The sequence below is a fragment of the Columba livia genome, chromosome 7, assembly GCF_036013475.1.
Source record: "Columba livia isolate bColLiv1 breed racing homer chromosome 7, bColLiv1.pat.W.v2, whole genome shotgun sequence".
NCBI classification, from domain to species: Eukaryota; Metazoa; Chordata; class Aves; order Columbiformes; family Columbidae; genus Columba; species Columba livia.
In genome coordinates this window covers 9310339-9454517 of record NC_088608.1, presented here as the reverse complement: position 1 = coordinate 9454517, position 144179 = coordinate 9310339, and the positions used below count along the sequence as shown (strand labels likewise).

Sequence of the window (144179 nt, the reverse complement as noted above, 5' to 3'; positions counted from 1 at the left end):
TGCAGGACCAATTCAGAATAAACAACCCAAACAGGATACACCAGCAGATGCTCACAGATGTGGCTAAGGAAGCCAAACTCATCTACCCAAGTGCAGAATGGGAATGACTCCACCTGGATCAGGGCTGTGAGAATTTTCCTGTGATAGAAAGTAACAGGGTAAGAGAGCAGATCTGTAAATTATTACAGGTACCTCTGCAGGGAAAGTGAGAAGCTTGAGGAAACTGGACAAAGAAGCACTTTTGCTGGGATAGTCATGATTTCAATTGTATGGGGTTTTTTTTTGATACAACAGTCAGTTTTCACTAGGTTATGGTTTTCACATGTGCTGAGAATATACTTCCATAACAGTATGCCATTTGACCTTTAAAATATGCAGATTGATTTTGTGAATCTAACCTAAACCATCAAAAAAAACCACCCAAATCTTTTTGTTTAGTTTTTCTTCTGGATCCAAAAAAGTCTATGTTTGCTGCTTTGTGTGTGCTCAGGTTTAACACACTCCTGCATATCACCTGCTTAGCACCCAAGTGGCAGGGCTCATATATCCCGTATGCCTCAAAGTAGCTGCACATGCATCATCTGTCTGTCCAAGACTACCAGCAGCCTAGTCAGAAGAACAATAAGAGCCTCAAGCCCTGTTTAAGCTAAAACACTGGGCAGAAAGAGGACACGGCCTGGCAGGTCAGTTACTGAGCTTCATTCAGCTTTACAGAGCTGCTACAAAGCATGTGATGTCCTTCATCCCTCGTCCCCAGCTCCCCCAGATGATCTATGACACTTGAAGCTATGACTGGCACAAAACTTGTTCACGAAGATGCAAAACCAGCCCTGCAGTAGAAAGGTTGACTGATGTGTGTAGTGAGCAGAACTTATAACACTTAAAGCACTTATAGCACTTAAACACAGGAGGTTGTGCAGCAGCTTGAGTTCTAGAGTATTGTAATTATTGCCATCGTGCAGAGTAGAGACTGAAGACTTGTCTCACCACCAACATACTAAATAGATTATTACAGCAGCAAGGGTAGAGCTTCAGTGACAGCTTCAACCAATGAATGACATGACTGTCCCCATGTCAGCTCTTTGTCTGAAACCAAAGTATTTCTCAGAAGTCAATAGCTTGGCAGGGTTGCCTTTCCAAATTGTTACAGGATACTTACAAGGAATCGCTTCTATATTTGAAAATTACTCTGCTTGCTTGCTTTAACTGTTTTTTGGCTTTACATGCTAATCTGCATAATAAAGTAAATAATTTCTTTTAGACAACCGAAAAAGATGTGGTTTTGGAATCTACTACATATTTTTAGATGTACAATCTATAAAATTTAGATTTTATCCAGCAGCTCCTAATGAACTGCCTGTAACTGGTGTCTGAAGTGAAACTTGTCTCAACCATGACAAAAGCTGGGTTTTGAGTGTGAGGGCCTCGTGTACCAGATGGGAAGCAGCAAATCCTCTGGCTGATGGGTTCCCCGTGTTACATCTACCCTGACTTAGCACGGTGACACAAGGAGGAGTGTTACTGCCTCAGAGCCGTGCTATTCTGTTTTGCAAATCCACACTTCTCTAGTGTGTACAAATAACAAACTCCCTTGCTAGCACTCCAAAAATATTTAACAGCAGCGGCTCCAGGGATCATTCACATTACTGAAATGTAATTAGTCCTACAAGAAGTGTAGGAACATTTACTAGTCTATTATATTGGCATAAAGAATAATTACACTGCATGGATTTTTTTTTTTTAACACAGCTGTAGAAGTACATATTTTGCACTGTCAGCACATGGAAAAGCAGAGAGATTTGGTAAGCCCACAGACAAGCATTTATTTTACTCATGGGAAGAAAAAACTATCCAAGGTTTATAAGTATCCTGGAAAAGGGACAAATGCGCTGCAGCAATTTAACAAAGTGCTTATTCTAATCCTCATAAATATGCACCACATGTATCTTTTATAACTGTTATGTTTTGCAGCATTTAGGCAATAGTCAGTATTGAGGGCTTTGTCAGCTATGCTTCAACAGATTCATAAAAGCACCTTCCATTTAAAGAAAGAGGATTTCATAGTAATGGGCGAAATGGTAAGTGCTGTCAATGACTGCATTTCATCTCATTGATTTACACGGTGTAGGGTGATCACCTGATCTGAATCACACATGCCAGAGACATGCTGCATTCACTGCAAAACAACTGGATTTCACAAAAGAAATGAGCTAACAAAATCTGCTAATACTCAGAGCAGCAACACCGTCCGTAGAAAGCTCACTGAGTTACGCGGAGATGCTCCCAACAGTGAACAGCAAGTGGAACTTTCAAATGATGTCTTAAAACTGTCCAGGGCCAAAATACACTTACTTAATTAGCAGGTGTTCTTGTTTTAGAGCAGAACATTGTTGGAAAGAGGCCTCAGACTGGGACAACCTCTAACTAGAGATAAGCAGAGATGAAACTTGCATATTGGGGTGGTTGGCACTGTGAGCAAAACACTACCAAAGCCTAACTGTTTGTGTTTGCTGGGGCTTGTTCTTGCCCTGTTTGAATTGTCTGTAAGTAGGGAGGAAGCACTGCATGGGTTATAACCTGACCAAGGCAAGTGCAGTGGTTTGTGCAGGAAGGCGGAGGGCTGTTTCACACCATAGAACTGGTACAGCCCCACATTTTGGTATATCAACTTTATTTTTTCTTTCTCTCTGGAAATTGTCTGTGCAATATGTATCAAAATGCTCAGTGCCTTTGGAGGGTTTAATAGTTTAGGCTTGAACTTTGCATGCATGTCACATACCTTGTTTGGACTTCATTATGGTCTTCACAATCAATGATAAGAGGTAACACCCTTGCAAACTACTCCACCTAAACTGTGCTAGCAGCAGTAAATCAGAAGGTCGATGTTTGGTTTGCCTTGCAATTCACAGCAGAGATCAGATGCAGAGAGAGAACACATTTTCTCTCCTGACCTATTTCATATTAGTCCCCAAAAGTTACACTTCTATTCCACTATATCAATAGATGAAATAAGAGCATAGTCTGGATACTACAAGAAAGATTTAAGTTTTATTTTCTCTCTCAAACAGGGATTCAATCAGTGCACTCATGTGGAGTAAATGCACAGCTCTTACGCCTAAGTACAACAATAGAGAAAGCACAGAGTGAGGTTTTTTGATCACTTGTAACAGCTTAAAATTTCAGCTTAGAGATGGGCTGATTATTTGAAGTGTGCACTGCACAACAAACTTTCCACAAGCAAAAGAATCGTAACAGCAGGACACAAAATACTTTCAGCACAACTAAAATCTTTAGCATAGGAGGAACTTGAAAAAGTTGGCCTGGATTTAAAATACAGGTTATAAGCCTAAGCAGACAAGAGGTTAACTCAGAGCACAGAAGAACAGGACAAAGGAGCCTGAGCAAGGTCAGAGGAAGGTAAAACCTCCATGCAGCACGGCAGAGAACCATGCTGAGTTTGAGTCCCAGAGGCAATACAGATGCACCACTGCACATGTTAATAAGCTTCATCTCCGTAAAAACTATTAGCAGGGACACAGCCTCCTGCTACACCAATTATTCTGCTTTGAGCACTAGTTTAGTTTCTTCAAGGTGCTCCATTGCAAACAACAACGTGCCCTCTGCCATCCCCTACACAGTTACTTTGCTAGCAAATAAATCTGTGGTATGCAAAAAAACGGACATGGCTTAGTTGTGGCTTGGCCTTGCTTCCAGTGCTTGCTTTGAGGATCCCAGAGCTATAATAGCTTGGACTGTGTTTATGGAGCTCCCCAAGGGTATTTTCACCTCAACACGCTGAGGTTAATGGAGGGTGATGAGTTGGGAATGGTAGCAGGGGCCCTTGAAAACCTCAGAGCCAGGGCTGGCTGGAGCAGGGGGCTGGCAGCTCGCTGTTTGCAAGGAGAACCATTCACCTTCACCCTCACCTGCACATGCATGGGCAGTCCTGGCCAGTATTGGGTTTACTCTGTGTGCTGAAGGCCAGGGAGCCCGGACCTGCAAAGGATGGTGCTTGTGTACGTGGCAGTTGCTCTATGTCTGTAGCCTGTCCCCGGAATAGTAATCTGCCCCAAAAATGGTTTGGCTGAACCAACTATTTCAATGCAGCTCTGACGTTTCTACCCTCTCCCACATACCCTTGACGGTGTCAGCCCAGGGATTTGTTGTAAGGTTGTGGATGTGCCCAGAGAAAGGGCTGAATTCAAACACCATGGTCAAGCACATTGGAAAGGGCTGACCCTCTCCAAATCCAGGTACCAGTGACAGCTCCACTGCCCCATGGAAATCACCTGGGGAGGTGAGAGATGCAGCCGGAGGAGAAGACAAACTCTGAAGCCAAAGAAAATAAAGCTTTAATCATAATTATAAAGTTATTGCATGCCATCACTTTTGATTGTTGGGAACTTTCCAGTATCTTTTTCTTAAGAGTTATTTTAACTGAGCTAACTTCAGCTGAGTTTTCTGTGAATTATAAGGATTGCTTGGGGGACAGTTACAACCCTTCGATGTGCTTTATGCTGGTGTGATTTATAGACAGATAGACAGATAGATAGATAGATAGATAGATAGATAGATAGATATACACTAGCCTTAACTTCCTGATGCAGGGTTTTTGGCACAGTTCAGGAACCAATTCTCCTGGTCCCACTCAATTTATATTTAAATATGATAGCCAGTACTAAAGAGCTTTTTCTTGCACAACGGGTCAGATGCAGAAGCAGGTCTTAGATGTCTGAAATTAGATTTTGACACTGCAATTTAGATCCTCTTGATCATTTGACAAAGCCTCTGAAGTTCGTGGAATGAGAAACAGGGGAGCAAGCAGGAACAGCAAATGGCTGATGTGTCAGATGGCCTATGGGCTTCAGGTAGGTCTGGTAGAGGCATTTCTTCCAAAGGATGCTGTGAATTCATCCCAACTCTGCTGCCATCCATTTCATCCTGCCCTATCCAGAGAAAGCTTTTTATCTCTTAGATATAGATCTAGGCAAGGAGCAGTATGCAAGTTGGATGTCAGTGCAAAAGGTCGCAGCATCCTCTGCTGCGTACTTGTTTTGGCCTTGAAGGTGGTAGTTTCTTTCCCCATCCCAGCTGGCAATGCACCATGGCTGAGAGCAGAGTCAGGCTGAAGACCCATGTCGTGCCATGAGTGAGTCCCACATCTGGGCCACAATGAAGATCACTCTGACTTGGTAAGCAAGTGGAGGAGCCTCACTTCTTTGGTTGGGCTGGATGTCTAGCTCACAGCTGTTGGTGGTGGAGCCAAATGCAGCTGCTTGAGGAAGCTGTGGTTTGTAAGAAAAGCATGAAAACTGCTAGATATTGAGAGGGGCAGTGAGGAGATAAGAAAAAACATTAACAGGAGAAAAGAAAGCTGGTCTAATAGCTAGAGTACTAATAACCATAGTACAGTATTTAGGGACTGGGTGCCAGTTCCTATTATCTGCCTTCCACTTTCATATATCCTAGGGCAAGTGATTTTGAATCCCATCACCTGAAGTATTTATGCATTTCATGAGTCTTCTCGCCTCAGTTTCCCTTCTGTAGCAAGGAATAATACCACTTCCTTATATTCTTGCAAGCAACTTGCAAGAATAAATATACCAAGGAGTATCAGGAGCACAGGTATGGGATGATGCAAATTAGCAAATACGCCTGGGCTTTTCGTGTTTGAGAGGCACATGTGCCATAAGTGCATATGGGCACTGGGTGTGTAGAGCCCAACTGGACCTGGGGGGGACACGCAGACCCCACATGCACCCACAGAGTATGTGGGGAACTGGTGCCACAGCTCCAGAGATTTACACCTTGGCTGGCTCCACAGTAATGTCCTTGTGCACACAAGTCCTCACTGTACCTGCAGCATTCCCTGCAGGGATGTGCTATTAATTCACATCCCAGCCCTGTGTGCAATAATTTTTCCAGAGAGACAAGGCCCAAGACAGATTTGAGAGTGGAAATGTAAGGCAGAGTGAAAATTAAGGCCAGCTGGAGCAACAACATGGGGCGAAAGGAAGGTTGTGTACCCCTGCTCCTCTGCCACGTGCAGGACTAGCAAGGACTCCTGTAATCCCTTTGGTGCTCTCTCCTCCCTGTGCCTGAACATGACAAGGAATCAAACCTTGTGAGAGGAACTTTCATGAATCAGCGTAGACAATGTGGGAAAAGGCGGAAGGATTTTTCTCCTGGCTTTTTAGCGCAGACCAAGCTGAAGATTGCTACAGAACGGAGCTGTGGTTCATGCCCATGGACCCGCACAGCAGTACGAGGTTGCAGGGAGAGAAAGTGAGGGCATGCGTGGGGAAAACGCATAGTTAAAACACGCCCGGAGAAATGCATATGAGACCAAGGGAGAGAGTGGGCATGGCTGGTGTGAGTGAGTGTGCGGCTGGGGAAAGGGGCACGTGTGACACAGAGGGAGAGAGTAGATGAGGGACCTGCCAGCGGCAAGTGCGAAGATGAACACCCAGTAGTGACAATGATGTTCTGGCCAATCAATGATGCTTGATGCATGGGGGACGGGAGAGATGTCATTATTCTACAAAACCGTATACAATGAAGAACAAAGCCATCTTTTTTAAATAAAAATGAAAGAGAAATGGCAGGGGAAAAGCAAAATATTTGTGAAATGATTTAAACAAAGAGAAGTAAATCCAAAGAATATATTTTTTCCCAACTAATATGATGTACTGTTTAGTTTTCGAGAGACAAAAGAAAAAAATCAATCTGTGGCAATATCTGATGTGCCTCTGTGCAATAAACTGCTCTGCAATTATATGAACTAGGTGGTGGTGGTGAGGAGAGGTAGGGGATTTTTGTGTCTCCAAATGTGCTGGGTTTGTATCATCCTGTCACCAGTTGTTCAATATTGTGGTACTGGACAATCTCCAGTGTTTTTCCCAGTAGGTTAGTGAACTTATTTTCTTATCAAGCCTTAAGGCAGGTGCAGACGTAAGGAAGGCATTTGCCTTTGTTTTTCTCCTTCAGCCCAACACAGCAGCTCCTTAGTATGCAGGGCCAGTGATACAACCACACAAGTTTCCTCCTCCCAGTATTTTCTTTACAAGGATTGCAACGAAAAGCACGACGGGGAGAAGTTTTCTCTCCCCCCCGTAAACACAAATGAGAGAAATGTCTGATACCTGTTATAAAAGATGGCATTTTAATTACCGCACCGCATTACAGCAGACATGCACACGTCGAGGTGCACACACACACAGTCACACAGACACACACGCACACACACCCTTGTTGCACCTCTCCCCCCTCCCTGGGATGAAGAAGCTCTTCTTCCTCCTCCCATCCCTTCATAACCTCTATGCAACCCAGGGAACACGGGTTGATTGGAAAGGTCTCTTTCCTTGATAACAACAATTCAATGCGCCTTGACATTTTAATAGCCTGCCGTCCTAGTGAACACAATCGAGCTGAGCAGTGAAGCAAAAATCATTAGGTAAGCAAGATAATCTAAACGAAAAATCAGCCTCAACTGGCTTCCCACATCTGGGGCACATCTGGGCAGAGGCTACCCTTTCCCGCCCACTTCCGAACAGGAATCCTCTCCTGGGAAGAGTGTCAGGGGAAAAAGGGGCGTCCACGGATTTATTGCTGGGGGAAATCCATCCCCTCCTGCCCCCCCCACCCCTCCCACCTGCTGCCCCCTCCCTCCACTCCCCCTTTCCCCCCACCTCCCCTGCATCGCAGTGAGATGCTGACTTTGCAAGCCGTTCGCTTTATGAATATGACCCTCGAAGGGAAGAAACCCTCTCACAAGCCCAGAACTATGTTATCATCGTTATTAAGGAGCTTAAAAAGGAGCTGGGAAGAGGAGACACCAGTGGAATTGCAGCCTGATTGTGATTGATGTGTTCCTATTAGCTCCTCACTGTTATCTCTCTGGATGGCAAGAACAGCCAGTGGCTTGTAACACAACAGATTACCTGAGTTTTCAGCCCTAGACGGATGTTTAAATAAAATATAGTCCCTTTTAGCGAGAAGCTCATTTTCTCTCCGAGGCTCCCAGACTATTTCATGTCAGCTGTGATTCGCTGTGACTCTCCTCAGTAAACATGTCTTATCATTAATAATTCTTTACAGGCGCAATTTCATGGAGTCTTTTTGTATGCGTGCGTGGGGGGAGGACGGGGTGTGCATGCGCAAATGTTGGTCCCAGCCTCATCTCGATACAGTTTGGGAACCCAAGGTGCTTCTCTTCAGAATTTCACCTGCCTTGCCAAAAATGATTGATTACCCCTAGCAGACTGGGTGTCCGGCTATACCCAACAAATGACTTTGGCCCCTAACAACAGGCCTTGGCCAGATAGAAATCAATATTTCACCATTAAAATCTATCAAAGAAGAGTTAAGGCACCATCTGTCCCTGCCGCCTTTCCATGGTGTGTGAACATTAAATCCGACACTTGTAGTACATGAGTAATCAATATATAGTAGTTCACAGATCATTTGTGGTCCCCTTTTAGCAGTGATGGATGCTTGGAATAGTTGTGATTCATTTTGTCACACCATTAAACAAGATTCTGTCCAGTTCCTTCCTGATTTCATTTAGAGGATCATTCTTCACAGTTCATAAGAGAGAAACGGTTTTACCAATCTGCTTCTATTTCAATAAGTCACTTTATAGAGATTTTGTGTCCTGCAGACTGTAAAAATTCTGGAGAGATAGTACAAACATACCTTTAAAACTATTCACCGCATGACATATGCATAAAGTGTGAAAAACTGAATGTAAATATGTTTACCTCTTTATCTACAAATATTGGTTTTAACCCTCCCTTTGCTAGGGGGGTCTTTAGGCAGAAGAACATGCAAATAGAGCCTTGCCTAGGGCGGATATAGTTGAGTTTGGAAATGGGCTGTAATTAAAAATATTAATAAAACAAATGCAAACTCAGTGATAGAGCTTTACTTCTGAAATTAAAATGGGAGAGGCCTCAGTAAAATAAACACCTTTTTTAATTGCTTCTGTTAATATTCACCCAGCTTTTTCCAAATGGTTCATTTTATGCTGACAATAAATGTATAATTGCTAAGCATGTTTAGATTATTATAAAGAAATTAACTTCTTTTTTTATTTTAATTTTTCTTATAATCACCATTATTATGCAGACTTCTGCCTTTTTGGAGGAGGTGGAGAATTACATATTAATGTTCCACAGATTATGAATCTCATTAAAGACCTGCTCTTTCAGTCCCCCAATCATTCAATCAGATCCTCAGACGATGGTGTAATTGAGCATCGTGATGGGGCTTCTCAGATTTAAACACTTTAGGCATTGACCCTGTCTGGACTTCCCCTGGCTGCAGTAAGAGATCTAAATAACAGCAGACTTGGATGCAGAGATAAAGTCAGAGGGAGCACTAAAGATCTGTTAGAAGACATCTTCTAAAACCCATGTTGTACAGCAATTTTCCAAATTAATTGCAATGATTCATGCAACTAGCAGTGCTAGCCTGTCGTCTGTGGAGATCTTTATGCAGTAGCTTTTAATCAGGTTGATCGTTTATAACCCATACATTTTTAAGAATCCTGTCTGGCTGCTGGAGCGCACTGACCCACTGAACATGGTGGTGGAAGAGAGGGCAGAAGCCCATCCTTGGCTGGATGAGATCCCACCAAAGCCTTCCTGGCAGTAGACCAGACCCCACAGATGTTTAATTCAAGTATTCCTTGGAGGACAACCTACTTGCTAGAGTGCAAATCACCTCAAACTGGGGTTCCCCCTTTTGCATGTGGTTGTGTCCCAGCAGCTCCCAGTGGCCTGAGGCAGATGGGAAGAGCTGGGATGAGAAGGGAAGAGGTCTGTCCTCTCCGTTGGGCTCTATGGAGATCACCAGGAGCAGCAAGCTGGTGAGTTGGTAGCCATACAAGAAAAAGTCACCGGGACAGTATATTAATGATAAAATGGTACAAACTATTTGTGTTAGTAAGGTCAAGTTACTGGAGCTGAAATCCATGATGAAGAACTCCTGGGGTCAGGCATGGCTTTATCACAGCTCCTGGGTGATGGGCTCAGGCACTTAAAACTGCACCAAGAAGGAAAAAATGCCCCAGTTCCACATGCAGTTGGACTGGAGTCCCAGGAAAACTGCCTGTGGTTCCACACATGGCAACGGATGGGCAAGAGCAGGGGACCTGTGGCTGAGACATTGGCTCAGGCTCTAGCGGTACCTTCACTTTCTTCCTTTATATGTCTGTCATTCATTATTTCCACAAAAAGGGCTGTGCTCCTGGGAGATAACAAATGTAAAGTATTATTGCTAAAAATGAGCTACTTAAAAAAAATAGGGCCTGAGCTTAGGCACAAATCAAATTTCCACCTAGATTTCAGTGAAGATGTGCTGATTTGCACACATGGAAGTCCTTGTCCCTTATGTTTAGGCTTACAGTATTTCAGAGAACAGAGATGGCAAAATAATTACTGACTGTTTTCCAGAAAAAAACCACACTGAATCATTGTATGAAAGCGGTTCCTAACTTCAGCCATATGCCTGACATCCTGGCACTGGAGCTTGCTGAAGGCATCATGGTTCTCCTGTTACCATTGGGCAGCTCTGCAGGTTCAATGCAGAAGACAAAGAAAAAAAGAGATTAAAAAAAAATCCAGCAAGAAATCTGAGTTATTACCTGCAAAACATTGCCTAGGGAAAAGAAGGAAAAATGAAAGCATTTCTACTCTTCAAATACCATGCAGAGCACCCCCTGTTTAGCTGAACCTCTCATACATGTAAACAGATAGAGGTATTGATTTGGGTTTTTTTTTCGCTAATAAACTGCATAGCTGTGCTTCCCTTATTATAAATCTTTTCCTAAGCACAAAAGTGAGCAAAGGGAGGGGGAAGGGGCTGTAGGGTAACAAGACTAATCAGGACTTCACCATCAAAGCAAATACATCCAATTAACAGCTATTAAAGAAGAATTTTATGGCGCCGTGCACAGTGAAGGCCATTATATCCAGTGGAATTAATCTTAATTATTTGTACCTGTGTACATACATGCAAAGGAAAGCAACTCGCATTAATCTACATTAAACTTAATACACAGTTGGTGTATTATCTTCTGAGTCAAAACTGACTGCTGGTTTCTGCATATGTATCTGCGATGTTATCTTCAGCAATTATAGCACAGCATGTCTAAAGACACAATTTGTTCCATATAGAGCAACTGAGCAGTTAAAATTTTTCCTATGATTTTTAAAAAGACAAGAAATAGAAGACTACAGGCACATATTATCTTTTCAGAAGTCGTTCTTAAAAAAAAGGAGAGACAAAAAAAAGCCTACAAGAAGCTGTACAGATTTATTATCCAGCTTAAAGGGAAACCGAACAAATATAAATCTGTGGCTTTCTGAGGTTTAAATAACAGCAATTACTACCCCCAAAATATTGCATTTCATGCACTGTGGACAAAGTTGTTAAAACCACCCACAATATTTTGAACTGGAGGGATTTTTTTCCAGGTTTTTACAGAAGTTGACAGTAAATTACATCGGCTGGTTGTTCACTTGGTTTGCATTATTTGATAGGGCTAGATGTGGAGGTCTGTGCTGTGGTAACCATAATGAATGCTGCACTTTTTACATTAAATCCCTGCCTAATGAATATAGACATAGGCAAACAGCTACTTAGAATTCCAAAATATAACTAACCACAATGCAGATCTCCAGCTGCTCTCCCCTCCTAGTGCATTGTTCAAGGGCATTTTCCTTATCAAGAATGAGCTTCTGAGTCCTGAGAAGCAAAAACAGAAATTGATGTCCAGTGTGCCCAGCAAAAGCACTTCTGATGTGATGATGATCAAGTATGCAGCTGCTTAATAGTCTTATAAATGTTTATACCAAACAGCAGGTTTTATTCAGACCATAATACGCAAAATCCTGATCATGCAGAAGTCAGTAGGTCCCAGTATCCTGCTGTGCCTCTGGTCAGGATCCCCAGGGGGATGTTACCTACTTTATTAAACATAGGTCAGCGCCTTGTCCTGTGTGAAAGCCCAAGCACTGGATTTTAGTTACGTTTTAACATATGTTAATTAACCTTCGCTAGCTATCAAGATTTTAAAATCCCATGGAGACACTATACAAAACATTTCTCTTAGGGCTAATCATAGCTAACAGCAAGTTAAAGTCCTTCCCGCGCCAGCATTTGCAGATGTGTCAAAATATGAATCAAAGTACTGTTGTGCACTTCAGTTGTTGTTCATAAGAATTTTGAGCTAACATTTGTAACTGTGAATCTCTGGTAGCAAAACTGGCAGATTCATGAAGATTTACAGAAAAGGCTTCCAAATGCCTCATGGAGTCAGGCTATTTTCAGTCCATCGGCAATGTTTGGTCTGTTCTTGAATGTTTTAGAAGATGTTATATTTCACTCTATGCTTCTTAAATATTGATGAATGTTTATCAGCCGTTGAACTTTTGTGGCTGAAGTGGTTGCTCCTAAACAACCTGACTGCTCATGAACTGCTGTGCAGTTGTGCATTTTAGCATGAAATCTAATCCTGATGTGATTCTTAGGTTTTGCACTGTCAGTGAGTACCAAGAGGGGTGGTGTCACTTTAATCTTAATCACTTTAATTCAGATGCTTACCAAAATCTGAAGTGACTATTCTTTACTCTGCTAAGATAGCAAACACGAGGCTTTATCCCCAAGCCCTCACTGCTTTCCTGTCTTTGCACATTAACCATAAATCCAGAAGTTGTGTTGCTTTTGGATTTCTCCATCAGGAAAGGGTGACAATATAGGCACAATGAACTAGAAAGTCTCCCAGCCCAGGGGCATCCAAGCAGCAAGGAAACTAAATGGAGAAGTTCCTGCAAAGGTGGGAAGTACATAAGATTAATGGGGATGAAAGGAGACAAACAAACTTAGAAGAAAAAATGGGAGAGTTACCTGGCAAAGACCAACGTGCTCAGAATGACCTCAATGACTCTTTCTGAGAGGATATTAGAAAATACACCATCCACCACTGCAAAACTATAAGACAACTGATGCTCTTGAGAGCAATTCTGCGCTGGGATGAGTTTGCAAGTTAAGATGATGCAGGCAGTGGTGAAACTTTGAGAAAGCCAATGGGCCCCATGAAAGAAGGAAGGCTGGAGGCAGATGAAGTATGCATCAGTACAAATACCTTCATTAGCTACATTTCTGAGGTCTGCAAGGTACAGCACAGATCTCTGTTCATGCAAAAAGTTGTTAGCAAGCCTCCAGCCACCAAATAAGCAGGTGGGGATGGAGAAAAGATTTGTGTACAAAGCTGTGTCTTTGTGAGTAAAGAAAAAAATAAACCACAAATGGATGTTTCTGAAAATATCTCAATCCTGAAAGATTAGCCTCAGCAGAAGTGTCACTGCAGAAACCATCTGCATGTTGAAGAGGTTGCCTAGCAAGGGTTTTTTTTTTCCTCATTATTATTTTCTACTTAGATTGCTAAGAAAAGATCTCTCAGGAGAAATAACTGTAGGATCTTAAAAATAGTTCCAAATCTGCCATTAAAAATTCAACACAGATATTTTCTGAGCCATCTGTACTCATGTCGTTTTGATGCCACTGCGTTAAACATGCTGAGATTCTCTGCTGGGCTTCTTTTTAATTCTAAGCAGTGCCTGAGTATTTCACAGAACAAGGTGGCCAAAGAGCAGTGCAGTGCTTGGGGAGCAGCTACAGGCGTTGGAAGGTGCTGCAGCATCATGGGGCAGCAAACAGTGTCCTCCTCACGAAAAATAAAAAGAGACAAGGAGTTGCATTGAAACTAGAAGAAGTGACCCAGAGGGGTTACCATGAGAAACCTCAGCAACCAAAGTGAAAAGGGACTGGACTGAAATGCAATGTTTCCTCATCTCTGCTGCGATAGGTGTGTGGCTATGCTGTGACTATCACTGTTGCATTTTGCACTTTTCTGAAATCCAAGTAACAGTTTCTGCCATGTACTTTTTTTTTTTATCATGTTTCCTCTCCGAAAACTGGGTGTTCCCCATACAAATTTGTTCTCTCCACGTCTAGCCTTCCTCTCCTTGCTATTTTCCTTTTTTCAGTGCCTGCCCCATCAAAGGCCTGTACTGCTCCCTTCCCCTCCCCTGGATCTGCTGCTTCTCTGCAGAACACAGAGAGGTCAATAAAGAGCACCCTTGCCTTGAAAACAGGAATGCCACCAGCTAGCAAGTTTTGTTGGCTATTGCTCTATTACACAGTTTGTGTACGTGACATCTTTCTACTGTCATTTGTGTGTCTGGACGATGGCAGGTGGAACAAGCTCCAGTGGCAGAAACATCCTCTTAATCTGTTCCTGCAGTGCTGTGTTCAACTGGAGCATCAATTCGGTTGATCTTCAGCCATCACACTCATACGGAGGAGGATGCAGCACTCTTCTGTTTGTGCAGATGTTTATTTATATTACTGACTGAAGCAAATGTTATTTGGCTACAAGCAGGCAGAAACCTGTGTTAAATTATGAATGTCTACATTTGTAGGAAAGTAAGTAAAATATCGACATTGGTTGAGAATTATCATATTTCATCTTATGCTGTAGACTATAAATGGAAGTGGGTAAAACCTCAGCCCTATTGAAGCCAGTGCAAAACTACTACTGATTCCTCAAGATACCCAGCAAAGGTAATAATTTTAGGTGGATAGAAACACTGCAAAGATTTATTGTATCCTACAATAAATTCTCCATCAGGATAGCCTCTAAGCGCTTCGCAAATAATATAACTCATTGTTTCTCTTGACCTTCCCCTGGGGAGAGCAGAGAATGTACCATGAAATGGTTTCTTTTGCCACCAGCTGCATTTTGGGGTGGTGTTGCTGCACGTTCTATTTGTTTCCACAAGAGAGAAGGCAAGTCGAAGACGTCTGCTCCTTGCACCTGGAGTGGCAGGTCATTGCACCTCTGATGACCACCCATCCCCAGAGGAATTTTCTTCCCAAGCTCAGGCTGGCCCCGCAAACACCCATCCCTGCAATGAGGGAGCCTGGAAATGAATTCCAGTGTGCCCAAGGCGCAGGCAGGCGCTGCCTCTATCTCAAGCCTTGAGCCGCTCTGTCAAACGCCCTGGTCACAAGTCACCGAGCACTTTCGAGTCTCAAACCTGTTTAATAACGTCAGTGAGCGCGTAAAATCTTTTTTGTGATCCCATAGAAATAATTAAACTTCCATCAGTGCTGCTGATCTTGCCAATATAACAATACCAGCTACTGCATGCCAAAATAAAATAGCTGTTTCCATGAGCAGCCAAATGCAATTTGAACTCTTCAGTTCTTTCCAGTTATTTACAAGTATTGTATTTCACAAACAGACCACCTCCTTTGTAATGTTCTTTAGGAAAGCTGTGTATTATATTGGCATAATAGTCTTCTTCAGGGAGAGCATTTTGTTTTAATAAAATGTGTGCCACCATATTTAATCAATCAGATTGATTGACACCAGCACTAGCTGCGTCTCCCAGCAGATGCTGCTGCTACCTCATTCTTATTCCAGTTTCATTTCTCAATCAAATCCATGTGTAAAAAACATAATGTGCTGCCAACATAATGTAATAAAATTTCACTGAAATGCACACCACCACAACTGAAACTGATAAGTCAAAGTATGGGCAAAGTTAACTTCAGCAAAATCATTTTTGACATGCAAATATTAAAGTTTTACAGTTCAGATATGCCTAGACTAACCTTAACATGAACGCAGAAGTTTCATGAGTGTTAAAAAAAATCCTAAAGAAAGAAACCTTTCTAAAAGTTATTGAGCTTTTAGCTCACTTCCAGCGTTTTCTAATCTTTGGAGTTTGCTTGTGTCATTCCAGTCAGATTTAAGCACAGGCCGCCCAAGTGAGATGAATTATAACTTTTATCCAAACAGCTCAGGTGCCCATATTGAGGTGAGGACTTGTTAGTGGTGACGCACGGCTCCATGTCAGAGCCCAGACCAGCAGGTTGGGAAGTTAATGATTCATACAAGCATGGAGGGTACCCTAATTCTTAGATGTCACACACGGGATGAAACTCCCCTCAATTCAATTAAAAGTCCATTCTAAATAATCTTCACACCTCGCATTAGCCACAGGGTACACTCAGGTCATGGAGCAGTTTCCTGGGGAATTTGTTTTTATTGTACTTCCAGGAGCTGGTTTCAGACCACTGAAGCTGAGACCCTTCTTGATACAGCTGGACTCTTGGACACCTCAAGACCCTACAGTTACCTTTCAGCTGCCCAGCAGTCCCCCAAAGCCAGGTGGGGATCAAAGCTAAGCATCTGATTGCTGGACAGATTATACGCTACATACATAATGTTTTCATGTGTAATTACTGAAGGAGATACGAAAAGACCTCCACACCACTTTTTTAAGGCCCCACAACAGTTGACTTCCCCTCTATTTATTGTATACTTCTCCCAGTGACGGTATGATAGGAAACACATGTCATGAACTCATGTGCTACTGGTTTCCATACTTCTCTTTTAACAGGGGAACAGAGGTTTTAATCTGAGAAAATGCTTGATTCTTCGGAACACTTTTTTTTTTCTTATTTTTTAAGCTAAAAGGTTTCACTAAATGCAGTCCTGCTGGATAGTGCTTTGGACAATCTATGTAGCAACACTGGTTACACAAAGAGGGAGACGTGAAAATTTTAGGCTGCCTGGAAATTGCCACAGCTGAAAGTTTTTTCAACCACTTCTTTAAGCAAAATGCATGAATAGCAAATATATAAATAAAAGTAATACTTGAAGAAATGGCATGTCTCAAGTATGATCAACCTCTCAGATTTTATCTCCCCAGAACAAAACAAGCCCAACTGGCGGGTGGGCTGAGGGACATCCCACCAACAGCACTGTGGGCTGTGCTGAGCTGTGCTGGCCAGTCGAGATCCCTCCTTTATTCCTGTTGGATTCAGCATCTTATGCTGCTGAATCAGCCCATTTTGCTTAGAAACAAAGTGTTTCCAAAGAATCACAGAATGTCAGGGATTGGAAGGGACCTCAAAAGCTCAACCAGTCCAATCCCCCTGCCACAGCAGGAACACTCAGATGAGGTTACACACAAATGTGTTCAGGCAGGTTTTGAATGTCTCCAGAGGAGACTGCACAACCTCCCTGGGCAGCCTGTTCCAGTGTTCTGTCACCCTCACTGTGAAGAAGTCTCCTTTAATACAGCCAAAAATCTGGGAGTGCTCCAGCCTCACAACACATAGGCAGTCACACGTAGGCTCACCATAGGGGTGAGGATGGTGGTAGGTGTTGTTCAGGTAGACCTCAAACCCCAGAGGTGAGACTGATGGAGTTTGTCCGCTTGATGCTTGAGATGGGTTGATGTTTTCCCTTGCCTGTCCCAAACTCGGGCTCATCACCATGGCTACAGCACCAAAACATCTCTGGGTGACTAAAGGGGTGAAGCCTAACAGTGCTGGAGCTGCCATCCCACCACCGCTGTCCTCCTCCTGTGCCTTCCCAGGGCTTCCAGCCCACCAAACACAGCAAATCCACATGGGCAGCCTGAAATCGATTCTGAAAAAGAGCCATGGAAATGATTCAGCATTTAGAAAAACCTGTTCTGTGGTGCGAAGTTTACTTCATGTAATCTAGTAAAACTAAAATTCAGCAATAGTTTAATTATTGCCTACACATAATATAGGGGGAGGAAATTCCTGCCAGTAGAGGGCTCTTTAAACTAACAGGCTAAAGGAAGGAAGTATCTGGTAGCTGCAAGCTGAATCTAAACACATTTGGACTAGAAATAAGCTGAAATTCATTAGTGATGAAAAAAATAATCCCCAGGACTTCATTGCTTTAGAAAAGAGTTGGATTCCATAGTCCTCGAAAGCAGATTAAATCAGGGTGGAAAAGAATGTGTAGTTCCAATTGGATTGTAAAGATAATTTTCATTTAAATTAAATACAGTTTTTTAAAGAAATAAACTTATTTAAAAATGCTTTTGTTACTATGACAAGCTGTAATAAAACCTAACCTTACTTTTAGCTTGGAATAATTCAGGTACATAAAATAACACACTGCACCAATGAGATAAAAATGGTGTGAATTCCATAATCTTTGTTTTTTAACATGCAGTCTGAGAAAGCATCCTGAACTTCTGAAAGGAGCCCAGCCTGCAGAGACTTGCCACAAAACCATGCAATGCATTGCCTGAAGCATTTTTGAAACAATGTAATAGTCCTCAGAAGTCCTCATTTGCCCCCAGCCCATTGCAGGACCCTCAGCCACCCCACCCTGACAACAAGACCCTGTTGGAGGGTACCAACCAGAGGTCCTTTGGTCACCTCAAAAAACACATGCCCTCTCGGTTTGCTCCAAGAGCATGGGCTGGCTCTGCAGCGTTTAAGTGCTCAGCTCCAAAGGCCTTGTCCCTATTCATCAGATTCAGGAAGGCTTTTCTTCCAGGAAAAACAAAGAAAAATGCCCGTTTTGTGAACAAGACACCCTGAAGTGGGTGATGTATTGCATATTTGAGGAAAGGTAGAGCTAAATGGAGCCAGAGCTTTCTTGGAGATGGTACAGTGAAAACACTCCCATGTGGAAAAAAAGGAGAAACCTTTGGAAGAAGTTTTCCTCAGCGCTGCTGCTGAAAGGAGCGTTGTGCCTCTGCCTTAGAAAGTCCAGGGGCTGATGCGAGGTTTTTCATGGCATTTTGCATGTGCCTGAAGCAGAACCTGGCTCTCGGCATGGCTTTGGGATCTGTTCATCAGATCCTGGGGAGAAACAACTCTATTAAAACACAGATGAGAGAGAAAACATAGCAACATGACACTTCAGCCTAAAATATTTAGATTCAATTTAATCCAAATCTGTGCTAAGCCTTTCTCTGGCACAAGCCTAGCAAGGTCCTTCCAGATAGTCACATTACCTGATATTCTGAATAGTACCAAAGGAACATAATTATAACCAGACTCAATAATGACATTTTCCGATTAGGAAGACAGTTATCTTGGTATCTTGACATACTGTCTTCTCCTAAAGGTCACGATTTGCACCAAAGATCATAAACCCTTTCCGCATTGTTACTGAATTAACCCTCCCAGAAGCTCTCCAAACAAGGCAAAGCTTGCTAATGTGTATGTGGAGGAACTAAAGCCGAAAGGATGAAGCTCAGCAGCCAAAATGCACCTCTCTAACACCAGGTGGGATGAACTGGGGGACCTGAGACATCTGTATGGAGTGGGCAGATAGGAGAGATGACCTACATGAGATCCCATCTTCTGTGGAGGTGGCCAGGGCTGGACAGCTGAGTGAGTCCAAAGGAGCTTGAGGCACATGTGTTATGGCAAATGAATCCCCTTAAAAGGGATTAAAACTTGCCCAAGCTCTCCTCTGGTGTGAGAACTGTTTATACAGCATGAGGCTGCTCTGCCTCAGCCTTCCAGAGAAGAAGCTGGACATGGACCTCAGATGCACATCTGTCTCTACATACCTGTGGCACTGAGAGGCCCTCAAACAGAGAATGAGAATCAGCATCCTCTCCAGGAGGGATGGACATTGCCCATCTGACCCAGACACCCTGCAGTCTCTGCCACCTCCTCATGAGGATGCTTGTTGGACTAAGACATTTTCTGTGAATGCCTCTGTCACTTTTTCTGGGTTTTTTGTTTGTTTGTTTGTTTGTTTTCTCTTGTTGTTGTTTAACACATAGGTCAAGCTAGCAAAAGACTTAATCACTGAAATGCATTTTTTGTGTGTACCTTTGTCTCTGAACAACCAAGCCCATGCATTCCAACCTTCCCCTGCTGTTACTTGGTGCTTCCCGGTCTTTTTACATGCTTTTTCTTTTTTAAAAAGTACGCAGTTTTTTCCCCAACACCCTTTCTTAGTGTACGTAAGGGCAAGAGTGCTTCTCCCATCCATAAGCATTTAAGCCCTGAAACAGCAGAGCATGGAGAGGACAAACTTTGTCTTCTGCTTCCTCTCGCTGCCCTTCCCTGCCATCCCCCAGTGCTGGGCCACGGGCTGTTGACTCATTCTGCCCAAAAGCCCAAGATCTCTCACCCCATGATTTGACTCTGGATGACAGAGAGACCAAAACTGAGCCGTAGGAGCAGGTGACGAGGGCAGAGGAAACGGTGCCGCTGCCCCCGCCACGCTGCTCTGCCACGGAATCTTTGAGTTCATTTGGTTTTGGCCACTTTCCACAATTTCCCTCAGGAATGCAACTGGAAGGAGGGAAACGGCAGTTTTTAACACCTCATATTTCAGCCGCAGCGGAACGAAATTTTAGCGGAGCACAAACCCGGCGGTTGGGCAGCTCTGCAGCCCGAGGGCTGTCCGCTCACCAGACACCGCAGGCACGCCACCGTCCCAGAGTCAGCGTTGTGAAGGGAAAAGCCAGAGGACAGTTTTGTGAGGGGAAGTGTTTGCAAAGCCTGGAAAAAATGTTCATCGTACACCCTCCTCTAATACATCCTAGAGAAGTACAAGAAAATTGCGGCATTAATGTTTTGGAAAGTTTTGAAAGTTCAAACTAATAGAAATATCCCCAAATGTTGGAAATTTTTCAATTGCTATTCAGCATCCATGGCCTGACTCTACTTCTAACACATTTATTACTTCATAGACATTAAATGATCTGTCCGGCTTGTCTTCCACGTTGAGCTGTCTCCTTGGCACCCTGGTGTTTTGCAGTTGGATTACAAAGCCTTATGCACACACTGTTCACCCAAAATTTGGCTGCGGGGTTATTTACAGCTGCCCCCCCATCACACCAGGCAGGGTGACAGTTGCCAGCTGTGCTGGTGGCTTTTGTGATGAGGAAACTGAATGCTCTGAATTTGGTTGGAAACATCTAATTAATTGCAAGTAAAACAATCCAGAAAAACATCAGATGTGAATGGTTTTAAATGTTCTGCTGCTTGGCACAGATTTCTCCTACGTCTATGTGAAGAAGCTGCTCCACGGCCTGGGACTATGGAGGAGATGGGACAGCAGCTGTGCTGCCATCATCATTTTGGAACATTGCTGGATTTGAGACTAAATTTACAAATACTTCGGCAAAGCATAGAGAGGAGTAAACTTCAGGGTATCTAACCAACCCTGGGAACGTCCCACCAAAGAGAAACTCTTCAGAAGGAGTGGTTGATGATGAATTAAGTTGATTTTATTCAGATTCACACTTTCCCAAGCAACACAAGGAACAGTCGAGTCATACCAGGGGAGGGCAGGGATCAGGGGTTCGATGAGTGTCCCCATCCATGCCCATGGACAGATGTGAGTTGTGCAGTCAGCTATACTAAGGACTTTTTTTAAACTAAAGGTTCTGTTTTCTCTCATCCAAGGCATTTCTCCTGATGTTTTTCTTGCTTCATCCAGTTGTTATGGCTTATCGTTCATATTGGCAGACTGGTTGGGACTTAAGGCATAATAATGGAAGTGTAGCAGAGCCATGATGTGGATAACAATGAAAGGTGCTGCCACGGCATAAACCAGGAATTTCCTCATTCACATCTAAGGCAAGAGAATATTGTGGCCAGTAAACCTCTCTATCAGGTATGACAAGTTCCTTGCCATGACATTGCAGTCTCTAGAGTAACCCGACTGATTTGATTTCTTCGCTCCACAAGGAATCATACGGGAACCCATACGAAGTGGGACTTGATGGAAGCCATTCAAAGGGACAATCTCACCTCTGTTATCCCAACATTTGAATAACATCTCCTGGAGAACACAAGGCAGAAGGATCCACATTTAATCAAATGTAGGATTTCATTTGCTTTGGACTAACAGCTCAGGAAACTGGTTTAATTTCTTCTGTGAGAAAAGTGAGATAAATGATGTGTACATGTGTCTCAGGTAAAATATTTGATCACTTACCCTCTTAGTCATCACTGGTCTTTAATGGCTTATTATATAACGTTACACCCAATACAGATTACATTGCGGGGCGGTGGGAAATCACAACCACGGAGCCTGCAAAAACCAGAAAGTAATTTGTCTACAGGAGGAAGGATGCTCTTTTCTGCACACTCTGTGTACAGCATCATTTATCATCTAGGAGAATCGCTCAGAGGCAGCAGAACAATATTCAGCTAAAGTCACATCAGGCCAAGTGGCTCCTCAGAGGCTCCTGTCCTGATAGCAGCCAAATCCCACCACTTTCCCAGGGCAAAGGCCTCTAAAGTGATGCCGTATCAGTCAGCCTAAATATGTTTATAAGACTTTTTAAACTCTCAGGCACTGCTGTAGTGTCATATTCACAGACTATTGTACTTGCAGATTGAAGACAGATTTATTTGGTAATAACAAAACAAAAAAGAAGAGAGGAGAGGAGAGGAGAGGAGAGGAGAGGAGAGGAGAGGAGAGGAGAGGAGAGGAGAGGAGAGGAGAGGAGAGGAGAGGAGAGGAGAGGAGAGGAGAGGAGAGGAGAGGAGAGGAGAGGAGAGGAGAGGAGAGGAGAGGAGAGGAGAGGAGAGGAGAGGAGAGGAGAGGAGAGGAGAGGAGAGGAGAGGAGAGGAGAGGAGAGGAGAGGAGAGGAGAGGAGAGGAGAGGAGAGGAGAGGAGAGGAGAAAAAGAATCCCAAAGCCAAACCTTCCAAACAAATTATTTCCTATTGAAGAAACTTTTCTAATCCTATGAAACCTAACTACAGTTTGGCATGTTTTCCCAAACACAGCATGCAAAAGTAGTAACATTTTATGTTGTGATTATAGGACATTGTGGGTTGCAGCCATCTGCTAAGAGAGGGACATTTCGCTCCCTGAACATTCTGGCTGTAATTTGCACAATGTTTGAGTTTCTGAGAGTTATCGGGAGTTCTAACATGGTGCGGATACCCATCAGCACTAACAGCACATAAAACATGGGAGAGCTGACTCTGGGGTGACAGTGGATTTTGGCACCTCTCAATTTTTCCCCAGTCAGTGGAAAACATTCCAGCATGAACTAAACACGTAGAAAGGTTTCCCTGAAGCACGAGCTTCCCCTGCAGCAAACTGAAAGCACGAGGGGGTGTCTCACGCAATAACATTATCCCCCTTGTTCAGAGTTACAGTTGGGTTCAATTTTCTGTTATTGCAGATCTTTGGGGTGGGATTTCTTTTTTTTTGAAGCCTTCAGTCTTGGCCTAAATCCTGTCCTGTTGGAAACAATGAGTGTCCCGACCCCCCCACTGCTTTAACAGCAGACGAGCACAGCCAGTGCCAAGCCCTTCGGGAAACCCCTCCCCTCGCACCCCATCCTGCACAATGGGTCACACGTTTCATCCCTGCGTGAAGCCCGAACAAACAGGCGTTGCACAAGGAATCGTGGTGGGGGAGCGAAGCCGCCATGCCAAGGGCAGGCACTGGTGCCATGACTGCTCTGCATTAACCATTAAAGCTCATGGGCTGGGATTATTCCCTGGAACGCTGCTGCCATCCCACGGGAGCCCGTGTGCCCCTCGCTGGGTGACTGACAGACGCCTGTGAAGCTCTGGGGGTGGTGGCTGAAGGCACCAGGCTGGCCATGGTTCATGCTTTCATATCCTCCTACAGATGAGAAAGACAGCAGTTTCCGAATTTGAGGGTTATTTATTATACAATCAATGTTGATTCCCTGGTTGCAAATTTTGATGCACGTTAATGTTTTTGAAAATCAACTAATTTCGTTCACTAGTAAAAGAATAATATGGGCACAAATCATTATGTAGGACCTTCAGAAGGAGAAAGTGACTCTACTGTTGGTTTGAAATAGCTGACAAAACCACGCTGATCACTCAAAGAGAAACTAAATTTGGAGATAAAGTTTATTTGTCACACCAGTCACATGCAGTAATCAATCGACAAAACCTGCCTGAGAGCCAGCTCGGCTTCACCCAGGCAACAAAGACAATCTGTGCCAAAAGACCTGCAAAGTTCACCCCCCTTTTTCACCTTGGCCCTCACGGGCAGGGATTGCAGATGGAAACGTACATTCTCAAAGCAGGTGGGATCCTCTTCACCCACGGGCTACTTCGCAGGAGAAGGCGGCATGGAGGACTAAATATGGGCTCAACAGCCTTGAGCCTTCACATATAGCAGCCCAGACAGGAAACTAAACTTGTATTGGGTGAAGACACCCACTTTTACATGAATATTTCTTTCTTAATCTGGAATGTTTCTTGTGGGGTTCATCCATGTTTTGCCCTGAGTCTCACAATGTGTTTCTGTAGGCCAAAAGGTATAAATAGCTTTTTCTTCTGTGTTAGGTGAACAGGCACAGTAAATCGATGTTCCCAGTTTACCTTAGTTGAGGATCTCTCCCATCGTCTTCAATGCCAAGATATCTGAGCGCTTCCTATCATCCACCTGTTGAGGTGGCTACAGCAAAGGCATAAAACGCTTTCTTCAGGCAGCCCTGTGAACATTGTGCTCCTTTCAGGGGTAAGTAAAGAAGACATCACGGCTGGGTGCGTGTCCTCCAGTAGCAATCACTGCGCAGCACACACTTTTGATGAGCTTAGATAACAAGCATCACATGGAGTGAGGAGCACTGAGCACACGCAACCTCCTGAATATGTGGCAGCAATAAAACGAGAACTACAAAGGCAAGCAGTAGCTGCCCACTGTAGGATGTCTCATCTAGTTCGAGTTCAGCTGTGCAATACAAGCCCAAGTCTCTGTAGTTTGATAAAAAAATCCACCTTAAAACAACAAAAAACACAACTACTGCTCTGAAGGATTAGCACAAGGATGTATCTTTGTTCACGGAGCCCTTTTTAGTTTTGAAAAAGGAGTTTCTTACATCAAAAATAGAGAATTCTTTCATGTTACTGTCAGCTCCAGCGCCCACCTAAAACTGCATTATTACCACTGACAGAAAGACAGGTGTTAACAGCTGGAGAGAAAACAAATGTAGAGCGCTGTGGCAAAATGTGAGCAGAAACAGATGTGTGAGCAACTTTGTCTTTGATATTTATTTTAATGGTGTTTCTCAAATATGTTTAATATTTATGCGGCTATAGTTTCAGCTTTCACTGACATCCTAGAGCCAGCACAGGGCATTATTCACCTCTGCCGCCACTTATATTCTTTCCCTGCCTTCCTACCATCATAAACCAGCATCTGTAAATCTCTCAGGAAATGCCAGTTTATTCCTCATCCCCTCCCCCAGTATAAAATGGATAGAGTTTTTTAGCAGTGGGAGTTCAGTGTGATTAGTATGCTAATACAGGAGAGAGAAAAGGAAATGGAGATGAGAGATACAGTCCTGTAGCGAAGAAAAGCAGGAACAACAGAGAGGAGGATCTCTGCTAATCAATTAACCTGCAACGGACCTAATGCCATAAGAAGCTATTGTGCATAAAGGGACAAAATTCTCGGTGACAGATGGCACTTGGGCTCATGATATTACGGGGTTACTGCTCGAGAGCTTGTTTACCTCCCATACAGGGGTAAGCAATAAAGCAATAAAATTGCTTATTTATTTTAAAGAGAGAAGTTGAAATGCTTATTTACCAAATCAATCAAGGTTTACTAAGGCAGAACAGCCACAATCCTCACGGTCCTACAATGCTGGATACTTCACTGATTTCAAATAGCAATTATCTACTGCAGTTTCTTGAACCCGCTCTGATTGCAAAGAGACATTTAATTTGCAAATTTTGATGAAAATTGTCATTTTTTTAATTGCCTATTTCACCAATTTGAATTATAAAACAAACGATTAACTAGAAGCTCATTTTTACTTGCCTTGGGCAAGCCCGGAAAATATTTGTCAAGACCTAAGTCTGTCTGCTTAGCATTTGAGTTGAGAAATGCACAACTGCCTTCAAGTCAACATTAGCTGTGACAGAAGCGAGACTATTATTTAACAGTAGTTGAAAATGTCAAAAACAAGCGGCGTCTGGCATTTTGACAAGATGATGTTGAAAAGGAACCACTTTTTTTTAATTCCCCAACAATCGGTTAACTGTAAAACTGTACAATTATCACTCAGCTCTGAGTATGGCTTTGGTTGGTGGCGATGAAGGAGGCAGGGGTCTCCACGTCCTGCTGGCAGCCGCCTGTGAGTCCCAACCATGGGCCAGACCTTCTGTCCTTCAAGCCAACCCACGCTCTGCTCCCAGGAACGGACACGGCGTCATCTAAAAAGCCACGTCAGGCCTCAGGCACATCGACTCTAAGAAGACATCCCAAAAATAAGGACATATGTAAACGTTTCAAGGTATATGTTTTACATGTTAACTGACTGTCAGAATAAAATGCGAGCATTTTTAAAAAAGTATGTATTGCACTTGGGCATTAATCAGCCTTTTTTACATTTGAATTCATCACAAAGGGTCAGCAGATTTAATTAAAAATAGTATTGTGATGAAAAGAAGCCTGATATTGAAGGAGTGCAGGAAAACCAATACCTAAAATACTTTCTTCCCACAGGGAGATTAAGTTGGAAGTCATCATTTTAATCAATGGTAAGATGCAACAGTGCTTACAATAAACAATATTGTGAACCATGTCAGGGTAACAGTGCAACAGGAGATAAGATATTGTTTTCAAGAATTTTATACAGCAGAATGAATAGGCCTTAATAATTTAAGAGATGTTAAAGTGGTGATCTTTATTGCACACACCAGACACTCAGCACCCTTTATCTGAGCTTGTGTAGAACCATTTTCTCGAAGCTTCTCATACCTGTTAAGTCCCTTTAACATCAGCCAGCATCAGGTAGGATGACAAACCCCATGAAGATTTGTCTGTACAAGTGTCAGATGTCTGTTTATGTCCTTCCTGAGGGAAATCTCAGCATGTACCTCACAGCAGTTGTGCAAGAGAGACATCAGGAGATATGATGCGTGGCCCCTGTCCTAGGTTGCATCCCTTAGTAATCTGCTATGTAGAAGGTACATGGCCAACTTCACCACATCTCTCAGGGTTTCATTAGTTACTGTGACCTTAGAAATCACAAACTATCAAAGTTCAACAGCTTGTCAAAGCGAAGATATTCCATGAAAAGCTGCTTCAGATGATGCCAGAAAGTACGGACTGTCCCCCGTGGCTTTGAAACTTCCCCGATGAGATAGTCTGGGGGTTTCTGGTAGCAACCCAATCCCTTTCTTGTTGCACAGCATCTCTGGTACCTCACTTTTATGACCATTAGAAGGCAGAAGAAGCCAACACTGCTGACAAGAGGCCTTCCTTTTACGCTCACCGTGCACTGGTGCTGTGATGGAAAGAAGGGGACAGGGGAACTGCTCCTGCTTCAGCTAAGTCTACTTTATTTTCTGGGAGAAGATTAAGGGACTGCATTTGGCAAGCACAGGTCACAGCACCACAACTTCTTCATTTACCAGTGAGCTGATCCAGAATAGCGAAATCCAGTGGTTTTCAAATTCCAAGCAGCACTCCAAATCCAGGGACATGGGGTTCAAAAAAGCACCTTAGAGTGGCACATGTGGGTCTGAAAAACCAACTCTTCCTCTCGCCCTTAGGTATACTCCCACGGAGATTAAGGTTTAAATGCAAATGCTACTTGTGATATTTCTGTCTATCCCTTGATACTTCAAAAAGGCAATTCTCCTTTATAAACTTACATTTAAAAAAAAAAATCAAAACCCCAGCGTGTGTGTGCTATACAAATGCCATTGGTATTTGTCTTTGTGCTGGGCATTATGACCTGACATCTAAACTGAGCTCTGTCTTTTATCTACCCAGCTTATCAAGTGACCCACTGCATCACTGCTCTGCACTGTCCCAGAGTTCATCCCCTGGACCAGGGCAATGACCAAAGTCTGCAGAACAAACGCCCAAAAAAACTTTTCCAGGAACGGGTGTCTCACCTTCTACCAGCTTCACTACTTCGTAACATTGCACCTCTATGTTACTTACGTGATACTACACGTCTATCATTTCTTATACCATTTATCACCATAGTGGATACATCACATCATTGATTCACGTCCTTGAAACATCAGTCTTCAGGATCTTTCAATTCCTCTTTTCCAAGCCACTATTCCAGCTGCATTTTTGCTTGTTGCACTGGTTTGAGGAAACTGATTTGTAAGAGGAGCCTGAAACCACACAAAGGAGTATTATATCTCTCCAGTTCAATCAGAACAGGCACAGGTCCAACACAAATCCTCAGCTGAATTTCCTACAAGCAAAATACTGGATAACAAAAAAGTAATGCAAGACCACGGCAAGCATTTATGACAACAAGCTCATCAGCAGCCAACATTTTGCATTTGCATCATTATTAATCTGATCTGTCAGATCTGACTCTTATACGTTGGTCATCCTGAAGATATACCATAAAAACCACACATTGTAAATCACAGAAAATTATGACAGTTTTCACCAGTGGTGAAAGAGAAGGAGGAAAGGCAGATTCTGCAGTGTGCTGCTCTTACTTGTTGCACAGGGCAGGAATTTTTTTGACCTGTATCACATTAGAAGAGAAGTCTAAATAATTTCATCCCTTCCAACCCGCGGCCCGAATTCCCGACCAGCATGCACTGCTGCACATCCACTGGAATCGATGGCGCTACGCCAGTTCAGCTGAGAACTTGGCTTTGCATGTCAGTTCATTCAGCAATGATTGCACTTGACATGCAGCACAGAACAAGCATTTGTGTTTAAAAAGAAAACAGTGGAGTCTTTCAGAGCTAACCCAGCCTATAAACAGTCCCGCTTCCAAGAACGGGATTAACTGTCCTTAGCTCAGGCTCCTATGTACTCGTGCAAAGGACGAGCAAGGAAAAGCAAAAAAGCAGGTTTCACCACTCCAGACAAGAAATGTTGGTAGGTAGAGCAGCACAACTTTGTTTTTCATTTGAACCCATAATTGACATATGCACTTAATGTCCTTACATGGCTATCACCCCACTTGCCCACCATGTAGCCACATCCCTCACCTTTACCAACCAAAGTGCCCAGGGACAGATCACTGGCTTCTCACCAAGTTCAAAAGGACCACGTCAATCTCAGCAAGAAGTTGCTATAGCTGTTTTCCTGTGAATTCTCTGGCAGCACACCCAGGCTTACTCCAGGCATCCCTAGTCAGCGAGGAAACAACTGGCACAGCTGGGTTAGAGGACAACAGATGAGCCCAAACACCCTGGTGATCAGGGCTAATAAAGTGATGCTTTTGGAGAACAGCTGAAAATCAGAACAAATCAATACAAACACACCACATCTGTAAGGCTTCCCTTCCCCTCTTGCTTTGAAACCCAGGATGAAATCAGAATGATCAGAAGAGGGCTCCAAAGTTGGTGAAGGATTTGGAGAGGAAGCCGTAAGAGGAGTGGCTAAAGTCACTTGGTTTGTTCAGCCTGGAGAAGAGAAGACTGAGGGGAGACCTCATGGCGGTTACAGCTTCCTCGCAAGGGGAGGAGGAGGAGCAGGCGCTGAACTCTTCTCTTTAGTGACCAGTGACAGAACCTGAGGGAATGGCAGAAAGATGTGCCAGCGGGGCTTTAGGTTGGACATGAGGAAGAGGTTCTTCACCCAGAGGGTGCTGGACACTGGAACAGGCTCCCCAGGGAGGTGTCACAGCCCCAAGCCTGACAGTGTTCAAGAAGAGACCGGACAACACCCTCAGACACATGGTGTGAGCTGTGGGGTTGTCATGTGCAGGGACAGGAGTTGGACTTGATGATCCTTGTGGGTCCCTTCCAACTCAGGACACTCGATGATTCAACGACACTTCTTGTCCTTTTCTTTCTTGCAGCACCACGCAAAATGTTGTAGCTTCTCCTTACGTAACTTCTACTCAGCAAATTAAGTTGCAAACCTATTCCTCCAGTTTTATTTTAGTTCACATTTTTCCCTGAATAATGGCATTAAGCACATCTTGCTTTGAGGTTTAATTACCAAAGAAGTATTAAATATCTGAAATGTTGGTTTATCTCACATAACACAAGGCATACATTGAACTAACAAGAGAACAGAAATAGCAGAATTACATTGCAAATTCAGACACCAACATAATTACACAGTTTTTCTTTCAACAAATATTTTGCCATATTTGCTTAAAAGGCTCAATTTTAGGATTTCTACCAATAAATTCACAAAAAGCAGACCTTATGGCTCTACCTGCGCACTATCCCACTGCAAACACTCTGCAACGTGTACACATAGCCCCGTATAACGACAGTACAACAGGACACTCCCTGCAGGGAAGTTCATAAGTGCAAAAGTCAAGGCAGAACTACTGCCAGCTCAGAAAGCAAATCCTGTGAACGTCAGTCTGGGGACACTGCACGTTGCGTGTCTGACGCAGATGCCCACGGCACATTGGGCGCCACTGAGCTCCCAACTGGCTCAGCCCAGGGAAACTCAGCAGCAGCCCTTGCCCTTCGTATCCTTCCTTATTCATGTTGTTTCCTATCTGCTGCAGTGCTCTTCAGGCTCAAAAACAGCATGTGAAAGTGTAACAAGAGCTGCTAAACTTCTGCACTTCAGAAACAAAGAGGAAGAAAGGAAAACCTCAAAAAAAATGCAAAACTGTAGTTGAACTTGGACTTTGGCATCAATTGGATCAAGAAATGAGCCCCACCTCTTTCCCAGCATGGCTTCTAAGCATTTCGAGCACAAACTCCCAGTATGCTGAAAAGCCCAGGCATTAAGTTTATCCTTTAATGTGAGGCTTTGTCATTTGACCGGGGGAAGGTAATCAGGACAAAGCTCTGGATCATGTTGCTCAAAACATGACAACAGACACACCAAAAACCCAAGCTGCCTGCATGCAGCAATTAAAATAGTGTTTACTATTCCATGACAGTTAACATGTTGGGCTGACCTTTCATTTACTGTTTAGTACTGAACATTAAGCTGCAAAATTACTCATGCTTTGCATTTAGCACTGGCATCAAAACTAACAGCATTAGATAGCTATTCCCATGGCGAGGCACGCGTTCCCTCCGCCCAGCTGCGCAGGTACTTCTATAAGCATCGTATTTGATATTTAATATCACTTCCACAGGTTACATTCATCCGTTACCATTAGGAATTATTGGTAACACTGCTCCAAAACGTAAAAAAGCATATGCAAAATGTCCAGGGTGACGCAGCTGGTAAAATTCTGTCCCTTCCTTACATGCTGGGAGAGATAAAAAGGGAAGGCTGGTGTACGCCCAGAGGTCCCTGTGGCAGCTTCCAGCCAGATGGCAGAAATACAGAAGCTACGGAGGAAAAATTTCTTTGTTTTCTCTCCTTCGAGCTGCTTACAGCAGCCACATTGCACAGGGAGGCACAAGATGGGTTCCGCGAGAGCCTGGTAGCGGTTGGAATACTTGCCCTGAAATGGGCAACTTTCCATTCGACATCCTTGGGCTGAACGTGGGCAGGAAGGACACAGTTTCCATTCCCCATGGCGCTGCTCTCGTGGAGGGGCTGGAGATGAAAGGGAGAGGTAAACTCTCCAGGAAGGCAGCTTTGCCAGTGTGCTTTTGACTAAACTCAATGCTATGAGCAGGTAAAATTATGGTTATTCCCATCCTTGGCTGTAATAAGCCTTGGCACGCACAGGACTCTGCATTTTGACAGCAGAGTTTAGGGTTTTGGGTCACAGGTTGCCCCATCCAACACAAACACGGATCTTTTCCATTCACCCCCTGCACTCTTTCCAGCTTTGACTTGTGTTTCTGTCCCGCTGTGGGCACTGCATCACAAACACTGCCCGACTGCTCGCAGCCTTCCTGCACCTCTGCCCGGAGGCCTTTTCACCGCACATTTCTAAACCTCCATTTGTTACATCCTTTTTGAGACAGTGACGGGCAAGGGGAGAGTCTGTGAATCCCAGAATAACATTCAGTTCACATCCAGACCGGAACATTAATAAATACAAATATCATTTATTATGGGATTCCCTGCCATTCATGTTATTTCCATATTCATAGGGCCTATTTATATCTATATCTCTATTTTCTGTATTGAAACTGAAATTATCTGGCTTATTTTTCCCCAGCTCAAATATTCCCACTGCAGATTCAAAAGGGCAAATTTCCAAAGGCTGCTCAGCATGCTAATTGTGATAGAATCGCCACTGATTTGATCTTGCCTGCTTATTTCTTAGTATTTCTAGATGGCGGTTTTGTGCAACCAATAAGCCACCTCAATGGTGAAAATTATTAGGAGATTGCTGATAGAAGGCAACTCGGGGTATTTTAAAAATCAGTATAATTTCTTAAAGAAAGAAGAAGCCTATCAAACAAGGTTGTAATTGTGTTTAATGCACATTTTGCTTTTAACAGCAATTTGCCAGTTTAAACAGCATAGACCTTACAATGCTTAATTAGTGAAGAGGTTATCGTGCTTATAAAGTTGTATCGAAAATATACCTTATTCATTCTCTATTGAACAACATCTTTAAGACAGTCTAATGTTATAATTACACACTATACAGTAGCAGCATATTCACACCACTACAGTTAAGGCCGTGTCAGCATTCTCATCATGAATGTTTTTCAAGGTTTGAACACACCAGCCATAAAATTACAATACAGTTTGAAAAATAACGTGACATCCAAGACGCGAATCTTGTATCAACTTTAGTCACATAAGAATAAAAATAATAAAACGCATATAATAAAGGACTCCACCCAAATAGATTTTGGATGATTGGTGCCTTTGCACAACACGCTCAAAATTTCCAAAATGAAATTTAAAACAAAGGTAGCGAACAGCGCAGTCTAATCAGGTTTAAATGAATCTGAGTGCAAAGTGTTGCAAAGTGGGTGCCACAGATGTACAATAACCAGTTCTGACATACTGCACATTTTAACATACACAAAGCTTCTTTTGTGTAAATATTTAGGCTGGCAAGTAAAAGCAGCTCTACCACCACGTGAATAATAAAAATTACTCATCTCCAGTTGCAGACACTTACTGGTCATGATGAAAGTAAATGGTTTCCCAAGTCAGCACACTGGCTACTGAGGTATCACGTTGTTCCCTACAGTTAGGATAAGAAACATCTGAATTTTTATGCCGTTCACGCCACTATAATTCAAGAGAAACCAACCACAGTGCCTACCAGGCTGAAGTAATTTGTTTAAGTAAAGAAGGTGGACGAGGCCAAATATTGCACAGCTTCCCCAGTGAAATGCCAGAGCCTGCCTAAAGAAACTCACCCTTAGTTCATGCCTTAACAGCTTCTTGGTTTTATCAATAAAATGCTTCTTATTGTCATATGGATTGACTAAAAGAAAATGTCTAGTCAGGGATCTACTCAAACGTGTTCTACGCCTCTGGTTAAGGCAAAGTGCAACTGTTGGCGCTCTCCTGAACCATCGCCCAGTGACAGTGTGCTTCAGGTGCTGAATTGTCATGGAACCAGGATAAGCTGATGAAACTTTGTGGAACTGCAGAACCGAGCTCTTTATACACCATTTGCTTATTTATTATTTTTAAACTTGCCCATTCAAGAAGTTCTCCTTTTGTGACTATCTCTTTTGTTACAACACTTTTGGAAGCACTCCATTGCATACTTTTCAGACTTAGAGATAAGCACACAAGACTGAAAGAGTTGCCTATTTCAAGCTGCATGTACAATGCATACACACATTTATTAATAAAAACCTGTTTAAACATCTATTTGTTCTTTGGACCAACTCCAGCCTCCCTAGGTGACTGTAACACGTCTTATAAACCTTTCATGGAAGATTTAAAAAATAGTACTTCAAGACAAAAAAGAAAAATGAATACATTAAAACAACATCAACACAGACATAGGGGGAAAAACAAAGTGGAGACATCCCATGCCAAAGTCACTGAGGGCACAGGTTGGCAGTGTCCTCTCAAAGTCTGCTTTCTGCCTTCCTGTACAAGTTCTTTTATCTCATGGTCTCAAAAGGGAGCTGCAAAGCCAAGAGGAAATTCCTCGTGTGCCCCCAAATATGGGTCACTGTAAAACCCTCCTTTCAAAGAAGGGACCCGATTAGCACACAGCCTATTTCAGCTCTGTCCTATCAGACCTGCTGTGCACAGGCACCTGTAAAATAGGGGTAACAGTATTTCTGCACCTCAGAAATTTGCTATTAAAACAAATATGTTTCTGGTTGCCTGGAACATAGTCACAGCACTAAGGGCTACATCAGTACCTAAAATACAGCCTTGCCTCCTCCTGCCAATCCCTGCGAACAGAGCAGGTAGCAGACAAGAACTATCAAGAGTAACATTGGTAATGGAGAGTTTTATGACACCATTTGGTAGAGGCTGATCTAGTTCAGCAAAATTAAGTTTTGCAATAAAATCTCGCTACGATTTTTTTCTTTTTTAATAGGGGATTAACACAAATCAGCTTAAGAGATTGCACAAGAATGACCCAAATTGTATCACACTACTCAACACAAGTATTTTCAGAATCTGTCCACATTTGATGATGGTCCACATAAATTCATACACAAACATGTATACTGGTTGTACCAGGGGAAAGAATAGCAAATAATTTCCAGCCTTGGTTTCTATTTCTGAATTCTGTGATAGTGGGCATGTACCACAGACAAACTAAATGATACAGCAATAACCCGTACGATCCATATTAAGTTTCTTCACCTGTGATGTGAGAAGAATTATACAGTGTGTTAACAGACAGAAATCAGTTACTTATTGCATCAACGCTCACCTGTAATCCATGAATTTCATAAAGATATTACGGGTCATCATCACAGAAAAATAAGATCTTCATTCCCAAATCTGAAACCCAACTTTCACTGAGCTATAAACAACAAATTCCTCAAAACTTTCACGATAAAGTGAAGCAGAAGTTTCAGCTACAGAAACGTAGTGCAAAAGTTCAGTTTGGCACTGCAACATTATGGACAGACAAGAATTTATGGTAAACTCAGTTTAGATTTGGAAAAAAGGAATCCTATAATTGAACCAATATTGTCAAATGTATTGCATACTAGTTAACTTCACAGTAATCAAAATCAGACATCAAGGTTTCTATAGAAGCAGCAATCACAGATTGCAGTAAAGTATACCACTCAAGGGAAAAAATTGCATTTTGGCAATTCCACAGTCAAGTGTTCCTTATGCTCCTCCAACAGTCATCTGTCAGATATCTTCCTGTTTAAAAGGTGCATATTGTTTCTCCTCAGTCTTCATGAGACTTCTCTGCAATGACTTTGCATTCATACTGAAAAACACAAGTTGACAAAATTAATAATATTTACAAAACTAAAAGACTGAGACGAGGGGGATTTTTCTATAAAATGGTTGATAAAATAGCCTAGCTTACACTTCGCCAAGATAAGTTTGGTCTCTTTAAGTTCTGTGTACACACTGCTGGTTGCAATTTATGTCTCCTTGAGCAGCAGAAAGAGCAATTTAGACTTAGGGGATGGCCTGACTTCTCCCCAAACATGGGAGCTCTAATTTAGCTGCAGGTCCTGAAAGGACTAGAAGAATGAAACTGAGAGTGTACAAAGTCATGGGCTGTGCTTCCGAATAACAGCACTAAGGCCTCAAAAAACAATGACTAATGATATCTAGCTTATTCCACACACACAAGTCAAATAGCTGATATGAAACTCACCATTGCCAGCTGCCTGCCAATATTGCCCATAGTTATTCCACCAGCAAAAAATATACATGGTAACCAGGAACGAACATATAGGAAATCTGGAGATGTGTATCTGGAAAAGAACACACAGTTTTGAGATCAATATTACACAACACAGAGTCCTCCAATCACATGATGCGAATCCACAAATTTAAATATTAGGACATTTCAACTCAAAAAGGCATGTATTATAGAAATTTAACTACTTGTGGCAAATAACAAAGGAAGCTTGTTATTGGTTATAACCTGACCTGTTCAACTAAAAAAAACCCACACTATGCTCTTGGTAAGGTAGCAATTTTATTGAAATATGCAACTTCTAACTAAAAGTCTCGCTTACAAACACATAAAAGCTTTCATGATCAGTCCAATTTATTTTTCCCGTAAAATTAGGTGCTGGCAACTTTAGAAATCATGTCAAATTCTACACTTTCAGTTATTCTGATTTTATGTTACAGCTTCAGGGGACTATAATTTAACATTAAAGGAGTAAATACTTACTGATAAACTCCATTGTAGACCAGTAGCTGCGACACCAATGTGGCCAGGAAAGCAATTCCTACTCCAAGACCAAAGCCACTTCGTGATCTATCGAAGGTCCACCACAGGCCAATTGAAAGAGCTGCTAATGTGAGAGACAACTGGATATTGTTGGCAAAATCCACTTTCTGTGTTGATTGTTAAGGATAAGCTTGGAAATATCATATACAAGTGCAAAGCAGTTTTCTGCATCCTGTTTATCATATTTTGGCACAACATAAAAAAATACCATGAAAAAATACAGCACTAGTTGTATCAGCTCTCACACAGTTATCAGAGACAAGGAAATAAGCCTTGTAAGTGTTGCCAATATGTTGGGAAACTATACAATTATGATACTTCTTCAGATTTTTAGTGTCGTGTAATAAGCTGGAAAGAAAGCAGTCTGGAGAGCTGTCAAGAAGGAAATACAGACAGTACATTAATGTTGTCCTGGAACGTGTAACAGCTGTTAGAAAACTGCAAGGTTTGCTGTAAATAATCTGATCCATGCAGAGAGAAGCTGACAATCCTCTTGTACTTCTTAAAAGCGGTGAAGTTGCACGTGCTTACACAGCAGGTACAGTGCAGGTTGGTGAGGACCACAGGACCAGACTAATGCAGCTTTGCCAAGGAGGAGACAAGATTTGTGAGGGACGGGGAATGACCCTGAACCTTGGCAGCTCCTGCTCATCCAACCACAGGGGACAGGATGGCTGGTGCAAACAAAATCCAACAACAACTCCCACTGGATGACCAAGCCACCTCAGGGAGAATCCAGCCAGCTCTCCCATCTTTCACTTAACTTGTTCTCTTTTCCTGGAAATACGGAGATTCAGTAGTACACAATCAGAATTAGCATGGTTTCTGCAAACCATGTTGGAGCTGACACTGAAGGAGATGAGAGCTGCAGAGATGATCAACTTTATTTCTAATTAGTTTACAAGAACCCAGTTTTCACAACCAGATCCTGGTTTTACCTGACAGAGGAGGCACAAGACTCGACTACACAAAACCATTAAGACTCCCAGCTCTGCCAGTAAGGTGTGTCAGTCCATGTGAAAAACACCCTGACACTCAGCATGTCCCAGCTGCTTCAGAGGGAAGGGACGCCGGTTTCGAGCATGCTTGTGCAAGGATGTGTATGATTAGCTATGCAATTAGGAGGAGGATAATCTACCGCAACATGCAGACTGACTTCTAATTGCTCTTACTGAATGACCACAGGAATGATAACTATTCACTGGGGCAACAACGCTTACTTGCCTTGAAAAATGTTTTGTGTAGTCCTGGGTATTACCAGGTCCTGGGTTTTCTCCATTCTTTGCAAAGTACACGTGCTTAACTGATGACCTCAAGACTGCACTTCAGCCTCTTATTATGGTGTTAAAAGGACGTCAACCCCTGGGACGTCTTAAAGCACTTTTCTGTAACACCTACCATGTAAGCATTTCCCCACACCTACTTTAATTACTCAAAGAAAATAAAGGCTCTAGGTAAGACAAAGCTCAATATTGCGACATTTCTAATGAAAACATTTTTTAGAATGAAAAGACGTGAGACAGCACCTCCAGTACTGCTGCAACAGTTTAACACTAACACATACTCTGCATTTCCCTTGCAAAAATGCAGCACGTTACATCTTTAACAACAATTCACCATGACTGACTATGTGAGCTTTGTTTTAGTGGAAACCCATTTGTTATCGCCCATTTCATTAGAATATAGGATACAGCGCTGGCATGATTTATTCCCACAAAGACTGCTACACATCGCATCACACTGGACCATTCTCTCTTAAATTTATGTGGCTCTCCCAGATGTCTGTCCATGCATGGGTATAATAACCCAATCACAGCTGTGGGGACAGGAAAGAAAAAAGGCCTATAAGTTAAAGCACTGGTAATATTTAACTATAAGAAAGACTATCTAGACTTCGACAATTACTGTGACTACCAAAGGATAAACAATACAAAATATACATTGTAAAAGAAGAGGAATTTAAAACTATTTCATTATTTTAAAAAGCCTTGAAAAACTTCAGCAGCATCTTCAACCACTGCAGCAGTGACTTGGCAGAAGTGGCAAAACAGAGACAATTTGAATGAGGGGCGGAGGATGAAAGGGCTCTGCACCCTATCGAGATCTGCAGTCTCACATTGCAGTTCAAAAAGAGCAGTAATGCCTTCCAGGCTGGGGCTTCTGAAAACCCCACATATCAAACATACTTGTTTAAATAAGTGCAAAACAAACACACCACAGTAAGAGCAGAATGTCATTTATAACATCAATATGTTGTGCCTTCTTCTGTTGTTGTTACAAGCAGTTTTTGTTTGGATACTGTTTTTCTCTTCTTCAGTGCCACTATAAAGGCTCACACAGAAGAAGGAAAGCCAAGAGCCTAGAAAAGCTGTCGAATACAGAAAGCAAACAGGACTTCCAACCCCAGGGAACTGCTATTCTCTCTGAGCATTTCTTCACGTGTTCTCTACTGCAACTGCAGCTAAAAAGACTGTTACCAACACAGCTGAGGAATAACACTGTTGCTTAATGTTAAACTGGTGCTGCAGGAGGGGGGCAGAGCCCAAGTCAATGGTACGGACCACAGTGCCCTCAGCCTGGCATGCTGCTGGAGGTTTGTCATGGCAAATGCTCTTTATTCTGCCAGAGAGGAAACATCTCCCGCATTCATGAAAATAAATCACCAGTAAAGCTGGAGAGGAAAAAAAACTCCCTAAGCAAACTTCTTGCCAAAGGCATTGGGCCAAACTGATGGCTAAAAACAGTGACGGATGAAAGGGCTCCTCTGAAAGCAGCCTCGATCACCACTGATTATAAATATGCAAAACACCTTTATTCTGTTCAGAATAATAAGCCATACTGCAGAGAAATGTCTGCATCAATTCCAGGAAGGCTGTGCAAATATGAATGGTAAGAAAATGGGTGAATGAGCAGCATTTACGACAGAGGTTCCCTGTATGCATGCTAGCAGAGAGGGTAAGGAAAGAAAATGAAAATGACTGATAATGGAAAAGAAAGAATTCAAACACCTCAACAGTGGTCACTCCTGCTGGGAAAAGTCAAATTAAGGCAGTAATATCTTCAAATCAGGTGGCTCAAGACCAAGTAGTGCAAATACAAAGGAGGCAGCTGACTACACTTCACAAGCCATACCCAGTTCTCAGACCACCCTGGTTGTGTAAAGTGCAGCCTGACGCAAACAGTTCACAGCACAAACTTCACAGTGAACCTTGCAAACCTCATGTGTACCTGCTGTAAGTTGCGATTCTGTCATTTTAGCTGCCGCTACTCCATAGATAAGAGACCAAACCTTTACCAGACATGTTTGTCAAGACAAGCAGTTTAAAGTATAAAAATAAAAGTATAAAGTATAAAAGAAAAATGCAGTATACAAACCATAAACTAATTCACGATCTCAGCAAGACAAAAGAAAGAGAACTAAGACAACTAGCAGATAAAGCAGGTATGTAACTGCCACCATAACATGCCAATACATGTCCACAGGAGAACAAAACTGACAGATTCAGAGAAATATTTGTAGAGTTCCCTTTCAGAACAAGGTCCTTTATGACATCTGTAGCATTTTGACAAAGTACAAAAAGAAAAGCAATTAGGTTACTAGAAAAAAATAGATTTAAATATTATAATTAGCAAAATAGTGATGCCAACTCAAAAGGTAGTTTAATAACTAACGTCAATACCCAAAAACGTGAACTTCTCAATCTTACTAATACTGATCTCTGTGAAGATACTGCCTTACAGTAAAGGCAGAATCTTCTGGTACTGGCTGCAAAGAATATTCCCTCAGTAAAGTGCAAAACTGAACCATGGATCAATCCCTTCAGGGCTAAGTAGACTGGCAAATCCCATCAGACTTGTAAAACAAAATAGGCCTGGATACTCAAAGATAAAAAAGAGGAAAAAGGGATATTTCTTACTACCTACAGCAGACATCTCACCTAAACTAACTTCCAAATCACACACCAAAGGCTCATCTCCCTATGTGGTCACAGGAGAAATAGGGCACATTCACATCATCTGACTCAAAACACGAATCTAACTGAGGTGCACCATTCTGCAATGCACTTCTACAACTGCAAACTGTGTTCTTGGCCTCAAGTCCCTGAGACACAGTCACATCTCCCAGTTTTATGGAGCTAAAGTGAAAGCTTGAACTGAACCACAAAAGGAATCATTACTCAGCGTGGTTAGATGTGCTCAAAACAAGTACTGCGTCCTACACCATCTGCCACTTGCAGGGTATTTTCAAGAGCTGCCTGTAGCACACGCTCCTGTAATCTAGCCTCCAGGTTCCAAGTGGAACCGCCTTCTAAAGTCTGTCAAACCTGTACTCTAACCCAGCAAAAAAAAAAACAAAGGTTACATTCTGCTAACAATACTACACTATAACAAGTTAGCAGAACAAGTTTCTGGACACATGCACATTAATTTGTGTATACATGGGGAGATCGGGATAATGGTATCTCAGAAAGGGGCAGTGATACTGGAAATTTTTATCTTCTACACCTTCCATATAGTTTTTTGTAATTACATAACTACCTATCCAGTCTTTCACCTATGTACACCACACCAGGCACACATACACGACTGAACTTACCTGATGCTGTGCCACAGCAAGGTGGTACCCACCAAGCTGAGGAGAAGATGCTTGTGATCACATCAGGGGGGAAGAGAGTAACGTTTCTCTGGATCTGAAGCAAGTTTAATACTAATGCAAGAAATACGCCAATAAAAAACAGCACTATACCACGAATTACCAAATTCATGCCATGACTGGTTACAGATGAAATGTATGGGCCACACTTTTTTGGTAAGGTTGGCGTTGCACCATTTTCTGCCATGACTTCTTATGTTCTCAGAGACATCCAACTGGCTGACTGAGGAGGATTCACTTGCAACCAGTATTTTGACTCTCCTCAATTAGGAGATACCCAAAACCTGGAAAACAATGAAAAAGGGTGAAAAATGCAGCTGTAAGAAACATTCAATATATTTCTCTTAAATAAATTGGAGATTGGGTTAAAAAAATATGGCTATTATGTCTTTCTGAATTTTCTGAGGAGGCAATTAGTCATTTGAGAGCAGAACCAACCACAGCTGAAAAAAACTTACAAAGAAAACAGGTTTTACAAATAGCTTTATCTACTAGGATACAGAGGCGGAGGACACGTGGGATGGGACAGCTAGGAATGTGAAACCACAGAGGTGAAGAAATGAAACCGGTATCAGATGGAAAGGCTTGCTTTGCACTAGTAATAAATAGTTTTTCTCTTGTTCTCTAAGCAACAACTGGAGATTATGTAATTCAGAAGCAAGTAAACACAGCCCTTAGTTTCAAGTCAGCCACCACAGTCCACAAATCTCTCTTCTTCAAGAGACACCAGAAAACATTTCTCAACTGGAAAGTGAAATCTGAGAAATATTTTTCAGGATGGAGACAGAACTTCAGCAATCCCATTTTTGTAACCCCAAATAAGAGCAAACAACTCAGCAAAACAGAGAAGTAATCTCAATACACAGAAACGTTTACTGAAGTGACACATTTTTTGTGGAAACTGCCGATACGTTACTATAAACTGTAGGGGTTTCAGGCACAGAAGAACCTGAGATAGAAGGCAAAACAGAGCTCCCCTGCCCCGTACACCAGGTAGCATCTTACATGAGTAACTGTCGGCACTACAGGAATGGCAGTGTTCCCATCCCAATCACTCTACTTGAAAAAAACTGTCCATCAAGAGTCTTGTTATACACGGATTCAGTGCCACACTCATGTATAACAACGGTTTTGATCGACAGCTTAGCCACCTGGAACTTTAGAAAAAAAGCCCTGACATTGTTTTTAAATTTGAAGCTGCCAACTGGTGCTGGATTTTCTTAACTCTTACTTATGGCCACGCAGGCGCAGGGGGATCCAAACCAGCGCATCCGTCCCCCATCCTCCCCAGCTCCAGCAGATCCCGAGGAAGCTCTGAAGATGCAGCAGCAGTGCAGAGAACACAGCATTCACTTCTGCTCAGCAAAAGCCGAAAGGGAACTTATATACACCTGGGCTGGCTACGATACTACAGGTAAGTGCACAGAAGATGCAATGCCAAGCCATGGCATACTCTGTCACTCAGGAAAAGTTCCAAGAGGCAAAACAAAAGGAAAAAATAAAGTTCTGATCACAAGTAAGTTCCTGCTGGCAGTTCAGGGAGGCAGCAGAGTCCTAAGAATACGGGATCTCTTCTACATAGCCGATTCTCCGCCTTATTTGTAGCCACGATCATGTCTCGGGTAGGGGGAAGAGGGCAACTGCAGTGTCTGGCTTCTTCAGCAGCTTCCTGACTCACACTGAGCACTGAGATGTCTGCATCAAGACTGGCACTGGCACCGCAACACGCTTCCCTCAAGCAAAAAGGAGGTGCTCCTGATTTTCTTTCCTCTCCTCCAGATTGCATGCCAGTGGAGCTTGTAGAAGACTTTTAGCCTCCAGGAAAGAAAGCACAGAGTCATAAATACATCACAAGTTCAGCTGAGAGTCTCCCCTGTCCCTGGGGGCTTTGCTCACCAGGTGATCACAGGAATTCCCAGAATTTACAGGAAAGTCTTTCTAATACTTGGCCTTGGAGACTGTGGGTGTCAACTACAAACTGTGCAGGAACACCCTACCTAATGGGGGCTTTTAAACCGTTACGTCCCTTCTTCGCTTTACCTTTCCTACGAAAACAAACTAAACTCTTGACTCTCCACTTACTTCACCATCCCAATAGCTCTTGGCACTTCCCTTTTTGTTAATGTACCAACGCATATGATTTCAAGTCTGGCTGTCACAGCCTTGCACAAGAAAGTTCACACTTTTGCATCTCTCTTTAAATGAGCTCTTCTGCTGCACACGGAGGATCACAATTCCTTTTTCTCACTGTTGTTAACTGGTTCCTCGCATCCTGTGATCCATTACTACATTCAAGTCTCTCTTCTTTCCCATTACTGTACTCCTTTGTTGTTTGGTACCAGCCCCAAACCTTGCAAGAGTAATTTCAGCCTGTAGGTATTACTTATTGTGACACTCAACGTCACTGCGCTTTTCCTGTAGGATATCTCACTCCTCTGGCTCTGCAAATGGTTCCCAGCTTTGCACCATCAGCAAACATCATCACTGCATCCTATTTTGTGCACCAAGGTCATCAACCAAAATACCGAGCAAGATCACCCCAGATCCCTGTGTTTGATGAAATCTATTAATAATTTCCCTGCAGCCATCATTTCCCCATTTTATAACATCTCTTGATATCTCCCTTTGACAAGATTCTGGATCTTGTAATTCTTCAAATCCAATAACCTCTGACTTAATTAAGAATCGTCAAGTGTCCCACATGGCAATACTGATGTAAACACTAACAAGAAGTCCAATTTTATTCTCTTATAAACCAGTTTGAGAATATAAACCCTGCATTTACCCCACTTTCATTCATTTAATATGTAATTGAACAAATATATTTAATTGTGAAGGCTTATAAAAATGTAAAAGTACCTTGCTTATGCAAGGAAATCTCTGCTTTTATACAACCACTGCAGCTGCAAGTCATTCAAGGGACCAGCAATAGACTTTTACTGTGAGGTAAGCAGCCCAACCACAGCAAGGGCATTTGGGTGGGTACACATCAGTGAATGTTTATAAAGAGTAATGCAAGGTCCCAAATTAGTGTGATGCAGTAGTTTCCATCCCGGGTTCTCATCCTACACATGCTGTCCCTATTTTCCAAATTTTCTCCACTCCGTGGCTTTGAAACCTTCTGGCATGCCACAATCAGAGCAATGGAGGAACGGAGCCAGGTGACCAACACTTATGTAAAGATTCTTCAGCGCCTTGGGCAGCCTGGGTTCACAATGCTCTGGCAAGGCAAAAGGATTTACTATCATCACCTTTCATGAAATTGGGAATTAAGATCACTAAAGAAGACATCACCCATCACCTCCTTCTTCTGGACCAGGAGGATAGCATGCCTGCAGACGGAGAATACGATGCCTCTTTCCTTCTAAACCTTGTACTTTATTGAACATTTCCACTCAGATGGGAGCAGTTCACATGTTGCACCAACACTGCTTCTGAGCCTTCGTTCTTGGGAATGCATATTCAAAACTGTCACATCACACCGAAAGCTACAGCCTCGGCTCTGGCACAAAACCTCGGCCGCACGTCCTCTCCTCGGCGGCACACAGTGTCAACCCAAGCTGCGCAACACACCGCGCGAGAGCACTGCATACGATTCGCAAGGCAACTGCACAACGTCTGGCATTGCGCAAAAAGTTAACAAGTAAGTTGTCACTGTAGACACCTTTAAAACACTTAGTCACTTAACTGTCTTCTAATTAGAAGATCCGTCCCGCAAGCGCTACCCAGTGCTCCTCATGCTCAAGAGCCTTCTGCTGTGTGCAAAGCACAACTTCTGACATGGTACAGACACATTAGGAACAACGCAGCGTAGCAGGGGCCAAGAAGAAGATTTATTTAAGCAACAGCGCACAAAAGACGGCAAAAACAGTGAAACGACGCCCCCCCCCCAAAAATCTGTCTTGTGCGAGGCAATGTGAAAAGCCAGACATCCCACCACTCTGGGCACCTGGCGAGGCAGCTCTCCTGGCCGGGCTAATCCAGACCCTGGGGCTCGGAGGAGTCCTGTCCGCCTGGGCACCAGGCCGCTCACCTCAGGCCGGCCCGTTAACCAACGCCCGCCCGGGGCAGCCCCGCGGAGGGGCCGCAGGCCCCGCTGCTCCGGGCCCAGCGCGCAGGCAGCCGGCGGGGCCCCGCCTGCCCGGGGGAGCCTCGGCAAGCGTAACCGCTGCCGGGGGAAACGGCTCCCGCCGCTCTTCGCCCGCTGCGCCCGGCAGGCGGCTCCGCCGGCACACACAGCCCGGCCGGCCGCCCCGCGCCCCCAGCAGACCGGCCGCGGCGGGGCCCGGTGCCACCCTGCCCCGGGCACGGCTCCGCCGGCGGCGCTGCCAGCGGCTCGGCCGCCCGCGGGGAGGACGGGGCCGGGGACGCCGCTGCCCGCCCGGCGCGGCTCGACCCCCGCACCTCGCACAGCGCCCGCCCGCGTCAGCCCGCCCGCCCCCGAGCGCCACCGCAGCCCCGGCACTCACTCGGCCGCCGCCATCTTCTCCCTCCGCGCCAGTCCCCGCCCCGCGCAGCCTCCGCAGCGCCCGCCGAGCAGCTGACGGGGCGGGCGGGCAGTGGAGCGGGGCCGGGGCTGTCGGCCGGCGGCTGTGATCCTCCGGGGTGGTGCTGCCCCGGGAGCCGGCCCGCAGACCCCGCCGCGGGGTCCGGGGGTTGCGCTGAAACGGTGAAGAGCGGCGTTTGTGCAGAGTAGATGGGGTAACTCACAGGGACTTCGGTGGGAGCCTGTGCCATCGGTAGAACGCTGCCCTCCGTGGGGAGGGGCTTTGTCAGCACAGTAAAAAAGCAAACAAACAAACCTCATATGTCGTTAGGCTTTTTGTACCACGCTTGAGCTTCCAGCTGGGCTGGGTGTAGCGATGTTGTGCAATATCCCTGTGACACGTTTCGGTCAGAGAAACGGAGGAGATGAAATATTAATACTTGTTCCCGGCTCTCCTGAGCACCTGGTTCTGTGAGGACTTTCACATGGGCTGAAGTGTCTTGATTGGGGTAAAAAAGCGCGTTAGGCCAGAAACCGCGTTCTCATCACCAGTCTGGGGCTTCTGGGGGACAATGGCAGGCCGAAAACAGTTTACTTCAACCTGTCTTAACGAGTAGTACAGGCATCACAATAAAAAATACTATTGTATATATGTGGGAAGGCTATAGGAGAATAATGCTGTTATATTCATTTCTATATCATATATACATTCATCATAACATTATAATCATTATTCTTTTGCTAATGAACTTTTTCCATTCTTATTGCAATGATAATGAATACAATTTACTTAAAATATTTGCACGTTGCGTTTCTCCAAGCTTAGCATTTCATTGCAAAGACTTTGCCAGAGCTTTCCAGACTGCAGGCTCTGCCGTGATTCAGTGCAGCTGCCATTACAGTTGCCAGAATAATGATTGGATAGGATGGAATTTGTTACTGTATTTACTCTGGTGGCATCTTCAGTGATAACTGTGGTTTCTTCATGCTGGTGCAGGTATGTTGTGAACAACAGTCTCACCAAACATAAAAACTCAGAGGAGAGTATATGGGTCTATAACAGACATGTTATAGAGATATTTACAGCAGCAGAAGCCCATTGTGTTTTAAATAAGCAACAAATGATTTTTCAAATCATTCAACTTTGGTTTTTGTCACACAGAAAAAAATCTTTTTGTTCCCAGTAACTCCTACAGAGATGCCTAATCTGCGGTTTAGTTGCTTTGCTGTACTTGAACTCTAAATTTTGAATTGAGAAAGATAAAAGGTTTTTTTAATCAAATAAAATGGCTTTCCATGATGTCAGATAAATTCCTTTGGCCAAGGGTTTTTTAATCAAATAAAATGGCTTTCCATGATGTCAGATAAATTCCTTTGGCTAGCCATAAGCCTGAGGCAAAGTGCCCCCTCTCTTTGTGCCTTAAAGACCAGGACCATCCAAAAGCCTGAGAGCAGAAACTTTGTGAACATGAAGTGTGTGTTTTAGAGAGGAAAGTGTGGCATAAGTAGATAGACACTGCAGATGATTGCTGGATCTTTCCTTCTCTAGACATGTGTATATATATTCAGTTAATGAATTGCCTATAATTAAATTCAGAGTTATAGCCAGGTCTGCTGCTGTGTTTGGTACTATAAAATTACAAGAGCTTAATTCTTATAAAAAATAAACTGATCATATGAGAAATATTAGCTATGTTAGTAGAAGGGTATTAAGGCTAATATGTGAGAAAATAAATAACCAGTGTTGGTGTAAATCAGTGCAACTCCAAGGACCCAATTGTCTTTGCCAGTTTACACCAGCTGAAGACTCAGTCCTTACAACCACCTGGTTATCCTAGAGGGTGCAGGGTCCTGTTGCACAAGAACAGGAGAAGCATGAGGGAAAGGCGTACAAAAACATATCTGAATTGGAACTTGCCAAAATAAATACTTCAGCAAATAGTTTTGCACACAAAGGAGAGAGAGGAATGTCACTTGCTCTGACTTTGACTGGAATTGCTACGAAACGTCATGGGACAAACATCTCTTTTGGAAAGCAATGCGGAGTTGTTTCATTGCACTGCAGAACAAGACAATATAGAATATTCTGGATTTTATTTTCAGACATAAATATTGCTCTGAAAATGATAAATCTGACAATGAAAAATTCAGCAAAGCTCATACAAAGCAGAGGAGCCACATCAGCCACATACCTATGGAAAAAGTGGAATTGCTCTCACATCCGTAACAGTGGCTTTTTGAAAGTTGTACTTTTAAAGGCCTTCAGAGCTGCCTGGTACACTGTTTGCATGAGCCAAGGCCAGTCTGCTTAGCTGAAGATGTGTCCATAGCCAGACAAAAAAGGAAGAGTGAGAAGATGATGGATGAATGGTTGGATTGGCAGATGGAAGAGAAAGAGAGACAGTAAGAGAGAAGGTCCAAAAACCTCACCTGAGTCTGTGGTGATCCACGATAAAACCACCCGATGTTTCTGGAATTATACGCACATGTAACTTAGTAAAGGCCTATGTGTATGACAAGAAGAAGCCTTCTCTAGAAGTCTGGAGCTGATTCCTGGTAGGACTTCCAAAGTTTATACAGATAAGGACAGCATCAGGCCAAGGTTATGGTCCTGTCCCTGGGAGTGGCTTTGCTGTGTGGAGCAGGGGGGAACCACAGAGTGCATTCAGGACAAGATGACCATCTGGGTAGAAGTCTTGTTCTCAGGGATTACGCCAAGTTCGCTTTCTGTCAGGTGTAGGAACTAATGTCAGTAGAGCTCTTGAAGCACAGTCTGCAGATCCTGAATATCGATGGCATCCCCTTAGCAGGGCTTCTCTTTGTGAACTGGGCTGAAAGATGGCCAATGACCAATAGCAGCTTAGCAACAAGAAATGCTTGTCCCTTCTTCATTCCAAGTTCCAGACATAAGGTACTGCTGTTATTTGGGGCCTTTAGCTAGTATTGTAAAAAAATGCTGTAAATTACAGAATTTCCTTGATCAAAATATTCTTCAGGAACATAAATCTCTTTCAGAGCCTTCTTGGAAGTTCTCCATGCATACAGAAGGCTTCTGGAAGGCCTTCAGAAATGAAGAATTATGGAACTGGGCACATTTTCCACTAATGCCTTTTATTTCACCAGCTGAGGCTACTTCCCTGTCTCTTTTATTATCTGCAAAAGACAGCGTAGTTGCCATCCAAGTTAGCACACAGCTGGGTCACCGGCAAAGATCAGCACAGCTGACGAGTCTTGCAACATATGGGGAGCTTGTCAGGCACAAGAGGCAGTGTACTGTGAATGGGTCAGGAGTCTTGGCAAGAGCATAGCGTGCAGTGGGTAAGTTCTATAAAACTGATTTTACGACAGCGTTGGCATTTTAGAGAGGGAAGGAAAAAGGGACAGTAGCGATGTGAAACTGCCGGATCATGTGCGTTCTTAGAAATGAAAAGGGCTTGTGCTTATCTCAGGTGAGCAACAGGTTATGCAATTCTAGGGCCAGTACCAAAGACATTTTAGTTTATTTATTTAGCCACTTGCAAAAGGTGCTGGGTTGTCAGCTCCAGAGGCTAAAGTCCTTTATTTATTTACTGAAAGGTGCTTCATGGTCAAATGCAGCCTGAATTTCCCTGTATCTCTCTGCCAGCGTGGCTCAGTCCTGATCTAGTTTCCATGCTCATTCAGTGCTTGCTAATATAGTTACCTAGGGAGTAAACGCTGCCAGCCATGGTCGTGGTTTCTGAGATATGGAGTCCAGCCCAGTCAGAAGTTTACCAAGATAACCTCATTGCATCACATGCCAAAGAGCTACAAACAGCTGTAGTGCTGAAGGGCTATGACATTTAAATACGTTATTGAAAATGCAAGGTAATCATTATGTAAGAATGCATCCAAATATGGGATTTGGAAATTAAAGACTTCCTACAATGTTTTTTAGAGCCACACAATATCTAGATTTAATGGGCGGACTACATTGCTGGGACACTGAGCTTCATCAGGGCGTATTTTTTCAGTGAGAAATTCTGATGGGAAGCAAGGACAGTATGGAGCCTCAAGATACATAGGGAATGTATATGAACGCATTCCAGTCCTAGGTGTGTGTGCATGTGTCGTAAGCGTGTCACTCACTGGGAGTCAAAATAAGGTCAGTGCAGATGAATAAGGATATGCAAAAAGGGAAGGAAGAAAATTCATGTCAAATCAAGCTAAAAATAGGTGGCTGAGTGGATGAGGAGAATGACATAAGAAATTAGATAGAAAAACTGCAGTGTCTGAGAAGGAAAGCAGCCTTGCACAAGAAGTTAAAGTATTCTCTGAACTCACCTGAAAATATTTTAAATGTATCTGTCATTGAAGGTAGAATGAAGTGGTTTCTCTATTAATATATTTAAGGTTTGGAGGTTCACAATTTCTCTGAAGCCATGACATTCCAATTCCCTCCCTCCCTCCCTCCCTCCCTTCCTTCCTCCCTTCCTCCCTTCCTCCCTTCCTCCCTTCCTCCCTTCCTTCCTTCCTCCCTTCCTCCCTTCCTCCCTTCCTTCCTCCCTTCCTTCCTCCCTTCCTTCCTTCCTTCCTTCCTTCCTTCCTTCCTTCCTTCCTTCCTTCCTTCCTTCCTTCCTTCCTTCCTTCCTTCCCTTTCTCTCTTTCTCTTTTTTCTTTCTCTGTTTCTCTCTTTTATTCAATTTGTGGCATCTGAGATTCGCAATGAAGGAAAGGGTTCTATCAACTGCATTTGAAAAGCTCATCCCCAGTACCACAAGGCTTGCCATGTAGTCATTAGCAAGCAATTGCGATGCCGGTTGCATTTGGCAATACTGTTGACTGAACTTATTTCAATTGGTGTTATATTTGTAGAGGTACAGACCTTATATTTATGCCTACAAAAAAAATGGCAACAACTCATTTTAACTTACTTCGAGGTGGGGCAATAACCCACAATCTTTTGGTATTCACTGTACAAATAGAGAGTGTGAACCCGCCTGCCCCTGCAGAGTTTACAGTCTAGAGAGAGCAGCAGATTCCTCTGCAGGTGGTAGAGAAACAGCACATACGGCGTGATCCTTCTGCTCCTTTAATGTATCTATTCTAAGTTTAAAAAATTGTCTTTTGCAGAAGGCTGTTTCTTCCCTTCACCTGTTGCGGATGGAAAAGATACCAAACTTCATATAGACATCTAACTTTTAGGCCTCAGAATACAGAGATAATGATGTTATCTGGTGTAATTTGTTCAACAGCGCAGGTTATCTGGGTCAGCACTGAGGAATGTTTGTGTTGCAGCAAGGCTCAGGCACGGCTGTGTTGGACGGCAATCACTGCTGACATTCACATTGCTGGGAAGGACACATTACAGATCAGTTTGAAAAATGTCTATTGCTCTTAGCCCACAGAAATCTGCAAATTTACAGTGACAATTCAAATACCAGAAGTTCTCGTTTCCAACAAATATTTCCATTTTGCAGCATTCAGCTTCCTCTTAAATTTGACCTTTCCCTAAGAAAGCACACAATGCAAAAAGCAAAAATAAAGAAACCAAGAGCTTACTTAGAAACACAATTGTCCATTAAAAGCAGTTTTAATGAAGTATATTCCATCAGCCTTAGTTGCTTTTGACAGTCAGTACCTAAACATAGGATTCAGGGTCTATCTTAGAAACCCTTTAAGGCATCCAGGACACCTGCGCAAAGCTGGGGATGTGACAGCAAGACCCTCACTGTCTGAGGCTGCAGCTGGGGAGGGACACTGAGACATATAGAAGAGCATCACACTCTCTTGGTGATGCAATTAGTCTCCAAATCTCCACAGAGCTACACAATTTCATATAACAAAACATCCCATCTGATATTGTTATTAATGGGCTGTCAGAGCCTGCTGAAGGAGAGGGGTCAGTGGCACAGCACTCTCGAGTCTCACCCTATATTCACAACATTCTTTTGGCCCACCCTGGTTGTTTTACACCAGAGCAGCCGGAAATTCCTGCGCTGGCTGCTCTGTTCCATGACCTCCAGCAATGCCAAGAGCAAGAGGCCAGTAGCAATCCAGCAAAGACCCTTCTCCTCTGGGAACCCTCTGAGAAATCTGGTGTTTGGCAACCTGATTGTGCAAGGAACACAGAGATAATAGAGCGATAGCAAGCAAGCAACTCCACATAGCAATTCCTGAAGCTATAGAAAGAGAAGAAGGATTGATAATTGTCTGAGTCATCACTATTATTGTTTTTTTCAAGTCACAGAATCACAGAGGCAACACTGGAAAGCCACATGCTGGAGAAGGGAAGAAGACAAAAGAACTTAATATAAAAAAAAAAATACAAATAGAATTTGTATTGTAGAGTTTTCAGGCCTAAAAGATCAAAACGCTTTTCCTCCTTCTTCATTATTTTATGGCTTTGGCTATAATCTTTGTGAAAATATGAAGAATTGTTTCTTTTTTCCACAGAGACCCACCAGTTAGTGTCAGCAAAGAGTTGTTAGGCCGCCCTGGGATTTCTGCTTCAACTTGTCCTTTTCAGGTGAAAGTTGGGGTTTACTGTGGTGTGTAAGATTTGATGTCATAACCAGAACATGGGGTATGAACTGTCTGAATTTAAATGGATCTGTTAACAGAATTAGTCATCTTTTTCTTCTACATATTTTTTAAGGTTTAATGAGGAAGGTTTAAGAAGACTTAATGAGGAAGATTTTTTACATTCTTATCTGTTTTAGTAGAATAATTACACACAAGTTGAACCAAAGTACATAGGACTTTACATGTACAGAAAAATGTGTACCCAGCTGCATTGCTGATGTGGGTCACTGGGTCACTACAACCAGCCTAAACTGGCTTCTGAATTTTGTCTTATCCCTTTACTCCTAGGCTATGGATTATGGACCTGAATTTCCGCTGGCATTGTAAATTTACCCCAGTAAAGAATTCGGCGTTCACATTGCAGAGAGATGAATAAAATCTCAGTATCGTATTTGTGTTTGGATTGTCCCTAGTGGTTTTTTGTAGTTTTTTTTCTTTCTTTCTTGTTGCTTCAGTGATTCATTTATGAAAAAAAAATTATGAGATTCAGGCTTCTGATGGTATTTCCATTACCCAGGAATTGAAGTAATTTGAGCAGGTCAGGACTTGCATAAAGATAAACATACATACCCAAAGTGAATGCTAATACTTGAAATACAGAAAACGATTACAACTTGTGCCCCATGTTACTTACCCAGCAGACCTTCTGCTGTGGATTTATGGCTGTTGTCACAATACTTTCTTCTCTGGCTTTCCTTGAAAGAAAGATTTTTCAAGAACTAAATTAATTAAATTCAGAGAGAATGTTTAAGTAAAAATATTGTCCATACAGTTACACACATATATACATGCATAGATGTATAATTAGCAATCTGGTTTTGTAGAAATTTGATCTAAATTAAGCAGATTAGGTTATCTGATAATTAGTTTGTTTTGAGTTGGGATCTCCAGGGTAGATGCTGGACTCCAAATAACATAATTAGTTTGCAAAAGGGCACCAGCTTCTCAGCAGTTTTCTGAAAAGTGCTTCCTGAGAGGCGGATGAAGATCTTCCATTCCAAACAGATTCAAAGCCATCTGTCAGTTGCCAAATATGTTATAAATATAGGGGAATTTCATGCACCAATCTTTTGGAGAGTAATCTGCTTATGCAATTTCTTGACTCTTAGCTCGATATTTTCCCGAATTTGTGGTGCAGAAGAATAAAGATCATGTTTTATTCTAGTTATGACATTTTTGCTATATATTATTAGAGACTTCAGAAGTAGTTTGACATGCTTGTAACCGGAACATGGGCCAAAATGAGTAACGTTTTGTGGTCAGTGAATTTCTGCTGCTTCAGAAAAAGTAATCTTACCTTCATAACCAGGAATGATCTTACATCTTATATCTTCAGGTGAAACTTGGTCTCCTGTGGCCGTGCTAGAAAAGTGATACATTTTCTGTTTGCTTTATAAGCTGAATTTCAGTTGCCCAGGCTTTCTCTTTTGCTGCATAATAAATAAGGAGTGTCGTTCAAGTTTTATTTTTCCTATTCATAAATAAGAAATCTCGTTCTCATTTGGTGTAAAGATGCTTCAGATGCTTTACTAACATTTTATTGTCTGCCTCAGTAACAAACACACTGTCTATCTAGAAACACTGTGGCTTCCATTAGACCGTTCTATTAATTTGACTCAAGAGGACAATAAAACATGCCGAGTGACAGCATGTCACTAATGACTAAAAAGCTTTAAAGAAAAACCATTCTGCCTCCTGCCTTTTCATCATTTTCCCTATATCTAAGTGCACCCCCCATTGTATTTTAATGGAGGCATGGCCCTGTTGATGTGTTTCTATTACTTCTTAGTGATTAGCCCAGTGTAAAGCCTTGTTAGATAAAACTGATTACATTATTTTTTCCAAAGGGGAACGTGGGTCTCAAAGATCAGTAAGTACCCTGCTGTTGGAAAATGTTGGTTAAATGTGTTTCTGGTAAGTTATTCTGCAGTAGCTGAAAAACATTCAGGCACTGGGTGAGGTCCTTCTTTAAACAAAAGTGTATATATGTCCATCTGCTCTGGATATAGATGGAAGAGATGACTGAGAAGCAGTGCTAAAAATGGATAATCTGGGATTTATATTAGGGATATAAATTGGTGGAATAGTTGGTATAGTAGCAAAAGACATTCCTTCCTCTCAGGCTGGCGTTTACCATATTGCAGAAGCCTGGTGCAAAGCCAGCACTACTTGTGTTTCTGTTTGACTATACAGTGTTCACTGTATGTGCTGCACGGGGATGAGGTTTTAGTTACTTCTCTTTTTTCAGTCCTCCTAGTCAAGCAGAAGTATTAGTGATGTAACCCTCGTCTCCATTAACTAGACGTGACACTTGGGCAACTTCTGCCTGACATATATCTGGCTTTCTGGAGTCCATCAGAGGTCCCTTATCCTGGGGGATCACCTGAACCTTCAGTTGCCCTCCAGATTTTAGATGTCAATATGCAATTTTAAAGGTAACCCAGGAAATACTTATTTCCTTCTGAAATGCAAGTAGGATTTTTTTTTTTTTTCCAGTTTATGACTTATTTCTTCTACGAGGAAGGAGTATTCCAAAGTATATTGGAAATACCACCTCCCTTCCTGAATAATTACATTCTGTTCCTTAATTAGAGAATCAGCAAGGGGCTAGAGGCTGTAACTTGGATGTGCTGCCCTTCTTCCAATAAACTGGTTCTTAAAAGCTTCGTCACAAGCACTTGGCTAAGAGGGTTTTAAGGCGTGGGTTTTTTTAAGGTGGAAGGCCTGACATAACACTATTCCAGAAGCACACAGCGCTGCAGCGAACACGTCCCTCGTGCTCTCCGTGATGTCCAACCTTGTGTGCAGCCATGCAGACCCCAGCCTTTGCCTGGCCAAGGTGAGATCTGAGAGACAGCAGCTCTTTGGGGGAGGCAGCATCTTATCATTTTGTGGAAGCACAAGATGTAGCATGACTGAGACATCTAGAAGCCACTGCAACATTTCCAGGACCAGACTGTGACTCTCCTAAGTTGTAATAAGCCGTTGCTTACCCAAATGACCTCTGTGAAAACAGAATCATAGAATCATAGGATCACAGAATCATAGAATCATTTCAATTGGAAGACACGCTCAGGATCATCGAGTCTAACCATAACCTAACTCTGGCACTAAACCACGTCCCTAAGAACCTCGTCTAAACGCCTTTTAAAACCCTCCAGGGATGGTGACTCCACCAATTCCCTGGGCAGCCAGTTCCAATGCCTGACAGCCCTTTCCATGAAGATTTTTTTCCTAATATCCAATCTAAACCTCCCCTGGCACAACTTGAGGCCATTTCCCCTTGTCCTGTCACTTGCTACTTGGGAGAAGAGACCAACCCCCTCCATGCTACAACCTCCTTTCAGGTAGCTGTAGACAGCAGTAAGGTCTCCCTCCCCTCAGCCTCCTTGTACTCAGCCTCCTAGTACTTGCAATATGGACCATAATAAACAATAATGATATAAATAATAATAACAGTGCACTTCTGTGCTGCCTCCCTTTTCTATTACATGGGAGACATTCTGGTACCGCAAGATGGATACAGTGTAAAATATAAATGTATGGAGGTTGTAATAATGGGAGCACATGCGAGGTAACTAAATGAACTATCTTGGAGAGTGATGACAGCGTATGCTCAGAAAATTATGTACACTATTTACAACAGCTCTTGGTTGAGTTGAGATTTATTTATGTTGCTCCACATCCAACTAAATGGTAAATATGACGTCATGCAGTAATGGTCCATCTCTGGTTGAAGGTACTAGTGGAAAGACATACAGAACTTTCTTCTGTGACATTCTCATCTACAGATATATGTGAATTGATAGAAATAACCTTTTGTAATACCCACAATTTTCTGTAGTTCTAATTTTTATTGTGCCTGCTGCCTGAAGGATGATAAGACTTATTCATAGAATTCACACTCCAGTGGTTTGATAAATATATAATAGTCTGAAAAGGAGTTACTTGGTGCAGTGCATGCTATTCATCAGGTCTCAGTTTTCCTTGGTTTTGATACTAAGGTTTATTTTATTTTATTTATTTTTTTAAATTTCACATTTTTGGTTGACTTCTTTGATCTTCTTCCTACCAGTACCCACAAGGAAAAATAGCACTTGGGAAAATAGAACTAAATATGGTGTGATGAAAAATATGTTTATATACCTTTATTATATTATCTCTTATTCTCTATCTGACAAATGAGGAGGCGAGAATATTGTAAAGTGATATTCTATAGCAGACACAACACTTATCAGTTATTTTCCTTTGACCTTCTGCCTTAGAAAATTAATTCACTTGAGCTGCTCATACACTAGAACATTAGGGAAAAAATAATGTTAGCACTAGTGAATATAATCTCTGCAGGAAAGCTGGGCGATTATTCAATGGTCTAATCTTATCTCTTGTTTCATTTTTATATGGCAAGTCTACATTTAAAGTATTAGATATACTGTGCTTCTGCTCAGTACCATCAAACCACAGTAAATAAATGCTGCTAAGTGCCACCATGAGTGAAGGAGCTTATAATGAGAAGTGTGAGTAGACGTGTGCGCCATTCATCATTCTGTTCAGCCCGATATTGGGGCTCTTTTTATCAGCAGTATTCGTGGCGGTGTCATCACCTCTGGTATAAATCTTCTGTCAGTGGCTGTCGTCCCTGTGCCCTATTAAATTCATGCTCTCACATAATCACCGAACGACCTTTGGATGTCTTTCATTAACCTCTGACCCGAACCCTGCTGGCTTCTTGTTGGTAGGTAAATCTATAACATGACATTTGCTTATGACTCAACCTTTATCCTTGCTTAATAGTCCCGCCTTTCAATTTTTAGGGTTTTTTTGTCCTGGAGAAAAAAGATAGTTACAATCTTAAAGCACAGCTTGGATTTCAAAGGTTGGAATACAACATTCACCTAAGTGTTTTCTAATAGACTTTCTAATATTTCTCCACTGCTGCCTACTGAATCTTATTGATTGTAAGTTGATGCAGGATGTTAGCCTCACAAATAATATTCTTGTTTCTGACAGAAGTTTATTTTCTCTCAGTTTCTTCTTGCTGTGTTCCCCTAATCAGGGATTAAGGATTCATTAATTAAAATTCAATTCTGCAGCTGTGCCACAGCTTGGCCTATAATTTCTGGTGCTGGAGATGGGGGTAGCTATTACACAGCAATAATAATAATAAATATGAAACAAAATTTTATTTTCATGAGGATCAAGTGGCCCGGAAAGTACTTACACCCGTGCTCTGTGTTGCCAATGTCTTACTGCAAAGCCTCGGCCAAGCTACTTGCTTTTTCTATGACTCATTTACCTGACTTGTAAAACGGGCCATGGTAGAACTGTACTCTGCAGGATAAAACATGAAAAATGGTTTCTATTTACCTCTCGCGTGCTTGGGAACCAGCCTGATACTCTTATTAACCCTGCTCAGCTAAGTGTGTGTACAGAGTTGAGAGCGCACTGAATTATCTTTCTCCCTCCTTCAGCCCTACCTCCCCCCTGGGAATGCACCCCTTATTACAGTGAACTGTAATTAGCACCAATTAACTAAAATTCTTAGTGGTTGTATTCCTGCATACCCATTGATATAAGGTGCTCTCGGCAGCGAAAGAGAAGGTAAGCGGAGAGGATTTGTGTGGCCATTGGGGTTCATGGAGAAGTTCAGGACTGGCTGGTGCTCCATGGGTGGGGGGCTATGGGAACATGTCCGGTGTCTGGGCAGGGAAATGGGAGTGGGGACATGGATACAGGAACACAAAATAGAGGTGTTCGCAGTGAGGGAGGTTGTGGGGAGAGAATGGGGTGGGTGGGTTTGATGAGGGGATGTTTGCAGGGCGGGATGGTCCTGCTTTGTCATTTGAGTGACCATGGAAAAGAGTGTGAGGTTTCCTGTGGGAAAATTAAGGTAAAAACCTGAGTAAATGTGCATAGAATGGCTTTTGCATTTTCTGCTAAAGCTCTGTATTTGCCTCATCCTGAAGCAAAGTTAAGGTAAGAAAAGATTGGATGACATTATCTTCTCCTCAACTTTATATATGTCTTTAATAATGGCATTTTAGCAGACTTGTGTGCTTAAAATAACTTCAACTAACTTGTGCAATGGCAACAGTATTTCTTGAAGTGCACAATGCACACATGTGTGTTAAATCCATGTCTTGATGATCTTGCTATCCAGAAAGCTACAGCAAAATGCCAGTAGTTTGTTCCTGAGTTTTTCTCTCTCCATTTCTTTTTGCTGTGTTCAGGAATGGCGAGTAGATTGTACTTCTCTGTCCTGTTTTGGTGTGAGGCTGTACCCCCACAGCTGGAGGGCCCATCTCAGCTTGTGACCAAGCACTATTGAAATGGGGGAAGTTTTAGGAAACTGGGGATGGACAGATAAGCATTTTGTCTCTTTAACTTACTGTGTTTTGAGATAGCATTCCTCCCTGGTTTTATCAGTGTTGTCCCCATTTCTCCTTTCTGCCTCTTCATTTTCTTCTATGGTTGGGCAGGTGTCTTCTGATAACAAAGAAGGGCAAAACCTCCTAGTCTTGTTATTTTGTGCTTCATAAAATACCTAGGACAAGTTATATGGATAGCAAATGAAACCGTAACAAACCACAGATGTCAATCCATAGCTGACAATGGTGTCGGCTGACTGCCAGCGCTCAAAGAATAATTCCTGCCCTCCAGCCAAAACCTCTCTGGAGGTAGAGCTCTCTGGGAAGAGAGGTTGTTTTGGAATCAGCTGTCTCCACTAGAAGGTGGCAGCTCCACACATGCTTGGGACCAGCGTCCTGTGAATGACTTGGACATTGTCTGAACCATCATCAGCTTCCTCGTGTTGTCTGAACTCAGGATATGGGAGATATCAAGGGATGTGGCTACAACCCTTGGTGGGGAGCAGAGATGACAGCACTGGCGTCTGCTTCAGGTCATAGAATGATCTTCCTCGTTTTCAGGTCACCACAGAGAAACACCCTGTCATACAGATGTGGAACAACTGAGAACTCAGTTACTGACAGCAGGTTCATTACATGGATAGTATTATCAAACATAATACAACTTATGTGTAGACAGTTTGATAACACTATGCCTTTTATTCAACATACATGTACTTTCAAAAAATCTTCTGTTAAATCAAAGTGAGAAAAAATAAGGATAAGATGAGGAAAAAAATTTCTATTAACATGTGATAACCCAAACATCCGAGCTCATTTGTAAGCACCTTGTCCTTCCCAGTTTAACACACAGCTGTTTTGGAGCTCATAGACAGCAGCATGGGGTAAAGGTTGAGCAGTGCAATGGGACTGGTAGTAAAGGAAAACAAGAGCTGGTTAAATGCCAGTTCCAAGAAAGAGTGTACACAAATGTCCCAGTAAGGGGCTGTTGCCCGGGCACTGTCTACGTTAATTGGCAAAAGGAGAAAAGAATGGGTCAACATACTGTGTTGTACTAATCCCTCAGCCATTAAGGCCTATTAGTGGCCTCAGAACACTGACAGAAAGTCCTGCAGTGGCAGAAGTGCCCAGAAGTGCCTAGTGCCAGTCTTCACATGGGTCCCAGCATCACTGGTGGTGCCTGTGGTGTGACCTGGTTCTTGGGCACGTGTTGAATTTGGCAAAGTGCAGTTGAGAACCTCTGGAAAAAAAGTGGATTTTGAGAAGAAACATATAGAGCAAGGACTCTGTCCCTTAGATGGCTCAGTCCCACAGACCTGAGTGGCCTTTTAGTCTGGTCATCGAAAAGCAGATTTTCAGCTGATGACGACAACTGAGAGGACTTGGGATGACGGCAGCAAAGAAACACAAATGAATGGTTGATTTTGTGACCCACAGGGAGCACTGGAAGACATTAATGGGTATAAAGAGGCCATATTTCCATAAATGACCATTAGTCTTCTGCAAATGTTCCTTGAAATGTAAAGGAATGATTTTCTCTCTCCAATTAATCATCCTGGAAATCCTCCTCCGTGTAATCTTGAAAGCACGAGAGAGGACTTAGTATCAGCAAATGTTGCCAGATGTACAAAATGGCAGAGTAATGTGTTGTAGTAAATGATTTTGGGTGGCAGAATCTGGATAGGAAGCCAAGAATACTGCACCAACATTTGAGCATTTCTGCAAGAGGCGTTGCCAGCCTCAGGAGGGAGCACTGGATAATTTATAGGTTAACATTTTCTTTTTATGTGAACAGCATTTTTTCTCATTTATAGTTAATTAGGTTAAGCATGCATGGGGAGCAAGGGAGGAAAGACTTTCAGAGAGAATCTAAATGATTAGTAATTTGAATGAAGTAAAAGAATCTGCTAAAAGATGTAGCTCTGGAATTAAATATGTTGCTATAACAAGTGTAAGTATCTGATAGGAATTTTAAAGGTTCTTACATTAATTATAGCAGCAGCATAAAAAGAGGTAGAGCATATTTACAGATTTGGCACATGGATTCTTTTCACAAGTAGCTGCTGCTTCATTTTACTATAGGAGGAGAAGCTATTTGTCCACCATTTCGCAGGTTTATATCTTTTGCACACATGTCTTATCTTGAGGGTTTTGGCTCACCTAGAAGATCAGTTAAGGGGAACTACAAAGTAAAATGAACATTGACTTAACCACTGAGTTCCTTCAAATCTGTTTTTACCTGTATAAAATCCTCTTGACACTCCCTTGTTGGCTGAACATTTTTTTGGCAGATTCTGTGTGCCCATCTACACACAGGGAGCCAAAGAGCTTCACTAAGGCCCATCTAAAAACGCTGCACTGCATTTAGACTGGGGCAAACTTCTAATGCAGACACTCAGAATGGTTCAGGGCATTCAAATCACTTGGGCTGAAGCTGGATTACTGGTATGCAGAGTTGTATGTTGATAGCGAGGGTCACACACTGTGCTGTCATCTCCCATCTCCCACCACGAGGGTGATACATCTCTCCAGCAACTCTGCACCGTGGGCACTCTCTGGTCCTGGTGCCCCATCTCCTGTCACGTTCCAGGGTATCTGTGATGAACAAGATAGAATTTTACAATAAGGAGGACATTGGATTTGATTCTATGATTCTATACAACCACACCTCTCATACCTCCCCAGCCTCTTGCTCAACCTTGGATCCCACTTTGCAATGGCCTTTTGTCCAGAGAGGTGGTCGATGCCCCATCCCTGGAGACATTCAAGGCCAGGCTGGATGGGGCTCTGAGCAACCTGATCTGGGTGACAATACCCCTGCTCATGGCAGGGGTTGGACTGGATGAGCTTTGAAGGTCCCTTCCCACCCAAACTACTCTATGATTTGATTCTATGATTTATGAAAAACGAGTTAAAACATATTTCCATCTGGAATGCCTTCCACTGTGTAGTTTTTTAAAATACTCAGAACACTTTTAAACTATTTTTCAGTTTTCTTTGCAGATTACTCTTAAGTGTTGGGTGAAGTTTTTAAATGTAAGCATGTCAGTCCAAATTTAAGCACTTTTATCCAAGGGGTCTGATGCACAAGTTCTCCCAGCTGAAAAGCGTGCAGTACTTCCGAAAGTCAGGCAGGACTTTGAGACAGATACTAAATATAGATTTAACAGTTTATCCCTTGAGCTCAAATAACTCAAGAAGTGAATTATTTATGTTTTCAAGAAATGAATTATTATTTATACCAGAAAACACTGCCGTTTTTATTGCACATGAGCAGTTCCACATGGAGAGTTATTCAAAGTAGTTTAATGTTTGTGCTGCGCCCATAAAAGCCAGTTTCTTTTTCTAGACAGAGATCTTTAAAACAGCCTAAAGGAATTGAATGCTGAGCCCCAGTGAAAGTCAAGGAGAAGTAAGCACCTAATTCCCTTATGCCTTTTATAATAGAAAAACTCAGTGTTTATTGTCTTACCTCCAGCTGTAAATTAAGCCCACATGCCGCACCAGTTGTGCGGCAGCGGTGCAGTCTGCAGGCCTCTCTGTCAGGCAGCTCAAACGAAGACACACCCGGAGTTGTTCAGATTTACTCTGACTGCACACTTCTGTCTGTTTAAAAAGAAGAAAACAGACCCTGCACAGATTGTGTGTGGCTGCTTCATGTGTGGGGTGTGGTCAAGGGATGCCCAACTTTGGCCAGAAGTAGAGTCTAGGCTTTGTCCTCCACTGAGCTTCACTCTACTTCTGGCCAAAGTTGGGCATCCCTTGACCACATCCCACACATGAAGCACCCAGGTCCAGAGCCAGCCAGGAGCAAGCAAGAACAGCCCTGAATTGCATTGCGCTGACATAACAACATTTGAGAAGCAATTTTGGGCTCTTCCAACATGACACGTGTGTTGCAATGAGTTTAAATGTCTTGCCTTAGGTCATGTCGGGAAGCAGTAGCAGACACGGTAGGAGAACAGAAGCGCCTGACTCAGCCCAGTCACCTCCTGAACCGCTTCTGTCACGAGCCAAAGGAAATGCTTTCATACACACAAGGAGAAATGTCAAAGGAAACAACAGTTCACTCAAGCTCATAGTGAGCTTGAGTAAATAGGCTTGAGTTGAGCAGCCAGAGTTGAGGACCAGAGTCCAGAAGTTTGGTTCCTGGCTAACTGCATCGGTGCCTCTGGGAACTCCTGCAAGTCCTTCCCTTCCCCACCAGCCTGCAAAGCTGGGGCAGAAATTACCTACAGAGTGATCGTGAGAATTAGCTAATTAACACTCGGCAAAAGCTCTGCCAGAGATCTGCTCTGTCATCAGTGGAACAGACTGCGATGTGTGCTCTACCCACTGACTGCTCTTGTAGGATAGGATTTGATTGCACAAGGCCTCATCTGTTGCTAACGTGATCATTGGGAGGTATTTTGACACACCCTCCAGCCCATGTGTAATACTTGCCTCAGCAGCCCCATTGAGCAGCAGGAGGTGAGTTTAGGCACTTTAAGCATCATCTAGCTCCCACAGAGCTGCTCAAAGAAGGTTCCATGAAGAGCTGTGCTGCAGCAGCAAAGGAGATTGCAGGTCTGGAAGGGCAGCTGGAGCTCTGCCATACCAAATTGCTGCACCTCTAAAGCATGGCCACGGCTCTCCATGAACTGATTCCAGCACAGCTTAAAAAGCTAACAGGGCTTGTCTCTTTATCCATCTGTTGGCTCCTGCACATGGCTAGAGGGGCCACAGCAGAAGGATTCAGGTGAAGAACCACAAGACTTTTCATTTCCTAATGTCCCTTCTGCTTAGAGAGTCAGGTCAGTTGACAGAGGGTCAGGGGACTATGCAGCTGCTGCTTTATGTCTCCCAGCAGCATCCAAGTGTCTCCTCTCTTCATCTGAAAGTAGGAGGAAGGGAGGCAGGCAGGCATTTTGTCATTGGTAAAAACTGCAATACCCAAGGTGAGGGATCAAGAAGGGATAAGGAAGTTCAGTGCGTCATTTCTTCAAGACCCAGACTCCACCATTGTCAGGTGAAATGCTTCTCCCTGGACCAGTTGCTTTACCCATCTTTGGGAAGGGCTCCCTGCCTTGCACCTGGGCCGTGTCTCTGCTCTGCTCCTACCCCTGTCAGGGGGTGCTGGGGTGCAGTAACATGTTGCCTGGAGAACTGCAGAGCCCTGCAGAGCTTTTGGTTGTTCCCCATGGTATGAATCCTGGAGCCCGTGCCAGTGAATGTACCAAGCCTCAGCTCATAGTAAAGTTCCCTTGAGAAATAATGATTTCACTGGAAGAAGTTGCCAGTATGTTAAAAATGTAAGAAGGACAGCATTTTTCATGCAAACCCTTGCTGTCAATATGGATAATGAGCTTTCTGCTGCTAGTTGCCTTCTTTTTAGGGTGAGAGGTAAAGAGGGAAAACTGGACTTTGTGCAGAACGGACAGTAGTAAGAAGCTGATACTATTCAGTCATTTGCAAGCAGCTTGCAGACATCAGGAGATAAGGTTCGTTACATCTCTAATTTTTTTTGTCCTTTGGGCAGGTGGCCTAACAGCCCAACAGCTGATCCTATGTTTTAAATTTAATTTTAATTGAATGCACTGCTAGAGATGCCTTAAATTGACTCTTTCTTTTTAGATTTCCTAAGGGAGATTGCACCAAGACCTATATCCTAGTGATAACTTATTCTGGCCCATGGAGCCAGTGTGTATTTATTGTATATCTCTCTGTCCCTTCTCTGGCTTCTGCTACCATGAACACAGCAGTTGCTGATGACTAGAAAATTACTCAAGTGTGAACCGTTTCACTGTCTGTCACTTTGCTCATTAGGCTAGTGAGAAAATGTATCTACGACTCTGTCACACACAGCCCTCATTAGGTGAGCAGCACATTGAGATCATTGCCTTTTTTAAAGATGGCTGCAGGAAAATGGCTGGGTAGTTTGATGTTCCTCAGTAATAAGTGGAAGTAGCAAAACTAGGGCTCAGTGCACTCTCCTCTGAAATAATTGCATTGTTTGCAGAGCCTGATCAACGGAATGAAGTGTTACTGCTGGGGAAGTCAGATGGCAGCACATAATCTCACTTCTTACCTCTTACTCGGAGGGGAGAGGGCAGAAGATGCTCGAGGTAAGATCAATTGTGCAAAAGAGACTTACGATAAGAACGCTATCCATTTTTGGCATCTGCCTCCCCTTGTGCCTGTTAAACTGGAGGAACTCTATCAAAGGTGCTGTATTTCCTTTTGTGTGTTAGTATAAGCAAATTTAGGTCTATCAGCTATAGGTCTAACTGGTAGCAGCGGGGGCTACCAGTGTATTCCTAATTCCTACCTTGAGCAGTTAGCCAAAGTAGCACTAATCAATATAGACCCATTTTAGCCATTTCCAGCAGGCTGGATTTAGAAACTCTCACTGCCAAATGTCCATGCTGAGTTTCTGCTAGAAAAGATGTGCTAAATGACTGCATCCCTTCTCTCTGACTCGTGCACCTTTCTTTTTAGTTCACTTCTTTTCCTAAGCAAAGAGTGCCACTGCTTCCACACGGGCATTTACCTTGAAATTGGTCCATTAACTCCTATATGCTTTAGAAAGACAGGTAGCTATTTTCATACCTGGATGTCTTTATTTGAAGAAAGAAGAAATTAAAATAAAAAAGGAAAAAGAGGAACAGTAGTTACAACATATTCCAACCACCAGAGCAGCTACATAATCCTACTTGCGGTAAGGCCAAAGTGCTGAATGGGATCATGGTATTGATGGGAACTGCTACTGGTTTTGCTGGAAAGGTGCTTCTGAAAATTGCAGCAGAGCCTCCTCTGCTTTGGCTGTCACACACTTGCTTTGGTGCAGTCCACTGGTGCACCAGTTTGGTGTGGACATGGTTTAGCTCACTTACTTACCAGACGTTGTTGGCATTGGTAGGTGAAGGTTCGCCTGTCATACCACACATAAAATTGCTCAGAAAAGTTATTTTACATGAGGAACTTCTTTTATGCTCTCATTATAATGTTATTGCTACTTATGTTTGCTTCTATATAGTGATCCTAAAGACCTGAACGGCAGTTTACACAAAAACATTTGCACCCTTGGTTTTGATAGAAATATGTTGGGTGATATCTGGTCGCCACGTCAGACCTGCAGTGCTGCTGGCACATCTCTGTTCAGCCATTAGCACTGGTGTATAAAGGATCAGTGATGTACTGTAGTTGATTAAGTTCATAGCAGATTTGTATCCCCTAAGGATAAGAGGATGAAAAAAACTTACAGGCTTTTTGCTTATTTAAAGTTGATATCCAACCCCCAAGTTAAATTGGATATCAAGTACTTGACTCACTCTGCACATATTCTCTTCAGTTCCATATACGTATGATTCTTCTCATTATCTGCATTTACAAATTCAAAGGCAATTAGCCCTGAAATAGCTAGAAATGTAGAGGAAGAATGTCTGAATTCTTTATTTCCCATAAAGTTCATATTTTCTCTTTCATTTAAGTGGGTCTTTAGTTTCTTTTGAAGAACAGAAGACAAATGGTAAAAAAAAAAAAAGTAAAAAAAATGTCTCTCGTGGGACTGAGGGCTGAAAAGAACCATTATCGTGAAATAGAATATTCACTTCCTAGGCTAGTAATTCAAATATTTTTTGAGAGGCTGAATCTATAGTGGCAAGTAGCAAGCAGCCCCTGATCTGTCGTCCACATGTCAAAACTCACACTGGGCTCTGGTGGTTCTTTTTCTCTGGGCAGCTGCAGCTCAGGCTGTGTGTAATGCTGAGCCTTTCTAGAGGGCAGCCTGGTTTGTCTGCTCAATACCAGCCTGCAATGTCACTGCGAAGCGTTGACAAACCTGCTCACGCCATCTCTGCCCTGAGCTGGCACCCAGCTGGCTCTGCAGTCACTAGTGGGAGCTCAAGTCTTCACCCAAGCCAAGCTTTGGAGCTGCCTGTATAGGAGCACCCGTGTTCAGCCAGGTGCTGAGGGGATGTTAAGGAACATGTGAACTCAAGAAGAGGCTCAAACTCACATTTAAAACATAAGATCAGTGTAGCCTATGTGAAGTAAGCCATTCCAGTTCCAAAGGAATAGGTGTCCTCAAACTAAGAATTAGCAAATGGAGAAGGGTCATCTCTCTATAAATCCAGTCACTAAGCAGCCATAGGATAGGAGCCAATGTATTGGATTTCAGTCTTTTATGTCAGAATTGCAGTGCTTTGGTCAATAGGAAAGCTTGAGTTGAGACTGCAATGCCTGGTTAGAGGGCAGACCTGGGAACCTCCCTCCAGCTCTCTTTGCCATTTATACATCCACCAAAAACCAGGTTGTAACCCCCCAAACAGGCAGTATTGCACGTGGCTCGTCCCAGCCTACCTGTGCAAACAACAGGTTCACGCTCTGTGTTAACTTCGTAATTGCTTTCAGTTTTATACTAGCAATTAGGTTCCCTTTCCACACATAACTCAGCTTCAGACACACCAACTATTGAGGAAAATAATTAATTTACAGCAACATTACTTAGTTCATCCAGCTTGCTGATTGTGCCTTATTAATGCCCAGGTACAAGAATGGGGTTTTTCTTCATTCTGACAGGGATTCTTGGAGTCTCAATGAGCAATTAGTATAAAAAAGATGTCCTAGGGAGACAGAATTAATACTAAAAAAAACCCTCAAGCCCTTTCTTAAAGGTTTTACATGTTAATTTTAATAATTTTTATTTCAAGTAAAAGTATAATATCACATTCTAAGAGATCGAAGTGTGTCCTGTTTAACAGAGGATGCTTCAAGAGTTGTTGGGTTTTGTTTGTATTGGCTGGGTTGTTGTTGTTTGGTTTTTTGGTAGAATAACATTTTCATGAATAAATTTCCCAAAGCATGATTATCACAGGAGTTTTCATTTGGACCTTCAAAGAACTGTTGGCAGCATCAGTTTCTTCTTCTTTTTATTGGAGCTGATGGGAGCCAAAACTAGATTATTGTTTTTTTAACATCCATAAAGTATGGTATACCTTCTGCAGCTGGAAAAATAAATAAGTAACAGCAACGCATGGAAACATTGTATGTAACATGGCCCAAACTAGTATCTCTCTAATGTGTAAATAACCTGCTTTATAGAACCATATCTTAACCAAGCTAAGGGCTTAATTATTATTGATTAGTTCTGCCCACTGTTCCAATATCAGTCGTTATTGAAATAATCTCCGTATCCCTCATTAAACATGCATCTGTTTCCATGGGAATGCATTTTTAAATAAGAAGTGCTATTTGAATATTATTGGTTTCACTGATTGTTCAGGCACTTGGTACCGTGGTCGCCCAATCTGTCATAGTTAATCAACTCTCATCTCTTAACACTGGCTGCAGTTATCAATGAGTTGAGGATTAATATTCTGGGCGAAGCAGATGATAAATCATTTGTATATAATTAGTGTACAGCAAGGTTACAGCTGACATGAATTTTTATCTTAATTATGAGAGAAATTTGTTCCATTAATTTAATTTAGTTTGCATGAGTGGCTAGACACCTAACAAAGTTAATCTTACACCTGTCATTACAACATTAAGGAGAGTCTCATTTTCAAGCTGTAGACACAGATACTCCAGCATATAAGGATAATGTTGCTCATTCTGATGTGAAAATAGATGATCGTAGACAGAAGATATAGAGCCTACTCTTTTAAAAGTCTTCCCAAAGGATTTATGTGAGAATATTACAGAGATTCAAATCTGGTTGCCGCTGTTCTGAGTAGACTAATTTTCCTTCAGTCTTCCTTCTCCACCTCCTCATGAAAGAAGCACCCAGTTCTTACAAACAAAGGGAAAGATTTCTCTCTTATTTTTATAGAGATGTATTTTGATTACTTTAGCTATACACATATAGTTAACATGTGACAACGCCGTAGCACTTGTATGACATGATATCTGCATTAATGGCAAGGGGTGAGGAAATACGCGCTGCCTGCAATCCAGCCTTCATATTTATGTGAAAAAGAATTATTCATTAACTTCATCTACTACACAAATGGCAATTATGCAGGCATTTCTGAGGTTTCAGCACACTGAGTACACCTAAATTCTCTGTTAATTATCCAAGCAATTATCAAGTCTGATAAATCATACATGATTGATAGATAAGGTGGGGCTGTTTGGGTAACAGGATATGGTGTTAGTTATTTTGCTGATAATTAACCAAGCACCTAAATGAAAAAAGACTATTTGCGGCATCCCTTATAAAAATGTTTATCTTTATAGATTTGTTGATTATAGTTATTTTATTCTGGTAGGATGACTTTGGAAAAAGAAAAGCCAATACCTGAGCCTTTTTACAGCTAATGAGATGAGACTAAAAACAGTGGAGACAGAACTATAGCTAGAAATTGCATTCTGTACTAGCTGAAGTCCAAATACATATTTGTAATACAAGCCACAGTCTCCTTCACATTTGCAGCATAAAAATAACCCTCAAACAGAAACATTAATTGAACAGTAACTCAGATTAATGTTTTGTAATATTAGTTCACAATTATTACTCTCAGCTAGGGTCAAGAAGTATATAGTTGGATATTCACAAAGAAATGACTGATTTAAAAACAAAGAGCTCTAATGGAATTCAATAGTGCTTTTCAGTCATTCCAGTTGGCATCTCTATTACCTGAAATGATTCACAGTCCATTATGGGAGCTTCCATGCTAATAGAATGTCTATCTTCTGTAATACAGACACATCAGGGCACTAACTGAGAATCTGTCACAATGAATTTCATCTAGATTTCACTTCATCTCTTCATGGACTGTAAAATTTGCTCTTGTACAATGCCTAAATTTACTGTGGGTAATTGAGAGAGATCTATAGATGCAGCACACGGTAAAAAGCGGTTTTCCGAAGATCTATTGTAAATTGTGCACATTTGGTTCATCTGGGGAAAGATTATGAAGTGCTGGACACTACTCTCTGCTAATTAAATGCTTTTGGTAAGCTCTGAAAATATTTTGAATGGATCACGGTGTGAGTAGAAAAGTGAAAACAGCAGCCTGGTTAAAATGTCTTTCTTGCAGCTAGAAAGACAATGGAAAAGCTTTTGAAATTTAAGAAAGCCTGAAAAGAGATAGGCAAATGAGTGGAAATAGGCTCCATTACCCCCTGTGAGACTTATGGATCATTTCAAGTAGACCTATGATATTTTTTATCTGTCTTGTGTTTACATAGTGCAAAGTGGGATATTACCCACTTAATCTGACTTCCTCTAGTTCTTTAGAAAATCCTCCTTAAATAGTGCAGGCAACTCCATTTTATTTTTGTGACTGAGATTATTCATCCTAACTGAAAATGTTGCTGTTAAGTTCTATGCATAGACCGTTGATAAAAAATTAAAATAACGTTTAATGCGTGGCTCATCTTTTTTCCCAGCTGAATACTTACTGCTCTGCTCATGAAATAGATATGCTGAGCATTTTCAACCGTTTCTTTCTTTTATTTTATTAAAAATAACCAACCTTAATATTTTTTAGCCAATTACAATTGTCATATATGCTATAGCTTTTTTTCCTAAGCCACAAACAGAATAATAGCATCACGCTCCACTGCAAGTGAAGTGATCTCAGCCTTTACATTAGGAGAAAATCAGAATGGTATGACTGCAGTTCATTACTGAAATAGGTAACTGATGAACTGAAAAGACAAAGGGCATTGTTAAATGAAATGTCATTATTAGAGCTGCTCATGTTTAACAAATGTACTGTAAGTTAATTCAGTGGTGTTTTCTCCAAAGTTCTCTATAGGATGTTCACCATTCCTGCTTATGGCCTTTACATGTTCAAGATATTTTTATTTTCTTTGTGGAAACCATGTGAACTAAATCTTTTAATGAAACACCAGTTAAACTGTTGAAAAAAATGTTACATCAACTTTTGTCCAAGGTTTACCTCCAGAACTATCGTTCATCCAGTGATCTCTGAAAGACAAATATCTTTAAATATTTTTAATGTTTATTTAAATCATGTTTGAATATATGCCTTGTTTTCCTTGAAGGAAAATGGAAGGTAAATTCTGAGTTTCATGGGAAAAAGATTTAGCCTTTAGGCTCCAATTCAGCAATCTACAACTATGCAGCAAAGCACTTTGGCACGTGTTTAATGTCAGGACCTGAAGCATCTGTTTTAATATGTTGCTGAACTGGGTCCTTAAAGCACAAGCAGAATCTTGGACCCCATATTTTAAGAGCTGTGTAAAAGTGGTGTTCTGATATTAAATTAAAAACATATCATACTTTCAGCATCTGTGGGAAACTGCATTGCCTCGGAGGTGATAAAAATAATTTATGGATCTCAGTATTTTTCACAACAAGGAAATGACCTCAGCTTTGGCAATCTGAGGTAGTTAGTGAAGCTTTTCTGCTACATTTATGGATTTACTCAAGCTACATATGCTTTGACCTGTATTTTAGATTTATTGGCAGATACATAAGTCACAGTAAATAACCTAAAAAGCAATTGATGCTCTGTGCATTTTGTGCATGGGCTGATTGACAGATTAAGAGGGGCTGCTTCTCCACAAGTGACTGAAACTTGTGCCCTCGCTTGTTATAAATACGTCAGCTAGGGTGTCATGCACATTCTTTAACCAAAAATTCTAATATAACTGGAAGAATAAAAGCATATTCAGACTGTAGTACGTGTAAATATAAGTTTTAAAAGAAACGATGTTGTTACACATGCTACAGTCAGGGCAATTAAACTCCTGAAGGCCTCTCATCCCCACACAGTCCCACCGGCTCGATGCCCCTCAGTAACGGGGCTGCAGGGTCCATGTCGGTGTTGCAGAGCGTTAGTGCTTCAAAAGAGGAAGGTTCCTCCTGCTCTCATGGTATGGACATTCAGCTCAGCACTCTTAATAGCTGAGGACTTCAGCCTGAGCTTCTTAACGTCTTGAGTGGGTTTTGAAATAAAGATCTGGGCCTTGAGTGCCATATGCAGGGCAGCGTTCAAGTGCTTGCACAGTCATACAGGATTGAGCAATTACTTTGGCATGTGATGGAGGGAGAGTCGTGCTGGGTTTCCTCAGGTGGTTCAAGCACTGAGCAGTAAATAAGGGAAATAGATAGTGTGTATTTGATGGTCTAGCATCTGATTGGAAATCACAAACCCCGTGACACAGCTGTGGAACTAAGATATTAGTGACATTAAGTAGACATCCCTAATATCTTTTCATCCCTTTTTCACTTTAGGCAAGGAACTTAAAAGTTGCAATCAAATATCTATACTGATATCTCCATCATTTGCCTGCTGGAAAGTAGAAAACAAACGTCTCCCTCTCCCATCCTTCCACCAAAAGTGAGATTAACTTAAAGTGTAATACAGGACTGTAAAAGTTCACTCCCCATCTCCTTGTTCTTGTGGTTTTAACCTGATCTCTTATTAACCCTTTCACACAGCTTTTTAGGCAGTAAAGAAACTGACATTATAAAAGTTCTAAAGCAGCCCATGGTGATATGTCTTCATTCTTTCAAAAGTAGCACAAGATATGTAATAAAGAATAAAAGTTTACTCACTTGAAACTGAGCTTCGTCCTCATCTGTTCAGATATGCATAGGTTTTAAATACGGATGTAGGGAAAAAAAAATGATAGCAGAATCTATCTATTCTACAGTTTCTGTGACTTAAAAACATCACAAAATAAACGTGACTTGAATTATAACCAGTTATGGATGAATTAATATTTTCTGTTACCTGACTGTGCCACGGGTGATCTGTGCACTGGAAATGAACCTTGCACTGTCTGAATATGCACGGAGCTCGATGAGCTTGCTGCAGGAACACCAGCCAGCAGGCAAAACACTTCTCCCCTCTCTCTCTCTCTCTCTCTCTCTCTTTCTCTCTCTCTCTCTATACATATATATGTATATATATATTTTTTTTTTTCCATTTGTTTAACTTCACTGCCATCTGCTGCTCGGGAACGGAACCTGTACCGCACACCCGGGAAACATCTGTGGTGTGCACAGGTCTTGATTGCTGTAAAGCTTCTAACTCTTCCATGTTTTAACGTACCGTGAAGGCCAGGAGGGAAATATTTGCCCGTAAGGCTTGTGCCCCAGGGGACACTATGCTACCACTACCATTGTCAGGAGTTCTTCTAACAGACCAGAAGATGCTGAGTTCCTACTAAATTATAACAAGTGTTTAAATGGACACATTAAATCAGAAGCAAACCCGGGCCCTAGTAGAGATTGCTGCTTGATGCTCTCCTTTGCGTGTTTATACGTGCCCAAGGGAGTGTTTCATCACCATCACATCTTGAGAAGGCTCCAGCAACACCAGCCTAAATAACGCCATGGTTCTTTGTGCACGGTTCCTCTTCTGCATCTTCCTCCCACTGCTACTCTAGAGAGCAAGCCATCCTCATGTTCCTTCTCCCAGAACTATTGCCATGTGTTCCTTCAAGCAGATCCTGGAAAATCCCATCTTTTCCATCTGGCTTAAAGGAACCTAGAAGAACAGCTTGAGAAGTAATCAGTAATTATAGCCTCTCTCATTCTGTGCAATGGAAGCACCAGCAGTTTATTAGGCAGAGAGGACCAGACCAGATGGATCATCAGCTCTGGTCATTCAGTGTGTCAGGTAGTTTCTTCCAGTCTGTTTGCTGTTTACTGGTATTTTCACTGCATTTAACAAAGAAAGGACACTCAGAATGGGTGATAGGTTGTGTCCAGCAAAAACCAGGGCTATATATAATGAGTATGGCTTCAAATAATAGAGTTTGATCATGCAAAATACGTTAAAAGAAGAAAACATTCTACCACTGATGGGTGCAGTTACAGATAGGAGGTCTGTAAAAGCAAGGCATTTTCTAGCACTTTCTATGTACACTTAGCCAGCTTTGACTCAGTAACTTAATTATTTGTCCTGACTTAGTATAAAACAACAGAAAATTTTACTGTGATGTCAGTAGGCTTTGGAGGAGACTGTCAGTAAAACTACTGTGCACACTAAAGTGGTATTTCAAGATTAACCTAAATATTTTGTTTGTTTAGTTAATTTGATGGCCTTCAAAGATAAATTATGATATTACACAGTTAGATACATGTATTACAAATAGTTTAGTTTTTCCCTGCAGTGTCAGAGACAGACTCTTGTCAGAAGCAGGTTACTTCTCTAGTATTAACCATTTCCACTTGGCAACGCCTACTGTGTCCTTTCTTTTCTGATTTTTTTTTTCATTACTAAAAGGCTTGATAATCAATACAGCTGTAGAAAAAGCAAGATACAGCCTGTGTCCCCTTATGCTTTAGCAATAAAATGGCAGTTCAGTCCCGATCTCAGAATATCTATTGCTATCAAAACTAAGTTATGAACTACATGGCAGAAAAAATGTAGTTTGATTTTAAGATACTCTGTTCAGTGCAGACTTGACAGTGAGAAAAATCTTATTTTGCCTTATAAATTGAGTTAATTTTCTATGGAACTCAGTGAAAAACCTTCAGAAGATAATTCATGCCAGTTCCCAAGTAGAACAATATCCCTTGGGACAACCAGATTTGTATTAAAAAGTATTATCCAGTATTTGGTTACCTGTTAGCATTGGAGCATGTTCTGGTGGAGAGAATATATTAACAGTCATACTAAAGCCCAGGTCACCTGAAAAATCTCTGTGTGAGACAGGAAATAAAATACCCCTAAACTGAAAGAGTTTAGTAAAACACTTTGGAAAGAGGTTTCTCTAGAGCTGACCAATGCCTAAGGCCAGAGATGTGGGGGACTTTGTGCTTTATTTCTCCATAAAGTGTTTTAAGTAACTGTTCTGACTCCAATCTTTGGTTTCTCCTCTATGAACACCCACTCTTTCACACAAGCACTCAGCATATATTCAGGCAGACTTTCAGAATCTCTTCAGAACTGGCTTATCATTGAAAATTTTGCCTCTGCTGCAAGTTCATGGGTAATCACTGGTATTTCTAACTTATTGCATGTCACAAGAACCACTGCTTGCCATCTGACTTGGGCACCTCCAGTTCATTATGTATTACTGAAAGCAGACTGGGTTTTTCTCTCTTTTGCAGATCAGCATAGATCTGTTTTCTCTGAGTGATTGTGAAGCGCGCTGCTCCACTTCATATATACCTCCAGACATAAAGGCGGGTGAATCCCGATGTGATATTCTGATACAGCATATGCAGCTCATTTCATCCTACTTTCTAGATAAAAGAATTGCAGGATCTTTTCTGCTATAAAAAGAGAGAAGTATCATAGAATCATAGAGAGAAGTATCATAGAATCATAGAATAGTTCGCGTTGGAAAGGACCTTTATAGGTCATCTAGTCCAACCCCCCTGCCTTGACTACAAGGCAGCCAGCTCGGGAAGCACAGACTGACAAAAAATAAAATGCATTGTGAGATTTTTCTTTAAATCTGCAGTAGAAAGGGAGCTGGAAGGGAGTCCAGCCAGAAGAGATGAAGACAGAGAGGTGACTTTAAGCTCAGTAGAACAATAGTCAAGTTAAAAGGTTAATTATTCTCTCTGTGAAAGTTATAGTTCCTGAACTAATGGTGGCAACTTGATTGCCGCCCGGAAGCAGCTACTGGATTGGCTCATCTCTGCTCCACATGGATTTTAACAGCCATTCTATGATTTTAATAGCCATTCCAAACCATCTAGACAGGACAGCCTCTGGCATAGCCCAGGTGTTTGTGTATCTGTAGGAACTTATGCCTAATTTCAAACATCATGGAAGTTACAAGGCACCCTTTCCCATCTTCCCATGCCTTTCTGGAAGGCATCACTGCTGATAAGAGGGCAATGCTTTAGGGATGTGCAGTACACCTCCAAACTTATTCCAGCCTTTCAAACTCAAAAGAATATGAGCTACTGGAGACAGTGGAGGAAGTGCTAGGAGAATTCTACAACAAAAAGAACTCATTAGCCTTGAACTATAAAAAAAATCCAACATAGTCACTGGAGTCAGCCAAACTGCTGCTTTTGAGTTGACTGATAAGAAAAATACTAACAATCTTAGAGGTAAATCTTTGTCCTAAGTGGCCCTGCATAAAGGATGAGAAGCCATGTAATAACGCATTGCCAGTTCTCCCTGTTTTTATTATGGGCCTTGCAATATTCAATGTTTATTTAAAGCCCAACTCCTGGATTCAAGAGATTACGTGGAAGTCTCTGTTTTAATTAAGAAACAAACAAGAAAGGTTTTATTCATTTTGTGGTTGCTGGGAAAAAAAACTCTCCAAAGGCACAAAAGCCAAAAAAAGCAGATAGAAAAACCTTTATATTAATATGTGATTTAGATATATTAATCACCTGATCTAAGTTGATTACATTATTTGTGGAGACTGAATTTTTAATGTTCACTGTTTAGTTGACACTGATGAAGCCAAATTCAAGAGGAGGTTTCTTTTTAAAATGTCCCATCCTTTAATTAGCAACAAAACAGCTTCAGCTCAAGTCAGTTGATTCCTTTGTGATAGCACTTGTGAAGGTAAAAAAGCAAGTAGCACTGACTGCTGGTGTTACCTATATGACTGGAACAAAGCAGGATCTGCAATATAGAGCTAGAACATGCAGCCATGGCTGTTAACAAATCCAGCTGCCATGTGACTGACATTAGATGCAAAAGATAATGGCAATGGTATCACTCTGCGACACACGGAAAAGGAAATAATCTTGTCCGGAACACGTAATTCTGCCAAAGAAGACTTTTCCCTTTCTGGTACATGACATTAGACCTTTGGCAAGACTGGATTGCAGATATGTGATTCTAAAAGCAAGAGCCCCCACTGAAGTTGATTCTCGGTTGTAAGCAGTAAACACCTCTCTGGCCACAACGAGCATCTGGTCCTGCCATCGGAAAGCACAGAAAGCTCTCAAGGATCAAGGTGGGCTGCTGATGATCTCTGAATGAGACAGCTTCTTCCAGGCTGCGGAGCGCGATGAATTTGATGAAACTTTTCTATGAATATAATCCTACTAGGTGGCTTTTTAACAATTGAGCTGGAACCTGAGTTTTCTGGTCTTGAGTCTCTCTTGCTTTCTATATTTGACATTTTGCCCTCTAAGAAACCTTAGAATCACAGAATGTTAGGGGTTGAAAGGGACCTTAAAATATCATGTAGTCCAATCCCCCCACCAGAGCAGGAACACCCAGATGAGGTTACACAGGAATGTGTTCACGTGGGTTTTGAATCTTTCCAGAGAAGGAGGCCCCACAACCTCTCTGGGCAGCCTGTTCCAGGCTCTGTCACTCTCACTGTGAAGAACCTTCTTCTCATATTTAAGTGGAACCTTTTGTGTTCCAGTTTGTACCCATTGCCCCTTGGTTGTTACTGAGAAGAGCCTGGCTCCGTCCTTGTGACACTCAACCTTTACATATCTATAAACATTAATAAGGTCATCCCGCAGTCTCCTCCAAGTTAAAGAGACACAGCTCCTTCAGCCTTTCCTCATAAGGGAGGTGCTCCACTCCCTTAACCATCCTCATTGCCCTGCGCTGGATCCTCTCCAGCAGTTCCCTGTCCTTCTTGAACTGAGGGGCCCAGAACTGGACACAATATTCCAGGTGTGGTCTCACCAGGGCAGAGTAGAGAGGCAGGAGAACCTCTCTCGACCTACTAACCACCCCCCTTCTAATCCACCCCAGGATGCCATTGGCCTTCCTGGCCACAAGGGCACAGTGCTGGCTCATGGTCATCCTGCTGCCCCCAGGACCCCCAGGTCCCCTTCCCCTACACTGCTCTCCAACACATCATTCCTCAACTTATACAGGAACCTGGGGTTGTTCCTGCCCAGATGCAAGACTCTACACTTTCCCTTGTTATATTTCATTAAACTTTTCCCCGCCCAACTCTCCAGCCTGTCCGGGTCTCTGGATGGCAGCACAGCCTTCTGACGTGTCAGCCACCCCTCCCAGCTTGGTGTCATCAGCAAACTTGCTGACAGTGCACTCTATTCCTTCATCCAAGTAATTGATGAATGTATTGGATAATACTGGTCCTAGTACTGACCCTTGAGGCACTCCACTAGATACAGGCCTCCAACTGGACTCTGCACCACTGATCACAACTCTCTGGCTTCTCTAGCTTCTTTCCTTCAGCCAGTTCGCAGTCCACCTCACTACCCGATTGTCCAGACCACACTTCCTCAGTTTAGCTTTGAGGATGCTGTGGGAGACTGTGTCAAATGCTTTACTGAAATCAAGACAGACCCCATCCATTGCTTTGCCATCATCCATCCACTTTGTTATGTCCTCATAAAAGGCTATGAGGTTGGTCAAGCATGACTTCCCCTTGGTGAAGGCATGTTGACTGCCCCTAATGACCCTCTTATCCTTGATATGCCTTTAGATGGCACCAAGGATAAGTTGCTCCATCACTTTCCCGGGGATGGAGGTGAGGCTGACTGGTCTGTAGTTACCCGGGTCCTCCTTCTTGCCCTTTTTGAAGACTGAAGTGACATTTGATTTCTTCCAGTCTTCAGGCACCTCTCCCATTTCCCAAGACTTAGCAAAGGTGATGGAGAGAAATCTTGTATAAATTGGTAGCTAAAGCTTTTGGAGATGTAACTATTTCCTCCCTCATTCATTTGAGCAATAATGGATCTGGTTTTTAAATTTAACATTTAATACGAGTGATTTTTCTCCAACTCATCAACTACTGCAACCTTTCTCAATATTCCTTTCTGCAATAGATTTACCAGTTGGATGTTTCTGCTACAGTGTGTTCAACATTGAAACAAAATTAACACCTTTAGATGGCATCATAGACTAAAGATTTATCATCCCACTGCTATGAGATGGTGGGAGGAAGCAGGGCATAGACTTTTCTTACAGAATAATCACCATACGCTGTGTGCAGACTTAGACATGCTGCACAGTTTTATGCTAGGTGACATTCTGATGATTATCTTTACACTTTGGAGATGTAATGCTTTATTATCTTACTCAATAATATATTAAATCAATATTATGTGGACTGGGCTCATATGATAAATTTTAAAATAACTTGGTAAATATATGACCATGCTTTACAGGAGTTATATATCTAAGCCCACATAACAGTTAAGAACTTCCATGGTTCCCACATTCTCGACCTTTATCTAATTTTTGGCAATGTTCCCTGAGGTTCAGGGATTTTGTACAGCTTTTAGCTGTCAGTCTGCACAAAACACAGCCCTAGAAATCTAGCTCTTTGCAGACTAAAATTCCAGAAAGTCTTTCCTAAGCTTATTATAATTACTAACTGCTTCTATTAATTCCTAACTAAAATCACATTAATTTGCCCTTGAACTTTAATGAAGTGGGTGTGATCATCATTGTGAAAAAATTTATTCAGAAAAATAATGTCTTTTATTTGTTGGCAAATCCAGGTTCAATTTGTGCTGAAATTAGCTATAATTTGCAAATAATAGTCAAGTTAAGATCTATCCTTTTTCCCTATCTCTCAATAGCTAGAATGGTAAAGGTAATTCATTTTTCTTAATAATTGCTTCTGTGGAAAATCTTTGAAAAGACAGCTAAGCTAAGTTTCTTGAACACTGCAAGAAAATACTTGGATCACACGCAGAAAAACCTTGACATGTCCAGTGCAATAAAACTTGGGACTGCATTTCATGCTCCAAAGCCTCCTAAAAAAAGTGACTCAGAACAATTCAGAAAATGTTTGATCCAAATTACATGAACTTCTCAGTGATTTAAGGGACAGTAGAGATGGGATCACTGTCAGCTCAGATTTATTGTCAGCAAGTTCACTCTTGTACTCCTTTTGCATAACTGAATGATGGATTAAAACATATTAAACCACATTGAGATGGGGTTTCCACAACACAGGCTGTACACCATGAATGTATTTTCCAATGGCAGAAGAATATAGTGATGTGCCTGGTGTCACCAGATGGTGCTCCTCCACCATTTGTCAAAGTGTTTGCCTTAGGGTAAGCAAGATTTGATTGTTAAAAAGATAGGTTCTTCTAATGCCAGTTTTGGATTATGCCAGAACCTACTTCTTAGAAGTGGCCTGAAGATGGAAGGAGTAGACTGAATGGTAGCAAAGTTTCCTTTTCATTTATGGTTAAGTGGCCATCAGGCTAAAATTCCTGAAAAAAAAACAACATTGCTCCATGGGACTGTTGCATTTCAGAATTGATACATGAATAAATTAATCAAATTAACCTTGATGCCTACTCAGACAGTATACAGCTGATTTCTTCTGCAGAGAAACTGCATTGTAAAGCAGCTTGTAAATGGCCCCAGATATCTTAAAGGTGTGCTATTAGTGTTGTAATAATGAGATATTAGTAGATAAAGAAGACGAAGGATTTATAAATGTTAACATTTTTAATCCAATTTTTTTGACAAAAAGAAAAAAAAAAAGGCTGTAGGTTACTTAAAAGTTAATGAAGTGAAATAATTGTTGATGCGGTGCTTGTAATTCACAGAAAAGGCAAAGTCCTGTTTACTTGAATAAAGCAGGAATTGGATAAGAGGCAATGTTTTTGCTCAGTACTTCACATACAAGTACTGAGTCTTCAGCTTTTTGCTTAGCTCTGCTCAAGATTACACTTTAAGTTGTTGCCTTGTATCTCTGCATTCCTGTCTTTTCTACCTTGACATCACTGATATTTTCTATTCCTCCCCTTACTATTCCTGTGCCTTTTTCACTTCTGTTTCACAAAAATTAACATGGAAGAAGAAAAGCCAAAAAAACTCCTCCACCTTAGATTGTCTTTCTCTTGGGAGTGATGTGTACCTGTCAGAAGTCTGTTACTGTTTCAGATTATCTGGCTCCATTGGAGCACTTAACTGTTCATTCTTACAACTATTTTAAGTGAAGGATGTGCCATACTATTATGACATGTAGAACATAAAGTCTAAATCCATATATTCTGCCTAAAAAAGCCACAGTGAAAATATACATCTCTCTGCCCCTTTGTAAGGATTTGTTCCAAGACAGCTAGTGATCTAACAACCTATATTCTTTAGTTCTTTGAATATCAAATAAATCTTAAAGCGTGATTCTATTTGGAAAAGTTTTACCTTTTAAAGGTATAATATATGTTCCTGGGCTTTCTGTTTTCCAACACTTTCAGATCAGATTTGCTCAGTCTTAATATAAAAATGACACAAAACATTTCTTCCTGATTCCAGCATCACAGACACAATTTAATATCCTGGCCCAAATCAAGGACTGTGTGATGCACTTAAAATTGTTCACGTTTTCTTTGTACCTTCTCAGGTAAAGGCTCTGTGACTCAGACTTAATTAGTTATTCCACGGATGATATGTGAGTCAGAAAAACCCACTTCATTCTCCCATAGATTATTTTGTTTTGACTGTAATAGCTACAGATGCCCTGAGACTTTGGGAAGAGATGATGTGTAACAGCACTGTCCTGAACAAACTTCATGTGGGTAATTACACTATGTTAGGTGTGCTGTGCCTGTCCTTGCCTGCACTTTGCAAGGTGTTCCCATGGAGAAACTGAGAAACTCCTCAGTACCTGATCTTCACAGAGGGCACACTAGGCAGTCTCTGAAAATCAAGTCTCATAAAGTTTCTCAAAAATCAAAGTACACAGAATGACTAGTTACTTGAAGATTGACCATAAGCAGGAGCTTCTTCCATTTTCTAATCTATCACTCCCACCTGTTTTACCTGTGTTTGCCTTGGGTTTGGTTGGGATGAACTAACAGCTTTGTAAGCGAGCTAAAAAGGTTTGTGTTAACATTGCCAGACTTAATAAAACCATATTAAAAATCACACGAACATGCTTTTCAAGAAAAATGTCTTCCTGTCTCCCTGTATGTTTTAAACTATTGAATACTGAGAATAGGGATTGTTCAAAAGAGAGACTGAACAGGCTCTTGGTAAGCCTGTACCTTCTAGATGTCACCAATGGGTGTGATAGAGAGCATGTTTAAAGCATCACTATTTTAATGTTATATGAGATTGCTGAAAGGGCACTATACTTTGCAAAACATGTTTGATGGGATGCAATGGTCTGCTACAGCCTCTAACACGCTGGCTACTGTAACAGAGCTGTGGTTTTTTCATTTCACAGTGCATAGAGTCTCACTTCCATGGAAGATAACTGGGAATTTGCAGTTGCCTACTGAGTGGTTCCTCATGCCTTCTACATCTCAAGCAACAGATGAAGGAGGCTGAGTAACTGTAAGGAGATGGGATTCAACCAAGACAACAAATAAAAAAGAATAGTAAATTCAAAGAGAGGAAGATACCCCTGCTGTGCCTGGCAGCCTTGCTAATTCCAGAAATCTAGATGAAAACCTTCATGGCAGGAATCATTTTGTTATGGATCAGCATGGAAGTGATCTCTGCTGGAGCTGCAAGGTAACAAAATGGGTTGCTAAAAGAGCTCATCCAAGATGCGAGCCACAGAAAATGCAAAAATTGATCCTGACTTTGGAAGGCTTGAGTTCAGTCCCCTACAGCTGGCTTCAGCTTCTCCTGTATATAGGAATACAACTCAGAAGATGCAGTCACGGCATTGCCGAGGTCCATAGTCCAATGCAATCACTGAGATTATATCCATTTACTCCAAGATCTGTCCAAGACACTTTGTTGTATGGAATACATACAAGAATGTTGTACCCTAACAAACACTGTATAAAGGACCATTATGCAGGGAGTTATATTTACATTATTTCATCTGTCATGCAGAATTTTTGGAAATAAATTTGTCTTTCAGGCCTTCTCAGCATTGAGAACACTGGAAAATTACTTAAGTCTGTTTATTTACCTATTTGTGCCTGGCCAACAAAGAGTGAAGCCCTTGCTGCTGCTGTCATAATCCCATCTCATGTTTTCACTCTTATTATGAGAAAAAACAAATATGTGCTAAAAGATGCAGTGAAACCTCTTGCTACATTTTCAGTGGTGACCACGTCTGACACTATCAGAAGTTCAGTCTGAACAGCCAAGTACGTGGTATGGTTATAAATACAGAAGAAGCTCTTCAGCTCAGCTTCATGGAGTGAACATTACGACATTGAAAAATCAAGAAAGGATTGTGCAAAGCAGCTGCACCAAGAGCCAGAATTTGGGTAACCTTCAGGGATTAAAATAGAGCAGGGAAAGGGAAAAGAAAGACTAAAGCTGAACCTGCTAGACATCTGCAAGCACAAAATCTAAAGATCTGATGGAAAGGAGGTTTTTCTCTCTTTTTTTAGACGGTACCACTCTTGGGACTTTTTAAAAATCTAATTGGTATTTAGAAGATTGATTATCCGAATGTCATAGGGGAAAACGGCTCTGTCTGGATAACTGGGTGAATTTGCATCACAATTAAGCATTGGGAAGCAATTCCTTTGTGGAGTATTTTATTGAGGTTCAAGTCATCAAAGATGAGTTGTAATGACAATAGAGATATATTTTTTGTATTTTCGTGCCTTTTCATTTCCTAACCACACACTGTAAAGGATAAAAATATTTCCAGTCCTTGTGATTGCCAAGATAAAAAGCAAACTAAAAGAACCTATTACCTTTTTGTAAGTATATCATTTTAGGCCAGTTTTGTGAGTTTGGGTACCATTTGCATGAGTTTTAAAGTCATGGGAGTTAATTAGCCCCATCTCCCTCTTTTCTTTTAGTGTGCTTTAAAAAGACAGAGAAACAGTTAGGTTTTCCAGGATAGGTTTGCTCCCTCCCTGGTCTGCTACTCAGTTACCTCCAAAGCCCCTATTTTATACTGTCCTTGACTTTTTATTTATCCTTTTTCTTTAATGTGTTTCATTGAAAAGGAATTTTATGACCATATCGTGGCTCAGGAAGCTTTTTCCCAAGCTGATGCTTCTTTTCAGTAGTTATCTCACAACCTGTGCTGGCCGCTGCCTCTGAAGGTCACATACATCCCTTCCTAGCGCTCTTCTGTTTCAACCCTTCTTCTTGGCCCTGTTTTTGTTTGTTTCAGTCTTCCCCTCCATGACAATCAAATTAGAGCCATGCAGTTCCCTGTGAGGAGAAGGCAGTCCAAAAGCAGGAAGCCTGCATTGCTCTGGTGAGCACATTAGCCTCTGGGGCTGCATAACTGTTTTCTGCAACTCTAATTAAGACGTGGCCTGTGGTTACACCAGTACACAGCCTGAGCCAGCCTGGCATATTTTTGCTTTTATTATTATTGTTTTGATCACACCGTCAGGGCAGTGTGGACTGGCTCGTGTATGCTCTACTGCCCTCCAACGGGTGGAAACAATGCTCTCACCAGGCTTTTCTTGCACCTTCACCTCCCTGAGATGTCCCTAGTTGCAGCCTAACATGGAATTTAATATTTGTAATGCTCTGTATATGGTGAAGAGCCTAGAAACTGGACAAAAGAGACCACTGCTAGGTATTACTGAAGCCGCCATCAGCAAGAAAGGCTCCTCTGCCTCCAAGCTGTGGGTTAGTTTGTTGTTACCACCCAGTGAAGCCTTGTGCACTGGTGTAATTTTATTGCTGAGTTCGAAGCATGGCTGAGCTGGAGCGGGGTGGGGGTGACCGCTGTGTGTGCACAGCTTTCCAGGAGAGCCCTGTCCCTGCCAGCACGCACCCCTCGCACCACAGCCTGAAATGTGGGTGCTGGTGGATGTGGCGTGGGCAGCCGGGCTCCGGCACACCCAGTCCCTGCTGCAAACCCACCTTCCCAGCAGGGCTGTGCGGACACAGGCCCCAGGACAGGCTACCCAGGGGCAGCACAGTATTAAGGGGTGCAAAGGTTCCTGAGCATGGGACCTGTGTGCAGGACGTAAAAAATCCAGTTAAATCCCCCTCAGCTGTTGGGTGACCCAATGAAATGCAGCTGCTAATGAGCGTGGGTGACCTGTGGGCATGAGAGGCCGTGAGTCATAGAATCGTTTCAGTTGGAGGAGACCCTCAGGATCACCAAGTCCAACCATAACCTAACTCTAGCACTAAACCGTGTCCCTAAAACCCTCGTCTAAACGCCTTTTAAACCCCTCCAGGGATGGTGACTCCACCAGTTCCCTGGGCAGCCTGTTCCAATGCCTGGCAACGCTTTCCATGAATAATTTTTTTCCTAATATCCAAGCACCTCTCGGGTCACAGAGCTCTCAGTAACTTCGCTGTACCACCGAGAGGCCTCAAGTCCCCTTGTGAAAGAAAAAGAGGAAGAAAAAAGGGCGGGCGTCCGCACAGCAAAAGCCAAGTGCCCGGCACCAGTGGGTGTGAGCGGGAGGACCTGGGCGGTCAGGAGCCGCCTCCACCGCCCCCCCGGGGCGCAGGGGCAGCGGGTGGGCCCAGGGGCGCCGGCCGCGGGCACTGCGGGCGGGGCGAGCCGGCGCTCAGGCGGTTGCGCTGCATGCAGTCAGTCACATGAGCCGCCGGGGAGCCGCGCAGCCCCCGCCCTCCTTCCCCCGCACCCCTTTGGCCGTGAATGGCACGGCCCGGATGCGCTTGTACGCAAGGAGGGTGCGGGCGAACCATTGAGCGGGGGTGGGGGAACCCGGCAGCCGCCGGCTTGGGAACACCCCTTCGCCCGGGCGTTGCAGCGGAGGGAACGGACGTGACAGGCTGAGCGGCCGGGCGCCGGCTGCCGGAGACGGAGGGCGATGGTCGTCCCCAGGGGACAGGAGTACCAGGCCCCCCAGGAGGTACCGTAGCGGCGTCTCTCCCAGCCCCTCCACCCCGGGCAGAGCGGCGTTGGCGAGGCGCGGCCGCCCGCTTGTTCCTCCGGCAGCGCTGCACTGGCGTCCTGGGGCTCCCTGCCGGCTCCTGCCCCTCCCCGCCTCCCCGCGGGCTGGGGCGCGGACCGGCAGCCCGGGGGTCACGGCCGTACAGCGGGCTCGGCCCTGCGCCCTCCCCGGCCCTGTGCGGTGGGTCCCGCGGGAGCCGGGCCCTGTGGGGCTGCGGGCAGCGCCCGGCGGTCACCGTCCGTGCACCAGTGCCTGCTTGGCCCCTCTGCTTGCTAGGCTTTTCGGGTTTCCGTGGGAGGGAGAGGAGGAGACTGTCCGAAAGATTTTGGGGAAGGGTGGGGAGGGTGTGTGAGTGGGTCCCTGGGACACCTGAGGAGAGACCTAAAGCCCGTTTGGGGCCTAGGTCTGAGGGAGCCCCTGCTCGATCGTGTGTGTCCGTGGAGCTGTGGGGCTTCATCCTAGCAAACGGGGACAAAAGCCCTTTCTAAGGGTGCTGAGCTGCTGAGGCTTCGGGGCACCGAAATATCCAGGCTGCCCATCGGAGTTTACTTTTTGTTACTGCCATGCTTTGAGTTCACTTAAAATCGTGTTACCCAAAAAAGTGGGATTCTTCGTGCGTTTATCCTCCTGTCTTTGTAAGAAGGTCCTAGAAGGGTTAATGTGAGGTCTAGGATTTTGTGAACCCTGAAACTGAAAGAAATGCGCAAATGGAGAATAAATTAGCTGCGTTAGGGCAATAAGAGCAATCTGTCTAACTGGAGGCAAGCAGTGGGGCCAGGAGTTTGAACAGCAAAAGCAGATTAAAGTATTTAACAGGGAGAAAAAAAAAAGTTATATTAAATCCACATAGAAATGCATTACCTGTTTCTTTAATGTCTTTTAAATTAACAACCAAGTTGCTAATAGAAGGTTTTATGTGATGTGTATTAAGATAAAGTTTGGAAAATGTTCTTTTGAAGAATGAAATAAAAACACTGAGCGTTGTACTGTTCATTTGTCAGGTTGAAACAAGAGAAGATGAGGAACAAAACATCAAGTTGACTGAAATTTTGGAACTGTTGGTGGCTGCTGGGTATTTTCGAGCAAGAATCAAGGGGTTATCACCCTTTGACAAGGTGAGACCAATTCAATATTTTTAGAAACCTTTCTTAAGTATATGAGGATTACTTATTTTTTTTTGCTAGTTAGTTTAGCAATTCTAGGTGACTTAAAATAAAAAAGAGACACTTAGAATACATTAAATTTTCCTGTGTAAATAATTCTGCAAATGACCCAGTTTCAGACAGATAGTACTTCCTCAGTCTTGAAAAATAATTTTGTGCAGCAGGGCCTGTTTTAAAGGAGACAGTTGAATGCGAGCTAATTGCTGGTGTGCTTTTTTGTGCATGTTACGGCCTAAGGAAGGGTCAGATATGGGGAATTTTGCCCCTCTGCTGCAGTTAGAATAGCTACAAAGACTTGATACTTGGAGATAGCGTGGTCATTTTAAAAAGGAGTTTTCATTAATGAGAAATGAGGAAGTATTTGTCTTGAGAGGCTGTGTGAAAGAATGGAACAGTTAGCCTAGTGAGATTATTTTGGAGCTGTTTTTACATATCTATAGAGTGTCATGAATGTTAACCTTTCATTGTCCTGGACGGGAAGTGTGTTACTGACAGTGAGCAAAGTTCAGGTTGAAAAGAGGCTTCTGAATTGTGTTAGTGCTGACTCTGTGACAAATTCCTGAACCGAGCTTTGAAAACACACAACTGCGGCAGCCTAGAAATGGACTCCACTGTTTTCTGCTGTGTCTTTGATCATAGTGCAGCCTTACTTAGTTTCTTCAAGCTGCTTAGCATTACTGGCCTCAGCTGCTCGGCATACAGACACAAAGTACTTTCAAGGAGAGCGCCTTAGGATGTAATATTGTTGCATTTGTGTGTAGAAATGGATGCAACAGGTTTATACTTGCCTAAATACAATGGCAAAGTTACCATTTCATGACAATGCCCAACCTTTACAAAAATGAGCATTGCTGTAGAAAATTATCTATCTGGTAGTATAAAAGGGATGCTGATAAAGTGTTTCAGAGGGGAATGTGAGAGGGGTAAGGTGTTGCAAAAGCTTGTATAGAACTCCCTAATTTGCTGTATGATGTTGCTAAGTTATTCCATATTTTAATTCCTTTTCTCTGTTCTTTGCTGTTGCATCCATTTAGGTTATCTTGCATATGTTCATGCAAGGTTATCTTTAAATATTTATGTAACGTATGTAGAGTTGATGAAATGGCTTAGGAGTTTAAATATACTGAAGGATCTGTAGGAGTAGGGCCTGAAATAGAGATTTTCATAGAGCTGGTGGTGTGCATTACTATGTTTATATGGTGCTTGGCGAAAGTATATATGTCAAGGTAAATAAGTGAATACAGAAATTATGATCCCTGAGAAAATTTAGATATGGTCACTTTTTAAAGATCATGACATTTAACATACTCTCATGTTTTATTTATTTTTTAATCTGAGAGCTATTTCAAAATTAATATATGAAGCCAAGAGAAGAATTTAGAATGTAACTAACTGCTCTTTTTTCTGTCTTGTATATATACATTGTATGTAGAAGTTGACATATGTATTCTATCTATTTCAGTCTCTGTATAAGAATACTGAGGATGGAGAAAATACTAAGCTGTAGTTTCTGAAATAAATAAAGCCTTGAAGATGTATTTGTTTTTATGTCTTCAAATTAAAATGGAACTAACCATGCTGTTGCTCCTTTGCTAGGTGGTAGGTGGCATGACGTGGTGTATCACTACTTGCAACTTTGATATCGATGTTGATTTATTGTTTCAGGAAAACTCTACTATTGGTCAAAAAATGTAAGTTGATGAAATGGCAAGTGTGGCATTTTTTTCCTTCTTAGAAAAGAAACGGATGGGGGGTGGGAAGTCACCTGATAGCTGCTTGTTTATAAGAAGGATTTTTACCCCAACCTTCCTGCTTTTCAAGACCACTGGTTTGTAAACCTTGCACTGGTTTCTGGGTTTCTCTGACTGTAGTTCCACAATCTATAAAACCAGAAAGAAGCTTATTCCAAACAAGGCAGTGCTGTTCCCATCTGGGCTGCCGTGTTCTTCTATCTCTGCTAAGCAGTGAAAGCATTTGTGTGGCTCCACATCGAACTGGATTGGGAACTGATCCAGATTAAAACCTACGAAAAAAAGGAAAATAGTTGTAACATGAATCAGTTCCTGGATCCAGTTCTCTATGCAGCTGCACAGATGCTTGTGCTGGCACAAGGGGATGATGCAGAGGCCAAAACAAAGGGCAGAGGGAGACCACAGTGCTGGAAGCTGGAGCGCAGCATTAGAAGACCTTCCTTAAGTTCTCTGTGTCTGTGGTTTTGCTGTGTAAATAACCTCTGATTCTCCTTTATGGTTCTGGGGTGGAATTGCAGGCATCGGCAAACAGAATTTAAGGCATGGCGCTGTTGTCAGAAGAGTTAACTGCCCCATATGGAGGAGCGGGAGTTCCTTCCTAATAGTGACCCAATGAGACCATTTTGGTTTGATTAATTTCTTATGCATGGAATTTTCTCGTAAGCCAACTAATTGCTGTATTAAAAATTTAAAAATTGTTTATGCTGAGAAAGGGATTACATTCTAAACTACATTATTTCTTTATGCATTTCTGTGATAAAAAAGCCATAATTAACATTTCAGGAAGTAGGAATGTCCTGTCAAGTTATATGAAGAGACTTCATTGCTCAATGTAGCTGAAAAGAGCACATTTCTGTGCTGTTTGATTTACAGTCATTTAGCATTGGCAAGATTGTAACACATTTAAAAACAAAAATTTGTGGTTATTGCAATTAAACATGGAGACACTTAAATCATCAAGGATAACCAAGTACATAAAGCATTGCTAAGTGCACAGAATTAGTAGAGACTAGGAATGGAGATGGTGGTGCTAGATCTTAAAATTGCCATCTTTGTTATCCTTAAGAACAGCAGGATAGGAAATAGTTAAGTTGTTCTGTTATCTTTCCAGCTGACTGGCAAAACAAAACCCAGGCTCCTCTCCCAAAACAGCAACAATGATTTATTTGTAAATCTAAATTGCTCACAGTCACACAAGCATGGGCTGTTTTGATGTCCATGTAATGCTTATATTGGTGGTGGCTCAGTGCTTCTGTGATGTTCTCAAGATAAAGCTGAGTTTTCTCAATATTATTCCAATTATTTAATTGCTCGGCTGAAATAAACATGGAAACATATGTTAGGAGAGGATCTTGCATCTATTGGATAAATATATATATATATGTATTTTTTAATTGCATTTGCTTTGATTCTGCTGAGAGGTGCTGCTGTTTTCATGTTGTACAATATTATTATGGTGGAAATTGCCTTATAAGAGTTATGGCAGAGTTTTCACTTCTGTTAAGAAGTGTAACTTTTCCTGTTCCCAGACTCTGTTCCCTGTTTTAGCCCTGTTCCCAGACTCTGGTCTCTTGTCTCGTATGTCTTGCTCCCCTTTTGTTCTTCCAGAGTATTGGTTGTCCATTTGGGCAGTACAGAATAACTGGTCCAGTACTGACCACAGTGCTAATTTTTTTTCCGTCGTGGAAAAATAAGTTTTAGTTTTCCCAGTACAGTGTTCATCCTCAGTGCTGACAACTGCTTTAAAAATGTGCTTAACAGCATAGGCAGCAAAAAAAAAATGCCCTAAAATAAGGGAGTTAGTGGAAACAGGATGATATTCTTGTAGATTAATTCCTTGTGTTTGGGTAATCTTGTCGTTGTACCAGCTCTTACCTGAGCTGTAGAATAAGATGTCTGCATATTCAGTTTTACCTGCTTCAAAACCATGTGTAGTATATTGTGTATTTAGCTTTTAGGTGTAATATATGCTTAAACTCATAAAGTTTCAGTAGGAATGCTAGGCTATTTTTTTGGGAGTTCCACTGAACAAATTCTGAAGACATTACATTTGATTATGGATTTGATATGACTGCATATCTTTTACTTAGTATAACTGTACTTAAAGATACCGTTTCCTCATGGGTACATATATTATGATACGCAAAGGTGTTTGTAGATAGAGCTTATGTGGGCATTTCACCTGAACAAACATGCAGGTCTTAAAATGACGCGTGTATTATTATAAATTAAATCACAAGCCAGGAGCCTGCAAGAGGGGTTTAATCACCTCTTCACAGACTAATAATATGTGTAGTACAATGTCAAAGCTATTTTGTAAATGAAAGTTTGGCTGCTTTTTACAGCTGTGTGCAATGGAAGCCACTAGAGGGAACCTTCTTCCAACTACTGACTGTGTTTGCAAAAATGATTTCTAATTTACAGACAAAAATTGTAACATATATACATGTGTGGTTTTGTTGTTTTATAATAGCGCCTTAACCGAAAAAATTGTATCGGTATTGCCAAAAATGAAGTGTCCTCATCGTTTGGAACCACATCAGATCCAGGGATTGGATTTCATTCATATATTTCCTGTTGTCCAGGTAATAATTTTGTGATATATTGATACTTTGCTGAAAAAAGCCATAAAACTTGCGTAAAAATTGTAATGAAGATCTGTATTGTTGTTTGGCTCTGTGTGTGACTTTGGAATGAATAACCACAGAGAAGTATTTTGAATGAATGTTTTTAAAGAATTGGGTGTCGTTATGGATGATAGAATTCTTAAATGTCGTTTGATCCACATTTAAGAAAAACGTGAAAGAAACTCCTTAAATTATTTGAAATAGACTCAGATTCTGCCTTTTATGCAATGTGTCTGCTTAAAGAAACTAGAGTTTAAGCTTGTTTTGGAATCTGATAATCTACTTTGCCAGACTAGGAAACAGAACAAAAATCTTACTCCATAGGCTTAAACATAGACTGTAAGTTATGGAAATAGTCACTTAATCAAAAGGATATGTATGAATAAGGTGAAAGCCAATTGCAGTTGTTTCTTTAAACATAACTCATCCTTCATTCATATCTCTTGAAAACATCTGGGTGGAAAAATAAATCGTTCTGACGTGTGACCCTGTTGCTGTGTGTTTGTTGAGCAATACTGGCTGACCATGTGCGTGCTCCTAGTTCTCCATTTTATTAAGGTTTAAGCTAACACATGATGTGTTCCAGTTGTGTGTGGTATCTTGAGAGTCCTTGGTGTGTCGTTATCATTTTTTAGTTTTACTTTCACCTGCACACATAAATTGATCCCTGATAAACAGGGAAAATGAAGACTGTTAAGCAAGATGCTTTTTCATTAAATAGCTCTTTACCTCCTGCCTGTGAAGGAATTTAGCAAGTAAAAGTTTAATCTAAATTGTGGTTTGTAGGAAGTAGGAAAAACTTCCTGCTGTCTCTTTCTTGTTATCTTCTAGTAGGAGGCTCCTGAGCAAAACCCACTTAACTGCACTCCCCACAAAAAGCTGTGTGGTGTGTGCTACCATTACACAGCTTTCAAGCTGTGCTGATGCTGCCTACAGGTGGAGAGTTTGTATCTTGTTAATGTGTATTATTACTTCTAAACTTGTATTTTCCTACCACAAGAAAAAAAAAAATCACAACCCAGGTTAATTTCTTGCCCTGGTCATTTAATCTTAATGATGCTAATGAATGGTTACATTTATCAAATATAAGACTTCTCTCACAGGAGAAATAATTCCTCTCCTGAAGTCAGAACATAAACTCCTGCTGTAAAAACTATAGCACTGGGTATTATTTTCTCTGACCTGTTTCATCCAAATTCCTGATTTGGGATATTGCTTCTGGAGAGGAGAAACATTAATTCTAAGCAGGAAGGAAATGGACTTCTAGATTCCTCTGAGTGTGGTGATTCTCAGTAGCTGCCCAGTTGGTGGTATATCTTGGTGAAGAAGTCATAAAATCATTTTGGTTGAAAAAGACCTTTAAGATTGAGTAACTGTTAACCTAACACTGTCAAGTCCACCTCTAAACCATGTCCCTAAGATTTTTCTCTATGAGCTTAGTTTTTTGTATGTAGATATTTTTAAAGAAATTGTGGCTTTCTATCAGGTCCCTGTGAAGTTCTGCCTGTACCAGGTACTGGTGCCTCCTCATTTCGTCCCAACTGAGATGGGCTTTCAAGAAAACTTCTGTTGGTGTCACCAGTATGCTGTGTTCTGGAAAAGACCATGCAAGAGCTATAATAGGATAACAATACCATGGCATGTAGGAATTATATTTTGATAATGACACTTCACTCAATACCCTGTTAAATTCAAGATTTCACTTGCTATATGTAAATCTTACATCAGTCCCCAAGTAATACAGGAGCTCTTTCTTCCACCTGGCATTGTGTGCCAATAGCTCTTGTGCTGTGCAAGCCAGTCTGGTGAACTTGACAGGTGGAATTTAGATGGATCCTTCCCTACAGGAATAAATTAGATTGAGTTGGCTCACTGCCAGGGGCTGTAGCAGAACTTAAGAAAAAAAAGAGTAAAAAATATTCCAGTGGGCAGAAACAGTGCTGTTCTTCGTAGTAAATTCTGCTTATGTTCTTAGAAAAGTGCATATGCAATGTAGTGATGAGATGTGCTTTGTAATTAATAGTCTGCATTTTCATCTCTCTTGTTGTCATCGTCTTCCCCTCACTTTCCAGGGGTTCATGGTTATGGCACAGAAAACTGTTGCTGGTTCAGACTTGGATCCAAGATTGATCTGATCTCTTATGTGACCTCCTGCACAGGCTGTCAACAGCCCACAAGATTTATCTTCTCCAACATTACTTAAAATGTACTTCAATCTCTTGTGGCTTTTTGTGTGGTCTCATAAATGTCAGAAATCGTCTTTTTTGTTATATGGGCATGTGGTTCTTCTTGAACACTTCATAGGCTTGCAGATACATCTTTTCACAGTGGAGCTGTAGTTTTTGAAAACAATAAGTGATCTATAGTAGGAAAATTTGATATAAATACATGTAACCTAGCTGTAATGTTTTCTGTCTGGGGTACGGCCAAGATTAATGAGATAAGGTTTTGCTCCAAGTGGTATCTTCTGTCAGAGTATAACGGACGAATGATACAAGACAGGTTCGGTGCTGGGTCCTGGCACTGAGAGCCCAGAATATTTTCTGTTCAACTTCTAATAGTTCAAATTCCAGCAGAGCTCCTGCCCATCTCTTCTGGCTCAGACGGATCAGGGGTGGGCACTGCGGACAGTTCAAGTTTGCTTTGCAAATGCATGACCATACGATAGCCCACGGACTGTGTAAAAAAACACTGTTTGTTTTAAAGTCTGCTCCCAAGGACTTGTTTGGAGAAGAGAGGGATGAACCTGTGTGCATGTAAAGTATAATCACATTTTTGTTTAAGTGCTGTGAATCCCACACTTCCTAGAATGGAGGGATCTTTTATTAGTTCTGTGTGGCCTGCTCAGTAGAAGGATGGCATTGATAGCTTTTTTGGGTTCAGTAGTTTTGATTTTTTTTGAATGTGGAATGGGATGTACGTTGTGCTGGATGGTACAGCTGTGCTATTGGTCTCGTGGGCTGTGAGGTGTGCTGGCTCTTCCCTGGTCTAGGTGAAAACAAAAAGCCAGAAAATGAACGTTCCTTTGTTTTGTGAACTACTGCTGTGGTTTTCTGTGTTATGTATTGTTCTGTATTTTGATAATGTAATTTTCTTAATGCTTAACAAGTAATAAAAACTAATACTATAGATAAGTACTTAGTGTGGTAAAGTACACTTTGTTAAAATGTATTTTTAGCTTTAGTTGTGGATTTCTTCTTCTAGGATGTAGGCTTTATGCAACTCAAAGTTTTGGGAAGGCACTTCAGGGTTTTTTTGGGGGGGTGTATTTTCTCCTCCCCTCCTTAAAGATGCAAGCTAAAAGAATAATCTTTGAAGTGATACACATCCGTTTCTATTCCACATATGCTCTTCATTTCCTTTTTGGAATGATTTTGTTGAAGATACAAATATTTGGATTACAGAAATTCATATTGGCCGAATTCCAATGAACTTTTCTTATGCTTGTGGAGATTTCATATGCTTTTGTTTATAAATTTCTTGATTAAGAACTTCTAGTAGTTGAAAATTGCGATAGAATTTTCTTTCTATCCTTACTATAAGAAAATGATTAGAATATGAAAGCAATTCAGTATGAAGTCATGCAATGAAATTACTAATTTTACAATACACTGTTTACAAGTAGCATTCAGAAAAGAGGTTTTTTGGGATACCAGACTCTGATTCAAGGAACTCATAAGGGAAGGCAGTTTGATCTTTCTGGACTATTGAATCCCACTGTAGTTTGAATGTTATGGCTCATTGAGGTTTGGATGGTACAATATAGTTCAACAGGTTGAAGAATATTTAGGTTTGCTTATAAGAAAAGCCCTGTGGTTTCTTAGCTTACACATTATCTGGTTGCTCTAATGAGCTTTTTAACATGTAGAAGAAGAGTAAATGTGAAGTTTATAAAATAGCTAGTACTGGATCATTTTATCAGTAGGTCCCTGAGTTACCATGTTTAGAAATAAATGTTCTTGTTTGTGTGCTTAGAATATGCTTCTAGCTTTTATCATGTATTAAAAAGAGTTATGCAGTAGTTTGGTGTTTGCTGCTGTTGTTCTTCCCTTTCCACTGCTACAAACTTTTCTTTTTTTTCTTTCAGTGGCTGGTGAAACGTGCAATAGAAACAAGGGAAGAAATGGGAGACTATATCCGTTCTTATTCCATATCACAATTTCAAAAAACTCACAGGCTACCGGAGGTAAGATCAAGTCAGTTCTTGTTTCTATTATGGCAGAAGCTGAGGTGCAGTATCAGCTTCACAGCTCTGAAATCAGCACAATATACTGGAGTTTTGCTAGTGTTTTGTTCATCTGTGGAAAAAAATTAAATGTTGTTATGACAGAGAGTTTAGATGTACTGCTTAACTTTTGCTTAATAGTTGCTTTGGTTTTCTGCAATATTTGGTACTTCTGTGTCAGTCTGTCTTGCCAGGTAACTTGCTTATGGAGCTCTGTGGAGTGTATCTGGGCTAACCATGTGACTGGAGCTACATTGTCTGAAATGTGTTCAGAAACACCCACTGTTTTGTAGAGAAGTTCATCTAGCTAAATGAGAATTGAAATGCTGTTTATGCTCTATAATTTGGGGTTTGTTTTAGAGCGCTCGAAGTCAACTCTTTGTCTCCCTGTATCCAAACCTCAAAATTTGTTCTTAAAAACTAGATTCCTAGAAAACTTCGTTCAAAAACTGAACCTGGGGAAAGACAGAGAGGGGTAGGTTTGGGTTAAAAGGAAATACATTTGTCTCTGTAAAATATGGTTGCCAGAGGAGTGAGAGGTTCGGTTTTATCTGGAAGTGTAGTGGTAAGAGTAATTTTGCACTGTTTGAAATGTCTTGATCACATTCCTTCTCCATCTGATAACAGTCATGTGCTGCCCACTTTGAAGTTACATGCTTAGAACAGTGTTGTCATCCTCTCTTCTTCCTATTCTGCAGTAATGATAGGATGTTTCCTTGGTGTAAGAGGACAGATCAAATGAGCTTGGATTTGTGCCTGTATTGCAGAGCCATCAGTTCTGTTCATGCATATCCCAAAGCAATTCCATTTTGGAAACCTAGAACCCCAGTTTTGCCTCTAATTCAGTAACAGCATTAAAGGTAGATTTTCGTAGTGTTGGGAAACACAGATTTTATTAGCTTGGGGTGCTTTGGATTTTTTTTTTTTTAATTGTTTTATTGTTTTTAATACCTAGAAACAGCAGGGGAAACTTTTTCACATTAAGTCCATTTCAGCTTCATTTCTTCATAGTGTAGTAATTGAGATCCCAGTAGTGGGCTGGGATTACATTTGTGTCAGGTAGTGTATGAGCAGAGGGACTGCTCATCTGGATACAGTTTGAGAGACCGGTATACCTACCAATCTGACAAGAGAAGCAAATACTTTCCTGTGTTAGAGGAAATCACTAACATTTCACCAAATAATTGGGCAGCGCAGTTAGAAACTGTTTGACAACTGTGTTTGGTAAACTCATTACAATGGTTTTTAATCTCCATTCCTGATGTTTTTAATCACCTCTATTAATGTATTTCAGGATGATGAATTCATGCAAAGAAAAGAGAAGGCTATCAAAACTGTTACTGATATCTTTGTAAGTATGTTAGATTTTTATGATCAAGAAACAAGCGGGTTTAGTAATGAAATGGTGCTGGTTAATGCTGCTTGATGCAGCCAATCCTGAATTTTCTCATGAGAAGGTCCCAATTAAGTTACATGTCAAGCTTCATTCTTACAACAGGTCTCAAATGCCAACATATCAGATTGAGAACTTTTAGGCATTCACTGTGTGAGTAAGTAGGTAAACCATATCAACTGCTTGCACAGAGGGTGTGGAGTTGCACTCTGTCAAGCAAAAGTCACAAGATAGCTTACAGGCTATTAAATCCTCAGCAGACTGATTATTTGACACTATCAGCAGTTGGACTATTTATCTTGAAATGAATCAAAATATGGATGATCTCTTTAATTTGAATGTTTGCATTTCAGAACTTGTCTTTTTTACTTCTTGTAATTAGCAACGAAAATACACACCGTACTTTGGAAATGTTTTCTTCAAGTAGCAAATGTTGGTTGGGAACGGTGGTATAATTTGTTTTCTTCCTCTTAAGATGGACTCTTGAGTAAACTTCTTGTTTGTATTTTTTGAACGTTTATTCATTAATGCTACCAGGAATGGCTTGTAAAATACATAGGCACTGTCACTGTCTCACCTGAACTCAGATGCCTAGCTAGCAGCTTGAGGTGCTGTCCTTGCTTTCTAATTTCCCTGTTTGTGACTTTGTCACTTCACCATTTCTGACTCCAACAGTTTGCTACTTTTTAAAATTTTTGTTACCATCTTGCCAGCATTTGCAAAGTGATGGGAAGTTTGGGTATGCTTTGAATGGGACACTTCCAAGGCCTTTCAATAGGTCGTGAGACCTCAGTCTTAAAAGTTTGATAGTATTTTGCACCACTCAGCTCGCCAGTCTAAGTATCTCCCAATCCCTCTATTGCCTTTGAGCACACTGACTGCTCTCCCCTCTTTAGATCTGTCTGCAGGGCTGATAGAAGTGTATTCTGTCTTCTCCAGATCACAGATCTCTAGGTGCATCTTCATGGTTGATAAACTTTTGACGCTTGTTCATCACTGCTGAGGGTATCGTTAGACAAACACCTGTTCCTTAAAGATATGAGCTCTGTCAGGATTATATCCCCTATAGCTGACACCAGATCTTCTTAATGCAAGATTAGTTCATGAGATCTCTTAAGGCATGAGTGCAGTCTAGAGGAACACACAGTAAATTTTCAGGGGAGAAACTGCACAAGCTTTCCTGTCTATGTATAGGAACTTGAAGGAGAAGGCAGCTATAAGTTGAAGGCTCTTTTTCAGGTCACCTTTAAATCATTATGCATTAGAATTGGAAGAGGAATCCACTTTCCTAAAAGAGGACCAGCAAGTGTGAAAGATTAGTCTATTGTCTGAATTCATTATTATAACACTGGTCTAAGGACTGACCCTGCTCTCAAGGGGGAAATACAATGAGATTAATGGTCATGGTCTGACCCAAAAGCTAGAAAAAGGGATATTAAATATCAATAATGGGTTTTGGAATAAGAAGTAAAGCCACTGAAAGGTGACTATCTAGTAAATTGAGATTATCTTGCAGGGGTTTTGTTCAGCTACTCAGTTATCTGATGCCAAGACTAATGCTTGTGGTATGATGCCTACACACCACATAGCACAGGTATAATACAGAATGCCACCATAAAAGCTGTAATTACTTTTGTGACTTACATTGCTTTTGTGTAACTGTGAAAACACATTTTGTATGAGACTCTTGATCATAAAAAGCTTTTTCGTGTTACAGGCAAAAATGCAGCAAGATTTAATAGCTGGACACAAAGATGACAGAAATTCAGGGTAGAAATGAAGTAAAAACTGCAAAGGGTAACTGACAAATTCAGGACACACTTGCCAAGAGTAACTGACAAATTCAGGACACACTTGCCAAGGGATACTCTGTTTTCATTTGTGTGAAATCTCGACTTTGGGATCATGTCTTTGAAGAAGATTGAAAGCTGTTTCAGCAGTGTTATGGTACAGGCTTGTTGAAAATAATAGTTTGTGTTGTACAGAAAGTCAGATCATCATCTTTTTTATTTTCTTCTAGACTCTTTGAAACTTGCATTGAATCTTTTGTCCCATGGGAATAGGATTTTCTGAAGTTAAATGTATATATGGAAAGCCCAAGTTTTGATTTCAACTACTGTTTTTGTAACGTATTTTTTTAAGCATTCTGAGCCTGGCCCTCGAAGTATTTAAAAGATACAAATGAAAAACACATCAGAAGAGTGGGATGTTGCTTTTTGATGCTGGTTATTTGGTGATGATGTTGGAAAGGGAACAGTGTATCTATTACACTAGATAGCAATTCTGTGTTTATTTTAGCACAAGCTCTGATTTAATTCACTCTCTTACAGGAGGTTTACAAACCCCAGAGAAAATATAAACGTCAGAAGGGAGCTGAAGAGCTGCTAGATGAGGAATCAAGGGTTCATGCCACGCTTCTGGAATATGGCAGGTGAAAGGCTGCATTTAGTTGTCTGTGGGTTTTGTATAGTGTGCATTTAAAAGCATTCCATAACAGATTTGGATTGTGGGTTTTTTTCTGCTACTTCGGCATCAAACTATTTCAGATTTACTCCTGTCTGGTTTCAGATTTGGTTTGCTTAACCTGTAAATTCTCTGGAGACTGGACAGTCCTTCTATGCAGGACCAATGTTTTGTACAATGAGAGCCCAAGCTCTCACTTACAGTACTATTAGGGTATGTTTATTTAACATGCTTGTCCTTGACTTCACAAAAGTGGCTTAAATTCATTATGCTTCTAGGTAGCATCTGTCAATTAATATTGCCCTTTTGCAAGCAGTCCAGCAAAGTGGGGGAAAAGAGGAGCTGAAGTTTTTATTGCTTCTTTTTGTAGTTCTGATGTGGTTGCTACATCAGGAGGCTGAATCCTGGTTTAGCGATTTGTCTCCTTACTTCCTGCAAACTTCCATATAGAGACAAAGTTGCCAAGGTTTGCACTTATCCATTATTTTTTGGAAGTTACTCTGGTTTGCTGAGAGCTCTCCGAACGCATAAAAATAGTTTTCCAGACTTTCTGGTTTTAGTTTCTCTTTCCAATTCTCTTTTAATAGTTTAGTGAAATGAAGAGCTTGTCTGCTGTCAGAGGTCTTAACAAGTGCAAATGACATTATAATTTGATGGTGTTTTGGTGGTTGTGTGGTTTGGTATTTTTTTGGTCTCGTTATTTTGGGAACCTTCCTTTTACCCTTTCTACACATTTGTCTTGACACACAGTTGAAATCAGTAGGTGTCCTGGTTGCAGATTGTTTATAATCTTCCCCTTTCATTCGTGGTGGTATTTTGTGAGGGCAGCATGGACAAAATAACATAATTCAGTTTATTTTCCATTGAAATGAGATGAAACTCTGTGTGTTTCTGATGGAATGAGGCTATTGGGAAACATCAGGTTGTCCTGTTACTCAGCAGACCTCTTCTGACGTTGCATAAACTTCATATACAAATGATTAACTTTTAGCCATAAAAGGCTTGTAAGTAGTCCTGCTTCTACAATTTAGACAATTGTAGCTATAAGTCAGTTGGAAACATCGCTTCATATCAATGTAATTTAGTGCTCCGTAATACTGAAAATAATTGCTTGTATCTAAAATTTCTTTCTACCTGTTTTTTCTCTAAGATAATATTTCCAAACAACATAACTCAAATGTGAATTTTTCCTCTTCCTGAACAAAAACAGATGTAAAAATGTTTATTTGAGTATATATTTAAAGCTCTGAATGTCATGCTTCAGAAAGAAATTGCAGATTCCTCACAGCACACAAGCATGAATGTTTTTTTGGGTGTACAGATTGCACTGACAGCTTCCTGAGGCACTTCCAGGATTAAGGAGTATATGGCTAATAGCTCAGGATTGACTTCCAAATGGAAAGAGGGCATCACTTTTCCCTTTCACGAGCTTTATGTGACAATATTTTATGGCCAGTCTGGATTTACAGATCGTGATCGAAGGATTAGATGGAGCTGAAATTATTCTGTAAATATGCTGCAGTACCTGTTTGGTTGGTTTATTTGAAGCATTCCAAAACTCACTTGAACCTGGCTGTTGGTTTTCATAAATAATTCACTTTTTAGTTTATTTCTTATGTTGGCAACTGATAAACAGTGTATTTGCGGCAGTTGTAAAGAACAATGTATTTATTTCATGTTACTGTTGTTCTTTTAGGAGATATGGATTTAGCAGACAAGCAGGAAAAACGGAACAGGTAAAAAATATCCTAATTTTAAATAGTCAGATTGTGGGAAGAATGGCATTGTTTTTGTTGAACTGTTGGTTACTGTAAGATCTTAAAGGAATACAACAGAATAAAGAGCTCTATGTTCTGTTATTAACATCTCTTAAAAATGGCTAACTGGAACTAAAGATCTGCATACCACCGAAGATGCAATTGCTTATTATCTCCTTTTTTAGAGGGTTTCATTCATCTCTACTCAGAGATCACATTTTGCAAAAAAATTTCACTTAGAAGGGGCTTTGGGTGTTTTGTTTCTTTTTTAATGTGAGGTAAATGACATATTCTGTCTGTTTAATGAGTATCTTTTAATTAAGTGTTCTATAATGTTCTGTTAAAGGGTTTTTCCTTTTCTTTTTAAAGAGCTATTCAGCTTGGTAAGAAATTTTGTAGGCATTTATTACATAACAAGTTATTTAATGTGATAGAGAAACATGAGAGCATGCCACAAATAAATCATAGTGCCTCTTGAAAAGTAGCATCCTTGCTGTGCTTTTGATGACTATAGAATCATAAAATGTCCTTGTCAGAGTATTTGCAGTTTCATTATTTCAGCGCAGATATTACTTTGGCTGAAAGTTTTTATTACAGACAGAGATAATGAAGAAATGCATTAAGCATGTCATAGACCCAGCAATACATTGAGTACATTAAGATTACCATTCTTCATTATGTGAATATTCTACATACAAATTTAGCATTTAAATGTTATAAATGGAGATGCTTCCTAATCTAGGCATACATTTTTTCCCCCTCAAAATTACTGACATGCTGCAGTCATGCTTATAGAGTTAATTTGTTTCTTCCAAAGTTTTACTGACTTCAGAGTATTGTATATTAGAAGGCCATCGTATTTTTGTGTGAATTGAGTTACCAGTGAGGCAGAAGTGGAAGATTAAATAGTCAGGTTAGTGGTGCAGTAGAGTGACCTAGTCTGTCTGTCAGTAGTTCTCACTGTTTTAGTGGTATGAATTCTTCTGACTGAAGTAGGCAGTTTTACACTTTTTAATGTTGTCATACCAGTATTAAAGTCTATTAAGCTATAAAAAAATGACTTATGAAAAAAAAATATCAGCTTTCTCATGTATAGCAGACATCATATTCTGGAGTAACCAGTTGTCTTGTGAGGTTGGTAGTTCTTGGAAGGTTGAGGAATAAGGGATCTTTGGACCAGATGTGTCTGTAGCAGCCAGAGACGCTGTCTTGAACAGCTGGAATACTTAGGAAATCTGTGAGGGTTACACCTCAGTTGGCATGATTTGGAATATGAGGATGTTAGAGTAGCTGAAATATTTTCATAAAAACAGAACAGCTGTATTCCAGTTCTCTACTTGTTGCATTTCTTTCTACTTTACATTACTAGAACTACAGATAAAATTTTCTTAATTTTTCTTTAAAAGGCCGAAGATAAAAAAATCGCGCTACCTCCAGGACTTGGAACAGCAGGAAAATCTGAGCCTTGTGATGAAGATGACCTTCAGGCTGCTGAAGAGGTCTGCTGCACTAAATGTTTGTTGATGTTTAATACCAAAAATTCAACTTTTGTTTTGGAATCTGAGCATGTTTAAGAGGACAGTTTCCAACTGGTAGTAGGAGCTGAGTAGTCTGAGTGAACCTGTACTGTTAGAAAGAATTTTCCTTTGTTTGGTAACTTTAACCACCTCTTTAACTTTTGTAGACTGACTGTCCCATTACATGCATTAAAATACATGTTATAGGATACTAATTGTATATGTGTGTCCCTGTCAGGAGGCAGAAATAAGTTAAATAATAAAAGATAAATTGTTATATGTAATTCCTCATATTTTACTCTAGCTTCGCATTAAAACTCTGATGACTGGAATGGCTGCAATGGCAACAGAAGAGGTAAGCAGCATTTAAAACTGATACAGCTTTGTTTAAATGATGGTTATGGTAATTATTCCTAAAATTGAGTTAATGGTGAGTCTGAAGTCTTGGAATTACTGCATTTGAATTTTTGTGAAGGGGGTGCAAGAAAAGATGGTTGAATTAAGAAGATAATAGTTTCCATGAGGCTGATGAATTAATAATTTGCCTTCCAAGATTGTATATAAATAAGTGCCTCTTTCAAATGGTTTCTACAAGGAGAGTTTCAAGGGGAAGACGTCACAGTGCAGCTATCCAAGATGCAGTATGGGCTTATTTTATTCATCTTATGAAGATGTCCGGAGGAATAATCATTTTATTGGGGAGAGTGGAGGAAAATTGTATGTGTTTCAAGGTGTTATTCAAAGCACTCATAAATACTTATAAACATCACCATTAATCTAGGACACCAAAAATACTGGATATGTATCTTGTTTTCGTAATTGGTTAATGATATGTTAATGATACGATGGAACTTGCAGGCTGTGGTAATTTTGAAATTTCTCACATTTTGATTTCTGAATGAGTGAACTGGGAAGAAATTCAGTAGTTAAGCATTGTTTCTGTTTGTGCTGAAGTCACAGAAGAAAAGGTGGTAATTAATCTATTCTCAAAGTTGATTGACATGCTTTCTACTGAAATCCACTGTAGAATTCAGTTCTACTTGAAGGTTGTTTTTTACATGCATTCAATTTGAAAGGTCCATTCTTTCACACATATGCATTGTTATAGTGTGGCTCAAAATATGGTCTAAAAGTGAGTTTTACTACTATGCATGAAAAATTCAGTATATAGAATACAAGTAGAAGTAAGTTTTTGAAAGTCTGAATTCAAATTTCCTAAAAGGTTGTGAGTGAGAAATTTCCATCAGCAAATTTTTTTGGGGGGAGTGGAATGTTTTGGGTTTTTTTGTTTTTTGTTTTTTTAATCATTAGAGATTTTTACCCAGTGTAAAGGCCTTGTTCATTTCTGTTAAACTTAGGGCTTGGCGAAATTGCCACATAAAAAGCACTTCAAATGTTTTCTTGACACAATTGCAGGGCAAGTTGACAGCAAGCACAGTTGGCCAGATTGTTGGACTCCAGTCAGATGAGATCAAGCAGATAGTGTCAGAATATGCTGAAAAGGTAAGTGTGTTACCTGCTTATGTTTTACCGAGTTGTGTTTGATAGCTTGTGAATTTAGGCCTTAAGCTTCCAACTTAATTGACGTGATTCTTTTGAAACAACAGTGTTTCACATATGCTGTGGATAACAGCACAGTCAGGATTCAAGAAAGTGTCTTAATGAGATTTAAACATGCATAAGCTTCTGCTTTGATAGCACATATTTGTGAATTGCATTCATGAGTAGTTTGGGTTTAAGCACCTGCTTAAATATTTTCATGAATAAATAAGGACCTGAGTTGATACCTGTTTCAACCAGAGGCCTAAACAGTTTAAAACGTTCAGTGTTAAGCACAGAAATACAGTTCTGTGGGCCAAGCCAGAGAAAAATCTTGGCCTCCTCCACTCAGATGTTCAGACACAGGGATGTTACATTGGGCTCCAAGTATCAGTCATGCCCTGCATCTTTCGTTCTGAATCTGCTATCATCAAAAACAAACCTTGGTTGCTTTAGAGTCAAGGCAATTAACTGTATACATTAGCTCCATTTATTGTGCTCAGCTGTGATTGTTTTTACAGTAATGTGAAATGAAAATCTGGCTCTTCAAGCAATTAATACATACAATACATCACTGCCAGGTATGAGTTATAGGCCGCTCTTATTTGTCCAATAGTCTTCTCATATTTCTTCCCTTTTGTTGACACATATGAGGCATGGAGCTTTCCCATGTGGGAGATAAACCCTATAACTCAACAGAGTCTATAGCAAATTCTTGGCCTTCCTTTCTTATAAAGGATTGGAAGAACAGAAGCCCAAGGATCATATTTCAATGTTACATTTCTTCTGTTCTGAGAGAAGGCAGCAGGACCTTGACTATTATAGTAGAACGATGATTAATACTCTAGAAAGTGAGAACTGATTTAAGTCAAACCAAAAATATATCGCTTTTCAAGTCTATTGGATGTGACCAAAAAAAAAAGATTTCTGTGTGTGCATGCATGCACCAGGAATAGAGAATTAGGGATGTTATCAAATAGTTTAGTGAAGCATCAGCACTGCTTAGATGTAGTTCCAATAGTTTTAATCCCTTGTAACTTTACATAGTCTGAAGAACACAGCAGTGCTATTTGTCCACCAGTCTTAATAGAATCCACAGGCCCAGTGAAGATACTGGCAAGCAGTATCTGATGTTGCCGTGTGCCAGGAGCTTTCTTACAAGATGGTATTTTTGCACAAGATCAATGCACACAGTTTTCTGCATTTGCCCCTCCTTTCTGCTGCTGTGTTAACTTGCTGGTTCAACTGGAAGATTCCAGTGTTGTTCCTCACTTCCCAAAAATCGTGACAGGACAGACTCTGCACATTAGCACCTGAACTAGTTGAAAATTAACTGTATTTGTAACAAAATATTAGAAAATGGATTAACTGGAAAAATAAGTTTGAGTACATGAGGCAAATTACCAAAACAGGTGGATGTAAGTATTAAAGTGAGGACTTTCGAAAGGTAAAAATAATGTTTGGGCAAATAATCACATAGACTTCTCTCACTGATTTTTTTTTAATCATTCTTTTGCCTACTGCAAATACACAATTTCTGTTAAAAATGTTACTCCTGGTAAAGAATATTTCTGGCAGCTTTCCTTTCACAGTTCAGAGAGAACAGGAGACTGGATGCAGATTGCTGTCTTCATTATGTGTTTGTGACACTTTCTTGGCAGTGCATGCTGGATCGAGTATTGTTCAAAGACTGGTGTCCATAGCATGAGCACACACACAAAAAAGCTTAGAGTGGCACATGTATCTACCACACTGAGTATGTAATTGTCATTCAGCATAAAGATGCATCAAAGCCGGTATTTCAGAATCTAAATACACAATAGTTCAAGGCCTTTGGAAGTTCTGGATCTACTTCTTGGAGTATGGAGCAGCTCTGATTCAAGTTCAGTAAACAGCAGTGCTTAAGGTGTTTTTTAGCATGTTTGTATTCTTTCCATTTAAGGACTCTGCCAGGTGTAACTGTAATGCTGATGCAAAAAATTATCTTTCTTCTAGTATACACCAGTATTTTCCACCCGTCCCAGGGCACCTGACTTTATTTTTAGCTTACTTTACCTGTTATCTTTGGGTTATAATTCAGTTGTTTGGCTACTTCCTTGTCTTGCTGCAAGATAAATTGGTAAGTCATTCTTTTCTGTTGGGCAGTGGGACATAGTCCTTGATAAGGAATATCGCATGTGTGTCCCACTTTGGCATTTTCTGAGCTACCAAAGAAACAAGTAATGGCAGGAGGTTCAGCGGGCTGTTGTTATGGTTTGTTTTAGCAATCTGAGCTTTCTGCTGAGGAGCGACCAGAAAGGCTTGGAGCTGCCCAACAACACAGAAGGAAGGTGGCATCTCTGAATAAGCAGATTTTGCAGAAAACCAAACTCCTGGAAGAGGTAAATATTGTGTGTCTAATAAAGAAGAAAACAGTGATGAATGTGGTTGATCACGAAGTTTTTGCCGTCCAGAAAAGATTTGCAAGCTATCTTCTGTACCAGCAATTTGTCATGCTGAACATTAATCTCAGCATTTCTGAATGTCTTGCTTGCACGTTTATTACTAAGACAACGTGGCTGGTTTTATATTCAAAAAATTGTGTAGCCCTGTCTGCAAGGAGGGGGCTAGCTAAGGAAACCTTGCTTTTCTTTTTCTTTCCATACATCTCTTGAAGAAAAACAGAGGAAGCGTCTCCATTTGACTTGCTAGCTGTAGTGCTGAATGCTCTTTTCACAGTTTCAAGAGACGATTTAGGGGTTATTCTAAAGTGTGGTATAAATGACACTTTATCCCTTCCTGTCCTTTTAAATGAGCCACTTTGTCTCAATGACTAAGATGGAGTGTGTGTTTGTTGCAGGGGTTTTTGCACAGTCACTGCTTGGTTCACATCATCACATTGGTTTTAAGGGGAAAAGGCCCTTGAATTTGTGACTGTTTTGTTCATTATGTATAAGTAAGTGTAAGAACCTACTTACCTACTTACGCTATTGGCATTTAAACCCAGAAAAGTATAAAAGTGGAAAAGCTATGCGTTTAATGAAATGCTGCTTTTAATTATGCATACTGCTGTAATTGGCACCATGCCATCTTTAGCTTGCAGAATCTGATGAAAACATATTGCATCAGAGTCAGAAATGGGAAGAGCTTGCCAAAAAACAAACAGTACTTGAGGAAAAACTGTTGGTGATGACTTCTGTGGCTGATCCTCTGTCAAGTACAGCACTGCTCCAGCAGCCTTCAGCTGTTTTCTGTTTTGTTTTGCTCTGCTCTTGTCAGAAACATCCTAAGCCCTCACATCTTAACTGGTTTTACCCATTGGCTGTTTGGGGTACAGGGACTTCAAAAGATAGGTGTCTGTATGGTGCATCTTATGAGACAGCAATGTTGTTGGCTTTGAAATGATGGCTTTGAAAGCTTAACCTACTATGGCATAACTATGAGAGCACTAGATATCAAACCTGCCTGCTCAGCCACTTACCAGACCTGTCTTTGTGTTTGCTGGTTTGTTGGGTTTTTTGTTTTGTTTTTAAGGAGAGTGAAATAGTCTCTAACAGTGCATTAAAGTCTTTACGTATTAAGGGCATGAATGTCCTTTAAATAAATTCCCTTTCAGTAAAGCGTATGCTGTGAAACATTTTTTGCAGTCTGACTAACATTCAAGTAATACTAAGTTTAAATAAAAAGATAGAAATAAAACTTATGCACAAAAATGACTAGATGTCTATCATGTTCTATGTTTCTGCCTTCTGTTTTTTTTCCAAGTTTAATAAAAAGCTTTGTGAAGAGTGGGTACAGGTTCTTCTTAATTTATTTCTCACAAAAAAAGGACCTTGAAAGGATAGACTATGACAGTGTTTTAACTGGAGTTTCATTTGGAACCTGCTGGTCTAGTCTGTTTCTTCTTAAACAGATGCTTTTCTGTTTCTTTGTTGCCCTCTGGCATGCCCCATCTGTTAAAAATAGCAGGTTTTCATAGTAACTCTACAATTATTATTTTGTATGTTGAATGTAAACTGCATGTGTGACAATTCAGCTCCATTCTAGAGTGAAATATTGGAAAGTTTTACGATATATTAGAATTATGATACTATGCTATGCTGAAATTAATCATACTTCTTTTTTTACTTGAGTTTGTATTCTTACAACACTTTGATAATATGAATTTTCTATGTCTGTTTATGTCAAAAAACAACTTACAACTGTTAGTAAGCAAATATTGACAATACCTGGCATTTAAATGCAGGCTGAAGTGTCAGGCTTTCAAAATCATAATATGGACTTTTACAGACAGTTAAATCCTGCCTGAATTCCCATGTTGGTTTGAGGTTTTTTCCTGAAGTAGGAATTGCAGAATGAAATCTTTGGAATTTCAGAAGTGCGGGGAAAAGAGGATGTTCACTGTATCCCAAGTCATTGCAGTAAGTTTCCATCACACTTTAACTCTTCCTTGAAAGCACCAAGGCTCTAAGCCACCTAAATATGGAGGGAGAAGCAGATGTGCTGTGCGTGTGATGTGGAATGGGGACAGATGCGGGGTCTCTCCGCATCCCCTCTGAGCCTGCGGGTTGCAAACTTGTCCCAGATAAGGAGCTTTGTTGTTATGACCGGCAGCAGTTTATGCTCTTGGAGGCAGTCAGCTCAAGCTTCATATTGGGGAGGACAACCTGGGTATAATTGTGTAGTAATAATAGCGTTATTACATTATTATAACTGCACCAGCTAGCTCAGGTTTCAGAAAATGAAAAGCTTCAATGTTGCACTAGCATGCTTCTCTGTTTCCTTGAGCTTTCTTGCCTAGCTGAAGAGTAAGAGAGGCTGGTAAATGAGCTGAGCAGTTGTGGGTGGCTTTTGCAGCTGTTCTGTGTTGTGCCGTTCTGAGCTGCAAAGCAGAAAGGATCTGCCAGTTTCTGGATGCAGTCTCAGTGACTGACATGTTCAAAAAGTATTTTTCCTATAGCAGATGGCTGTTACTGTGCTACAATTCTGTAGATTCTATGGTTGCTGAATTAGTAATACAGAATATGCCTGTAGCTAGATATACATTTGGTGGATTTCATTTTCATGCCTGGTGCAAGTAATTTCCTTTAGCATTTTCCCCTGGCATATGAATGAATATATTTGCTTGCTTTCCACATACTGCTGAGAAGAAGAAAGCTGTTTGGGGTGGGAAGGAAACATGGTTGTAAACCACACAAAAATAGTAGAGTCCTTACTTCATTACAGATCTGCCTTTAACTGCCAAACAAGCTTCATAATCCACAGGACAACTTAAGTATTTTCTAAATCTGGTATCCTATTACTTGCCATTTGAACAGTTGAGGCCCTTTAATTGTGTTGCTTGTTTACCATACATAACAGTCTCAGTGCTATGTTCTTGGATGGAAAAAAGTACTGGTACCTGTAAGCTGGATATAATCCCTTTATCACTTTAGTAAAGTAAAATGTCCTGGCTGGTGTTTGTGTTTTTTAGTTGTTTTTCCCCACTTGCCAAAGGCAGTTTTTGAAATGAGAGACAGTCAAGACCCCCTTTCAAAAATTTTTGTGAAGTTCTGACTTCAATACTGCAATAAGTTTTGGCAAGAGTTCTCATAACAAATAGTTCTTTCTATGTCAATTTTCATGAGATGTGGACTGCAGAATTAAGTTCTAGTTTTTTGGGTTTTTTTTTTTTTACAACTACTTATTTCAGCTTATTGGTGAATAATGCAAAAAATGATGAAAAAGCTTTCTTTTTATAAATTCGGCTGCAGAAAGAGGTGAGTGGAGTGTTGAGTCACAGCTCCGTGTTGTGAACAGCAAACTCAGCCAGCATGAACAGAAAGCCAAATGTGCGTTTCTTTATTTGCAGCACTTCTGCTCCACTTTTGTAACCCGTGTCCTTTTTTGTTCTTACTGTTCGCAGCGTTATCTTAAATCATGACGACTTTAGAGAAGGATGTTCTTCTAAAGTTAACCTCTGTAAATTATTTGACAAGTGAAATATCCAGTGGTGTTTTGCTAATTGTCTTCTTATTAACTTTCTCATAATTAGACAAAAGAAAATCCATAAACCAGCTTGCTTATTTGGTATGGGCATGACTGTTATGGTGCCATGGCACTTCTATGCAAGTCTTTGGTCACACTGACTTATTTGGAGAAGCACAAAATGTGGCTCTTCTGGAGCCTGCAGTGAAACTAGGCTGGTGTAACAAAACTAAACGTCGTTGAGCAATTTTGTGGAGATCTGTCCAATAAGTTACCGTTCTGTGGACATGCATTTTGTAAAAGCTGCTGTTTATTCTGAGGCCTAACACATCTAGAAGGTTAGGTGGAAAATGTTTGCTGTTATTAATTAAATATTCAATCAGAGTTCCTGCAATCAGATGCTCTGAGAGTTGGTGACAAGCAGACAGGGTTTGTGATGGTTGACCTGTCGTTTAGTAGACAACCAATGTTAACAGCTCCAATATTGCTCTTCTTCATTACAGGTGTAATTAGTGTGAATATAGAATCAGACTCTTTTCTTTCTCTTTCATAATAGTTGCAAGCCAAATGTGCTGATCTGCAGGCAAAATGTACAGAAGCAAAAAAGACATTAACTGAGGTAATCTTCCTTTGTTTTTCTGTGCACTGGTTCAACTGATTCATTTTTGAGAAGTTTGCGATGTATTTAATGGTGAAGGTGTTTGACAACTCCCTGATGCTGTGGTGTGGGAAAGCTGAGTACAATGAATCATTTGACGTGTGGAAGTGTATTTCAGTTTACTATTAATTGCAACCCTTAGGTTAAGAGTTACGGTGAAAAACTGGACAAAGAATTGGCAGCCTTAGAAACAATAGAATCCCAAGCAGATTCTAGGTAAGTTTCTTTCTTTGTCATCTTTGAAATTCTGGAAAATTGTGGGTTTAAAATGAATCATACAATGTTTCCTTTTTTTTTTTTTTGTCAATCTAAACAAATAACTAGAATTTAAAAATTAAACAATCCTCCAGCTTGCTTTCCAAAGACAGGAAAATTCTAGCATAGTACTCAGAATGAAAAACATCAATCTCTAGTTGAAAATAATTGTAGGTGTTTAAAGAAGAAGGATCCTAGACACATTTGATAAGTAGGTGAGGCCTTCCTGGTTTTATTCATATTTAAGACTTCATCTCACATACATTAAATAGGACGCTGTCTCAAAACTTTCACCGTAATGAAGTCAGAACATCACAAGAACCATCTAAGTACTCAGTGTAATACTGCATTTTTATTTTGAGCTTGGTATATCAGTGGTGATACTTTTTTTTTTTCGATTTACACAGTTTTTATTGGAAATTTATTTAGAACTAAGCTTCTTCTAATGTCTTTTAGTTCTCCATCTGTTTAAATTAGAACTAAAAATCTAATGTGGTTTACTGAATCTTCAAATTTAGCGTATTACAGAGTCTGCGAGCACTGGTGGCCATGAATGAAAACCTAAAAAGCCAGGAGCAAGAGTTCAAAGCACACTGTAGAGTAAGTTTTAGTTTCTTATATAAGAATTCATGTAAAATTTGGTAAATAAGCATTATAATTGTTCCTGATTTGTCATTGTGTTATCTGTCCCTGTCCATCATCTGTCTCCCTTCTCCCCCATTTACTGGTATTTCTGGGTTTATATTTTATATTGCCACAAGCACGATTTGTGGCAGAATTACAGACAGTGGCCCAGACCTGCAGTGGATCATATTGGCAACGAGGTTGATGACCAAGAAGGTCAGAGCTGGATTGACCACCAGGCCTTGTCCTCTGCCCTGAGTCAGGGAGCTGTAAGGAAGCTGCCAAAGCATCTGGATTAATGTGATGGTCAATGTTCTGTTGTGTCTGGTCTCTTTAATAAAGGGCAGTTCCTAGACACAGAATGCCAGATCAGCCCTGTGCTGCTCACAGCAATGGCTCTTCTCATTCCCAGTCTGCTGAGAGCAACTTGGGCTGGGTTGTTAGGGAGCACTGAAACGTAAGGTTGAGATTGGGCTGTACTGAACCCGCTTCTGTGCTGTTCAGTCTGAAATGGGTTGTCTGTGCTTGGGTAGTGCAGCCAACAGTGAGCTGGGGAGGGGTTCAGTGCCAAATAGGGGGGTCCTGAAGGCCATGAGCTTTGGAGCAACCACCATAAGGGATGAGACTGAGATGAAGCTATTGCAGTATGGAGAGCATGTTTCAGTTTTACTGCTTAATTACTATGTTTTGCTCTCTGGTTTACTGCTGTGTTTATGGACTGCTGAGAAATATGATCAGAGCAGATTGTTTTCATTCTCTTCCGTTTAAACAATAATGGATGAGATTTAATAGAACGAAAAGAAATAACAGTGCCCTGAGGCAGAAACTGAGCACAGGAACCTCGTCTTCCCATACATAATCCTTGGAAAGCTCTAAAGGGTTGTAGTGGAAACTAACTTGCAAGTAATTTTGTTCATTTTTACAAAAGCCATTGTTGCAGTGCCATGTCATGCTATTGCTGTTGTAATATTCCTTTGCTTCCTCAATTTAATTCTCCATGTCACTCATTGATTGTCTTAGCTGAATCTTATTTGCAAGTAAGAAACAAATCTTTTCCTGTATTTGAAAGCAGACAGCTTTATGTAATGAGTAATAACGGATGCCTTACCCTTAAGCAGGGAACGCTGTTCAGTCTTACAAATTTAAAGTGTGTTTTTTTTGTTTTTTTTCTTTTTTAAAGGAAGAAATGGAGAGACTTCAACAAAATATTGAGAACTTGAAAGCTGAGGCAGCAGAAAATGGGGAGGAACAGGTAATAACAAAAATCTAGTTTTTATTTTCAATTTGTGTTTTGAAATACTGCTGTAGGTCCTTCTGACTTGGTGCATTCTCATAAGCATCAAGGTATCTGTTGTAATCTCTGAAACATTCTATTTTCCCACACTGGTAAAGCCACAGTTCAGGCTAATAAACATAGCAATACAGCAAACTGAAAATAGCTGTAGTGTTCTTCATTATTCTTGCAGAGCCCATGGGGCTAACTCATAGCTGCTTTTGTGCCTTTTATTTACTTCTTTGTAGTACTGGAGAAGAATCTCTGGATGTTAAGAGCAGTGCATACCTCTGACAAAACCAGGTCTTCCTCAGAAAGCATGTTTGGTTTGGTTGTGTTTTTCTCAAAACTGAATTTATTTGAAGGATGAAAGCACAAGTTTTGAGTGGCTCAGTGCATTGCATGCCATGAGCAGCTGTCAGAAGTTAGGCTATGACACAAGTGTATCCAGACTGATGGCAATGAATAATGAATGAACAGAAAAGGAAAAGCTTGAGTTACATGTATTTTCAGTGAGTAAGCACTTGATACATTTATGCCTCTGAAATGAGGTGGATTACAAGTTCCATGATTCTTCTGTCCTAAACACAGCATGAAAAAATTAAAATGTAAACCTAAAGCTTAATTTTTTAAAGAAGAAAGAATTATCTTAAAGTCCACAATTCAGGATATCTAGCATGTGTGTCAGAGGGTTTATGTTTTCTCCTGGACCACGTTTATCCTTAGCCCCACCACTGACTCAAACTATAAGCATTCAGACAAGGAGTACAAATAATCTTCTGCTACATATCTTCATTTAAAGTGGGCCTGTTGTAAAGCAGAGGAAAAACTAGTGACAAATCTTAAAAATGAAAATATCAAAGGCTTAAAAGCTAGCAAAATGCACTTGTTTACAATCAAAGATTTCAGGTTTTAATACAGATTATGAATCATTAAAAAAAAAATAACAGCAAGTGGTGGTGTTATTTTGGAAGCCATTAAATGGAAGTCAGACAAATATAGAAAACAAACCCAGTCTGCGCATTTTTGCACTGCAGCTCTCAGATGCTACTGTAATGCACACTTGTTTTGGGTTCTCAAATTCTAGGAGCCGAATAGGATTATAGAACGACAGTACAAAACTGAGAAAGAGAAACTTCAAAAGATCCGCCTGTTATTGGTGAGTAACTCTGTACATGTTCTTGTACAAAATTATTGATGTTTTCCTTGTAACTTCTAATACTTTTTTATTGTTCTAATTTAAAAAAAAATCTGTCACAAATCAGTTAAAAAAAAAGTTGAGCCTCAGCCAACACTTTTTAAAATTAATTATTTACTAACAAAATATTGCTGGGGGGGACCTCATCCATTTTAAGAAGAGAACAAGAAGAGGCTTTCTTTTCTCCCCTCCTAACTTTCTATTCAGGCACGAAGAAACAGAGAAATAGCCATTTTACAGCGCAAGATTGATGAAGTCCCGAGCCGAGCTGAGCTAACACAGTATCAGAAGAGATTTATTGAACTTTACAGTCAGGGTATGTATATCAAGCAGGACGATCCTGCTGAAGGCTAAAGCCCTGAAGGGAGGGCAGTTGCATTTTAAGCATATGGCATGTAACAACAGCACTTACTAATTTTGTGGTATTTTAAGGGTCTTTTGGTATTCATGTTATAGACCCTATTTTCAAGGTTTTATAAGCTGCTTATAAGAATTTTCCTGAGGGTGAAACTTTAATGCACAAGATCTCTGGAGTAAGTTTTGTCTGCAACAGGTTCAGTCACTTAGGTTAATGACCAGTGTGTTTATAAAGTCCTTAATTCACCAATTACAAATGAGGTTGCTGTAAATTTGAGTTTAATTTATTGCTGTTAACATTAGAGTGCTTTCCTTGCTTTTATTAACCAAACTATGTCAAAAAATACAAAGTAAAGGCAATTTCTTGAAGGGATTGTTCTCTTTCATTTTTGATTTGTAAATAGCAATATCTTCGTAGGATCAGAGTACAAACTGTCTTTCACTTTTTTTTATGATACAAAGTTATAAAATGAGGAAATGTGCTCGGTTGACTTGTTTGCTGTGCATGGATGGTATGGAATGGAACATGCAAACTGAATAAAATGTTACAGTTGTTCCATTAGACTGATAGCAGACCAGTATACTCATCAATGTATGTTTAATGTAGCTTATGTATTAGCATAAGCTGAAATAATTTTCTATCAAGAACTAGCTAATGTTTTCAAGATATTCTACATTTTAAATATGTATGTGCACTGAGCTCTTGAAGGTTGTGTGGTTCTAAAATTGTTATTTAACTTCAAACCCCTTGCCCTGTTGAAGCATCTCTAGTGACACAGTCCTGTGCTACGTTCCGCACGTGTTGTCTGACTCAGTGCATGGAACAGACGGACTTTGCAGTGACTACAGACCCAGTACTTCATTCTCCCCCTTTCCTTCTTACGTGCCATGCAGTTTATTTAATCAAGTCCAGCTACAAAGACAACTTTGTTGTCTTGCATTCAGTTTTCTACAGATCATTTTCTCTGTCATGTCAAAATGAATTTGGACAAATAATCTGTGGTCAGAGCATCTGCCTGCTCAGAAGATGGGGGCTTCATTTATGTATGAAGTACAGAAAGATTATGGTCAAAGAGACTTGTGTAGCTTTGGGGTAGATTTAAGATGCTTTGAATTTTAGGGGTCTTAGGATAACACACAGCTCAGTCGTGGCCAGGAACCTACATTGCACAGGCTAAGCTTTTGGCAAAATGAGCTGAAAATCCCTAGCAAGTCTTTCTGTGAATTGTGATATTTTTTAGAGTCTTTTCATTTAGTCGGACTCACATGATCTTCAGAGTTGCCAAGACCTGATTTTTTTGAACTTTGATCTAAGGGGTGTCGGACAAAACAATCTTCAACAATGCCTTCCAACCTCAGCAATTCTGTAATTCTGTAATAGAATGCTTTTAAGTTCCAATATTCCCTGCTTTGTTTTTGACCTAGCTGAACCTTGAAAACCTTAAGCTGTGGTTTCAAGAGAATCACTGAGTCAATTGGCTGCTTCCTCCTATTCTTTCTTTGTCTGTCTTACCTTACATGTGCCAATAAGGCTCTGTAAGCTGGTACAACTTTCTAACCCAGTGGAAATCCTGAAAAGTTTTCTTCTGACTTGGTATATGGAATTCACTCACAGAGGATCTGTGACTCCCAGAGGTGCTGCAAGAAAGGGAAGAGCTATGTGAAGGAAATGGTTTGGGAAAAGCCTCTTCTATTTGGCAGCAGTCCTGCAAAAACCACACCAATTAAGAGAGGACGCCTGAAGTAAACCTGTTGGTGATCCTTGTGTTCATGCAGTTTTTCAGGAAGAAGCCTGACTTCAGCATTTGGAAAACCTTTGTGGAACACATTGAACAGCCTATCTCAGGCTTTCCTGAATTTCTCAGTGCTTTCAGGCTCCTGGTACTCGGTGTATTTCTCGAGGCTACAGCACGTGCGGAACATGTGTTAGTCATGCTGTGGCGATGAGAAAGCTCTTCGGTTCCAAACATCTCACTACTGCAGAAGTAGCCACTGCTGGCATTCTGTCACTTTAACATTTAACTTTGAGCTGTGGGTTGCCTCTGGGCTTCAGCTGGTGAACAGGATTGTACAAACCAAAAGATGGGATTTCTTTAAGAATTTGGATGTTCAATGATGTCATGACGGAGGTCCTGCTGTTGGTAAATGGTTCCATTCAAAAGCTTAGTCCAGTGTATCAGTTCAGGAAAGGTTTTGTTTAAAGGTGAAAACATGTTAGCCTTTAGAGTTTAATAAAATGAGCATGATTTCACTCAGGTTTATCTTTTTTAACCCGTGCATTTTTTTTTTTCCACGTTCATGATGCTAGACAGTGCTTAATATGTTAGCCATAATAACTTTTACCAATTGTCTGTTGCTGTTGAACTCCTTCTTTGAAGCATCTTAGGTTTCCTTAGGCATTGAAGAACTAAAGAACAGATGAACACTTAGCAGATTTGAGTATTGGTCATCATCTTGTGGGCCCAAAGGGAATGCATGTCTGAGCCTTCCCCACTGAGCTATGATCAACGTCTTCTATAATCACCTAAACCAGAAAGTGTTATTTGAAAAGAAAGTAGTATTTAATCCTATCAGCATATATAAATTCAAGAAGAGAAAAAAGGCTTTAAAACAGTAAAAGCAGTGGAATCTATCAGATTATCTGTGTGGTGTGAGGATAAAGCTTCTGAAGGAAGGATGAACAGACAGCGGTGAGGAAACCCAGCTGATAGTGCCAACATATGTTCACATAAAGGACTGTCAGCAGCTGAGGCTTAATTTAAACACTGAGCTGTGTTGTTCTCGTAAAACCAGAGCGCGCTAAACCCTGCTGGAGATTTACATGCAGAGGGAATACTCTTCCAGAATGCATTAAAGCGCGTGTTCTGTTACTGATAGGGGAAAGTGTATAAAGCCTGTGATGTATTTTTACAGATTCCATTTCACCTCATGCTCTTTTATTATTCTACCCTTTTTTGTTTGCAGTCTCAGCAACTCACAAAGAAACGAAGCAGTTCTTTACTCTTTATAATACACTGGATGATAAGAAAGTATATTTGGAAAAGGAGGTAAGAAAATGTTATTACTGTTCTCTAAATATTCAGTCTGTGGAGGAGATAGAGTTTTTACTTGGCTTTCACCATATTCAGTCATGTCACAGCAGAGTTAACAATCTTTGTAAGTAAATATTAAACAGTTGATTCCTAGGAATAGTTCTAATGCTGAAGGCAAAATTGTCCGTGGTGTAAAAGAATTGGTGTTAGTACAGCTTAAACTACTGATTGTGTTCACAAAATGAGTAACATTTGATTAGCAAAGATCTCTGTCTTGGTATCACAGGACCAAGTTACCCTCTTTTTGGTCAATTTATTTTACTGGTTATAGCGTTGGTTTTTATTTCCTTATTCATAATATATAATACAACAGGTTGCAGATAACAATATGCCAGATTTAAAATACTACGTTAAGTAGCACCTGTGGAATTCATATAACTTAAAGTTCTCCCCTAGGTTGGAGTTCAGTACATGTTTGGTTGTGTTTTTTTAATTATTTCTTATTTTGAGGGCTAGCCAACAATTTTGAAAAGCGTAGAGATGGTTTTTGAAATGGGCACATAACAAACATCTGACAGAATAGACAGCAGATGTATTGCATTGTTGTATGAACTGGGAGTACTCTTGACAATATAATTCAGTACCTGCTTTACAGGTTTGGTTGGGGTGGTTTTTTGGTTTTGGTTTTCTTTTTGGTTCCAAGCTTCACTTCCGTGGATATAACTTTAAAAGGCAAATAAATTGATCAAGGGTTTCTTTTATCTTGATGTCAGTCACAAGAAAGAGGAGGCTGAATGTGTTCTGATGCAGTCTTAACTTTGTTAAATAGATAAAACAGTTGAGGTTTCCTTGTGTTGCTTTTAATATTAGAACCAAGGTTTCGGCAAGTAAATATTGTTAAGTAACATACAAAAGATGCCTTTGGCATCTGTGCCTCACAAAGACTTCTGGAATATGCTTATGCTTTTTCTTGCCCCACCCCCCTCCTTTTTCTTTTCTTCACCCCAAATAAACCCTTTTATAAAATACACTGAGCATAATTACTTTAAAATAACAAGAGCAGGAATTGTTATACAGTGGAATTCTGGCTATAAAGATGATAGTTCTGACATGAAAGGCCTCTGTGCATATGTTTGATAGATTTAATAATATTTTTTTAAAGATTCACTTTTAAAATGATTTTAAACTCATTATTTTCATGGTGTCTTTGATTTTTAGGGTTTATACACTGATTTTACTGTTGGTAATGTAACACATCAGTACTCTTACTATGCAACAGTTGTGCAGTACTTCTTTTCATTGCATGAATGTGTTGTGGTATAAAGTATAATTAAGTCCTTAAACACATGCTTATTGGAAGTATGTTGAGGCAAGGATGTGGGCTCAGCAAATATTGATGGGTCGTGCAAAAATCTCTTTCCTCTAAGTAACAGGAATTCTTAAGGAACTTAGCAGTTTAGCTTTCTGGAGCAGGGGGGCAGGTGATTGTGTTTGCAACGCTCAGGTCTGTTTAGTGCAGAACGCTTTCAAATATTCATCAAAAGGAGGAACTGCTTGGAAGGTTTAACCACAGGAGACTTGCAAGAAGTATTCAAAGCCAAGAGAGAGAATCACATTAATTGCTACTTGGTGAATTTTAGTCTTCTCAGCAATATGTCAAAAGCAATAAAAAAAAAAAAAAATCAAAGGTGGTTACACAGAAAATATTCAGTATATAGTTTAATTAGTATGGGCAGTTTATACCAAGAGCAAAAAAATATTCCTGTGATGTTGTTATACATTTCCATTTCTGTTTTGATTCAGTGCAATGTTAGTAACTCATAATAGAAGCCATGTACGTGAAGTGCCATTTTGGACTTTTTAGAAGTTCATCTTTTAACAGCCTGTAAAATACCTATCAGCAAAGTGGGCAATGATGCGTGGCTGTTGGGGGAACCTGTAAAACTCACCGGTACAATAAAAACAAGCAGGGCAGGAATTCCCTTGCTGCTCCTGCATTGCTTCACAGCACTGGATGGAGATACTAGTTCCAGTCTCAGAGAAAAATTTGTGTGTTTGTTGTTGTCTTTTTGTTGCTGGTTTTTTTTTGGGAGGGGGGAAGGGTTGTATTTTTCTTCTTTTCATTATGCAATGTTTTGCTTAGGCTGATGAGCTAGGTTGCAGCTCCTTGACAGAGCTATGCTGCTAATACTTCAAAACTTGTATCTTCAGTAGTGGTAATAAAATCTGGGTTTTTTTGTTGGGCAGTGGGGAGTTATTGCTGGGGTTTTGGTTTTTGTATGGCGGGGTGTTTTTTTAAGGATGTTTCTTCATTTGCAATCCTGTCTGGCTTGTAAGCATGGTCAGGGATATACCAAAGTGAAACTGTTCTACTTTATCACTACAAGTAAGACTAATTATGCAAACCTGACATGGCTACAAGATACACTTGTGCGTCATTGCTGTTGAATGCTGGATGAATACTTTTGGAAGTTCCTTTTATATCAGGTTTCAACACATGTTGAACAGATGTATGCGCCGGTTTACTTCATCGCTTTAGTTTGGGAAGTCATCACGCTGCAAAATTATCAGTGGTGTAACTGGGCATCCATAACATTAAAAATCTCAGCTGTGGTCCAAGACTTGGTTCTCCTTTCTGTGGCTCATTTGCTGGCACAGATTTTACTATAATAATACAGAGGGATCATGGTTTCTCTCCAAAAGAAAGTTTATGCTGATTTTCACACAGCTGACTGTTTGTCAGGGCAATATCTATACAGTCATATTTTTAACTTGAATTTAATTTTATTTGCTGTGAAAGCTCACACCAGAAAGGATAAATGTATATTTTCTTTCCCTAATTCACAGGTTAACTTACTGAATTCCATTTACGACAACTTTCATCAGTAAGTAATGGTCATTTTTCTCTTGATAGTTTAAATAAGTAACATGGTTGGTTGGAAAAATGGGAATGGGCATGAGCTATAGAATCTAAAAAAACCTTTTTCTTAACATAAAATGTTTTTATAAAGTAGTTTATTAATTCTGTTTAAGCCAATGTTTGGGAAATCAAAGGCTTAGAATTACCAAACTTTTATAGCCAACATACGTTTTTAATATCTGGCTCTTCAGTTGTCGTTGTGGAAAGAAATCATTCAGTCATAATTTTCCTGGCATTAATTTAAATAGTTTTCTCCATTTTGTGAAGTTGTGGCTATTACATTATGTATAAAACATTAGACTCTGACGTATTTCAGACATGTTTATTAAAGACTAACCCTGTTTTTAAAGGTTTTGATGGAAGTGTGAATTCTTTAGGTAAAATCATGGTTCCCTTGGAAGCTGGAGATCAAATATCAGTCTGTGATGCAGCCAGCAGGGTTTTTTTCTCTGTTTTTTTTGACTTCACAAAAAAAGCTCCAGTATGAATTTTTGTCAGAGCAGTACAATTCATTAGAGTCATGGGAGGAGGAGATGGCAGTTTAACAGTTTTATACAATTATTCCAGTTATAATTCTGTTGTGAAATTACAAGCTTCCGGGTTTTTTCAGAGTAATTACTTATCTCTTTTATACACTTGTGTCCTGTGATATCCAAAACTTTTAAGTAAAATAAAAGGAGTTTCAGATGTTTTCCTTCATGGCAGGGACTGTAGATCTGTTTTGCTCAGTGATGAGATCTTTTGGATTCTGTCCAGTCAGTAGAAACCAATGCTGTAATTGACAGCTGGGGTTTGGATTGGTTGTTGTTGGGTGGGTGTTCTTGAGGGAGGGGTTATATCTTCTCTGTTTTATTTTTCTTAATCTTTTCAAGATACAAGTCTAAAATTACTTCTGGGCTTTCCCTTTTAGGGCACAAAATTATTTTTTTTAAATATTTACTGATCTGTGAGTCCTCTATTCACCTTCTTAATATTCCCAACAGCTGCTTTTCTTAAAAGTTTGTGCCTTTGGTTAGTTAATAGCCATTTATTTCTGCACAACACGTGAGAGAAAGGAGCAGCTTGAACCGATAGGGAGAACACTTGTGATGAGCTCCGTAATCTCTGTTCCCATCTCTTTGATAATTTATACCAGCTGAAGAGCTGTGCTGTTACCCGAAATCAGTTTTTACATAGACCACTAGCCAATGTGGGTAAATATGCAAGACAACTGTAGATAAGGCACGTTGTCCCACATCCCTGTCAGTTGTTGTCTTTTTTCCTTTCCAGAGCAATGGCATCTTCTGGTTCTCGTGAGCAGTTTTTACGGCAGATGGAGCAGATTGTAGAAGGCATCAAACAGAATCGAATGAAGGTCTGAGACTCTTCTCACATCCTTTGCTAGAACCTGGGAATGATTTCACAAAAGCCTCTTAGATAATAACTGTGCGTGGAAAAATCCATTACGGGAGGTGCAAATTAAGCAAGCAACTAACGCTTATTACTTATTTTCACATCCATAAGAAACTGCTCACCCTTGAAGTGTTAATGAATAGAGTAGAACAGAGGTATTATAATGCTTCTCTCTGGGCAGGAAGCTTATGTCCCTTAGCTCCATTATTGGCAGTGTAGTGATGTAGATGCTTGAAGCAGCTGTATGTCACCTATGTCAAGGAAAATTCTTCCATGGGCACAGTCAGACATGTTTCAGGCAGCTGGAGCTGATAAAAGCTGCTTTCTGCTGCTGAAGAGGGTCCAGCATTTCTGCATTAACACATGTAATGCTTTTGCTTTGTCAAACATAAGTTTAAAAACCTACTAAGTTATGTTAGGAGAGTTTCCCTGATGATTTGGAGAGCAGCTGGCTTTGTAAAGGAGACGTACCTTGTTAGCAGTTTTCATACTCAGGCAAAGTCTGGGATCTGCTTTTTACCTTTAGGCGTAATCAATTAAATCAATGCTGATACATAATTCTAGAAATGCAGCAAGTTCTGCTGTTGTACCTGCTTGTTTGGGCTTTAGTCGATTCTTGCAGTTTTTGGGATTGCAGTTTTCCCTGTCACAATTCAGGAGGCAAAAGCCTGTCAGAGAGAAGGCAAAAATAACTTTGGGGGAGAGAAGAACAACAGGGTTTTTTTTGATGTGGTTGTGCCATAGCACCAGATGGAGGGAGGGAAAATTTACCCTCTAGACTAGCAGCAAATTTGTCTGTGTTGGAAGAACTTCATTAGAACTACCCCTGAGAGGAAGGCAGTCTGTTCTAGAATAGAGAGCCAATCCTCTTCGCTTTTAGGGTCTTAAGCTATGTTTGGCACAAGGAGGAGAGAGATTTCTAATGGGTGGGTCTTGAGCAAGTACAGCATTCATTGCACAGGAAGGTAAAGATGTCTCCTGCCCTCCCTGTTTGATACAATTAACATGAACAACCAAATCAAGATCTGTTTTGCATCAAAAACTTTTTTTTGCTGTTAACTAATTTCAATTTAATCGTTGAGGGAGGATTGTTCAGTGCAAGATTCTGGGCTGGCAGAAATGTGAACCTTAGTTTAATTCTGAATGCTACCTATAGTGCCACTGGTACTGAGACTTCAGCATTAGCTTTTTAATTTTTTTTAAGAGCTGGCCTAAATGTTCATCATATTTAAAGCACAAGCCAGGGGTATCGTTTATGAAGCATCTGTCTCCCATTGTCTATATTAGGTAGTTGTTCCTTATACAGCATATGCATCTGTGTGTATTCCTTATGCAGTGTATGATCTCCTCTCTTTCCTGTATACCAACAGATGGAAAAGAAGAAGCAAGAAAACAAAATGCGGAGAGATCAGTTGAATGATGAATACTTAGAACTTCTAGAGAAACAACGGCTTTACTTCAAAACAGTGAAAGAATTTAAAGAGGTAAGAACATTTTTGCTAACATAAACTGGCAAATATTCAGTGACCCCTTTTGGCTTGACTTGTGCATGCACCGTGTTCGCGTTGTCTCTTGGTGGTTATTGCCACATGATTCTTGAACTCTGAATTTGGATTCTGAAAACTTTTCTTGCTGATAGACCAGCACCCCTCCATGGAACAGGGGAAGGATGAATTTGTTACTCAGCAAGCTGTGTATTTAGGTTTCTCTTGAAGATCTGTGAGCAGATAGGTGTTAGAGCAAAGAGGGTTGTGGAAATGTGTGTGAATAAGGGAGGGAATCCAGTGCCAGTAGTTAAAAATACCTTTAGGAATCAGCCTTGTTTTCTAAGCACTGTGAAATCACTGTTGAACACTTCATTGATTCAGCCTTTCCTGAGCTTTTCATCGTAATGGAATTCTGTTGATTATTGTTTCTGTGATAATGAATGACAAAGTAGTTCTGCAAGGCAAAACTGTCATTTGGCTTTGGATGACTGAGGAAAAACATCTTTCTGTAATTTGTCCTGTTTTGTTCTGAGACAGTTCCTTCCTGTTTCAGACAATGTACTTTGGGAGAGGGACAGGGACTGTTCAGCTACTTTTCTGACATCCAGAATTTTGTGTCCTTGTTGCAGAAGTTAGGTAGAATATTTTTTTTTTTTAAGCATAAATAAGCCATTTTTTATTTCACTGTCTTGGGAGGGAACTTCTACTCAGCCTTGCTGTCCTTAAAAATAAATCATGTCGTGGTTGTGGTGTTGAAAACCGGTGGTATATACTTAGGTAAATATATTTCTTGACTTAGAGTTGTTCCATGAACACTGACTTTTTTGCAAGCAGTCTTGTGGAGTTCCAGATCACCTAAAAGTAATCTCAGTTTCAGATGTATTCAATATATGAGCAAAAAGGTGGATTTGCTCTAGCCACTTGTAACAACGTTAGATGAATGGTCAATCAGCATTCTCTTTGGCTTGAATGTCATACAGTTTAATGAATATTGCCATTGGAATAACATTATGGATGGATCTTCAGCTCATCACTCACCCCAGACTACAGGGTGTTTCAAAAACATGGACCCAGCATGTTACAATTACGCAAAAATTTACAAACAGTTTAATGATTTATTGAGATTTAGTGACCTTTTTATAAATGCTCTACGTTCCCTCCACCTGCTGTACAGGCTGTAAGAGTTTCATTAATGGGCAGGTTGTGGTTGCAGAGATAATAGTATTTCAAATTGGGACCATCTCTTTGAAACACCCTGTACTTTGGATTTTGGAAGTCTTTCAGAATAAAAGGGTTTGGTTTTGCTGATGTGCAGATATAACTAGTAGAGTTAAGAGCAACTACATCCTTACCTGTATCTGTTAACAGGAATGCCGTAAGAACGAAATACTGCTGTCCAAGCTGAAAGCCAGTTCTTCCTGAAGAAAGAAGGCCAGCTGGTGAAGTTCACAGATGATTGTTCAGTCCCTTGAATCTCTTTTGTGAGGTGACATTTATAACTGCAATGTAGATATATATATATAGATAGATATATATAAAAATATATACACACAGCTGTAAAAGCCTGTTCCTTTCCAGTATGTATTCAGTTTTACATTCCTTCAACACATGGCTGTATTATTCATTATTGCCTCCAGTACACAGTAAAGAGTTAACGCAGTACAGCAAAATAGAATATTGTCTAATTTTATTTATTGGGGTTTGGTTTTTTGCCCACAGTAAGGACAATGAGGATGCTTATTATTTGGGTTTTAACACTGAATTAGGTCGGAATTCTGGAATAAATAGGTATGTACTGTCTAATATGTCCAGTACCATGACATGAGCACTGCAGAATGCAGTGGTTTGTTAATTTCGGCCAAAAATGCCCACCACAGTGAGATTCTTGAAACTCTCATCATTATCTAGTAACTGCACATTATTTTAATTTACACTCTAGACTTAGATAAGGTTTCAAAGGATAAAAATTAATTTCTAATGGTTAAGAGAGAAGGAAAAGGAAACTTACCTTGGATAATTCTTCATGTAAAATTATAAATCTATATTTTTATAAAGTCTAGCTGCTGTATAAATTTCTTCGAAATTTCATTTTTATATAGAGAGAGTATGCTTGTTAATAGTTTCAGGAAAAAACACCTTTGTCACTAGGACCATCATGTTATCCCTGGCTGGGATGAAAATCAAAGTCTGTGTCACCTGTAATATGGGAGGAAAAAGTTTCAGACATTCGGCTCAAATGAACTGATGCTCACCTTTGAAGACAACATCCTATTTATCCTGCTGAGGATTTGCCCTTGGGAGTTAAGAAACTTTGTTGAACACTTTCTGAAACATTTTTATATCTGTATATACAGTATTTTATAATTCAAACAGTTTCTTTTTGTACTTAACATCAGGATTTTGGACTGACTTCTTAATGTACATCACATCTTCAGGAGAAGAAAAACCAGGTTCTTTTTTCCTCATAACGCTGATGCCAGTGCTGATCCATTACTTTCTATGGCAGCGAATACAAAATAAAGAATGTTTGGAATCCAGTGACCTTCTGCTATTGTGTTTTTAAGGTGGCACTTGCTTTAGGAGCGTTTGAATTGTGAGTGTATTTTAAAGATGCATTGTGTCAATATTCATTCACAAGGATGTTTGTGTGTGTCATGTAGCAAACGGTAACGTTTTCTCTTGCTGCTTTTGGTAAGCTTGGTGTTTTGGTATTTGGCACAAACTATCAAACCTGGTACATGCAAAGGAGATCCATGGAAGGTTGTGTTTGTCTTCCATAGGCATCTACTTAAGATACAGAATTCTCAGTGGATACTGCACAAGTTCATCAACCCACAATACCAGATTCCACTCCTTTTGAATGTTTGATATTAGCATGTGAATTTACGCAGACTCTGTAGCATTGAAAAAGGAGAAGTATATGCATTTGTTAAGCCTGCGTACGGGGATTGTTGACGTTCTGTCCAGGTAAGATGCAGTGAGCAACCAGACCTGTGGTGCTGTAGGTTCAGTGGGATCTCCCTTCCCATAAATGAGACGTAAATGGGTTTGTGACCACCTGAAATGCTCTTCCCGTTCCTTCAGTACAAACAGAAACAAAATCTTTATGCTGAGCTGGTTTGTACCTTAATCTGTCACATTAGTTAGTGACTGAACAGATACAGGCTGCTCCTCCTGTATGTGTTCAAAAAGTCAGTCTTCCTGGAGCTCCTGAAATAATGAAGGCAAAATTCTGTTCCAAGTACCTTCAAAGAAGGAAATTTTCAGTGAGTGCTACTTGCAGACTTTCTCTAGTCACCTGTGATATTAGGAGACATTATTTATGTATATAGACTTTGTCCCCTATAAAAATGATAATTCTCTTTTTAATTTGTAAATTGGATAATTTAACTTTGGCACCAGGGTAACCTGTTTGTGAATTCAAGCTGTGATATATTTGCATACCATGCACTTCTTTTTAGAAGTATTATTTTTTTAAATAACATGAATGGACATTTCAATTTGTGTTTTATGGTTTTCATCAATATTGCTTTAGAATCACACAAAATCTCCTAGGTAGGGTAAGTAATGATGTCACGTGTAGAATAAGTGATGTTATTATTTGTTCAGTATAACGTTAAACTTCATGCTTACCTGTTGTGAACACAGTAACCTGGAAACTTCAACATGGAACATAAAAACATTAGAGCCATTTCTCTGGCCAGGAGCTACTGATTTTTGATTAAGATATAAACCTGGGACTTCTGAAGATCCAGTTACTGCTCACAGAGAATAAATCAGTGTCCAGATTATAATTACCTGTAACGAGGCCATTTCTTTCTACAATAGATGGAAATGCAGGCCAGCCAGACAGTGTCTTTGCTTTCAGATCCCAGTGTGAAAGTGAGAGGAAAGAAGCTGGAGAGGTACGGAAAAAGTGACATCGGCGGTTCCTTTCTGTCACGGGGTGCGTATGTTGGGGGCACCCCTGCTTCTCATACTTGGGGAGGAATCAAAATGAAAGAGACACTTCTGCCAACAGCCAACGTTGTTCCTCCTCCTGCTTAACTTGATGATTGTCAGGCTTAACCACTAGATCAGGCTGTCCCCAGTAGGTTTTAGTGTGGAGGAACAAGTACACGTCATGCTGTGGCTACTCGTGGGAAGGTGATTTTGGGGAACTGTATCCAAGATGCTTTGACACTATAAACATGACAGTCCTACTACACAGAAACAAGTGAGTTAATTTTGGCTGCCAGTAAAATGATGACAGCTATTTGTCCAAGTGAAGGGCAATATTGGGAGAGAAATTCTAAGTAGAGTTTTCAAATAAAGGAGGGCAGTGCCTTAAAGCAGATATTTTCCTATAAGTCACTAAGCTTCAATGGGTACCAAGTCTTTGCTGGAGGTGTAAGGTCTTTTTGCATTAGTTTTTTGATCTACAGAATGAAAAATATTTTTAATGTCCACAGTTTGGTGACTGAAGCTGTGCAGCTGAGGCACTAAATTCTGCACGTGCAGATGAGTGTATGCAAAGGACTATACAAACGTATAGCAAACAGAATCTGTCTGATTCTCCATTTCAGCTGGTTGCAAGGTAGGAGTGAAGAGTTTCTCAAAATTTTATTTCAGTATTGCTGAATTTCTTTGACTGTTCAAAAAGAAAGGTCTTGCCCTGAATACATCTGGTGTTACCAGGCTTGTAAAATAACATTTACAGGACTCATAGCAAAACTTTTTTAACCTGATAGAGTATGTTCAGAGCTTTAATTTGCATTTCAATAAATCGTTTTGATATGCTAATGAACAAACTGCTGTAAAGTAGTCTGCACTTTGTTTCAGAAGGTGAGATGGTCCTGAGCTTAAGGCATACACTTACCTTTTAGACCATGACAGCTTTCTCTAGACGTAGTTCCTCAAGTGCACTTGTAAAATATCTTTTGAGATTGAAATTGGTGATATACACTTAATCCAAGCATGACAAAATCCAGCCACTCTTTTTGTGACAGTATCTCAGAATGGATAGAGTACTGCACCAACTCACTACTCATGTGAATAAAAGAAAATCTTTGAAGGCAAGTTAAAATGTGACTTTTTTTTTTTTTTTTAAGGTTTCTTCTCTTTATTTTGTGAAAAATCTGCTTGTTGAAGTGTGACCTTAGCGTGTAGGTTCCTGAAGCAATCAGTATTTGATGGGAGAGAAGTAGATGACATGGAAAAGCATTTTACTGTGCAACAAAGTATCACGTTGCACTCTTTGTGGAGGCACTATGGTACAGGTGTACCCAGCCATGTAGGAGATAGCAGAACTTTGCTAAGTTTCTTAGAAAATGCAAAATTGCACGAGAGAAAGGGTATTACCTCCTTTAGGTCTCGCTTTGTGCAGCTCCTGGCACTCATGCAGAACAGCTGGAGAGCTGTGTCAGGACACCCATCAGCTTTGCTAAATCAGAGATGGAAGTAGGGTGCTTGTACAAGGCATTATCCAGATTGACTCACTTGAGTGGTAGATGACATGCTCTTAGGATAGTCTTATATCTAAAAAAACTTAGGAACACAAGCCTGTTTATTCATGTGGTGTCTACAGCAGCACGTTCCCATCATCAGCTGCTGGTTGTACCTGGTGTATTGGTGACTGCCCTGTAGCCTGAGGTGCTGCTAACAGGGGTTTGTCAGCATGTGTTCTCAGGGCCAAACCCTTCATCTCTGTTTGCAGCAATATTAATGGAGGAAGAGCCTGGGAATTCTCATGTCAAACAGCTATTTGGAAGGAGACACTGAAGTCTGGTTGAAAGACCAGGAGCTCCTGGGTCCAATAATAAATTAAGGAAGAGCTTTAATTGTGGAAGCAGTAGCATAGATGTGGGTTTTATGGACTGAGTAGCATAGAAAGTTATTTGCGTTTTCTGTTCACATTCATCTTCCAGAGCCTTTGGATTTCTGCACAATCTGTGGATTCCAACAGATGAATTTCATTACAGCTGCAGGGTTCTCCGAGCCTTGCTGCAGGGTACAGCAATGCTTTTCTGCTGAGCAGTAGGCTCCAGTGAGGAGTTCTAGGAGCACATTCAGCGTCAAGATATAAAACTAAAACTAGTAGTCCACTGTGTGCAAGCAGAGCTGACTGGTGTACTCCAAACTGGCAACTTGTATATGGGGAAATAAATGAGTGTACATATAAGCACTGCCAAATGATGTTTCTTTAGAACACCTGTGTGTTTTGTTTTGTGTTTTTCTATTTGGATATTCAAGATACTGGATGATGTATTTTAGTTCACCTGGGAGTTGTACTTTCCATATTTTCATTGGTCCATCTCAAAGCCAGGGGTAATGTAAGATCTAAACTCTAATGCTTTAAGTGCCAGAAAGGGGAATGCTTGCATGCTTGATTTTACTCTTTCCTCTTTTTTCTATCAAAGTCGCAAGCTTTAATAATGAGAGTAATTAACCACAGAAATAAAGTACCAAGGGAGGTAGAAAATTATCCACAGTTCCAACTTTTTTTAATCAAGGTCGATGACTATATGCAGTGATGCTCCCATTGCATGAAGTTCCTGGGTCTGGCACACAGAGCTGTAGGTAAAACGCTCTGTGGTGCCCAGAGGCTGCTAATGCTTTTCCTGGCTTTAGGCAGGAAACAGCAGCATCCAGCAGGTCAGACCAGAACCCCAGATAATGTATTTCTTCCTCCCATGCTAAGCTCAGATTTTGAGTGATCGAAGTGATAAAAATCCAGGACTTTAAATCCTGAATGTGTGCTGCCCATCTTCTGAACACAGGTGTGCACAGAGCCAGTGGGGGAAGCCGGTTTTCTTAAGAGCTTTCTAAAACTGCACTGCAGTGAAATGAAAGCTCCGCTTGTTTCTTGTCGCCTCTGGGTGAGTGTGAAGCTGGGCTGCTTTTGGTGGCAGCCTGTCAGTCTGCTGTCACAGATGCTTGGGTGGGCAGAGCACTAAACTAGTTATCTTGAAAACTTCTCACCGTAAAAGTACAGAGGCTCAGATTCACCTCCTAAGGAAGCTAAATTTGTCTTTGAGGAGGTGGAGGCTGCGTCAGTAGCCCCGCTACCAGTTCTCAAGTGAGCTGCAGACAGCTCTGCTGCATCTTCAGCATTTCCATTAACACCAGTGCAAGTGTGCAATCACATGGAACTGCACAGCAGCCTTCTAATTTTGTGGTGTTTTCTCAAGTTCCAGATAACAAGCCATAGTAAAACATACCTTCAAATTCTGTGTCGCTTCTTGGAAGGGTTCCTGCACCAGACGCGGAGCCTGGTGTTCCAGCAGTCAGCGGGCATGGACAGTTGGAACAAGTGTCGCTGCTGCTGCAGCCGCAGACTGTGATGTGCCTTCACTTTGGCGCAGCAGGGCCGGCATTAGATCTGCATGCTTGCAATGGCTTGTCTTACCTGGCAGATGTGGTACAGGCACTAAAAATTGGCCAAAGCATGATTATCGGAAACTTCAGGAGTGGCCATGTACAGGTTTGCATGCTCTTCAACAACCAGCTTAAGATGACCTCTTCATTTTCTCCTTCCATGTCATCTGTTTAGATTTTTAAGTTTTTAGAGCACTGACTATCTTAGATGAAAAATTCTGTTCACTTGAAAAACGTATCAATGGTTCCAAATAAGGCCTGCAGGGTTTAGTAACTTTTATACTCTTAGATATGTGTCTTCATTCCAGTTTAACTAAACCTTCAAACAGTAGTCTGAACGGTAGCTATTCCAAATACAGGCAATTGAGATTCACAAGGGAGTTATTGAAGTTGGCATTTAAAAGTCAGAGCCACTATATAACAATTGTTTGAAATTCTGGGCTGTTAACATTTCTTAATTCCTATGGAAATCCAGAGAAGTAGCATCCTCTGCAGGTACTTAAGGTACACAGGTGGCTGTGGCTGCAGACACAGCAGGTCCTACTGGAATTTCACAGTACTGCTGGGTGTGAAGTGCAGCAGCGCCTGATCTCACCAGCCACTCTACCCATGAGATGAAACACTGGAGGGATGCACGCCTTGACAGCATCTGTTAAAATTACTTATTTAGAAAGGTGCTAGAACTTGCCTTGGTCTAAGTTGCCCATATACCTGACAAAGTGCAAACTGACATCACCAGCTACATGAATCATTTTAGGCTTCACTGCAGTAAACTCCGCTTTACAGTTAAACAAGTAAAAGCTGCATCATTTTTCTGTTTTTCAGAATACAAGAGACTTGATAGCACCTCTCTGACGTGGCTGTTAAGTACGTCAGTCCCGAGCTGGGGGAAACACTGAGCTGAGCTGCTGTGGCCTGAAAGAACACCGGGATACCAAGGCTCTGGTAGGAGCTTCATGGTCAGGACTTCCATCAGTGTGATGCCCATTAGCTTGGTAGCTGTCAGAGATTAGGCCAAGTGTGATGCAGTGTGGTGAGATCAAGATGCCAGTGGTGTATAGTGCTGGAGCTGCAATTCGTGAGTTTTAAGTCATTCTGTGCAGTTTTGTGTGGTTTGCCTGGGGGTACGCTTTGAATCAAAGGGTTGCTTAAGCATCAGAAAACAAAAAACTGGCAGAGAAAGGGAGTGTAAAAGGTCAAACCTCAGGTTCAAAAGGACCTGCAGTTCTGCTCAGACCCACCAGAGCTGTGATCTCTTGCCCTTATGGTACCTAAAGAAGCTTTAGGAGGAGATGGGGGATGGTGTTGGGAGTTTGTGACAGTACAAAGCTGCCATGCCAGGAATACTCAGAGGTACTGTCAGCATCACCCCTTGGGGAAGGAGAGGAAGTGAAACCCATTAGAGGAACAAAGAGGGAGAGAGACTGACTGAGCAGTATGCATGGAAATATCTTTGAACTTATTTATGTATATATTGTTGGAACAGAGCTGTTAGATCTTGGAAAAAAAACAATTTTAGGCTTGGTTTTGAGTCACTCTGGAGTTTTTGGAGTCATTTAGGCCTGATGGCATCAATATCCTTTGTTACAGTAGGATAAAGTTGATGCAGGCTGACAAATTGTGGAATTCAGTCACACAGGGTGATGAGCACATTTATGGTGCAAGGACCCCAGAGAGTGCAGTGCGGATCCTTACCTACCACTGTCAAGTGGCACTGTCTTGCTGCCAGCAAACCTGGTGATTGAAAACAGCCTCTTTGGTGTTTGTAACACAAATGCACACTTAGGTTTATGCTAGAATGAAATAATAATGTACACAGTCCTTCTTGGAGCAATCATGTCTCTATCTGGAGTTCACCTGGCTTGCAGAAAACATGGACAGCCTGAGCCCTGCAGAGTGAGAGAGTACAATGCAGGTGAACACTCCACAGTAGGTCCTCCTCTTCCTGTGCAAGTGGTGTGAGTACATTCTTGAATTATTCTACACTTAGCTCTAAAAATTCACTTAACCCCCATAACTGACCTGTATTTCCCAAGACTTCCCATCCAGGACTGCTGCTTGCTAGAAAACACACAGCCCTTCAATCATACAGGGATGTGGTTTTGAGTTGCTGAGTCATCCATTTTAATTTCACACCAATTCAACAACTGATTGAATACAGCATGTTTATTCCCTTCCAGATAAATCTCAAAAATGAAGCCAGTATCCTGCCCATATCACAAACATTTCAGTATTTCTCAATTAGCAGTTCCCACTGGTGCCTTTGCTAATGATGAGTGAACCACAGAATGACACCTGCAGCTCGTTAGATGAGATCAGTTCAGTTAGATCTGCCCGTCATGGTGTCAGACACCTACAGCCCTTCCCTTGCAGACCTGAGCATGTGTTCATTCAAAGGGCAGACAGGAGGGATTCACTGCTTCCATCTTCTTTGCCAAACCCTGGAGCAGCATATATATGTGTTTCCAAGGGGGAACTGTAAACTGTCACTAGGTTTATCGCCAAACATGTTCCATCTTCTTCTTCATTGTTCCTAAATCCCCTCAAGTAGCTCTTGCACATGAAAACTGTACATATCCCAGGTGTGTTTCCCTCAAGAAATCTCTGTGTTATGCAATAATAATTTTTCTCCTGTGTCCCCTTTTATCTCTGTTTTACAAAAAGGTTCTTGAAGGCATTGTTGTAATTTTTGTTAAATGCTGTATAAATGAGAGGATTAAAGAAAGAATTGGAGTAGCCAAGCCAAAGAAAGATGCTTTTCCAGACGGGTGGGATGTTGCAGGAACAGAGGGGACTTACTAATTCTGTGATGAAGAAAGGGATCCAGCACAGTACGAAAACTCCAATTAAGATGCCAACCATCAGAGCTGCCTTTTTCTCTTTCTGTTCTCTCCATGTTTCTCCATCTGTCTGGAAGGTGATAGCTGCATGACGAGCTGTAAACACCATCTGTGGTTCACGCGAAGCTTCCTTCACCTCAAAACAAAAGCAAACATGGATTCTTACCAAGATAATTTGTTCGAGCGAAGTATTACTTTTAAATGACAGCACGACATCTGTGCACCTACCACAAAAGGCCCCAACTCTGTTCCTTCCATGCTACAAGAATGAAAATACCCCAGAGTGCCAAAATTACCAGACTTCTCATTATGTTGGAAAAGCTGCTGACTGTGACTGACAAACAGAGCTAAATAGAGTAAATGATGCCATGTATTTTGTAGGCATTCTTTTTCAGTTTGTTTTATTAGGTGCCTTGATACCTAGTGGGAAATGGAGTTGGTAAGGAAGGATAACAAGGGCACGTGCCTTCTGCCCATTCCTAAACCAGGCTCTCATATACTGCTATGTGACCTTCACAGTTTCTCCAGCCTGAATCATAAATTAACTTCACTCCATTGCAGGCCCTTTGGGTCATTTCCCTAAGGTATTAGGGAGAGATCTGCAACAAATGCCTTGCTCTTTGACAAGATAAAGCTATATTCTTCAGCCTAACTGCCTGGACACAGAGCTCAAAATCTCATCCCTGGTGGGTGCGGGAGCTTGGCACTACCACTTGTTCTGCAGAAGGGGAAGAACATGCCCCAAAAAACTCAGCTATATATTCAGGAAAAAACTTCCATCAGAACCTTTTAAAATGAAAGAACGGGATTTCAATTAAAGGAAAGTTTTAAGAAATGTGCCTGATCTATGGAAAATGCCAATATTTCATTATCCCCCCCCCCCAAATAATAAATGTCTGAAATAAAATTGATACTTTGGAAGTATTTCAGTGGAAAGCAAACCCATCAAGAGGAGTCCCTTATGAAAGGCAGAACACATGTACCTTCTGCTCTTCCTTGACGGAAGCTACCTCATCACAGGCACCTCTCCCTCCTGGAGAGGGACAGAGCAGCGTATCGCACTAGCTGCAGACTGGCCACAGTGCCAACATCCCATATGACAGTGGGAGCATAAGGGTGCATCTGGAATGTGCACCAGGCACTGTGCTATCATTTTGAATTAGCTTATAAAATACTCTGGTAGTAATCAAAGAAAAGCTTTGCTGGAGAAGCAGTGTTTTCTGGTCCTCATTTTCTCTCTTCTGTCAGCTGCCCTTTATTTCACTCAGATCTACTTGGTATTCTCACAAAAAGTACTCCGTTGCCAGAAAAACTCCATTTCAATCAGCCTTCAGTTCAAACTCTGGCTTCAACAGATGTTACACAAGAGAGAGGGAAAACATCAACTCTTGCCTCCTCTCTCAGGGCAAGGTGTTCATCTGCACAGTGGGTACAGCCCAGAGCTCTGGGAGGCAGCGGAACTGTGGCAAACAGCTTCTGGGCACAAGTTATTGGTGTGCTTAGAATCTATCCAGTAAAATATTATACTCCCTTGTGATTTTAATCTGCAGATTAAGGTATCTGTGAGTTTAAGGTTCTTCTAGGCACTACAGTTATGAAGACAGCACAATAAAATAAATAGTTTAAGGATGCAACCTGAGGCTCTACAGTTTGCCTAAGTGCTAATCCACAGGCACTGCAAGACATTGACACCACTCCAAAGATGGCTTGTTGTTAAATTAGCTACATATTCCACAGGCGTCTGCCACCTTTGTGCAAGCTTTATAATAGATGGAGAGCCTCTGTTTAATATGAGCAGAGTAACTCAGAGACGGAAACACTGGCAATGACTACACAATCACTCTTCAAGATGGATATCCCTGGCTTCAGCCTCAGACATGAGACACGGCTGCAGAATGGAAGAGTAGCAAATCATGGGCACAGGCAAATAATGGAGGAAAATGAAAATCACATCTGTCCTGACAATTAAAATGGGACACCCCTCATGTAGCAAGGATCATACCATTTGTCTGCAGAAGGACTTGCTCTGCACATTCTTAATCACACTCTGCAAAAAGGGATGAATGTATGGCACGAGGACAAATTTGTGACAAGCAACCCTGAAAGATTACATCTTGGCCCTAAGGAATAGCTACATAAATATGCCTCTTGGGAAGAGCCACACAAAGGACCTTGTCACTAACACTGGGCGTAGTTTGCTGCGACATTCAACATTCAACTCTTACTTGAAAGATAGAGCTTGCAATGTGCCATCATCAAATCAGACCCTTTTCAGGACTTTAGGTTTCAGAAGGCTTGTGACAACTGCAGAATTTACTAGTAGGGAATCTTACCACTTATTTTCATATTGTGAGAAAAAGTTATTTATTTTGACAGAAGGTACCACAGTCCTCTGGTGTTTTCCCTAATGAAGCACACATTTACAGCCTGGTCAAGCCCCTACTGAAATTAGAGGAATTTCCACAAACTCCACTGGTTGTTAGATCAGGCCTCTGAATAATAAACAGCAAGTAAAAACATATCATAGTACCTTTGTAAATTACAGGACAGCAGTTGTCTTCCTATCTACATAATTGCTACTTTCTCTGTTGTTACATATGTTGTTGTTGTTTCAATTAACTTTTTACTATTTCTGCCTAGGACTTCTGATTAATGTTCTAATAACAGTAATAATAAAAGTGCAAATAGCAGCCTGGTGCTTTAGGAAAAGTAATGAGATCTCCCATGGAACCTTTCATTAAGTAAACTGTGTTAATATCTCTGGCAGACTGAAGATATTTTGCTTCATTTTTCCCTAAGAAATCCTTTGAAAAGGATACACAAGGTGTTCTTGAAAACACAACTAGTATCCCTGCTCAAAAAGGTCTTTCAGCCTGTGCCTTCAACAGGACTTAGAGAAGGATTTAGAATCACAGAATCATAATTTCAGTTGGAAGAAACCCTCAGGATCATCGAGTCCAACCACAACCTAACTCTAGCACTAAACCATATCCCTAAGAACCTCATCTAAAAGCCTTTTAAACACCTCCAGGGATGGTGACTCCACCATTTCCCTGGGCAGCCTGTTCCAACACCTGACAACCCTTTCCTTTAAACCTTGGCAGCTGTGTGAAAGCCACATAAGCTACAAACAACCCTCACTCAGTTGGCTCTCCACCATCACAAGAGGGACCGGACTTTACAGAGGGTTTCTAGCAAGGCCCTGTACTCAGTGCCCCTCTGAATGCATCAGCTTTTCCACCCTGTGCTCCTTCCCTGCCTGCTCACCACATACACCTGCTACAAGGACTGCCAGCATCTCATCCCTGCTGTGGGGACTGATTGATCAAGAGACAAGTCCACTAGATTTTTAAAATTAAACATGGATTTAATCTGAAGTGCTGTTTATATCAGAAAATATGTATCAGCACCAACTACAAAGCTGGGGAAGTCCAACCTTTCATTATAATTTCAAATTATTTTCATTGCTCTCTTTATGATTTGCTGCAGACCTGACTCATCTTCCTGGCCTGGTTGGTGCAAGATTATCCTTGCTACAGCTATCAGCCCCCAAGACAACGTTGTCAAGGCTGTTTGTTATGAGCCAACCCACACGAAGTACATGGAAAGTAAACTGTAGGCAAATGCTGTTGCGGTACATGGTGCTGGCAGGGGAACCATGCTGCAGGATTCCCGCCTTACATGAGCATGGGGTAATCCACTGTAATTTGGCACTGTCTGAACAAAAGCACAGGCCAAAAAGATTATGTGGCTGCTTCCCAGCCCTGCCAGTTGTGATTTTCTTGAACTAAACACATCTGACTATACCAAATCTGCAGTTTTCAGTGCCAATCCTGGAGGCTGTACATTACTCCAGTTTCTAACATAAATCACAATATGTGACCATTTTCCCTGGGCGACATGAAACAAAGGACAAGGCCAATATAAAACCTTTCCCCCCATTTTGGGCCTACTGGTAAGTGCTAACAAGCAGGCTGTGCTGTACAGGGGTCACAGACTGTAAATTAAAGCAATCCATGAAGATGTCCCAGCTTATCCTGAGGACATCTTTCATATGTGAGCATATCTCTGCACAGTGTCACATGCTGTTCTTGCTCAGCGGCTGGCACCACACTCTGCCTTGGGCACAGACTTCCTTCCCTCTGCAAGTCAGAAGCAGCAGGGAAAAATGCTGGTATGAAAGGACTGCTCCTCTAAGGCCAGAATTAGGTTCTGAATTTGTGACATCAGCTATTTCCAGGACAACAGGCTCTGAGAAGTGCAGAGAAAGCCGCTTTCCAGTGAGAGTGTCGTAGAGTTAAATGAAGGAAAAGAGCTCTCAAGTACAAATTCTTCTACAGACACAAAGGAGTTTGGTTTAGTTTCAGATTCATTCTTCTGCTTCTTCAGCAGCAGTTACAGTTCAATGCCACTTCTGTTGTTTGTCTGTCCCCAGGAAATTATTAGTATTGAGCGGCTGTATGTTCCTAGAGCTGTACGTTCCCTATTTCTGTGTTCCTAATGGCGCTACAAAAAACATGCCACCAAGGAGCTTCTGATGAAATCCCTTCATTTGAAATGTTTCGTAGAGCTTTAATGATTGTTATTACTGGTCCTTCATGGCAGGTACTGTGTATGTGTTTGTACTATACCTCCAGGGTCTACAGTAACTTCTGATTTAAACAACAGTAAAGATAATAAACATCAATCAAATCTGGCTTACTACCACAAATTCAGAGTTTTGCCTGTTACAATGTGATCCAGCAAAGAAAAAGATCATTACTGCCTCAGCGCAGCTTTGGCACACTTCCTGTTCTTTGAACAAGAACACAAGAAACTGAAATGCACAACAAAGGATCAAAACACAGGAATGTCTACACTTTCTTGGATGCTCCACCAATATGACAAACAGTACATTTGATAGGGAAAAGAACACCTGCTTTCTCTCAAGTCTTTTCTTCTGCTGAAACATGAGTAGCTCTGCATTTCTCCCAGGAAACTGCTGCCACTGTGTTTTGCTTCCTGCCTCACCTTTCTCCTATCTGGTATTTTCTGCCACTCTTGCAGAGAGTTGCACTTTGTTTCCAGACCCATCTCTTCTGCTTGTACAGTCAGAGGTAGAAATAAGAAATAGAAGGCCCGTGACTTCTTCAGAGAAGGAGAATCTGTTTTCTCTCCCGTATTGTCGTGACTGGTTACGTGGGTTGGAGAGGCTGAATGGTCCAAGGTGCAGAACAGCACTGCACTGTTGGACCTCTGGGGCTTGATACTAAGTAATGGCAAGGACTCTCACAAAACTGATAAAGCTTGGGTCAGGCCTAATCACTCATATATTATACAAGGTACTTTGAGACAGGAGAAAGACAAAAACAAAACAACAAAAACCAACCCTCAAGAGAACTTGATTTTTAACTCCTCACATGGAAATTTAATCCTGACCCTGTAACTGCTACATGCAAGTAAACCTGACATTCAGATTCTGCCATCCTTGTTCTTGCTGGGCAAAACCTAGGCTACATGTGACTTCATTGATTTAAAAGTATCTGCTGGTTTTCAAGCAGTCTAATTTATTTCAATTGGGCTATTTACAGAGAGAATTATTACCTACAGTCAACAAAGTGTGACAATATAGCTGTCAGTGATACTACGTCACTAGGATTTTTACATGAAGTTCACTTACATCAGTATTGACTGTAGAATTCACTTTTTAAGGAGTTTCATTATTAGCAAACAGATAATTAGAAAAGCACTAGCCTTATTTAAGAGTTCCAATTCTGCAATTTTTTTGTTTCAAGGGAAAGTAAGAAACAAGCTCTCATTAAAACTAGAAAGACCTCAGATGTTACATGTCCATCTCCCTCACCTGAAGTTTTTTCAGACTTTAAAAAGTAAAAACACAAAAAAACACAAGTAAAATTTTAACCAAAAGTTACTCAAAACAGTTATTTTGTAACCACTCTACTCTGTACTTCTATAAGAGTATAGAAACATAACAAACGTATGCCAGCTCTCAGCTCAAAAGACAACTGCACTCTATATATATAAATATATATATATAAGCACAGGGGCAACCTGCAAAGCACTTTGGCACCTGTCTCTGTTGGCTGAAAATCACTGCACAAAAACATCAAGGTATCAGCATAATTGTTCCACTTGGTGCATGAGTTTCTTCAAGGCATTTCTACTGGCATATGAGTACTATGACCTCATATATTTTCCTGCATAAATTAACTTGCTAGTATTAACCAGCTACACTGCTGGGTAGACCTCAGGCCACAAACCACAGCCCTGGCAAACAGTTCCAACTCAGCACTACCTGACAGCTGATTCCGGGGCACAACACAGACCTGTCTCCCAGCAGGGATCGCTGCTGCTTCTGCTTGCCTCTAGCCTGGGAAGCACTGCCAGCTTTTGGCATCAGCTGCAGAAAGCTGCTCTAACGTTACCGCGATCATCTGGGGTGAGAACTGACATAGATATAGAGGGCACTTCACACCCAGAGTGAGAGTGACAAAAGAAAAGCGTTGCAGGGTGAACATTCTCAGAGAGGGGGGGATGAAAGACAGACATTAGGTGAGAAAGAAACAGAAAATTAGAGTGAATTGATGAGCAAAACCAGAGAGGTTGAACAGAATTTGCCCCATCAGAGCGGACAGGGCTGACACTAGTTACACACCTAATTACCCCTGGGTGTGAAGAGCAAAGCTGGATCACCTCCCTAGGTTTGCCACTTACCCTGGCAACATTATCTTTGTGTTGGCTTCTTAAAAAACAAATCAGTTTTGGCAAAGGAACAGCAGTGATGTACCTGATGATTCTTTTCCAGAATTCACTGGGGAACTGCCGCTGCTTCTTTGAACATGATGGATCCTGCTCCTATAAGCTTAAATGGGATCAGGATAAAAGTGAATAAGTCTCAGACTCTTAACTTGCAAAAACATACCGTGAATGACAGCTCCCTTGATCCACAGGTTCATTTCACATATACATGTGCAACTGGGCATCAGCTCTCTCTTTAGATGCCAAGTAAAGGTTTGCATGTGAATCACAAAACTGTTATAAGTGAGAAAATAAAGGTGCTGGGACAATGGGGAGGGTTACCACAACTTACCAACTGCAGATGCAAAAATCACTGTTATAAAAAGAGAAGTTAATATGTCAATCACAACCAGTATAAGGAAGATGAAGAACTACTGGCTTGAGCATGTGCTGGTACTGCAATAGTTTTATACTGGCAATCCCTCCAAAATGAGTATTCAGCTCACAGTGGCAGGAGCTCTTGTCAGTACAGCCTAAACCAGTTCCTAGACACTGCATCAACAAAAAGCACCTACCTGCCAGCCCAGCTGTGCCCACGCAGGAGCTTTTGCAGACAGAACTATGACAATTAGGAGCCAGGCTTTTTCTTGTTAAAACTGACATACCAACAATGTGTCTCTGAACAGGCTAAAATTTAAGCAACAATGCCTCAGCTCATTTAGCTTCCCAGAATTTTAGATTCCAACCAGTCTGTATGAGTATGTGTGTATGTAAAAGGTAAGGCATGCAAAACCACTGTAAATATTCAGTTAGCTTTTGTGCTTGGAAAGATTATGCATTAGCTACAAGCAATGCATCCATCATACTTATAACAACTTGGAAATAAATTTGGTGCAAACAAGGGGATGAAGGCCACAGGGGAAAAAAAAATGCCACTAGTGGAGACATTCTCCTTTTCTAACACATTTTCTGCTTTTGCAGAGAAGACAGCTTCATAGATCAGTTTATATTATAAACATCTTCAAGACTTCAGGACGCAAATCTGCAAGTCTGACCGCCTATAATTGCCAGTGCTGTTATCTCTTGCTAGAATCAGGGGACACAATCTACAGACTTTTATTGAAGACCATAATAACGTGTTTCCTACCATGACTCCAAACGAAAGTTAGAGGGATTTAGCAGAGGAGTGACGCTCTGAAGGTTCAGCCCAAGTTGAACAGAAAATGCTCCATGTCTCTTTATGTATTTCTAACTATTTGTCACAACTTAACTTTTGTCACTGAGAAGGGACTGGACTTACCAAGTACAACATGCAATTACAAAACCACACTGTTAAAGAATCATTTTCACAGACAGGTGTGAGAGTAAGAGTATGTGACAGAAAGCAGAGTTTACAGAGAATACTACCGAGCACCTTGGTGACATGGCAGGGGTAACAGCATCATCACGCAGAGACCCTAACTTAACAGGACAGAAGGGGCCGACTCCAACCCTTCTGCAGGGTGACAGCCTTCCCTTTAACAAGTTGTGTCCCCAAAATGAATGAGGTGTCCCCCATGAACAGGGCTTTGCGGGATTACAGGCAATGTTCGGGGTAAGAAGAAGGAGGAGATGGTTTTTAAGACAGATAGTAATTTAAAAACAGAAACCATTACTCATTGCTTCAGTACTATGCAGCGAGCAGTACATTCCATATACTGAAGGTAAAATAGCCCAAGCACATAAATAAAGTGTATAATCTGCTTATTAAAATCTCTTCAGACAGCGACAGACCCCACACAAAGTCCGTGCTGGCAGATAAAAGTGCGCACGTTTACTCTGTACACAACATGGGGATCTGCTTATGTCTTCATTTTACCCCAACACCACCGTCAAAAGATATATGGGGAAAAAAAAGAACAACAAGGAATGGTAAATTCAAACTAAAGAGATGATTTCTAAATGGATCTTGAGACTGGCAGTGAATGCACCTGCCACTACCTCTTATATCACATTTTTTGAAAGAAAAAGGAATAAACCTCTTCTCCAAGAGTGGCACTTCTGGACTGGCTAACTATGGCTCATGTCTAGTCTGTAGCAGAGCTAAATTCACACAAGAGCCCCAGGGCACAATCTCAGTTCTCTCACTGTGCTGAAACCACCCATGCAGGGGTGACAGACAAGACGCAAGAGCACAGGTGCCTGGAGGGGACAGTGGGGACCCTTCCCCGCACCCCACCCTTACCTGGGCAGCCTCGGGCAGGGGCACCACGGCGTTCCTCCTGCCGCCTCCCACGCGGAACTTGGCCGCTTTGTAGATCTTCCAGTAGACGAAGAGCACCACGCAGAGGGGCAGGTAGAAAGCCCCGCCGGTGGAGACGATGGCGTAGGAGGGTTCCTGGCTGACCTGGCAGCGCTCCTGCTCGGGGCTGTAGGTCTCCCCCCAGCCGAAAAGGGGGGCGAGGGAGATGGCAGCGGAGAGCACCCAGGTGAGCACAATCATGACGTTGGAGATGCGGCGGCGGGTGAGCAGCGTGTAGTCCAGGTGGCGGGTGATGGACCAGTAGCGGTCCAGGGCGATGGCCGTCACGTTCCAGATGCTGGCCGTGCAGCACAGCACGTCGAAGCAGACCCACACGAGGCACAGCTCCCGGCCCAGCCGCCACCGCCGCCCAGCCGACAGCTCCTTCACCAAGCTCAGCGGCATCACCAGGGCGGCCACCAGCACGTCCGACACCGCCATGGAGGCCACGAGGTTGTGGGGCACCCGGTGGAAAGCCTTCACTCGCAGGATGGTTGCCAGCACCAGCAGGTTCCAGAGGAAGGTGGCCACAGTCAGGAGCACCAGCAGGGTGAGGATGAGGATGGTGAAGATGGAGAAGGGCTCCCAGCCCCTCCACGTGCTGCCGCCCACCAGCGCAGAGGCAGCCGAAGAGGCGTTGGTGCCCACGTTGGCTGAGGAGGTGTTTGCACCCATGTTGGCCTGACACTGGCCCCGTGGGGTGCAGGGACTCAGTGTCTCCGCCATGCCTGGCACAGGGGCGCAGCCCCTCGCTGCACACGGGCGCTCTCCCCCTTCCCCGTCCCCAGCCCCGCTGCCGGCGGGTGGGAGCCCGCACCGGGCCGGCCCTCAGCGGCCGCCCGCCATGTGCCGCCGCCTCAGCGCAGCCCGCGCCCGCCGCTCCTCACGCCCATAGCGAGCGGCTGCGGCGCCGCCGAACAGGCGAACAGGCTCGGCGGGACCACGGCGAGGGCGGCACCGCCGCTCCTGCCCCGCCCCAGCGGCCGCCTCGGGGGCGGTAGTGGAGCACCTGCGGTGCGGGGAGCGGCGCCGCCTGCGCTGGGTTCTCCCCACGGCCTCCGTGGGGCGGCCGGACAGCCGCGGCTCCTCACGGCCCCGCCCGCCATGTTCCTCTGAGCGCTGCCCGCGGGGCGCCCAGCACCCCCCGCAAGGTGACTGACGGTGTTAGTGCTGAACACGAGCTATTTCCAGTCTATAGCATTTAAACTGCTTTTTTATTTTCCTGTTTTTTTAAAAAAGAAAGCATCTCTGAAATTCTCTTAAATTTTCAAGTGGCCGGGAACATCACCTTTACGTCAGTTTCGGGGCAGTTTCATGGTTTCTTTACTAAGGCCTCTGAAAACACGGCCGCCCCCCTGTGCTTTCCAGTCACTATCCTCAAAATCAGGGTGTTTAAAAAATAATTTTAAACCTTTTACACAACGTCTTTTAAAGCCTGTAGTGGATGTTAACAGGGTGATAGAAGGAGACATGGTGATGAGCATTGTCACCTCCTGACTAGAAAATGGTGACAAGTACTGTGACAGGATCATACAGTAACCTGGGTATTCTATTTAAGGTGTGCTTAGTGGATTGTAACTAAGGTCTTTGGGAAGTACCCTTTATCCCAGCCTGATTTTATTCCTGGGATCCTTTTACAACCTGTAATAAGCATTTCCACCCACTTGGACCATTGCCAGAACAATTTCAATTGGAGTTACTGGACAAAACACAGACTCTTTTCCCTTACCAGGTCATACGGTGCTGTCAGGAGCTCTCCATAGGTGTTGGAAGTTGATCAAAATGTTGATGATGAACATAAAATCAAAGGTCAGTGACGTCTGTTTCCTTGAAAATAGCACATTTACAATCACAGGCTGTGACAAAGCAGAGTTGGGGGACAGGAGGTTGGTGGTTCATTTTTGAGGTAGAGGAGGAATATTTTGGGGGTCAGAATAGTCCCGTCTAAATGCATGCTGCTCAAATCAGTGTTCTTCACTTGCATTCACATTCATTGAAGAAACGGCCTCATCTGACAAAACACAAACCTCTCACAGCACCACTGTGTTACCCAGAGCAGGCAGGGTCCAACTGGCTTTACTCAGAGGGCCCAACTTCAAAAGCTGGCGCAACGATGAAATATTACAGAAGACAGAGACAGAATAATCAGGCTATTTTGTTTGGTTAACTTTTGGATGCTGCTTCACTCACCACATGAACAACAAAGCAAAAAATTATTTCCCAGGCTTTTTAGTTTTATGTTAGTTTTCCTTTCCTAACAAGCGCTCTAGTGTTAGCTAGCAGCAAAGAGTAAATTATCCGCATTACTTATCAGCTTTTATGATTAGAAGAGAAGGACTTCTGAGTGCTGAATGTCTTGCATTTTGCCACCTGAGCTTCCAATGGGCAGAATCTGACGGAGCTTGTCAAGAAAAGCCTTTTTGCAACACTGCTGCAAGTTAAGCCTAAAGCAGCATCTGAAACAATAGGACGCTAGTAAAAATTTGTTGGAGATGGCAGACAGCATGTGACTGCTTCACAAGCAGCTTTGCATGCTTTGTCTTTATCTTGCTCCTTTCTAATTTGTGTCTCCTCTCGTTAGTTAATGCCACTTTTAAAATGGCAGCAAAAGAATTACTGAACAACACTTCATTCCTTTAAAAGGCACCCAAACCCAGTTTAAAAAAGCCCTTTAACTTCTAAATGTTTCAACATTTGTCA

General features: G+C 41.3%; 3 protein-coding genes and 1 long non-coding RNA gene across 9 annotated transcripts; 1 reads left to right on the top strand and 3 right to left on the bottom strand.

The window, feature by feature from the left end:
- Positions 1 to 32111: 32111 nt before the first annotated feature.
- On the bottom strand, positions 32112 to 45408 carry INSIG2 (insulin induced gene 2). 3 transcript variants are annotated; one of them, XM_065070397.1, is made up of 6 exons: positions 45152 to 45408; positions 40626 to 40966; positions 37720 to 37844; positions 35969 to 36135; positions 35441 to 35540; positions 32112 to 35041 (listed from the first exon to the last, which is right to left on the bottom strand). In XM_065070397.1, the coding sequence occupies exons 2-6, from the start codon at positions 40867 to 40869 to the stop codon at positions 35000 to 35002; spliced, it is 678 nt and encodes a 225-aa protein (XP_064926469.1). In that variant the 5' UTR covers positions 40870 to 40966; positions 45152 to 45408; the 3' UTR covers positions 32112 to 34999. The 3 variants fall into 3 exon arrangements, with proteins under 3 accessions (XP_064926469.1, XP_064926470.1, XP_064926471.1); XM_065070398.1 differs by lacking the exon at positions 45152 to 45408 and adding an exon at positions 45019 to 45028; XM_065070399.1 differs by lacking the exon at positions 45152 to 45408 and adding an exon at positions 41914 to 43805.
- Positions 45409 to 57337: 11929 nt separating this feature from the next.
- LOC110360666 (uncharacterized) lies at positions 57338 to 75045 on the bottom strand. Its single transcript, XR_010473980.1, has 3 exons — positions 71771 to 75045; positions 61552 to 61685; positions 57338 to 60674 (listed from the first exon to the last, which is right to left on the bottom strand). It is a non-coding gene; the product is annotated as an uncharacterized LOC110360666 (long non-coding RNA).
- Positions 63961 to 124801, top strand: CCDC93 (coiled-coil domain containing 93). 3 transcript variants are annotated; one of them, XM_065070394.1, is made up of 23 exons: positions 63961 to 64183; positions 85689 to 85802; positions 87447 to 87541; positions 90075 to 90186; positions 94316 to 94414; positions 95748 to 95804; positions 98177 to 98277; positions 100006 to 100045; positions 101473 to 101565; positions 101888 to 101938; positions 103000 to 103086; positions 105387 to 105503; positions 109625 to 109687; positions 109869 to 109942; positions 110500 to 110581; positions 111786 to 111857; positions 112966 to 113037; positions 113284 to 113392; positions 116398 to 116480; positions 119313 to 119350; positions 120655 to 120739; positions 122148 to 122261; positions 123633 to 124801. In XM_065070394.1, exons 1-23 carry the CDS (start codon positions 64175 to 64177, stop codon positions 123684 to 123686), a joined length of 1821 nt encoding a protein of 606 aa, XP_064926466.1. In that variant the 5' UTR covers positions 63961 to 64174; the 3' UTR covers positions 123687 to 124801. The 3 variants fall into 3 exon arrangements, 2 of the variants coding, with proteins under 2 accessions (XP_064926466.1, XP_064926465.1); XR_010473976.1 differs by lacking the exon at positions 63961 to 64183 and adding an exon at positions 84358 to 84645 and having other exon boundaries at positions 120632 to 120739; XM_065070393.1 differs by lacking the exon at positions 63961 to 64183 and adding an exon at positions 84364 to 84645.
- Positions 124802 to 131768: 6967 nt separating this feature from the next.
- Positions 131769 to 142486, bottom strand: LOC102098531 (5-hydroxytryptamine receptor 5A). 2 transcript variants are annotated; one of them, XM_021291216.2, is made up of 3 exons: positions 141423 to 142486; positions 132420 to 132596; positions 131769 to 132319 (listed from the first exon to the last, which is right to left on the bottom strand). In XM_021291216.2, exons 1-3 carry the CDS (start codon positions 142203 to 142205, stop codon positions 132275 to 132277), a joined length of 1005 nt encoding a protein of 334 aa, XP_021146891.2. In that variant the 5' UTR covers positions 142206 to 142486; the 3' UTR covers positions 131769 to 132274. The 2 variants fall into 2 exon arrangements, with proteins under 2 accessions (XP_021146891.2, XP_005505191.2); XM_005505134.3 differs by having other exon boundaries at positions 131769 to 132596.
- Between the last annotated feature and the right edge of the window lie 1693 nt (positions 142487 to 144179).

What these genes read in the sequence shown, in the direction of transcription:
- INSIG2 (XM_065070397.1), bottom strand. Translation starts at nt 40,869, where the DNA reads ATGGCAGAAAATGGTGCAACGCCAACCTTACCAAAAAAGTGTGGCCCA. An exon ending in GTCTACAATGGAGTTTATCA is followed by an intron (nt 35,541 to 35,968) that starts GTAAGTATTTAC and finishes GTTCTTTTCCAG; the next exon opens with ATACACATCTCCAGATTTCC. An exon ending in TTGGCAGGCAGCTGGCAATG is followed by an intron (nt 35,042 to 35,440) that starts GTGAGTTTCATA and finishes TGTGTTTTTCAG; the next exon opens with TATGAATGCAAAGTCATTGC.
- CCDC93 (XM_065070393.1), top strand. Translation starts at nt 84,604, where the DNA reads ATGGTCGTCCCCAGGGGACAGGAGTACCAGGCCCCCCAGGAG. An exon ending in GAATCCCAAGCAGATTCTAG is followed by an intron (nt 109,943 to 110,499) that starts GTAAGTTTCTTT and finishes CTTCAAATTTAG; the next exon opens with CGTATTACAGAGTCTGCGAG. An exon ending in CAGTGAAAGAATTTAAAGAG is followed by an intron (nt 122,262 to 123,632) that starts GTAAGAACATTT and finishes ATCTGTTAACAG; the next exon opens with GAATGCCGTAAGAACGAAAT.
- LOC102098531 (XM_005505134.3), bottom strand. Translation starts at nt 142,205, where the DNA reads ATGGCGGAGACACTGAGTCCCTGCACCCCACGGGGCCAGTGTCAGGCC. An exon ending in CCCTGCCCGAGGCTGCCCAG is followed by an intron (nt 132,597 to 141,422) that starts GTAAGGGTGGGG and finishes TTTTGTTTTGAG; the next exon opens with GTGAAGGAAGCTTCGCGTGA.